The sequence below is a fragment of the Rhodamnia argentea genome, chromosome 9 (genome assembly GCF_020921035.1).
Source record: "Rhodamnia argentea isolate NSW1041297 chromosome 9, ASM2092103v1, whole genome shotgun sequence".
In the NCBI taxonomy this organism is placed as follows: domain Eukaryota; kingdom Viridiplantae; phylum Streptophyta; class Magnoliopsida; order Myrtales; family Myrtaceae; genus Rhodamnia; species Rhodamnia argentea.
Genome location: NC_063158.1, coordinates 14,903,383 through 15,024,979, shown reverse-complemented (window position 1 = coordinate 15,024,979; position 121,597 = coordinate 14,903,383). Strand labels below are relative to the sequence as shown.

The window sequence follows — 121,597 nt, the reverse complement described above, 5'->3', positions numbered from 1 at the left end:
AAATATCAGCTAAAAACAGAGCGAATTGATTGGTGGGGCGCGACTCACCGGCGAAGGAGCTTCGAACGGACCCTGAGTGCTTCTGTCACGAGCTGTTATTGGTGGGGCGCGACTTCGAAACGTTCCACTGGCGACGTCACGGTGGTTGCTCGGGACGGGCCTCAGAAAATTAGTCAGCAACTCCGGTGAATGGTTCCAGCTTCCAGCTTGTGTTCCGTGTGGATGGTACTCGGTTCTGTGGATCTGCAACTCCGGTGGCAAATAACGGTAAATGCTCGTGATCGGAGATGGTGGATTCGGGCATCGACCAGTGACAAATAACGGGATTTGTGGATTGAGAGACGATTAAATGCTCGAAATCTGTTACTGATCCTGCTTTCAAAACTTGGTGAACTCCCGTGCATTCTATCATGTGACATGACCTGTCTTCAAAAACCTCATAGGCTTCTTCTAAAACACGTACACGTCCGATGAAAGCATGACTCCTGAAAAAAAATCACAAGCAGTATCGAGAAAAATTCGAGAAAGGAGTAACCTGTTAAAATTAGAAACATATTCGATTCCAAGAAAGGATATACTAAGAGAGGGTACATTGTATAAGAAGTTGTGATCGAAGTACGAAAAAGAATCCACATCAAAAAACTGAAGCAATGTCATATTGGATAGCCGTATAAACTCCACGGAGCGTGTTTAAAGATTAAGGGACACATTCGTGCTTGCGGATTATGTATAACACGAGTTCAATTTCTCGTGCTACCAAATGCAGATAAATCACGACTAGCAACCGACCTGGTTTCGATTCGAATACTACTTGATCGATGATGTTAATGCCTAGCATTAAGTACTTAAGATACAAACTTCTTGCCATGTACAATAAGACAAGCAATATCATAATCGCCATATTCAGACAAATAGGAGGCAATGCAACTCCTATTAGAATAGTTTAGCACCAGTTACATCCATTCTATAACAAATAAAGAAGATTCAACGTGCAAATTTTTTGTAAGCAATGAAATCCCGAAAAATGTACTGATTCATGTTTCCTCTTGACACCAATCATTATTGTGATGATAAACAGCTAAAGAAATTTAAAAAAATGAAAAATAAACATACGAAATCAAAGTGCAAATCTTCCACAAGAACGAGAAATGGGTTTGATTCCAAAAAATAAGCTGCAAGCAAAGATGTTCCTTATGGAGTCGGATCGAATTTTAATGGATACATCTCCTAAAACCGACGAATATTGTTTGCTTTTCTTTGTATTATGTCATATGTTTCATACCAACATTTGTGCCAAAGTTACCATCAAAATAAATTTAAGCAAAATATTCCAATTTATTTACTACCGTAAGTAAAACTTTGTTAAAGGAATGCCTCTCGTAGGAAAATGTTTACGACCTGTGTTAGTAAGTCATCGCTTCTTTTAGTGTGTATTCACCCAAAGTCCTACATATCACCAATCTTATCTCAATATTGGGCAGTTTAAGAAAGCACTCAACATTCATGATGGAGCGACCACAATGGCATGCGGTAGAAGGAAACCCATTTCCGTCTCGGCTTATCTACATACCGAGGTAGACCTTTTGTGTCAAGAGCCTCGATTTTCCCTAAAAATGTTCCCTTCACTTTAATTTAGGTTGATAATTTCATGGAAATATCAAACTAGACATGGCCAATATTGAACCGGGCCCAGAACCGGCCCGTTGACCGGGCCCGCGGTTATGACCCGGAACCGGAACCGGCCTTCAAGGGCGGGTTCCGACCCTATTTAAAAAAAAAAAAAAAGGAGAAGGCCCGGGAAAAAGAGTTATTCGGCCTAGGAACCGGCCCTTCAAGGGCCGGTTCCGGTTCCACCTTTTTTAGGAACCGGAACCGCCGGTTCCGTGGCAATAAAAATTGGTAAGTCGGTACAAAAATTGTTGATATAGAGGTGGGACTAAGCGGACGGGGAAAATTAGGCCATCGTTGCCGCATCCATCGAGAGAGAAAAGGGGGAGGACAAAAGGGACATAGAAAAAAAGAAAGGAGAAGGTTCTAACTCGCCCGATAACGCTTGTAAGATTGGACGGTGCCTTTGAAATGTTTCTTATATCCGCGGTAGATGATGACGCGGCAATCATTTGGCAATTTGGTAGTTGATACATCAATCGACCTTTCCAAGACATTCAAAGCCTCTAACTCGTCAAGGCCCTCGACAACCCGTAGAACATCGCAGTTTCGGATGCCCAATCCCACACCCAAAATTCTTCCCACAATTCTGATGTACCGAGTACTTGAATTTGGAGTATCTTTGGGCAATGATCAAGATGGAACCGTCTCAACTTACATAATACCCTGGACGGAAGAATTATTCTCCCTTCCTCCATGGTCAACTCATCAGCAGACTCTACTTCACCCGCGTACCCAAACCCTCCCAAGGACTCACACGTCGAGACATAAAATTCCTCCAATGATTCAAACGCCCCAACAAATTGGATCTCAACAAGCTTTGGGCAATCTGATACCTCCACGGTTTTGAGCTTCCTCAAGTTTGATAGCCCGAGTCTCTCCAAGGTATCACAATAACCGCCTCTCAAAATCAACTTTGTTAAGTTGTGAAGTTGATGCCCGCCGAGTTGAATTTCTTGCACTTGAGACGATCTAAGCTCTAAACTTGACAAGTTTTCTAATCCGGACGAGAGTGAGACGGTTGAATTGAACTTATCCAGCTCTAACTCTAACAGAGACGATGGAAGTTGCGTTAGCATTCGCGAGTCCAAACCAAACAAATAAAGTTCCTTTAACTGAGAAAGGGAAGCCAACTCAGCCGGAGCAGGGACATTGAGAAGTTCCAATTTCAACTTGTTCGGTTTGGATAACTTCCCCATTCCCACTAAATCACTAGTGCAAATTTTACCTCCCCGTTTTTTACGAGAGCCATCATCAAGGTCCAACAGAACCAAATTAGTCAGATTCGAGAGGTCCGGGACTACCCGCAATGTTTTAGATGACACTCGTAGATTGTTTAAACTTGTGGGAAGCGCCGGCAGCTCTTGAATCTCATCACAATCTATTAACTCAAGTGTTTGCAGGCAAGGAAGCCTATTAACTGTCTCTGGAACTTCACCGATGCAAGTGTGTAACAAGCGTAGGACTCTTAGAAAGGGCAAATTTCCGATTGCCGAAGGAAGTCGACCTTTTAAATTGCGACTATGGATTTGAAGCACTTCTAGATTCTCAAGCATTACTGCACTAGGTATCTCCCATGAATTTGCCGAACGTACTGCGGTATAGCCGTTGTCAAAGTGCAACTCACATAATGATTTCAACCTCCATATGGAATCTGGTAGTTTCTTCACCAGACACTCCTCGACCGAGAAGTGCTTCAAATTCACTAGGTTCCCGATTTCTTCAGGCAAATCTACAAGAGAATGGCAAGACCTAATCTTCAATTCAATCAAAGACTTCAACATCCCAATAGAGCCATCAAGTTTCCTTAAATTGGAACATCCTTTGAAATTAAGCCTCTCTAAATTCGGGCATCCAGAGAAGTCCGGCATTCTCTTTATGTTGTGACATTCTTTAAGAGAAAGAACTTTCAATTTCCTTGCCATCTGTCAAAACAAATGCGATATTCAATGGATGAACAATCGGATATTTCATTCAAAGAAAATAGAATAGTAAGAAGCGAATTGCTCACCTTGATTAAGCTCTGTAGTTTCGAATTATCTATGAAGGCATTGTCTGAAAATTCAAGAACTACCACATTATTTAAGCGCATATTGGTTGGCTTAAAAAACAACCGACGAGGAGGATTACTCCAAACAATCCATCTTAAATTGCCAAGACTATTCGCTAAGTTACCATGGAAGGTTCCCCAATTTAATTTGAGGTACCTTAAATGTTCAAACCTTTCAATCTCTTCACTTCTAATAGTCTTAATATCACTTTTGCATAGGTCAACATTCAGTGCTCGAACGTTCTTCTTCACCTGCGAATGAGAGAAAGAAATTTCAGATATTCAGTATTTGGTTTCGGAGAAAAAGGATTACAACGGAAAAAGAGGAAAGGGAAAACAGTATCCTAGTGCACTGTAGATACTAAGATAGAGGATTTTCTAATAGGGAAACTATTAATTTTTTCCTGAGATATATTACCTCCTTTGTCCTCATTGCAATGACGACCTCCTTGTCAATCCATATGTTGACGCCTAAATTTTGATTAATCTATTTTTTGCATAAAAATTATAAAAAATCATCTCACATATTTATTTTTAGCGTACATTGCATTGGCATATAATCGGGCAAGCAGAACACTTAATTTACCATGCGTCTAGACTAGGCACGGGATGGAAAAATACACCGAGAAGATTTGAAACTTCAAGGACTGTATTGCAAATACTTAAAATTTCGGGGACTGTATTGCAAATACTTGGAACTTCAGGGACTGTATTGCAAATACCAAAAGAAGATGAAGAAGGGAAGATGATGAAGGGAAGATGAAGAAGGGAAGATGATGAAAGGAAGATAATGAAGGGAAGATGAAAATGGAAGGTGAAGAAATGAAGATGAAGAATGGAAGATGAAAATGGAAGGTGAAGAAATGAAGATGAAGAAGAGAAGATGAAGATGGAAGGTGAAGAAATGAAGGTGAAGAATGAAGGATGAAGAACTTTGCCTATAAAAGAGAGAGCTCTTGAGAAGAGTTTTAGAGGGGGGAAGTGGAAGAGAATTGAGAGAGAGAGTAGAAGAGAATTGAGAGAGTTTTTTAGGAAGAGTGGAAGAGAATTGAGAGAGTTTTGAGAGAGTTTTTGAGAGGAATTTTTAGAGAGGAAAAAGAGAGTTCTTGAGAAAAATCAGAAGAGAAAATTCGAGAGTGAAGAAAAGTGTTTTAGTCGAGCATCATCTTCGACGAGTCCCGACACATATTTCGCCCCTCGCAACCCAACAACGCCATTGCTTGCCATTTTCGACGACAGCCGCGTTCTTCCAAATCCGAGATCTTGAAGGGAACTATAACGTGTATGTGAGTAAGATTTTGTGTAATAGAAGGTAATCATTTCCATCTCGATCTACAAAAATGTAATCGTTTGGTTTGAACATTTGTTTGTTTATTTTAGACATGCCATGTGTTCCAAAATTTAGCATTATTACATGTTAATTTATTTTTGTAAATACTCGTGATTGGCTGCGTTTTCTTTCTTTCTAAATCATCCATTGTGTATATCGCACAAAGTTCAATATTTTGCATTCTCATAAAAAAAAGAAGAAAAAACCAAAAAATTGCATCTTTGAATTTCAAGTAAAATCCATCAAAATTGCCAAATCAAATATTTTTCATGAAAATGGTACCGAAAGGGCGTTAGAGTAATCTAGCGTAACCAAGTCCCCGAATTCAAAATCTCCGGTTCGCGGAAATAAGATAGTTTTCTCCCGCTATTTTATTTAGGTTTCTAATCAACCTACCGAAAATGATTAGTAGCGACTCCAAATTCAAAACACATTGCATGTTAATTATTTGAACCTTAAGTTGCGATTTGGTATGGACTTGGGAGAGTCCGAGTTAGGTTAGTTAATTAATTAACCCGATAATCCATTAGCCCGAAAATTAACCTGTTTATTTTTTAGGTCGCGACAACTTAGCGACTCCACCGGGGATCCAAAGAGGACTTAGGCCAGATAATTTCATGAAAAAGAAATCACTTGATTTGGTAAACTTTGGTTGAATTCTCATTCTTAGGTGTTAAATGTTTTTGCAGATTGGGAGTTATAAGGGGAGGAGTGATCGGCTAACCCTTTGTTTTGCGAGCTTGGTGAATTGGAATTGTGATTTAACTTTTGAATCATTGAAGCGGTGTTTGCCTTTAATTGTTGTGCATGATTTATCGTATTTGCACTACACTGCACACACAACCCGTGACCGGACTCCGGGTCACACTAATAGTTTTAAGATGGTATTTAGATGGTTCTTTAACCTTGGCGGTAAGGTTTCGCTAAAGGTTATCCCATCTGGATCCCGAAAATTTTTCCAAAAAATGGCTCAAGGGTGGTTCTCATATACGTGAGGCTACGATGCATGAGAATTGCCCTTGTCGACCGAACCAAGCCGAAGTGATTGGACCCGACTAGTCATGACTATTGTACGCGAGGTTGTGACTAGTCATGATGATTGCGCGCGAGGCTGCGACATGTTATTTCGTCCATCATTTCACTTTGCAAAAGCCTTTTGGATAGATAGAATAAGATTTAAACTCACAATTCATGCGCATGTCTTTGTGATTGGCATTTTCTTCGTATGAGAGGTAATTTATCACGGATCCTCCACATATCACTCGATCGATCGCGAGGAAGATGGCCAACATCAACGCCACCGTCGAGTCTTGTCCTAGACGAGAAACTTGGCTCCTTGACCGAGCGCTTCGAAGGGATGATGTCCCGAAAGATGGAGGAAATGATGGCTGCCTTCGCCGCCAAACTTCAATCATCCACCGCCAGCCCGCCGCTAACCATTCCTGCTCTAATTCCTCATATGGACAACTCCGGTAAAGCCCTGGAAACTGCTCCCTATCAGACAATGCCGTTAGAAGACGTGATCTTCACGGGCGTAAGCTCGAGCACGCCGCCCGTTGTCCCAATCCCTCAAGCCAGCCCCGTGGCCTCCGGATTGAATGGTGACACGGCCAAGCTGTTGGCCCAAATGGAACAGAGGATCCGAGAGGTTGAGGGGACTCACAACATACCCCAGATTGACATGTCTGTCTTTTCAAAGGTCACGGTGCCAGAGAAGTTCAAGATGCCCGACTTTGAGAAGTATGATGGAACTTCCAACCCAGTTCAGCACGTCCGGATGTACCAGGCAAGAATGAATAAGCATGCGACCAACGGTCCCTTAATGGTTCAGACCTTCCAGGCTAGTTTAAAAGAAGCTGCCATGAGATGGTATACGGACTACGAGATCTACCGGATGGATGATTGGGAGAAGGCAGCTAATGCTTTCATCAAACATTTCAGCTTTAACTTGGACGTGCTCACCACCGGAGAGGACCTTGAGCAGCTTGAGATGAAAAAGGAAGAAACAATCAAGCAATATGCCACCAGGTGGAGGAACGTGGCATCTCAAATGAAACCCGGTCCCTCCCGAAAGGGAACTCATGAAATTGTTTGTTTCCACCTTGCCGCCGCCGTATGAGAACTCGAATTTTGGGATCTGTTGCCACGTCATTCAGCCATCTCATCGCAATGGCTGAAGAAATCGAGAACGGCATGAAGAAAGGTTGGTACGGTGATGTCGCCATGACGACTAAGAGGTTTGTGGTAAGGAAAGACAAGGAGTCGGCCCCACGGTCAACATGACCTACAGCCAAAAACCCACGACCCGGACGCCGGTCGTCATGATTCCTAATCGGCAAGAGGCTAATTTCGGCATGCAACGACAAAGAGGGAATCAACGGTCTCCTCGGCGGTTTACCCCTCTACCAGGAACCCCGTCGCAGGTACTTGCGGTTCTGCGTAAGAGAGGTTTACCGACTTCCGAGCCTCTACGACCCAATAATACGAGCTTGCCGAGATATGATCCATCGAAGAAATGTGATTACCACTTGCGGGGAGCTTGGACATGACACCGATGGCTGTTTTGTATCGAAGCATCCGATTCAAGATCTCCTGGATTCTAAAGCATTCTCATTCCAAGGCAACAAACAGCCAAATGTCCAGAATAATCCTTTGCCGGATCATTCCGGTAAAGTTAATGCTGTATTCGGGCTGGGAATCAGACATGTTGGTGCTAGTAAGGATGAATGAGTCTTCGATATCGCCGGTTGTTTTGATGATGTAACCATTGCTGCTATATCCGAAGACGGAGCGCATAAGGAGGAACCTTACCCGGCGCCTAAACCTTCCAAATCATTCATTAATGCCATATGTGATGATCCACTAGAGGGTTTAGATTCAGAGTAACATCTTTATGTTTATGCAATCCCCTACGTGGGACATTTTCTGTTTCCTTTAGGTTTTGGATCGCATTTGGATTTCTATTCTGTCTTGCACTCTTGGATTTTCTTTCTTAGAAGATGTAATTTCATATCAATAAAATTGCACCATTTTTCGAATCTTGTTGAAGTATCCCAAACCAACCTGATGACGATAACCAACGACCAACAAGTTTGTCATCATGGTAAGAACCGAGGGTTGGGCTTCTTCAAGAATTCATGTCCCACGGTTTTGAAAAAATAAAAATAAAAAAAAAAGTTCTTAAAAAAAATCATACCGCAATTAAGCCCTGTTTGTCCTTTTGATTTTGTTACTTTATGTTTCAAGGGGATACATGAGGAGGAGAACTTAGTGGATTCAGAAGTATACGACCTAGATGAGTCCAGTCCAGAATATGAGTTCAATGCCAATTGAAGCTCAGCCCAGATGGTTACAAAACCGGAGAGATAACATCCCGGACATACAATCCGATCAAGATGAGTTGATCCTTTCAATTCAAAGTTTGCAAGGAATACGTACAAGGGTAAAGCGGTATCGTTTCAACTCGTTTAGAACATGAGAACGTACATTGACGCTTTCCCTTTTGATTTTTACAGGGGTCACGCGCTTTCCGGATAGGGAAGTATCCATTCTCCCCGAAAAATTAATGAAATGAGAAATTCCTAGAGCCTTTGACAATCTCATGTCTCGAACCGGATAATGAAGTTTTGCAACTCATTTGCATGAGCAGGGGCAACTCCCGATCCACGCCCCTAAGAAGTTTCTTATGTGCTTGTGAATTCTGTCCACCAAGATAAAAAGTTGATGCATTTTATATGCTCAAAAACACTCATACATTGCATAGTTTGCGCATGACTGTTCCTCATGTTTAATTTACCAACTCTAAATAAGGAACATGAACCGCATAAGATACATTGAATGTATGGAATGGGGCATGACAGGATGATGAAAGGCAATACTTTCCCAAACACGTCCAATTTTTTCAGGGGAGATGAACGGTGGCAAAATTCCGCATTCCCCGAGGTAAAGAGTTTTCTCGCAAAAGGTACGATAACCGAAATGACAGAGGCATTCAGTTCTCTATCCCAAACACTACAGGTGATCCATTGATTACCCCTTTTGAGCGGTGGTTTCATTTCTTTACCCCTGTCAAGAACCACCCCACATCGGGGTCCGAGACGGGTTAATTCTAGCAAAGAACACGAGGTAAATGGTTAGAAATTTTCTTGCTCGGACTAACATTAATCTTCGGGTGTTTCTTTGCATTTATACTCGAATTTTAATTCAAGTGCCTTAGGATGATGAAGAGCATTCACTTCTCTATCCTATACACTTCATTCTTTGCATAGCCCACTTGAGCCTGCAAATTTATTTTTTAAACCCTTGTTGGTGATCATTTGCTCATTCCAAAGACGAAGATAGCATTTTCCCAAGGATTAGAATTGGAGATGGTCGGGTCAACAGAGAATTCCCGAATGGACTCATTTCTTGTATGCTAGATTTTTTATGTTTACATAATTTTTCTTTGTAAATGTTTATGTTTGTTGTAATTCCTGGTTCAAAATCATGGGATTGTAAAAAAAAAGGAGAGGCAAACTCAGCTTAAAGGAGAAGGGCCCGCTCTAAAAAAAAAAAAAAAAAAAAGCAAAATAAAGAGATGTCGAAGAGCTCTCAAAGAAAAAGGAAAAGAAATCTCTTCTCGAAAAAAAGAAGAAAAAAAGAAAAATGAGAGTCGGGAGTAAGAAAAGCAAAGGCCGATCTCATATGAAAATTTCGAGCATAGGAAAAGCAAAGTGCCTACCAAAAGTGAGGTCAATGCACATTCATTTGTAAAGTACTTCTGAATTTTGAATGTACATTTTTGCATGTTAAGTTGTAAATTCCATGTACATGTTTGCATTGTGTCTCTTGCAAATCCTTGACATACACTTGTTGTGAAGAAGACTCCCCAAGAAATCGGTTTGCAAAGTGCAATTTTCAGTAGAAAACTACCATCCCTCATTCAATGATGGTATTCTTTCCGAAAACATTTCCAGAAGACCAAGATCGGTGACTAGTCGACGATGATCACCAACGTCAAGCCCCTTCTCATTTAATTTCCGAGCCAAAACGAGCCTTTTCGTTCCTCGGTCCCCAATCCTAGCCTACGTTATAACCCTCCAAAGTCTCTTCTGATTAGGGCACTTGAGTTAACGTAGAGTTAAATGATTTTAAGCATCACTCGAAGAGGTTTGAGCAAGATTATTTCTCTCTCATTTTTGCAGGGTTCTTGACTTGTAAACCCAGAGCGGATAACGAAGAAATTCATTTCAAGCAACCTTAACTCAACTAGAGTCCCCTTTGTAAACCTTTGACCTAGCCCCCATTACGGTCCTAATCAAAACCTCCAGATCGGCTCGGTCGTATCAATTGCGAGATTACTTGGATCCTTATCGAATGCGATGATGGAAAGATTGAGTGATTTCTCTTGAATCCTGCAGACAGGATAAATAGCTTTTCTCGAGAGTGAGAGAAAGCCCTTTCGGACCGAAGTCCCCCATTCAGCTCACATTCGAGGTATTCGTAATGTGAGAACCTCCCTGGACAAAATTGGTAATGCAAACTTGACAGAATGGTTATGCATGAACCATAGTATGAGTGATTGCATTATACTCATTGTTGAATATGTTTGTGTGTGTTACCTCTGACATTCTATGATAGGTAATACATTCCCGATATTCGAGTTCCCTCCCAAGGTCTCGAAATTCATCCAAGGATTATTGAATGAGCAAGTTTTGCTGGCAAATGCCTACCGAGTACGATACGAGCAATCTGTTTCGTTCCTTGATTAATCGTTTGGAGAACCCGGGTAAGTTTTCCGAACCCCTTTTCAAATTAACAACTCTTCTGATGATAGTTGTTATGATTCAATTCGTGCAATATGCCCCTTTTGTACTTATTGATTCCATTCGATGGTACTCCTATCAAATATTGTTCAATTCGGGCAATATGCCTCTTCTATCGGGACGTGAAGACATATGCACTGGCGATCTTGACATCTTATCAAATCATAACGACGTAGTTCTTATGATTTCGGTCTCATATCACGAAGACGTATGCACTGGTGATCTTGACCTTTAGTCGGCTCATAATGACATAGCTCTTATGATTTTCGGCTCCTTTATCAAATCATGAAGACATAAGCACCCATGGTTTTGATCCAAACCAAATCATAATGACGTAGCTCTTATGATTTTGGTTCCCCTTTATCGAATCGTGAAGACATATGCACCGACGATTTCGACATTTAATCAACTCACAACGACGTAGCTCTTGCGAACTTGATCCCACTTCTTTTGATTCACAATGACGTAGCTCTTGTGATCTCAAAGGACACACATATCTTGCGCTGTCTCGTATTAGGGAGAAGTCTCCGATAACAGATAGGCCAAATACCTTAAGGTCCTCGTGTTTGCAAGAAACTGGGAAATTAAGGGAATCAAAGGCTTATGAGGTATTTGGTAAAACAGGTATTCTCATATGCGATCCATGTGCGGGTTTCTCTAACATGGAAAAGAGAAGTTTTAGCACATCATGCATCACTTCATAAAAAATGGGATTAAAACTCCCGCCAAAAAGTTCATCCATAATTTGCACCGTCAAAATTTAGGATTCAATTTTGTCTTTGAGCGGAACCTCTACGAGCCTCCACTCAAAGAGGGGCAGCTGTTGACGCCTAAATTTTGATTAATCTATTTTTTGCATAAAAATTATAAAAAATCATCTCACATATTTATTTTTAGCGTACATTGCATTGGCATATAATCGGGCAAGCAGAACACTTAATTTACCATGCGTCTAGACTAGGCACGGGATGGAAAAATACACCGAGAAGATTTGAAACTTCAAGGACTGTATTGCAAATACTTAAAATTTCGGGGACTGTATTGCAAATACTTGGAACTTCGGGGACTGTATTGCAAATACCAAAAGAAGATGAAGAAGGGAAGATGATGAAGGGAAGATGAAGAAGGGAAGATGATGAAAGGAAGATAATGAAGGGAAGATGAAAATGGAAGGTGAAGAAATGAAGATGAAGAATGGAAGATGAAAATGGAAGGTGAAGAAATGAAGATGAAGAAGAGAAGATGAAGATGGAAGGTGAAGAAATGAAGGTGAAGAATGAAGGATGAAGAACTTTGCCTATAAAAGAGAGAGCTCTTGAGAAGAGTTTTAGAGGGGGAAGTGGAAGAGAATTGAGAGAGAGAGTAGAAGAGAATTGAGAGAGTTTTTTTAGGAAGAGTGGAAGAGAATTGAGAGAGTTTTGAGAGAGTTTTTGAGAGGAATTTTTAGAGAGGAAAAAGAGAGTTCTTGAGAAAAATCAGAAGAGAAAATTCGAGAGTGAAGAAAAGTGTTTTAGTCGAGCATCATCTTCGACGAGTCCCGACACATATTTCGCCCCTCGCAACCCAACAACGCCATTGCTTGCCATTTTCGACGACAGCCGCGTTCTTCCAACTCCGAGATCTTGAAGGGAACTATAACGTGTATGTGAGTAAGATTTTGTGTAATAGAAGGTAATCATTTCCATCTCGATCTACAAAAATGTAATCGTTTGGTTTGAACATTTGTTTGTTTATTTTAGACATGCCATGTGTTCCAAAATTTAGCATTATTACATGTTAATTTATTTTTGTAAATACTCGTGATTGGCTGCGTTTTCTTTCTTTCTAAATCATCCATTGTGTATATCGCACAAAGTTCAATATTTTGCATTCTCATAAAAAAGAAGAAAAAACCAAAAAAATTGCATCTTTGAATTTCAAGTAAAATCCATCAAAATTGCCAAATCAAATATTTTTCATGAAAATGGTACCGAAAGGGCGTTAGAGTAATCTAGCGTAACCAAGTCCCCGAATTCAAAATCTCCGGTTCGCGGAAATAAGATAGTTTTCTCCCGCTATTTTATTTAGGTTTCTAATCAACCTACCGAAAATGATTAGTAGCGACTCCAAATTCAAAACACATTGCATGTTAATTATTTGAACCTTAAGTTGCGATTTGGTATGGACTTGGGAGAGTCCGAGTTAGGTTAGTTAATTAATTAACCTGATAATCCATTAGCCCGAAAATTAACCCGTTTATTTTTTAGGTCGCGACGACTTAGCGACTCCACCGGGGATCCAAAGAGGACTTAGGCCGGATAATTTCATGAAAAAGAAATCACTTGATTTGGTAAACTTTGGTTGAATTCTCATTCTTAGGTGTTAAATGTTTTTGCAGATTGGGAGTTATAAGGGGAGGAGTGATCGGCTAACCCTTTGTTTTGCAGGCTTGGTGAATTGGAATTGTGATTTAACTTTTGAATCATTGAAGCGGTGTTTGCCTTTAATTGTTGTGCATGATTTATCGTATTTGCACTACATCGCACACAACCCGTGACCGGACCTGGGTCACACTAATAGTTTTAAGATGGTATTTAGATGGTTCTTTAACCTTGGCGGTAAGGTTTCGCTAAAGGTTATCCCATCCGGATCCCGAAAATTTTTCCAAAAAATGGCTCAAGGGTGGTTCTCATATACGTGAGGCTACGATGCATGAGAATTGCCCTTGTCGACCGAACCAAGCCGAAGTGATTGGACCCGACTAGTCATGACTATTGTACGCGAGGTTGTGACTAGTCATGATGATTGCGCGCGAGGCTGCGACATGTTATTTCGTCCATCATTTCACTTTGCAAAAGCCTTTTGGATAGATAGAATAAGATTTAAACTCACAATTCATGCGCATGTCTTTGTGATTGGCATTTTCTTCGTATGAGAGGTAATTTATCACGGATCCTCCACATATCACTCGATCGATCGCGAGGAAGATGGCCAACATCAACGCCACCGTCAGTGCTGTCCTAGACGAGAAACTTGGCTCCTTGACCGAGCGCTTCGAAGGGATGATGTCCCGAAAGATGGAGGAAATGATGGCTGCCTTCGCCGCCAAACTTCAATCATCCACCGCCAGCCCGCCGCTAACCATTCCTGCTCTAATTCCTCATATGGACAACTCCGGTAAAGCCCCGGAAACTGCTCCCTATCAGACAATGCCGTTAGAAGACGTGATCTTCACGGGCGTAAGCTCGAGCACGCCGCCCGTTGTCCCAATCCCTCAAGCCAGCCCCGTGGCCTCCGGATTGAATGGTGACACGGCCAAGCTGTTGGCCCAAATGGAACAGAGGATCCGAGAGGTTGAGGGGACTCACAACATACCCCAGATTGACATGTCTGTCTTTTCAAAGGTCACGGTGCCAGAGAAGTTCAAGATGCCCGACTTTGAGAAGTATGATGGAACTTCCAACCCGGTTCAAGCACGTCCGGATGTACCAGGCAAGAATGAATAAGCATGCGACCAACGGTCCCTTAATGGTTCGGACCTTCCAGGCTAGTTTAAAAGAAGCTGCCATGAGATGGTATACGGACTACGAGATCTACCGGATGGATGATTGGGAGAAGGCAGCTAATGCTTTCATCAAACATTTCAGCTTTAACTTGGACGTGCTCACCACCGAGAGAGGACCTTGAGCAGCTTGAGATGAAAAAGGAAGAAACAATCAAGCAATATGCCACCAGGTGGAGGAACGTGGCATCTCAAATGAAACCAGGTCCCTCCCGAAAGGGAACTCATGAAATTGTTTGTTTCCACCTTGCCGCCGCTTATGAGAACTCGAATTTTGGGATCTGCTTTGCCACGTCATTCAGCCATCTCATCGCAATGGCTGAAGAAATCGAGAACGGCATGAAGAAAGGTTGGTACGGTGATGTCGCCATGACGACTAAGAGGTTTGTGGTAAGGAAAGACAAGGAGTCGGCCCCACAGGTCAACATGACCTACAGCCAAAAACCCACGACCCGGCACGCCGGTCGTATGCATTCCTAATCGCCAGCAGGCTAATTTCGGCATGCAACGACAAAGAGGGAATCAACGGTCTCCTCGGCGGTTTACCCCTCTACCGGGAACCCCGTCGCAGGTACTTGCGGTTCTGCGTAAGAGAGGTTTACCGACTTCCGAGCCTCTACGACCCGATGATACGAGCTTGCCGAGATATGATCCATCGAAGAAATGTGATTACCACTGCGGGGAGCTTGGACATGACACTGATGGCTGTTTTGTCTTGAAGCATCCGATTCAAGATCTCCTGGATTCTAAAGCATTCTCATTCCAAGGCAACAAACAGCCAAATGTCCAGAATAATCCTTTGCCAGATCATTCCGGTAAAGTTAATGCTGTATTCGGGCTGGGAATCAGACATGTTGGTGCTAGTAAGGATGAATGAGTCTTCGATATCGCCGGTTGTTTTGATGATGTAACCATTGCTGCTATATCCGAAGACGGAGCGCATAAGGAGGAACCTTACCTGGCGCCTAAACCTTCCAAATCATTCATTAATGCCATATGTGATGATCCACTAGAGGGTTTAGATTCAGAGTAACATCTTTATGTTTATGCAATCCCCTACGTGGGACATTTTCTGTTTCCTTTAGGTTTTGGATCGCATTTGGATTTCTATTCTGTCTTGCACTCTTGGATTTTCTTTCTTAGAAGATGTAATTTCATATCAATAAAATTGCACCATTTTTCGAATCTTGTTGAAGTATCCCAAACCAACCTGATGACGATAACCAACGACCAACAAGTTTGTCATCATGGTAAGAACCGAGGGTTGGGCTTCTTCAAGAATTCATGTCCCACGGTTTTGAAAAAATAAAAATAAAAAAAAAGTTCTTCAAAAAAATCATACCGCAATTAAGCCCCGTTTGTCCTTTTGATTTTGTTACTTTATGTTTCAAGGGGATACATGAGGAGGAGAACTTAGTGGATTCAGAAGTATACGACCTAGATGAGTCCAGTCCAGAATATGAGTTCAATGCCAATTGAAGCTCAGCCCAGATGGTTACAAAACCGGAGAGATAACATCCCGGACATACAATCCGATCAAGATGAGTTGATCCTTTCAATTCAAAGTTTGCAAGGAATACGTACAAGGGTAAAGCGGTATCGTTTCAACTCGTTTAGAACATGAGAACGTACATTGACGCTTTCCCTTTTGATTTTTACAGGGGTCACCGCCTTTCCGGATAGGGAAGTATCCATTCTCCCCGAAAAATTAATGAAATGAGAAATTCCTAGAGCCTTTGACAATCTCATGTCTCGAACCGGATAATGAAGTTTTGCAACTCATTTGCATGAGCGAGGGCAACTCCCGATCCACGCCCCTAAGAAGTTTCTTATGTGCTTGTGAATTCTGTCCACCAAGATAAAAAGTTGATGCATTTTATATGCTCAAAAACACTCATACATTGCATAGTTTGCGCATGACTGTTCCTCATGTTTAATTTACCAACTCTAAATAAGGAACATGAACCGCATAAGATACATTGAATGTATGGAATGGGGCATGACAGGATGATGAAAGGCAATACTTTCCCAAACACGTCCAATTTTTTCAGGGGAGATGAACGGTGGCAAAATTCCGCATTCCCCGAGGTAAAGAGTTTTCTCGCAAAAGGTACGATAACCGAAATGACAGAGGCATTCAGTTCTCTATCCCAAACACTACAGGTGATCCATTGATTACCCCTTTTGAGCGGTGGTTTCATTTCTTTACCCCTGTCAAGAACCACCCCACATCGGGGTCCGGACGGGTTAATTCTAGCAGCAACACGAGGTAAATGGTTAGAAATTTTCTTGCTCGGACTAACATTAATCTTCGGGTGTTTCTTTGCATTTATACTCGAATTTTAATTCAAGTGCCTTAGGATGATGAAGAGCATTCACTTCTCTATCCTATACACTTCATTCTTTGCATAGCCCACTTGAGCCTGCAAATTTATTTTTTAAACCCTTGTTGGTGATCATTTGCTCATTCCAAAGACGAAGATAGCATTTTCCCAAGGATTAGAATTGGAGATGGTCGGGTCAACAGAGAATTCCCGAATGGACTCATTTCTTGTATGCTAGATTTTTTATGTTTACATAATTTTTCTTTGTAAATGTTTATGTTTGTTGTAATTCCTGGTTCAAAATCATGGGATTGTAAAAAAAAAGGAGAGGCAAACTCAGCTTAAAGGAGAAGGGCCCGCTCTAAAAAAAAAAAAAAAAAAAAAGCAAAATAAAGAGATGTCGAAGAGCTCTCAAAGAAAAAGGAAAAGAAATCTCTTCTCGAAAAAAAGAAGAAAAAAGAAAAATGAGAGTCGGGAGTAAGAAAAGCAAAGGCTGATCTCATATGAAAATTTCGAGCATAGGAAAAGCAAAGTGCCTACCAAAAGTGAGGTCAATGCACATTCATTTGTAAAGTACTTCTGAATTTTGAATGTACATTTTTGCATGTTAAGTTGTAAATTCCATGTACATGTTTGCATTGTGTCTCTTGCAAATCCTTGACATACACTTGTTGTGAAGAAGACTCCCCAAGAAATCGGTTTGCAAAGTGCAATTTTCAGTAGAAAACTACCATCCCTCATTCAATGATGGTATTCTTTACGAAAACATTTCCGGAAGACCAAGATCGGTGACTAGTCGACGATGATCACCAACGTCAAGCCCCTTCTCATTTAATTTCTGAGCCAAAACGAGCCTTTTCGTTCCTCGGTCCCCAATCCTAGCCTACGTTATAACCCTCCAAAGTCTCTTCCGATTAGGGCACTTGAGTTAACGTAGAGTTAAATGATTTTAAGCATCACTCGAAGAGGTTTGAGCAAGATTATTTCTCTCTCATTTTTGCGGGGTTCTTGACTTGTAAACCCGGAGCGGATAACGAAGAAATTCATTTCAGCAGCCTTAACTCAACTAGAGTCCCCTTTGTAAACCTTTGACCTAGCCCCCATTACGGTCCTAATCAAAACCTCCAGATCGGCTCGGTCGTATCAATTGCGAGATTACTTGGATCCTTATCGAATGCGATGATGGAAAGATTGAGTGATTTCTCTTGAATCCTCGAGACAGGGATAAATAGCTTTTCTCGAGAGTGAGAGAAAGCCCTTTCTGGACCGAAGTCCCCCATTCAGCTCACATTCGAGGTATTCGTAATGTGAGAACCTCCCCGGACAAAATTGGTAATGCAAACTTGACAGAATGGTTATGCATGAACCATAGTATGAGTGATTGCATTATACTCATTGTTGAATATGTTTGTGTGTGTTACCTCTGACATTCTATGATAGGTAATACATTCCCGATATTCGAGTTCCCTCCCAAGGTCTCGAAATTCATCCAAGGATTATTGAATGAGCAAGTTTTGCTGGCAAATGCCTACCGGGTACGATACGAGCAATCTGTTTCGTTCCTTGATTAATCGTTTGGAGAACCCGGGTAAGTTTTCCGAACCCCTTTTCAAATTAACAACTCTTCTGATGATAGTTGTTATGATTCAATTCGGGCAATATGCCCCTTTTGTACTTATTGATTCCATTCGATGGTACTCCTATCAAATATTGTTCAATTCGGGCAATATGCCTCTTCTATCGGGACGTGAAGACATATGCACTGGCGATCTTGACATCTTATCAAATCATAACGACGTAGTTCTTATGATTTCGGTCTCATATCACGAAGACGTATGCACCGGTGATCTTGACCTTTAGTCGGCTCATAATGACATAGCTCTTATGATTTTCGGCTCCTTTATCAAATCATGAAGACATAAGCACCCATGGTTTTGATCCAAACCAAATCATAATGACGTAGCTCTTATGATTTTGGTTCCCCTTTATCGAATCGTGAAGACATATGCACTGACGATTTCGACATTTAATCAACTCACAACGACGTAGCTCTTGCGAACTTGATCCCACTTCTTTTGATTCACAATGACGTAGCTCTTGTGATCTCAAAGGACACACATATCTTGCGCTGTCTCGTATTAGGGAGAAGTCTCTGATAACAGATAGGCCAAATACCTTAAGGTCCTCGTGTTTGCAAGAAACTGGGAAATTAAGGGAATCAGCAGCTTATGAGGTATTTGGTAAAACAGGTATTCTCATATGCGATCCATGTGCGGGTTTCTCTAACATGGAAAAGAGAAGTTTTAGCACATCATGCATCACTTCATAAAAAATGGGATTAAAACTCCCGCCAAAAAGTTCATCCATAATTTGCACCGTCAAAATTTAGGATTCAATTTTGTCTTTGAGCGGAACCTCTACGAGCCTCCACTCAAAGAGGGGCAGCTGTTGACGCCTAAATTTTGATTAATCTATTTTTTGCATAAAAATTATAAAAAATCATCTCACATATTTATTTTTAGCGTACATTGCATTGGCATATAATCGGGCAAGCAGAACACTTAATTTACCATGCGTCTAGACTAGGCACGGGATGGAAAAATACACCGAGAAGATTTGAAACTTCAAGGACTGTATTGCAAATACTTAAAATTTCGGGGACTGTATTGCAAATACTTGGAACTTCAGGGACTGTATTGCAAATACCAAAAGAAGATGAAGAAGGGAAGATGATGAAGGGAAGATAATGAAAAGAAGATGAAGAAGGGAAGATGATGAAAGGAAGATAATGAAGGGAAGATGAAAATGGAAGGTGAAGAAATGAAGATGAAGAAGGGAAGATGAAAATGGAAGGTGAAGAAATGAAGATGAAGAAGAGAAGATGAAGATGGAAGGTGAAGAAATGAAGGTGAAGAATGAAGGATGAAGAACTTTGCCTATAAAAGAGAGAGCTCTTGAGAAGAGTTTTAGAGGGGGGAAGTGGAAGAGAATTGAGAGAGAGAGTAGAAGAGAATTGAGAGAGTTTTTTAGGAAGAGTGGAAGAGAATTGAGAGAGTTTTGAGAGAGTTTTTGAGAGGAATTTTTAGAGAGGAAAAAGAGAGTTCTTGAGAAAAATCAGAAGAGAAAATTCGAGAGTGAAGAAAAGTGTTTTAGTCGAGCATCATCTTCGACGAGTCCCGACACATATTTCGCCCCTCGCAACCCAACAACGCCATTGCTTGCCATTTTCGACGACAGCCGCGTTCTTCCAGCTCCGAGATCTTGAAGGGAACTATAACGTGTATGTGAGTAAGATTTTGTGTAATAGAAGGTAATCATTTCCATCTCGATCTACAAAAATGTAATCGTTTGGTTTGAACATTTGTTTGTTTATTTTAGACATGCCATGTGTTCCAAAATTTAGCATTATTACATGTTAATTTATTTTTGTAAATACTCGTGATTGGCTGCGTTTTCTTTCTTTCTAAATCATCCATTGTGTATATCGCACAAAGTTCAATATTTTGCATTCTCATAAAAAAGAAGAAAAAACCAAAAAAATTGCATCTTTGAATTTCAAGTAAAATCCATCAAAATTGCCAAATCAAATATTTTTCATGAAAATGGTACCGAAAGGGCGTTAGAGTAATCTAGCGTAACCAAGTCCCCGAATTCAAAATCTCTGGTTCGCGGAAATAAGATAGTTTTCTCCCGCTATTTTATTTAGGTTTCTAATCAACCTACCGAAAATGATTAGTAGCGACTCCAAATTCAAAACACATTGCATGTTAATTATTTGAACCTTAAGTTGCGATTTGGTATGGACTTGGGAGAGTCCGAGTTAGGTTAGTTAATTAATTAACCTGATAATCCATTAGCCCGAAAATTAACCTGTTTATTTTTTAGGTCGCGACACCATATCCTACTCCGCTCTCCAGGACTTATTGGATTTTCTCGACAAACGATTTCCCTTCCAAGATCTCCGAGTTGATCGTGCATCAAAAACGTATTTTTGACGATCTTTACCAATGACATGCTAATGAGGAAATCAACTCCCGTATCTGGAAAAAAGTCACAATCTTTCCACATGTAGATTGCATACATCATATGCTCACCAATGAAAAAGCATGCAATATCCAGGAAAATTTGTTGTTGCTGGTAACTTAAGGCATCATAACTGATCTTCAGCTTTTCGAAAACATCATCGTGAGGTGCTTTGCTTAACTTCTCCAATGTCTCTCTCCAAATTTGTTGCCTTTTGTCAAAGAGGAATGAGCCAATGACTTCAAGAGCCAACGGCAGTCTCCCAGTAGCAGCTACGATTTTCCCCGAAAGATCCTTGTAATCATCTGACGGAGAGTCTCTATTAAATGCATGCCTACTGAAAAGCTCAAGCGCATGATCACTACTCATCACCTCCATTTCATATTCTAAGATTTGGTAGTTTGGTCTATTGATTCGCAGAACATCTTTATTTCTTGTTGTAATCACTATTCTACATCCTGAATTCAAAGTCCTCCTTCCAACTAATTTCTCTACTTGCTCACAATTAGCAACATCATCAAGTACAATGAGGACTTTTTTGTTGCTAATTACTTCTTCAATCCTCTTTGTTCCAAAATCAATTTCGTCAATGCTTCTTGTTTCCGTAGGATGACCGATTTGGGATAATAACTTCTTTTGTAACTCAATTAAGCCATCGGTTCTTAATGACTTCGCTCGAACATCTTCCACGAAACAACAAGACTTTCCAAAATTAGAAGAGAGCTGGTTAAATACGACTTTGGCAAGAGTCGTTTTACCGATACCCCCCATGCCATGAATTCCAACGAACCGCACACCGCCAGAGCCGACGTCTAACAATTCGGCTAGTGCTGCAACTCGATCATCAATTCCAACTAAATGTTCAGTCACGAATCTATGCTTTGTCTTCAGCTTTTGCACGACCTCCTCAACGATCAATTTAATCACATCACCGTAGCTGCCACAATGGAAAACCATTTTAACGGGGGGAAAAAATGATGTTATTTAAGCTACAAAATATTCGGACAACTAATGGGACCTTTAATTGGAAGTGATCTTCCAAAAGTGCATATTGGACATTAACGTCGCACCAAACATACTTTTATGCAATTTAACAATGGATGCACCATGTCATAACCTGGAGTATGACTTGATTCCAACATGAGATTAGCAATCTTGGAATAACGTTGATAACGTTTGCGAAAAATAGATGAATAAGTGTTTATGCAGTTGGAATTGATATTTCAGGATTTATGTTAGACCGACAATTACATAAGTTGGACATGGTGTATTCAAGATGAGAAATGTTTAACGTATTGCAAGATTAAATAATTAGATGGGAATGTACATTTCATTTCATTATCCCATTCTTTTTCCTCCCACTGTCCACAATCTAATATTATTTTAGCTACCTAGCCATTATATCATCATTCACCCACTACACAGGATGACCTTGCTAAGCAGTTTCCCATTTTTTTCTACTAATGTAGCATAGTTTTTTCAATTTGGTAATAATATAGTAGCATAGCTATTATACCAGACTGGAATTCTTTATATCTATGATCCAGTGTGAAAAGGAAATTGGGGAAACAATCTGGAAAGCAATTAGCTTACCCTTTGTACTGCTTCACTTCCCACCCCTTTATAGCATCAACCTCCATGAGAGCCTCTCTCCATGCATCTACTTGCTCATTGCTCAACTTCTTCTCGCACTCCAAATTTAGTATGGCATCGCGATACAAAGGAGTTTTCAGCTTAACATCATCAGGTTCCACATCGAAGAAAATAGGTAGGATCTCTTTTTTACCTTCCGATTTGGAAGTATTTGCCACGATCTGCGTGAGCTCGCGGAGGCACCATTGGCTCGAAGCGTAGGTCCCAGAGAAGACAGGTATGTAGATCCTGGAGTTGTCGATCGCTCGCTGGAGCGATCCATCGATCCTTTCGCCGACACGGAGCTCTTCATCATCTCGAAAGACACGTACTCCAGCATCAATCAAGCTGTGGAAGAGGAAGTCGGTGAATCCGACGCGAGTGTCGTGTCCTCTAAAGCTTAGGAACACTTGGTACTCGCTTCCCGACGACGTGCTTGCATCTGAGCTCGCCATAGCATAAATTTGTTCTACTTAACAGATCTCTCTCTCTCTCCTTCTGTGTGTGGTGGGTGCGCCTGAAGATGGCACGAGATCCTTCGTTAGGCCTTTGCCACTACTAGGACTGACCCGATGTTTTCAATGGAGAAAGTGGCCGCGTCAACATCAACACATACTTTCAAAGAAATCGCGTAAAGAATATCGATAGTCTTTAATTCACCAGTACGTAAAGAATCGACTTTTTCCATACTTTTACTATGCATGGACTATAAACGAATTAGAGGGACTAAAACTGAGATAAGTATGAATGAAAATTAAGAAATTGGAAGGTAAATAGGTCCCCCTTTTGCACAGAGAGTCATCTCATCATAATGCAGTGAGATTATAGGATCTGCAGTGGAGCCTCCGACCAACTTTCATAAAGTCACAATTGATTATGTTCCCTTCCCACTCACCTTTCCTATAGTTAGAATAGTTTTATCTTTTTCTTCCTTTTTCCTTTTGTTTATCTTGTCAACATAAATTCAGATAAGCTGAAATGCTTTCACTTTTTTTTTTATAAAACCGGTCCAACCAAATAACATTGATTCCAAGCACTTTTTTTTCCTATTTAATCGCATGGACATATAGAATACAGGACTTTCAATCCTAGAAAGGGAAGGAAGGAAAAATGATAATCGATTTCAAGTGAGTAAACGGAATTTCATACTCGATCTAATAGACACATGTCAAATTACGTGAAAAAGCAGTATTCGATGAAAGTCACATGTCCGGATTATATCATTTAGGTGCTTGCCTACTTCTGATGACAGGTATTACTAGACGATTATTAGAGAAAATTTGATTTTTGAAGTCATTATTGTATTTCTTTCTTCTCCTTTCAGTTACGGTTGCTTTGTTGATCAAAAAGGAAACCAAAAAAAAAAAATCTTCTTGAGAAAAGCAAAAAAAGAAGAAGAAAACATCTCTGCTAAATCGCCGTCCTGATGCAACTTGCTCTGCTTAATACTCACCCAATACTTGCTCCTCTAAGATCATAAGGCCATGAGAAAAATCTCAGGCTAAATGGCCGACAAAAGTAAGACAATTCCAAAAAAAAAAAAAGAAGTAAAGTAAAGTTGTTTGAAACTCCCTCTCTTAACTTTGATGTCCTTCTTTTACTCCCTTTATGCCTAGCTTTGTATGCAAGAAACGTCATAATAAGACACCGCTAATCCTGTCGGACACAGATTCCTCAATGCTTCACACATCAGTTCAAGGATTGCCCTAAGGCCAAGTTTAGTACAAAGGAAATGAAGAATATGTGGATACTTTTCTTTTGTTTGGTTGCCATATTCGAAAGACACGTATTTATTCTTTTGCTAGTACATTTTGCTTAACCAATTATAAGAAATAAAACTGCACATTCCCAATATTGCAACTCACGTTAAACTAAAATTTACCCCAATGAGTCGTCCATCGCCATTCTAGAAAGTTACCAAAACAATCCTAAACATGATATAGTTATGCTAGTTCAGTCATAACCATTTCATTTTTGCCTATTGAGTTCTAAACCTTTTGCATTTGTGCCAATTAATTTTATCTGACCAATTTCGACAGGAAATCGCTGATACGGATGCTGGCCATCCTATATGGCATGATCAAGGAACATTTTTAATAATATTTTAATTTTTTTAATTTTTTATATCTTTTTCATTTTCTTCTTTGTTTATATATATATATATATATATATATATATATATATAAAAATCCTAGTTGGCAAGGACCTCCGCGCCCTCATCTCGTCTGAGTGAGGGCCTCCACGCCCTCACCGAAATGTAGCTAACGTAATCTAAAGTGTCGGTAAGGATGGAAAATAAATTAATGCAAAGATATATTTATTTTAATGAAGTACCGACTTATTCCGATTAACTTACCAACTGATATTTGTTTTTCACTCTCGTTTTGAGTTACTTATTGACATTATGTAATTTATATTAATTTATCGGATGTTTCTTATCATTTATCCACTTGTTTTTCTCCCTTACAAATGTATATCAACAGTTATGCGATCTGTTTCCGGTCATGCTCGTGCTTGTGAGGGAGAGAGGGAGAGATGGCCGATTGGGCCGGGCTGTGCACAAAAGAAAAGAAGGAGGAAAGGGAAACTTGCTGGGCCGAGAAAGGAGAGGAAGAGAAAAGGCCAGGGAAGAAAAACAGAAAAGGGCCGGCCGGTTCGCGTGGGCTGAGCGCAAACCGATCCCGTCCGAATTTTTTTTTCGACCTTTTTATATTATCTATTTATTTATTTTTTAATAATAAAAAAAATTTATACTAAAAAATAATAATAATACCAACAAAACTTGTAACTTAATTTATTCATATAAATTGCATGTTTATCGATTTTGTCTTTTTTTTTGTTGCCTGCGCTACTTTGAGCCTTCTATATTTTATAAGAAAATATCGATTTCAGACAGCCAAAATCGGGTCTCAACATGAGTAAATTAAAAAAAAATCAAAATATTTAGAATTAAATTGCCATAAGTGAAAGATTTAAACTAAATTAGCCGCCGTATAATAGGTTTAGGATTTTTTAGACAATGTTTCCCTAATAAAAAGTACCTGTTCTTATGCATTACCAGTTTGTCATTCTTTGTGCCATCCCAATGCAGCTTGAGGCTTCGTTCGAAAAATGAATGATCTGAAGAACATTTTTTCTTAAAGCTTACCACTTATATCGCTTGCAAAAATGGATAAACGACAAAAATTTTCATGTCCAGTCTCCCTTTCTCCATCCAAAGCTCCTATCGTCTGTTTCCCACAAAATTGTTTTCTCAAATAATCTTGCTACTGTTGCTGACGGATATCAGATCCCTGACCTACTGCTTCCATAGGTGTAAGACGAATTCTGGTCAATATTAACAATGCTCTTGTCATAGTTTTGTCATACGATAAAGTATCGAATTTCTCTCCGGCGCAAGTGTGGACTTTCTCAACGTAACTTTAAGTCCACTCGTGCATTCAATCATTTTATAGATTCAGTCTCATTAGTGTCTTAATATAAAATAATTAGCCCATGTAGGCACGTGATCAACATTGCTTCTAAAATGTAGTACGACAAACGACTTTGTGCCTAGATGCGAGTTCGCCCAATCCAGCCAATCCTCAAGCGACCGAGCCCGGCGTTCATCAATTCTCCCGGTCGAGGAAGCATTCAGTATTAGGAAGGGGGGAATTTGAGAGTCGAACCACAATTGACAAAAGGGAAACAAAAACCCTAACTAGCAAACTTTCATGAAGTGGAACGCTCGAGCTTTGTTGACTCCTTCACCGGCTTATATTACGTAGCTAGGCGTGACAAACAATCACTGTTTATATATATGTCGACCCAAAAAAAAAAAAAAACTGCTGTATATATCTCAGTAGCTGTACATTACTAGAAATTCATTGACCAAAGACTAAATATCGAATCTTGACAAAAGAATGACCATACTCACAAATGAACTTGATTTTTTTGTAATACTAGAAGTTCGACTTCTATACTCAAGTGCCTAACAAAAATTAACATTGATTTGAAGCCCTAGGAAGCTCATTCAAGAGTTGTAGCAAGTTCCGGAGAACTGCATTTTCTTTTGGGAGGATAGGAGATATAGATAGATCTTGACGAAATTGAAGAAGAAAGAAGAAGAATGAGAAGGCGAGAGAGAATGCATGGAGAACACAATTTCACGCTCATTGTCCATAGAGGAAGCAAAATGAGAAGAACAACGGCGATGGAGCGGTTTTTTTTTTTTTTTTTTCTTTTTCAAACATCCGATCCATGTGAAGCAACTGTGTCGTAATCGTCAATTTGGATAGGCCCAACACGAAATTGAATCTCCAATCGGATCTCAAGCTCGCCGTAGGGGAAGTTCAAAAATTGAAAATTACTTTTTGACAAATGACCAAATATTCTATGCGAAAAAAAAAAAAAAAAGTATTTCATGTGCCGAATATCACATGCGAATGAATCCATTTAAAACATTACTCTTTTAAGTTCTCGATCGGCCAACGGAAAAAGAACGTTATGTCCTTTTTCTCTTAATTACCATTATGCGAAATTTATCCTTTTTTTTTTTTTTTTTTTTGCAATTTCTTGTGGAAGGAAAGGACAAGAAAATTGAGCCACGTCATTTTCGATGCCTCCGGGGTTAGCGCGCGCGGCAGAAGTCGTCGGAGCGATGTGGTGGCTGTCAAGGATACCGGCACAGATCAAGGAATCAAGATCAAATCAAATCACGTTGTTAAGGATAATGGCGCAGATCAAGGAATCAAGATCAAATCAAATCATGCTAGTACAAGCAAGTGCTAAGATCAAGGGATTGTAAATTCAATTTGATTGATTCTAACAGCCTGTAATTTCTTGTATAAATACATGTACTCGCACATGAAAAATGTATCGATTATCAAAACCTTTTCCTCAAGAATCCTTTCGATTCTCATAAGCCTTTTATGGTATCAGAGCTTCTTTGCTCAACCGAGCCCTCGATCCCACTATGTCGAATTCATCCGGTGACAACACCAACTCTTCCGCAACCAGTCTTATTACCATCGGTAACACTGTCCCGCTTCCTGTGAAGCTCACAGCAAGCAACTTTCCCTCTTGGCGAGCACAACTTCAAGCCATTTTAATTGGGCATGATCTGCTCCGATTTGTTGACGGCACACACCCTTGTCCGTCACTTGATTCATCCGGATCGGCTAGTCTAGCACGCACATTGTGGATCCGCCAAGACCAACCGTTGTTATCCGCCATTTTCGGCTCGGTTTCTGAACCTATTTTACCGCTGATTGCATTCAGTGGAACCTCTCAAGAGGCATTAACAAAGCTCACCAACCTGTATGCCAACAAATCCCGTTCTCGAGTAATGTTTCTCAAGGACCAGTTGTCCATAATCCGGCGTCAATCGAGGTCGGTTTCTGAATATCTTCAAGAATTAAAGGGTATTGCTGATGAGCTCTCCATTATCGATACACCTCTTCAAGATGATGATATTGTTATTCATGCTTTACGTGGAATTGGTCCTGAATTTAAAGAATTAGCAGCTGCAATTCGCGCTAGAGAAAATCCTATTTCATTTGAGGAATTACACGACAAACTTGTCGCTTATGAAACTTACCTTAAGCATGAAGAGAAAGCCGCAGAATTCATTCCTGTCACAGCTCGATATCTTGCCAAATCACGCTCGTCCACTGCTCGTTGGAACGGTGCCCAAAACGGACGCGGTGCTTCTCATGGTGCTCGCAACAACTATGGCGATCAACGATACCGTAGAAACCCTACCCAGCGGGGCAGCCCATCTCGGTCTCATGACTCTAGACCTCTATGTCAATTTTGCGATAAATACGGCCACACGGCCAAGACTTGCTATCGTATCCGAGGTCGTCCAAATACCGACCCCGTTGTGCACCACACAACCGCTACACGCTCAACCCCTCAATGGCTTGTTGATTCAGGAGCATCCCACCATGTCACCAATGACTTAGCAAACCTATCTCTTCACTCGGAGTATGAAGGACCGGATGACATTGTTATTGGCGACGGGACAGGTTTGAGTATTTCACATGTTGGGACGGCAAAACTTGTCTCTCCCAAAAACACCTTTGTTTTACCTAACACACTTTGCGCACCGTCTCTTACTCAAAATTTAATTTCTGTCTCTAAATTTTGTGCTCAAAATAGTGCCTCTATTGAATTTTTTGCCACGTTCTTCTTGGTGAAGGATCTTCGAACGGGAGCGACGTTGTTGCGCGGCGAGCATAAGCACGGAGTTTATCGGATGCCACTCTCCCTACGGCCACACAAAGATCAACCCGTGGCATTCATAGGAGAAAAGGCGGCTCCTTGTGATTGGCATCGACGTTTGGGACATCCTTCACTCTCCATTCAAAATTATGTTGTTAGAACATTTTCATTACCAATACATCCTACGTCCAAATCCATTTCCAACTCATATTGTGATTCGTGTCAATGCAATAAAAGTCATCGTTTGCCATTCAATGTTTCTACTCTCTCAAGTCAAGTTCCACTAGAACTCCTATACACCGACGTTTGGGGTCCCGCTCCGGACACCTCGGTTGATGGTTTCAAATATTACGTTTCATTTGTCGATCATTTTACAAAATACATATGGCTTTATCCTATGCAAAAAAAATCTGATGTTTATGCCATTTTTAGTGTTTTTAAACCACTCGTCGAAAAACAATTTCAACGTTCTATTATCTCTGTTTACTCCGATGGTGGAGGTGAGTATCTAAAACTCAAAACTTTTTTTGCCACACACGGTATTTCTCACTTCACCACTCCTCCTCACACCCCACAACACAATGGCACTGCTGAACGGCGACATCGTCATGTTGTAGAAACGGGCTTAACTTTACTTCACAACGCATCTCTTCCAACCTCATTTTGGTCCTATGCCTTTCAAACCGATGTATATCTCATCAATCGACTACCCACTCCAATTCTTCAATATCAATCTCCATATCAAAAACTCTTCAATCGAAAGCCAAACTATCTCAAACTTCGCATTTTCGGATGCTTATGCTATCCATGGCTCCGTCCATATGCCCAAAACAAGCTTGATAACCGTTCTCGTCCGTGTATATTCCTTGGCTACTCGCTCTCTCAAAGCGCATACAAATGTTTCGAACCTCAAACCAAACGCCTTTACACTTCTCGTCACATTGTGTTCCACGAACACATGTTTCCATATCTTACAACAAATTCCTCACCTCCAAGCCCATTATCACCTATGAATCCCACATGGATCCAATTTCCAATCACTACCCATCAAACGAGTTCAGCCTCGCGTTCTGTCCCAACGCCGATCCAATCGCAAGATCCTACAACTGCTGCCGATCCGCTGCCTGCTCCCCACGCAACAGCCGTTTCTCCAATTTGTAGTATCGACACCATCAACAACCACCATTTGTCCAAATCACAACCCCATCCACCACTCAACCCACCCATAACCGATCCCTTACCCGAAGCCCGGACCAACTCAAACCAAAATAACACACCACTATCTATCATAAATCCCACCTCATCGGACCCACCTCCCTCATCCTCCGATCCACCACCCCAACAGGCCTTACCACCAACTTCACCAACCGCAACCCGCAGCCATCCAATGATTACACGATCCAGAAATAACATCTTCAAACCCAAACAAATTCATCACACTACTAAACATCCTCTACCCGATACCATCGAACCAACATGTGTTACTCAAGCCTTGCGAGATGCCAAATGGCGACATGCCATGTCCGAGGAATTTAATGCGCTCTTGCGCAATGGAACATGGGAACTCACCCCTCACACAAATTCTAGTAATGTTGTTGGTTGCAGGTGGATATTCCGGATTAAACGCCGACCCGATGGCGGTATTGAGCGCTACAAAGCGCGTCTTGTTGCTAAAGGCTTTCACCAACGCCCTGGGATTGACTACAAGGACACCTTTAGTCCCGTTGTCAAACCGACCACCATTCGTGTTGTGCTTTCTATTGCATTGAACCGAGGATGGCCACTTCGACAACTTGATGTCAACAATGCATTCCTACAAGGGGATCTCACGGATGAAGTGTACATGACTCAACCTCTGGGGTTTATTGATCCGGCTCGACAGAACCATGTATGCAAATTGAGGAAAGCTATTTATGGATTAAAACAAGCGCCAAGGGCATGGTATACTGCATTGAGTAAATTCCTACACACTCATGGCTTTCGCAACTCCCGTTCCGATCCATCGCTGTTCATTTACACCATGGGTCCAATTACAACATTCTTCCTTGTCTACGTTGACGATCTCATCATCACAGGCAATGATACCTCTTTCATCGTCAACTTTATTGAAGCACTGTCTACGCATTTCTCTGTGAAAGATTTGGGATTACTTCATTACTTCCTTGGCATTGAAGTGACTCCAACCAAGACAGGTATACTTCTCTCTCAACATAAGTATATTCGTGAGATTCTCCAAAAACACAAAATGGATGAGGCCAAGGAGGTAGGCACTCCACTAGCAGTGGGAATCAACTTATCTGTCCATGATCCAGCTGAGGCAACCAATGCAAGTGAGTATCGAAGTCTTATTGGGGCCCTTCAATATCTCACTATCACAAGACCCGACATCGCATTCTCCGTCAACAAATTATCTCGGTTCATGCAACGTCCCACTATCACACATTGGGCTGCTGCTAAACGACTTCTTCGGTACTTAAAAGGAAGCATATTTCATGGGTTACATCTAACACGCTCAACGACATCTATTCTTCACGGGTTCTCCGATGCTGATTGGGCGGGTAATGTAGATGATCGATCATCCACCTCTGCATTTGTCATCTATCTCGGCCCTAATCCAGTGTCCTGGAGTGCGCGGAAACAACGCACTATTGCCCGATCTTCGACAGAAGCCGAGTACCGCGCCGTTGCTACCGCCACACGAGAACTACAATGGGTTCGAAATCTGCTGTCCGAACTTGGCATCCAACCAACCACTACTCCAACTCATGTCTGTGACAACATCGGCGCCACATATGTATGTGCAAATCCGGTATTTCACTCCCGAATGAAGCACATTGCCATAGATTACCATTTCGTTCGTGATCTAGTTGCAAGTGGAACTCTCCGAGTCTCCCACATCTCCACCACGGATCAACTTGCAGATGCTCTCACAAAACCATTATCCAAATCTCGATTAAGTTATTTGCGACCCAAGATTGGCGTCTTCGATGGAAGCGCCATCTTGCGGGGGCGTGTCAAGGATACTGGCACGCATCAAGGAATCAAGATCAAATCAAATCACGTTGTTAAGGATAATGGCGCAGATCAAGGAATCAAGATCAAATCAAATCATGCTAGTACAAGCAAGTGCTAAGATCAAGGGATTGTAAATTCAATTTGATTGATTCTAACAGCCTGTAATTTCTTGTATAAATACATGTACTCGCACATGAAAAATGTATCAGTTATCAAAACCTTTTCCTCAAGAATCCTTTCGATTCTCATAAGCCTTTTAGTGGCAACTTCTTCAAGACTCGAAGCCACTTTTTTTTTATATAGTTGGAAGAAGCTCGCAAACGGCTCGAAATTTTGAACTGTCAATTTTAATTCCCAGAAACGAAGACAATTTAGATGGAGCTCCAAACTGGAAAAAGATTGAAACTTTCTTCTGATTTCACCTTCCAGAATCGAAACCCACTTCAGCAAAAACCCTTCTCGAATTCCATCCTCGACCCCTCTCAAGTTGCATCTCTCTCAAGGCATATCACGAACCCACCTTCTTCTTCTTCGGTCTTGCTCGGTTCACTTCCTCATTTAGCAGATTCCACTGCCTGGGTTAAGATACAGAGTGAAACTGTTTTGCCTTAAGGACAGATATTACATCTGTTTGGAGGGTAACGATGCTCTTCAGAGTAGTAATTGCTAAATCAATGTGTCTGGTTTTGATTAAAGTTTCTAGAATTAAGTACGGCTCGTGCATGTTTTCCAGTGTTGAGTGGCGCTTTACACTTCAATTTTTCATGTCTAGTTTCGTTCTGTTGATAGACTAATCACGGATTCGATCAGCAAGCTAGTTGAGGGGATTATTGCTTAGATTCGCTATAGGATTAGCATATAAATTTGGCTCGGTCTGATCTAAACTCTGGACGATTTATCTCCACGTCTGCAGAGCATTATGCAAATCTAGGCTAATTGGCAATGAAATGCCATCTTATATGTCTATGAGCGTCTTTGCCACTCGTAATTCAATGTTGCAGCACTCGTGTCGAGTTGCTAGATTGGTGAGAACTGAGTAGTTGTGAAGTGTTTGGTAATGTTTATTTGGTTTCCATTACCAATCAGCGTGGTGAACTTTTTGGATCTGCTCATTACCAATGATATGGCTTTGTTCCCTTCTTTCTCTGCTGTTGCTTGAAGTTGTTAAACTCTGCATATCATAGTCACAACTCTACATCTGTTTGCGCTAATTTATCGTCCTTTTGTTTCTCTTCAGTGGCGTCCTTTCTCGTTGTTCCGGATCATGATTCCACAGTTTATACCTCATTATGCAATTGATACCACTTCAGGACTTTTGTTTGACTGCTCTGTGGAAGCATAGCCTGCACAATTATGTACAGTTATGTGGGTGCTGGTCTAATATCTTCTCTTGAATTCAGGCATATGAAAGGAGAAGGGCTCGGCTTTTAGAAACTGAAGGACGTCAAGCAGATAGTCCGGCAGCCGCTGAACTGAGCATCATTGAATCTTCTGATCCACGCACGCGTGCTCTACTCGAGCATGGCATTTCTCTATACAACCCTGGTCCAGCAGTTGCAGAAAAACCTGGCCCGCTTTCTGTAGGCAAAGTGCCGAAGATATTGCGTGACATTATCAACCAGTCTCATGTTGGCGAGTCAGAGTTCCTCCCACCCCAGAGGAAGCTTCTGAATGAAATCGACACGGCCAAAAGACTGGTAATGAATGAGCTAAGGAGGCTTAAGAGGACATCGGGCGCTAAAAAAGCAGAGCGCCAAAAGAGAGTTCGCACACCGATGTCGATGCGATGATACATCACAATGATTCTTGACAGGCCTTAACACATTTAGATCAATAACAGCTTGAAATAGTCCTCACTGGTGGAAGACCTAGTTCACCATTTTTTCCTTTTACCCCTTTAAACCTCTAACTGAAGATCTTGGTACAGGATCAGTAGGCGTTTTTCTCACCCGTTAACGAGGTGCTGAAGGTGTTGGCATAGGATCAGTAGGCACCCCCCGAGTCGGTCTTTTTTTCATCTTCTGGAGGCATTTTGTGAGCTCTATGGAGATGTTTCTTGAACACAATGTACATAAGAGAACCCACATTTGTTTGATTGTTTGCTCAAGGTCTGTCTGTGCACTTTTGGCATTTGCATAATAGAATCCAAGCATCATTTTTTTATTCACATGAGAGTTTCTCTTCGGACGGTTCCCCCGATATATGGTTGAATGTCTTCCTCAATATGAATGGATCTTCCCTGGGCTTTTATGTCTTTGAAGCTGCGTTTTCTCTGTATGGTACGGGCATCATGATCTGTTCACGTAGACTGAAAGAATGGGAAAGCTGATTCCATTTGTTAGATATTATTTGGTATGTTCCTATATGCTATGAACTTAATTTTACAGTATAGCATCTCTCTCTGGTATAGACGCCTGGAGAGTAGAGCACAGTTAAGGTTTTGTTTGTTTAGCGAAAAATAAATGATTTGAAAAGTATTTTTCTAAAAATGATTGTTTGCATCGGTTATAACATTGACTGAACGAATAATATTTTTAGCACCCATGAAAACGTTTAGGCATAAGCTTTTGTCGGCGATGAAAACATTCTCATTGACTAACTATTTTAAGCGATATAATCGATTAATTTTAGGAAAATATTTTTCAAATCATTTATTTTTTTCGTGAAACAAACAGAGCTTAAGTCTGAACCATATGTTGTTTTCAAGATTTTTTTTCTTCTTCTCGAGGATGCAATAGCTTATTGAAATAGCAATCAAAGACTTGATTAAAGGATCTTGAAACTTAGTTCACATCCCACTCCCAGGAATCCTAGGCAGTAATGGCGTTACCACAAGTCAAAATAAACCAAAAAAAAAAAAGAGAGAGACACGTGTAGCGATTCTCTAGGCTTTAATTCTAATTTGTGGCTTATGCAGAACAAAGTATAATGGTACAAGGAACTTAATACTGTCAAATAATGTGGCACAAATAATGCGGACCTAATCGCCAAAAAAGGAATATACTTATGTGACAACTTTTTATTTATGGTGGGATTGACAACATATTGAGAGTTATAAAAATCAAATAACACATAATTACAAATTATCAAGAGATCCATTTCTTCAAGAATTTGTGGTCCACAATATAACCTCCCACCGGCGACCAACCGGGTGCCTTCGATCCCGCCGCATCCCCGGCTTCCACCCCTACGGCAACTCTCTCCTCTTCCTAGGCTCCCAAATCTGCCCCCTGTTTTCGGGACACCTTCCCAAAAAAAAAAATGGCGACGGTAGTTCAAAACCCGTCCCACCACTTGATCAAGAGAGGAGTCCACCGGAGCTCTTTGTTCCTCCTAATTTGGCAGCAAACCCGTTTCGGCCTGACCCCGTCCCGCCGCCGAACCGACTCCAGTCATCATCAGAGAAGGCGATCCCTCTTCTGCAGATTCCTGGACTATTAACCCCTTTGCCATCCTTCCCGGCTCCTTGTCCTCAATTTCCATTCCAGCCTTCATTCCGGCTTCCCGGGAATCCGGCCCGCTTCGTCCCGCAAAAACGAAGACTACTCCTTGATGGAGCATTAGCACATAACATTTGCCCATGCGAACCTCTCTCGGAGAGATTATATGCACCATGGGTGTGGTCCGTGTGGCCTTTTTATGATCCGGTTAAGGCGCTGCGTAGGGAGTGGTTCGAGGACTCGGATCAATTATCTTGGGGAAGTTCAATAAGAGGGCTATGGAGGGAACTTAAGAATATATTGTAACCTGCGAATAATAATGCCCTTCGATGAGCGAATCGCTTCTAGCCTATTTGTGGATAATCATAATCATTGATAGATAAAGCTTGTAACATTTTCTTCATAACGTACCTTAATTATCTTTTTTATGTCGTGATTAGTCTGCCCACCACATAACAACCTTTCGAACACATTTACCTCTCTATTCTCTAGTAATCGGATAATATGTCATTTTCCTTTGCCTCCATTATCTAGGCATAACATGTATAGGATATGTCTTCTGTTTCACTTCCATTCTCTACTCATGTGACATGCTAATTTCATTTTAGTCCTCATAAAAAATTTACCGGGATGCCGTTTTAGACTTGTAAAAGCAAATACGAAATTTACTCTCGAAATGATTATTAATATGCATGCTCAGAAGAATTATTTTCTGAACTTGATAGTTAAAAGTAAATTATTGTCGGTAGTGAAAATAGTTTTGTAAATCATTCATTTTGGTTAAATAAACGCAACTTAGCAAAGAGTTTTTAGAGAAATTTTCGGATCCAAACTTGCAATCTAGCAGTTTCGAAAGGCAATCTGCCCCACGAAAGGGGGTTCCTATTTTGCCATTCTGCCCTTATCAACTAAACCCTCTTCCATATCTCGCCCTTGCTTCGCATACAGTCCGAATGTGCATTAAAATTGAGAAAGATGGGCAGGTGGTGATAACCGCTTGTTCGCGCAAAGGCGGGGTCGTGCGACCTCGAAGCGGCCGTTAAGACAGACCTGATGGGCGGATGTCATAAGGAGGTGGGCCGGTGATGAGTCGCCACGTGTTAAGAGGACAGGGATCAATGAGAGATTGTCGCCGGTCCGGAGGACATTGGCTAATGCAAATCTGGTCCATTTTATGTTCATCAAATAAAATGAAACCGCCGAGCAAAGGAGGGCTGAAAATTAACCTCGATGGCTCGTTTGTAGACGGCGATACCACAGGAAGTATCGCAGGGGGATGCCGGGACGGCGCCGGGAGAGTGGTTGCTGGTTTTGCTGAGGAGATCCGCGCGGGCATCTGCTGAGCAGACCGAAATCCTCACACGCCTTGAAGCGCTCCGCTTCTTCAAGGATCAGTCCACGCTACCCCTCTCGTAGGAGTCAGATTGCTTTACGGTGACTTGCACACTTACAAATCATGATCTGTGCTCGTGGGAAGTAGCTCCTCTGATCACCCACCGAGTGCCTTAGACTAACGGGTCAAGGTAAGCATCTATAAGTGGCCAATTGCCCAAGAGAAGAGAACCAAGTGGCCGACTGGGTTGCCAAAGCCCCTAGGCGAAAAGCTTTACCTTGTTATTGGACTACTAATCCCTCTCAAGTTTCACGGGACCTCTTATGTTCGGAGGCCCTTGTTGGCTGTAATTCTGAAATTACTTGAAGCAATAAAAGGAACTTTTTCTTTGACCAAAAAGTAAAAAAATCAAAGCTCTGACATTCCAATCGAATGGAAATTATTGGGGATTCAGCCACTAATCCCATAAGGCTATGTTTGTTTCACAGAAAACGACTTCCAGAAAGTTATTTTTCACATTTTTTGACGTTTGATTCATGGAAAATAAAATAGTCAAGTAAAACATTTTCCATCCACAGAACCTTCAAAAGTGAAGAAAATGTTTTCATCTTTTTTAGAAGAAGAAAACATTTTTCCTCATTTTTGCTTCCTCAATTCCTTTAATTCATTTCATTTCATTTAGTTTTTTGTGTTTCTTCTCTTCTTTTCTTTCTCTCTATTTTTTCGCTTATTTTTTTCTTTTCTCCTTCTTCCTCTTTCGCACCTGATTCCTCCTCCTTCCTCCACCAACCGCGACCTCAATGACAACCAACAGCCCAGTGTTTGGCCATGACGTTTAGTTCTAAGACCCCTACTGCTAAGTGATTACGTTTACTATGGCTATTTTAGGTTTCTTATAAATAAGTGTTGCTAGATAATAGGATATGGTGTAACTTCTTATTACTGCCTATAGGATTAGAAAGTTATTTCCTCTATTCAAATTCAAGATTCTTGGCAAAACTTTTATTTTTTTTTGGGAGTTCACATTTCCTGAAATTCACATGGCTAGACGCTAGCGGTGGTAGAAGTAGAATCGGAGAGCACAAAGGCGTGCAAAGAATCAAGACAATGACAAGCTTTACTTTGAGTTTCTTTATCGCATAGGACCGTGAACTGGTGGGGGGACACCCCGGTCTACCGGCCGACGGTCAGCTTCAGTCATGGAATCGAAACGATGGGTAGGCGAGGACAGTCCTTATGTGGGTCTCTATCTTGTCGATGGAGAAGAACGTGGGGAGCGCCCCGCCGGCAAGCTGCGTTCTGCATCGCTTTGGAAGGTAGGAAATGAACTTATCTTCGCCCTCGCCCCTAAGAGAGAGAAACGGAGACAGACCTCCATGGCAAAGCGAGGTCGCCATTATCGATGTTGCCCTGGATTTGGAACGCCGAGGGCTGCACTAATGTTCAGATTTAATATCAAGTTCCCTTCTACTTTCAGAAAGACTTCTCTTCCCCCTTTTTGTCATGATGAAAGTAAGAGTATATAAACAGTATTTGATTCACAAGATAAAGACATCATCAGCATATTAAAGGAAAGCCTAAGCAATGACAACATTGTTAGTCAGTTAATTGCTCGATGCAAACAATGTTTTGCCCAAGAGTTTCCACAGCTCGAGTAAGCTCCTCTATAGACTTCTTCAACTCCCTGATCTCCTTTCTCAACTCACCAACTTCAGATGCCTTTGCCGTTCCTTTTTCTTTCCTCGAAGATTTCTCTGCACTCCTCCTCCTCCTCTTCTCTGGCATTTGCTGCAAAGTGGGGCATAAGTCTCGAATCGTACGCTCCTTTCTCTTCTTGCTTTTACCAATTCGCTGCTTCGTCTTCTCTTGTAGAACCAGCTTCGTGCGCTCATCATCTCCATCGCCTACCTTCATCACTTCATCTTTCGTGTCCACCCAGCCATTCCCAGTTGGCTTCAGATTCATCCTGTTCAACGTTTCTCTCCCAATCTCTAAAGCCGCTAGCTTTCCCACCTTCAGTTCATAAGGAACCTCTATACCCTTTCGCTGGAGAACTCTAGTGATGAGTGAGCCGTAGGGTAGCTTCCCTACTTTCCTTTTCACGGTCCTGAGCATGTGGAGCATGATAGTGTGAGGAAGAGAGAACTCAGCGCCTGTGACCATTGCCCAGAGTAGGCGAGCTTCGTATCGCGAGACGATGTTTGTGTTCGTAGCTTTGGGCCTAATGCACCGAACCAGGATTTTATGGATGATGTTGAGCTTAAGAGGAAGAAGATGATGGGACACATGGGTTTTAAAACCTCGGTGGAAGGATGGGTTCTCTGTGATCGCTTTGTAAGCATCGTTGAAGTGGACAGGAATTTTCTCAAAATGGTACGAGGATGCAGAGAGGATGGAGGCTAGTTCCTCGGCATTCACCGAGTAATCTTTCTTTCCGAAAGTGAAAACAAACTCATCTGGGTTCGGAAAGCGCAGATTTGAGTAGAAATGCGCAACCACATGAGGATAGACCTCCTCATCCAGACTGCAAATGGACTTCAAGTTGAGTTCTTGGAATATCTCGGAGACGAAAATCCCATGAGACTCGAAATACTCGAAGTCGACGCGACGATTAGGAATCGCTTCCCGGGCGAGAAACGCCATAAAGGCTGCTTCATGGTCGGGGGAATGAAATGCAGGAGATTCGAAGGATGAAACCTGAGCGAACCCTCTGGTTGGTTCAAACTCGAAATAGAGGCCGTCGTCGTCGTCGTCCTTCCTGCCACCGCCACCCATCTTCTTCTTCCCTTCCCTTTTTCGACCCCCGTCCTCTGTTTCTTTCTCGGCTGCCGCCTCTTCTTCAGGTGGCGCCGGAGCGGCGCTAGACCTTGCTGCGGTGGTGGCCACGGCGTATAGATCGGCTACTCTGGTCGGGTCGATGTGGGTGGGTCCAGCGGGAGATTTCGACGGAAGGTTGGCAAGAAAGGATCCTGGAGGCATCTTTGTGGGGATTTGAAGGTTTTTTTTTTTTTTTTTTTTTTTTTTTTTTTGCGAAGGACTTAAAGAGAGAGGAATAAAAGATGGTGAATGAAGGCAAGTTCACCTTAAGTAGAGTCCAGCAAATTTTGAACACCCCCCCCCACAAAAAAAAAATGTCCTGCAAAGCAAATTTTAAAAAATTTCGAAAACCCCCTCACGAGTGTACTTCTAAAAATTATCCCTCCAAGCTTTTTGCAGTTTTTCAAACTTCCCTCTTGAAACATTGATTGCATTACAAAGGATGGCAATGGCACCTCAGAAAATTTTCAGAAATAGGTGGATGGATTGTCCTTTTGTAAGGTAGTAAATTCACTTCTTGCAAAGTAATTTAACTTTTGTGATCAAGTTCACTTAGCAGTAACTTTTCTTTTTGTTTACGATAGTAACCGCTCATATCAGGTGGTAAATCACCTCTGTGAATAGTAATTTTCCTTGTTATTAGAAATTTGAGGGAGAAGTCTTGATGACAATTTAATTTGTTTTCCCTTTTTTAGTAAATTTACCTGAAGTCTCATTATAGTACTATCACGTATTGCATCATAAACCATAAGTAAAGATTGCAAACTACTTGTTAGAGTTGTAAAATACAATTTTTCACTTTTAATTATAGTAATAACCTTACCCTCTGTCTGTTTTGCAAAAAATAAATAATTTAAAAAATATTTTTTAGAAAATGATCTTTTGTTTCGCTCGATTTACTTATTCAACAAAAAGAAATTAATCATCCACTACAATTTGTATCTAACATTTTTCGTGAAGTTTGCAACACTATTTCCACCACCGTTTTCGCTAAGGCACTCATTTTTCCAAATAACTTATCGAAGCACCCTCATATGTTTCTTGAATTTATTGTTTCTTTTTATATCGGCTTAATCCACAAAACTGTCTTTATTTCAATCATCTCTCATTAATTTCACAATACAAATACTCCATACGCCTATCAATATATTGATTTACTATATCTTATCATTATTTTGCCTAGAGAATGTTGTCAATCTAAGTCTATGGTCTCGTATTTTCATTCACAAGAAATTTCTAGACAGATTATGAACACACAATTTACTGCCCTTTTTTTTTCGGAATAGTGTGAGTAGAACTATATTTCAAAGTCACAAATTAAAAGTTAATTTAATTATTTGACCAATCTTGATAAAAAAAAATTAAAAAGAAAAATTGATCAAAATATGAAAAAGGTTAATTTGTTAAAAGCATGATCGGATATCAAACATGCTATGAAGAAAGTAATTAATTATGATTGTAAATTCAATATCATAGCAAGTGGATCAAAATTTAAAATGTGCTTAAAAACATTCCCCTAAAAAATCTAATATGATTTTGAAAGTACATAATGTGTTGTTAAATTTTCAACCCCTTCATCCAATACTTATTAAAATGTGAAAAGCTAAAAAAAAAAAAAAGCATAAATCATCTATGCTTAACTTTAGAAACCTACAAATTTATTCTGAAAAATCACCCACAAAGTCCAAATATGCCAGATAATTAGATTGAACTTTGATTTTCAATTTTGAGATAAAGTTTTCCTCAAACTATTTAATAAAAAGTAGGTAGTTAATTGTATGTCCATAAGCCGTTATAACTAAAAATTTCTAACCTTTTATACAAGTTATGTGATGAAAAAAATTACACCATAAATTAAAAATAACAATCTTCTCTAGGCAAAGTGATAATATGATGCATGATAAAACAAGCTTTTATTAGGATTAATTTGACATTTATATTGTGAATTGGTAATTTATATAATAGAGAAAATAGAAATAAAGGCAGTTATGTCGGTTAAGTTGATTAAAAAAAAAGAAATAATAAATCTAAGAGAAAGAAGGGTATTTTGATATGTTGATTTAAAAAAAAAAGGCTTAGTCAAAATGAGAGTGAAAATAGCGCAATCTCTTTCGTGAATGATGAAAATGTTATTTTTTTAATTCATTTTAATGAGCAATAAAAGCGATCATTTTAAGAATTTTTTTCTTTCAAATTATTCATTTTGTACAAAACAAATGAAGCATTAGTCTATTGTAAAGGAAAAACGAGGATTGTATTTTCGTGGTAAATTTTAAGATTTGATTGTACTTTTTGAGAATTTTAGAATTTAACTTAACTTTCGCGATAAATTTTAAGACTTCTACGGTGCACTTATCCTACGAGTTTTTTATCGCACAGTTTTTCTCTTCTCTTCTTCTGTTTTCTAGCTTGCTTTGAATCCTTTTACATGTTTCTTCGACGGAACGTTTGGGATCTTCAAATTAATTCAAAGAGCTGTTGGTAGCGACATGATCAATTGCTGATAGCCTGATACAAATCTTTTTTTGTTTTCTTGTTTTTGTTCTCTGAAATCTTGACTCCCCCCACCAATCGCCGAAGTTATGCCTCTGACATGTCTTGCTTTCTTAGTCAAGTACGCAAATCCCACACAAATCGTCTATTTCCAGCTTTGCCTTCTTCAACTGAGACATTTTTTACTTTCTTGTCCAGATATGGGGGAGGCACAGTTAATTATCTCTTTGACTGACAAGCCTTTGATCTTCATTTCCAACCTTGTCTTCAGCTGGATATTTGAATATTTTCGAAAATTCCCTCTCGACTCTCGAGTATACTTTTAATGATTATCCCTCGTAACTTTGCAGTTTTTCAAATTTCCCTCTTGAAACATTGCGGTAAATTCCTCTCCGAAAAGTAATTTGCTTTGTTATCAGAAATTTGAGGGCCAAGTCTTGATGACAATTTAATTTTCCTTTTTTCGTAGTAGATTTACGTGAAGTCTCATCACAGTACTATCCCTTATTGCATGATAAGTCAAGATCGTAAACTACTTGTTAGGGTTGTAAAACACATTTTTCGCTTTTTAATTATAGTAATAACCCTTAGGTTTCGTTTATTTTGTAGAAAATAAATTGTTTGAAAGATATTTTTTAGAAAATGATCATTTGTTTCGTTTGAGATAATTAGTCAACCAAAATAGATACGTTATCGACAATAATTTGTATCTAACATTTTCGTGATGGGTAACGCTATTTCCACCCCTATTTTTGCTAAGAGACTTTTTTCTTTTTCAGTTAACTTACCGAAGTACCATCCTTTCTCTCTTCAATTTGTTGTTTCTTTTTTATCAAGCTAATCCATGTATCATCTCTCATTAGTTCCACAATACAAATGCTTCATTGGACCCATCAAGATCTCAATTTACCATATCTTATTATTATTTTGCCTAAGAATGTTGACAATGTCTATTTATGGTATCATATTTTCATTCACAAGAAATTTCTGAACAGATTACGAACACACAATTTATTGCCTTTTCTCCAAATAGAGTGAGTGAAACTATATTTCAAAGTCAAAAATTAAAAATCAATTTAATTATTTAGCTGATCAAAACTTTAAAATGTACTTAAAACTTTCCCTTAAAAAAATCTAACACGAGTTTGAAAGTACAAAATGCGTAAATAAATTGTCAACCCTATCTTCCAATACTTATTAAAATGTGAAAAGCTTAAAAGAAAGCACAAATCAGCGATGCTTAACTTTAGAAACATATGAATTTATTTCGAAAAATCACGCAAAATGTCAAAATATGCTAGACAATTAGATTGACTTTTAATTTTCAACTTTGAGATAAAGTGTTCATAAGTCATTATAACTAGAAATTTCTAACTTTTTATATAGCTTTTGTAACTAAAAAATGACACCATAAATTGACAATTATGACCTTCTCTAAACAAAGTGACATGATGCATGATCAAATGATCTTTTAGTGGGTGTAATGTGAGATTTATATTGTGAAATAGGTACTATAAGAGAGAAAATATAGGTAAAGGCAATTATATTGGTTAGGTTGATAAAAGAAAAGAAGCAATAAATTGAAGAGAAAGAATGGTATTTGGGTCCGATAATTGAAAAAAGGAGTGGTTTAGCCAAAATGAGGGTTGAAAATATCGCGTCCTTTCGTGAATAATGACACTATTTTTTGTTGATTCTTTTTAGCTAGCGATAAAAGTGATCATTTTAAGAATTTTTTTTTTTTTCAAATCATTCATTTTTCGCGAAATAAATAAAGCATTAGTGTATTGTAAAGGATCTAGATATTAACTTTTGAAACCGCTAATTATCTTTTGTTATCTATTCATACAATAACGTTTACATCGTCGTAAATGATAAATTAACCATCGGGTCTTACAATGTTAATGTTCGTAATTGGTCGGATTACATTCTTAACGTACATTTGATGATGAATAAAGTTCATAAGTTACCGTTTGGACTTGTATCGAAGTTCATAAGATTACCCTTCTATTGTAAATTGCCTTCCTGATCGTACACTAGTTTCATGGTCTCGTAATTCACTAATGCAGCTTGTGAAAAAAATAAAATCATTAGGTTTTTAAGATAACCTTTCACTTCATAAACTACCATTTTGCTTCTCTATCTTAAAAAGTTACGTGCATAATTTAACTTTCTTTTTTACTAAATTAACTTTTTGGTTGTAAAAAACTAAAACTCTTCATTCAAAGGTAGATAACTAATGACCTCATTAAATTTTGTTTCGGTTCATAAGATAACTTCGAATTGTGTAAATTGTCATTTTGTTCAAGTAAAATTTTTATCAAGATTTTTTTTTTTTACCGAATCAGGTTGAAAGTAATGCAAAAAGCACATAAATTCATCTTCGATCGTTATGTAACTTCTAATTTTATAAAGAATCATTTTCTGGACAAATTGTCAAAAAAGGGAAAAATTACCAAAAAAGTCATAAACCTATTGCAATTGTGTCAATTCAATTCTAAACCTTTTTTTTTTGCCGATTTAGTCCTAAAGCTTTTTCAATTTAGCCAATTTAGTCCATCCGACGAATTTTAGCCGGTCGGCTCTAATGTGGTTGCCCGCTTTAATAATTTTTGTGAATTTTTATGATTTTTTTCCTTTTTTACTTTTTTTCTTTTTTTGTATTCCTCCCCTCCCCTTCGTCTTCCCCTTCCCCATTCAACCTCCTCCTTCCCCTTCCCCGTTTTACCTCCAGCCGGTACCCGAGTCGGCGACCGGCCGCAGGATGATTGGTAAGGCTCTCACCGACCTCGCTAGGCCGAGCCGGGTAAGGCTGAACCTTGCCATGGCCAAGCAAAGGCTGACCTCGCCAACCCGGATCCGGTGAGGTTGAGCCTCGCCATGGCCAGGCGGGCGAGATCGAGCGTCGTCCGGCCATGGCGAGGCCGGCGAGAGCCTCATCGAGGTCCGGCGAACACGCAGCCATACGTGATGTGGATCGGCGCGGCGGCCCTTGACATGTAGAACCACGACGGGGCAAGTGGCGAGGAGGTGCGGAGGAGGGGCGAAGGCGAAGACCATAGGTTGTGGTTGTAGACAGTGGCGTGGTGGGTGGCCTGCTAGTTTGGTTCTTCTTCTTCGGTGAACTGGTATAGAAGCGTAAGAGCAGGAAAGTTGAAGTCGAAGAACAAGGGAGGGGAAGGGAAGAAAAAAGAATAAAATAAGAAAAGGAAAAGGAAAAAAAAGGAAAAATAATTAAAATATTAGTTTGCCACTCACCGGGCATCCATGTCGGCGCCGGTCGGCCAAAATTCGCCGGAAGGACCGAATTGACACGATTGCAAAAGGTTTAAGAATGAATTGAAAAAAAATATGGTTTAGGACTGAATTGGCACAATTGTAATAGGTTTAAGACTTTTTTGGTAGTTTTCCTATCAAAAAAGTCTTAAACCTATTGCACTTTTGCTAATTCAGTTTTAAACCTTTTAATTTTGTCGATTCAGTTCTAAACATTTTGCATGTGTTCCAATTCAGTCATAAATCTTTTTTTATGCCAATGCAGTCCTAAAATTTTTGCATTTGTGCCAATTTAGTTCATCCGGTCAACTTTAACTGGTCAACGTTTATGTGGACCTAGTCGGCGCTGATGGGAATTTTTTTAATAATATTTAATATATTTTCCATTTGTTTTGCCCTTTCTTCTTTTTTTTTTTTTACTGTTCATCTTTTCTCCACGGGGAATTCCTTCAACTTGTGACCATAGCAAGTAACTTTTCTAGTTACCTATAAAAAGCTTAAACAAACGAATGTTACAAAAATAATAGTATTTCCTGGAATCCTACTAACTGTATGGGATAGAAATCAGAAATGGCACCCTCAGATCGCTATCTAGTTTCTCGGCAAGGACCTCACCTCTAGAGTCGCCGTAGCTGAGCGAGGTCCAGCCTCGCCTAGCCATGGCGCCACCGTCGCTTAGCGAGGCCAAGCTTGCCCAACAACGGCGACGTGACACCATGTTTAGGCAAGGTCGGCCTCGGCCAAATTTGGCGAGGCCGAGCCTCGCCCAGTATAGGCGAGAAGCTCGTCGAATTCAACGATGAATGGGTATAAGCTCTTGCTTATGGAAGGATTTTCGACAGCCTTAAAATCGCAGGAGGGTGGGTTTTTCCATACATCCACTAATTTCGTGAGTAAGGCTTCAAGTTTATTTGATTGACGAAGTATATTAGTTTTTGTTCAATCCTGTGGTTAGTGTTTCTCCAGCTGTGATGGCGCCGGCCTTGCCAGTAGCGGTAGTGCTAGGGGCCGGCGAGAACTTCTCGGGACAAAGACTAGCGAGGATCTTTCTGGAGAAAGGGGAGAAGAAGATGAATAGTAAACAAAAAAGAAAGAAAAGTAAAAAAACAAAAAAATATTAATTAATTAAAAAATATTAAAAATTACCCCGTTACAGCCGGCCGGCGTCCCCGGTGCAGCATGGCCAATCAAAGTTAACCGGATGGACTAAATTAGCATAAATACAAAAAGTTCATGACTAAATTGACACAAAGAATATGTTTAGAACTGAATTGAAAAAAAATGAAAAAGTTTTATGACTGAATTGACAAAATGAAAAGGTTTAGGACTGAATTGACAAAAGTGCAATAGATTTAGGACTTTGTTGACAATTTTTCCAAACATCTCTTGCCCATATTATGCCTTTCTATTCGTTTAATACTTTTGTTTGGCTTGTTACATTTTCGTTCGTAATAGTACTTTTGCGGATCGTAAATTTCCTATTTCACAATAGTTATCTCTTTGTTATCATAATTGCTAATTTTAGTTCATAAATTTTATTATGAGTAATGCGAAAATAAAAACGAAAATAAAACTGAAAAGAAGAAACAAACACAAAGATTTATGTGGAAACCCTTGCGATAAAAATAATGGGAGAGGAAAGCGAAATCCATTATGAAAATTCAAGGATTACAAAATAAATATTTATACTGCCCCCAAACTCTAACTTCAGCCCAAGCTCATAAATTATTCAAGACATATCAAACAATTCCATTTGGATCCTTAAAGTACCTCACCCATTCATGGAACGTAATTTTGTACGGGTCCGTTCAATGTCGTATGTAATCTTTTTCAATTGTAGGTTTTTACAACATCAAAATGTCAGATTGGTCAATTTTTTCTTTGTTTCCGTTCATAAAATACCACTATAATTGTAAGCTCTGAAACCTAACATCGTAGGTCAATATTTCATGCTTGACCTAAGTCCCGTTTTCTCTTTACAGGGATTCTGGAAGGACCTACATAGTCACCAAATCCATAATCTCGTGTCGAAGAAATTAACGCAACCTTTATAAATAGATCACATCTAAGTGATACCAGACTATCCTTTAATTTGAAAATTATACTGAAAAATCTTTTTCTGAGTTTAATTTGATGTTCGATTAGATTCTTCGGAAGTCATTAGAAGAGGGCCAAGCCAAGACTCCTTACAACTCGTCGCACCAACAATGGGACTAAGCGGCTAGAGATTGAGCGAACGCTACGTTTGTCACTTGCACAAAGGGTCATTAGAGAAGTGCAGCTCCGTTAGAGGCATTTTTTCCCGATTAAGTGATATTCTAGACCGGTTTTTGCCAAGCCGAGCTCACCTCTTAAGTCCGATCAAAGGCAAGTCATCCACGCGAAATTCGCAAGGAAAATTTTTATCATGACTCAATACCAAGTGAGTTGGTCCCCTTTTTCTCTTGAGCAAAGACACGGGATGGTTCAAATTTGCCAAGTTATGATGTGATGAAATTCCAAGCATAGGAATTATCATCCTATATCTTGTTCTTGCCCTGCCAAATTTTAGTATCAATTAGCCGTCTTCTGCAGATCTTCATCGGAAATATTCCACCTCAATAAACGCCAAACCCGGTCCAAAATCTATGTGCATAGCTCCGAACTTTCGCCTTCAGCTAATTACTAAACCTTGCCCAAAATAAGACGAAATCGTCTGTGCAAACTTGTCTCACTTCCTCTTGTTAGCCAAAAAAAAAGCATACGGAAAATTTCAAGTTCTTTCATCTTCAAGCATTCTCAAATTCCCACAATGGAGCATTGCATGAACCCGAACTCGACGAGGCGTTTCCACGATTCCAAATTTGGAACCTTCCTAGACATTCACCCTCGAAGGAGCTTGTTTTTCTTTTTCAGCCCCATACAATACGACTTCGAAGTCATCCCTCTCTTTGAATACATTCTTTCAGCTCTCGTTCAAAAACGAGAAGGACAATTGGGAATTCTTTTAGGTAATATGACTTCTAAGTTACATTTCGAATGTAATCCACCCGTATTTACAAGAAAGATAAAGAATAAGGAACAAATTGAACATGAGAAAACCGACAGAGACATCTCTTCGATGTATCAAAATTGATCCAACATTGAAATTTCGATGTCTCCTGTATCACGTCTTGATCTTCAAATTTGTTTCAGCTAGTTTCTTTTTTCACATGAGCATTTGATTCGGACTCTTCAATGCGCCTGATATCATTTCCTGCTTCATTCATCTGTCTGCACATTTTTTGCGTCACTCTTATGCAAGCGCTTGTTTGCATCGTTCGTACAAACGACCTCTCAACATGTAATTGCCCATACTGTCTCATCATTTGCACTACGTCTGCACCGTGTAACCCCTAGGTCTAATCTTGCATGTGCATCTCTTAATACCGTCTGCGTTTCAAACAGTTTTTTCCAAATACTTGGAAACTTGCCTCTGTTCCTTCCAAGAATTTTCAAACAAAACCTTTTCAAAAGCCGCCATTCAAAGTTCTGGCAGAAATAGATGTCAAACTTCCCATGCTCCATGCAGACTTATGAGAACATAACTCGCTATTCATACCGCAGTTCGCAAGCAGTCACATCTCCAAACATTCCATCGAAGTAGGATATGATTTTAGGTCCAATGCATGTGCGTCCATGTCCAAGACTTCAAAATATGCTAGAAGATAGCATTTGCAGACCAGAATAATAGATAAATACATATAATAGCCAAAACAGCAAGAAACTGGACAAAAAGGCTAACCATTCTCATCCTCTCAGCACAAAAATCCTTCCTGGAACATCCCGGTTACACAAATTGTGGTATGACAAGCCAAATTGCGACATTGACAGCAAAAAGCTTCTCCCAGCAATCCAAAATTGCCATCCCGCCAATCACATTGCAATGATCTACAAAAAGTGAAAGCTGCGAAACGTCCAGTCCGCTTCAATTACTTAAACCTGACAATCCTGTGTAGAGCTTGTGAATTTATTGGTCTTCAAGTACAAGAAAAGCGGGTCGGCACATGCAGTTCAGCTTCTATCTACAGTTGCTGATTGTATAATATTACAAATCGAGGTTTTCTGTTCTCTTGTTAAAGAAGAAAACCATTTTCTGACACCACAGGCAGGGGCAGACTGACTCACACTCACATTACCCTGAACAATATTCTCAAAATCTAGGGGCACAAGCCGAAGCAGAGCAGTTACGATAGCAGTCTGAGTAGAGAAGCCCATGTTCAAGGTGGTGGCCTGACGGAGAAAGCTATACAAGGAACACCTCAAACTTTGGACTCCAACATCGTCAAAGCCACCAGCTTTAACTCCAATCCTGAAATTGGAACAAAACATAGTTAGTGCACATGATACAAAGCATGTACATGAAAAAGCTATAGCCAATTCGCCACAAATTAAGATAAACCAGAGTACCACATCATTTATTATCATCCTGTTCAAGCCACGACCATCACTTGGCTTTGCAATTATTCATTCCCAATGCCCATGACACCAGCACAGCCTACTACTATCCAGTTCTCGGACACTTAACACCTTATGACTGTATGGCAGATATGCCTATATCTCTTAATTATATCACTACTATCTACGTCTATCAATTGACACCGTGATAAGCCTGCAAGTCAAATATCCCTTGCATTGTTTGACAACTTTTCACAATTTCTCACTCTTTAAAGTATGGAACTTTGTCATGCATCAGCATTCAATAATTTAAGGCAATCGAAGTTCTCTATTTTCATTTCTTACCAAACGAAAAAAAAAAAAAAATTATGCCTCAAAATCGAGCTTGTGTTGTTTTCAGAGAATATTTGTTTAGGAACCACGTGTGGAGGACAGGCAAACTCATTAAACACTAAAGATGAGGAAAAACTAGGATTTAATCAAGTTGTAATATCAGACGAATCCTTTCACAATACTTGCTGTCCAGTGGCCTCTGCATAGTCATCATAGTCAGCAAATTCACAGAAAGAGATAGCTAATATTACTTTGGTTTTTTGAAATTAACTTGTTAAGATGTTTTCAAACAGAAGAGGCCAGCAACATCTTCATACTCTCAAGAATGCAACATCAAGAAAAGAAGAGTTGAATCACATTTTTAGAGGCATTTTACATTCACATATCTCCAACATTGACAGACAAAACCATTCTCATATCTCCCCAATCAACATTGACTAACCAAACCATTCTCAATTAACCATCTGCCTGGCCGAGTTCTTCACAAACTAAACTCATGCACATGCATACCTAATACCTTTCTATCTCTAGATATTTAAATCCAAGAAGCACAAGACAGCACCAAGTTGTAGTAAAAGACAGTGACATGGCACACAGAAAAGCAGCTCCCTTCTATTCCTCTAACAGATGTATATTTGGGTTCTGCAGCCAGGCCTTACATCAATCTAGTATGGCTTGAAATGAGGTACATGTCTTTCCTCAGAGACATTCGAGGATTGTGCACAAGATCAAATGACAAATAAAGTTGCCTGACAGGGATCTACTCAGCAAACTTCACATAAACAAGTCTGACAAAATCTTCTCTCCAAGTATGTCAGAAAGACTTGTTCTATGGAATCTCCATAAGTGGCATTTATCAATTGACAACATTTTCAGAACAACGATATCAACCCAAAAGAAATGCAACCTAAAAAATATCATAGTTCAACACCAGTATATAACAAATCATAAATAGCTAGTCTGATCTTTCCGCCTCAAATTTTGTCAGTATTAGACAATATAACTCCAAAAGGGAGAAAATCCAATGTTCTTTTCGTTCGATAAAAACATGTCAGCAACTTCTTACCTTCCAAGTTGACCAACAAGAACTATAACAGCTGCAGAAATGCTTTCCAGCACGGGAGATTCAAAAAATTTTAACAGCTCCGGGATGATTTTACTTTGCGTGGACTCCCAGCCCTGCATCACCAGAAAGATGCTTAGATCAAACAGAACTACGGTGGCTAGATACAATATGTTAGTCATAAAGGACAGTAATAGATTCAGCAGAAGACTTACTGCATTCATTGCAATTAGCTCCACCAAAGAAAGCAATTCACTAAGATCAAAAAGAACCTCAGCACTGTGGATTTGTGATTCAACAGGGGGGACACGATTATTTCCCTTCTCAGGCAGGATTTCGAACGCATCAAGCTGAGCACTAAAACTGTCTGGAGTATTTCCTGAATTGATCGGTTCCCCTGTGACAGGTTGCAGTCTTCCACAAAGAGCAATCTTTTGAAGCCTCTCCGATAATATCACTATGACAGCATCCACAGAAGTTGCTCCGGTACTGAATGGGCAACTGGTGCACAGAGGGACTACAGCCCCCACCTTCCCCACCAACAACGGGCATTGAGAACCCACCAACATATTAGATTGCTCAAGAAGCATAACCACCGACTTCAAGACAGTCATCAGCAAACTATATCTGCTTGACGTAAAATATTCGCTTCCACATAAATAAGCAAACACATGAAGAATGCTAAGGACCAATAAAGGATCAGATCCATTTGTATAACAAATCTTGTAGGAAGTTTCACATGAAAAACCAATCTTATTGTCCACCACACAAATTGATGCAAAAACAATACTGCCAGCCACCAAAAGATCCCTTGATGCAGTTCCTGATGACAGGAGACCATCGACGTTGTTCAAATTCATTTCCACTGTTCTATCAACTGAGATTGAAGATTTAGAAGGTACGCCATTACAGAAAATTATCTTTCCATGAACAAGGAAATCCTCAATGAGACAAAGAAGTCCATCAACTTGACATAACTCCATAAATAGTCGTCTTGCCTCCGCATTTGACATCACTGTTTCCGCAAACAAACATACCAAACAAAATCAAATTTACATTCAGCATAACAAATGTGACTAGCAAAAATTTACTTCCACAGTTATCAAATTTGACTTGATGGAGTACATTCAATAAGCACATGAGAACTTACCAGACTTTATATGCTCAGCAAATGAATCTAGCACATTGAAAAAATCTCTGTCAAATAAGTACCCAAATGTTCCTGATGCCACAACAGAGTAGTTGACCAGCAATAATGAAAACAGCACACAGACCCTCTCCCTGAAATAAGCACAAAAAAGAAATCAAATCAAGATTCTCAGAAAATATAGCGAACAACTATTAAAGAGCAAGCTCCTTACCAAAAAAAAAACCATTAAAGAGCAAGCAATTAATAAAAGGGATAAAATGCAGAAACTAGAAGTGTCAGTGCATGGAACCACGATAGAACAGTTTTTTTCTTTTTAATGATAGAACAGTTGAACAGGCATAACGTGTAACATATTTGTTGTTCTCTTTTTCTGATACTGTTACTTTCCAGAGAGGATCAATATAAGTACATGGAAGCAGAAGAGTAACTCACTTCTGCAGGAGATTTTCTTCCTTCCTCAGTTCAGTGAGAAATTTTTGCAGCATCCAGCATGGGTGAGATAGCAAAGAACTCCGAACCACACAGCTGTCAATTGCAAGAATTATCCTATATATACTTTCGATTTCCTTAATATCCGAAGTGACGACACAATATTTAGGAAGAGCATCGTGTGCAGATCCATGTTGACTCTCAAATGAATATTTACCCCCATCTCCTGAAACAATAAATTTCAACCTGTTTGAATCAACTATCCCTTCTCCCAAACCAAGGCCGCAGGAAGTTGATGAATTCTCTTTCTCATGCACTACTCCATGGATCAAGTCTTTCTCTTCCTCATCAGAAGATTCAGTGATGTCGAAGTCCATCTCAGGAAGCGCTGGAGAAATAAGCCTGCCAATCGCTCTCTTGTAGCGCTGCTCATCAGTTGGATCATCCAACTCCAGCAATTTCATATAACTGCCATCCACAGTATCGAAGATTTCAACTCCATTGTTACAGCCAAAAGAACCATCAACATCCTTCCTCGGTATAAAGCAGACTCCTCCATTTAATTCATTGGGAACCTGTCCACTGATATTTGCTTCAGTGTGAATTTCAGATCCACAGTTATCTTTGTTCTGCAGTATCCTATGGCCATGTTGTAGTCCCTTTCCGATGTCCTTTTCATGAAAAACCTTTCTCTTCTTCTGCCTGCCCTCAAGCTCTACTTGTTTACTATCAAGTACATATCCAGTATCATTCAAGGGTTCATCTGTTTGTTGACTTAAAATACCATGCAAAAGAGTAGGGTCCTCTTCCATTTGGAGATGCAACTTCCTACTTCTTGCACTCATATGATCAACCGATTCAATCACATCAAGTAGGTCCTTCCTCTTCTGTCCACATACTTTTGATCCATGAAGACCCACATGAGGACTTTTCACACTATCGTCACAAATCTCAGGAAATTTTTCATTGCCCCTGACTTCGGTATTTCCATAAGATAGGCTCGAAACCGTTCTTTGCTGATTCAAGTTATCTTCCCTCAGTTTTGCTGATGAAGCAACATTGTCTGTCCTGTCCTGTGATCCCACCAACTCTCTATCAGAAAAAGATGCCACAGCAGAATTTATGGCAGAACGCTGTAATTTTTTTCTGTTAGAGCCTCTAGGCGGAAGCTCCGATTTAGAATCAGTACCTGATACAAAATCAGTAGAACTGCCTCTGGATGTAGGCGGCCCACCTTCTCTGTGTGGAAGCTGTCTCAAATCATCACATGTGGCAACAGATATACAGCTAGGCTTGAAAATTGCATTGTCACTTTGACAGCATGCATGAAACAATTCTGGGACACGCAAATTTTGCCTCCTTTCAGTTGCAACGGTGGTTCTTGCATTCTACAGAGTTCATCAAACCATCAGGTAAGCAAACCAGAAAAGAAAGCTGGACCACCCTTAGATGATGTTTGCGGAGAACTTATAAGTAAATTCAAACTAAACAAGATTTCAAAAAGAACCAGGAATACGCCTCATCAGGAAAATCACAAACTATAGTATCCTTACTCATGCGAAGAAAAACCCATCAACCTCTGGGAGTTTCACTAAATATGAGCTGGAGGAGAATGTACACATAAGGAAGAAAATAGAGTATAAAAAAAGTGGGACTTAAAAAAAACCCAAAGAATTTTAAGAAGTCCTAATGAAGATAATAGTTCCCTCAATTAGTGGTAAAGTGTGTCATGTTATCTGATGAATCTAAGACACTTTGATGCCCTAGCCCACCAGGAAAATAAGCTGTAAAGAGATTGTAATGCTTGCTGAAGATCAAGGGTTTCCAACATCGAGTCTGAATTAATATAAAAAGGGCCAAATCATTTGCATAATCTTCAAAACAAATGTAAAACACTACTGATAAGACACGCCTTCACTTTTTCACTCACTACTATAATTTCATAGCATGAGAGTTTATATCTATCAAATTCAAGGTTGCTGTGGTTTCTCTAAATTAAATCAGACCAGCCTACAGGGGAGAAGTGCAGAGACAAAGCAGTGATGGATTACGCAATGTCCCCAACCATGACATACAATTTTCACTGCCTTCTATATTCGCAGTATTATAACATCATAGAAGCTGTTGTCATTAGTTGCTTTTCTGCCGCATATACTTAAATCACGCAATTGTCTGCATCTCTATTGCTTACCTCCTTCACACATGCACAAGACTAAAACCAGTCATAATGAACTTACTGATCAGGAAACACACCTTTTCAAGCTCGGGCATGCCTCCACAGCTGGGTGAGAAACAGCTGCCTAGTACATTAAGGCGGTGGGAGAATTCGCTAAACTCCATCTTTATGTGAAGGATTTCTTGCATTAGGAGATCATTTCGGCATTTTTCAAACTCCAACACTTCTTTGGCATGTTTAACTCTCATCTTTTCAAGCTTCAATCTTTCTTTCAAAAGCTTCAGTTTGGTAGATTCAGCATCCCTCATAGGCAAGGCAGGAGGAGCCTCCAACAGTTTCCCAGATCCATGTTTCAGCTGATCTGACTGGAACTTTCCACTCCTTCGCCTCTTTTTCTCCGATGATTTAAATAATTTATTATTATCTTTGTCATCCAAAGCCTTATCATGCTCTCCAGTTTGACTGTTTCTTTTCAACGTTTCCAAAGCTGTGTTTTTATTCTTACTTGATTGTCTCTGTTTCTCAACACCAATGGCTGCTTTCTCAGCTGTTAAAATCAGCCTAGCAGTTTTGCAAAGCTCATCATTCTGCTTTGCCATCTCAAAATCCACTTTCTGGTCAGCCCCTGCTACAGGACAGTTACTCATTCTTATAGAAGACAAAACATCATGAAGCTCTTCCTGCAATTTCGCAATGCACTTGTTGCCTCCCTCAACTTCGGCAGACAATTTTTTAGCACGGTCTTTCTCTTTCATCAGCTTCCTGTAATTGTCTTTGGCTAGCTTTCTTTGATCGGCTGCTTTAGCCTTCTCCAAATCGGCACGCTGCCTCTCTTTCATTGCTCTTTGCTTCTCTAATTCAAGTTCTTTCTTTGTCTCTTCACAACTTAAAGTCTCAGAGACTAATTTTGATCTTGCTTCATCAATTTCTTTTTTCAAGTTCAGCAACTGAAGCCTAGATTCTTCAGCCTTTCTCCATTCAATAGCAGAGATTTTTCTCTCTTCATCAGCCTTACTTTTCTCGGTTTGCAACATTTTCCAGGCTTCCTCAGCTCTTCTTTTCTCGGACTCTGCATTCTTCCTTTCTGAATCTGCCCTAGTTTTCTCCTTCTTTGTAAGTTCCTTAAGACGTTTAATTTCTGCTTCCCCTTTAGAGACCTGGGCCTCGAGCAACTTGATTTGCTCCTTCCCGTCTTGATCATCAGAACGGACACTTCTCCCCAATGACACTATCTCGGACTTCAAGGCAGTGACTTCATTCTCCAACGAAACTCTGACAGAGACTGCTCTCTCCTTTTCCTCTTTCTCAAGATCTGCACGTGTCCGTTCAGCTTCACATCCTGCAAGGAGAAAAAGAGAGAGAATTGTACATGCTACTTGTCAGTGGCAACCCCAAATCTGTTCTTCCTTAAGGAATCGAATACCAAAATGACAGCATTAAGCCCCTCACGAAACAATTGCATCGAGCAAGGTATCGAACCTACACTTTTTGGATTCAACATCAAAACTTACTCAAATTTTTAGCTCTCGGAATCACACAAATCAAGATAGGATTCAACATAATCTTCTTGTACGATGACGGAAGCAATAGTTTTTCGATTACCTTTCTTGAGATTGAGGCTTTCAGTCTGAACCTTATCGAGCTGCTGCTCGAGAAGCTTCACGGCTTGCCTGAGAGCATTTCGTTTCTCTTCTAACTTCGAGTATTTGACCTTCCACTGCAAGCGCACAACACCCAAAACTAGTCAGCTCGAAAAACTACTGAAACGCACAAAGAACCTCCACTCTAAAGAACCAAAAAGCCAAACAATAAGCGCATGCAATGCATCTATAAAAACCTTACCGCTCTGCAACAGATGTTCTCCGGCTCAACCTTCAGCGAAACATCTGCTGCCATTACAGCTACTACTGCCAGCGAAGAGTCACCAGTTCGGTCTCGGATCGACCCGAGAGGAAGCGGCGCATTGATGAAAAACCCTAAAGCCTTGCCCTTGCTACTCGCTGTATTCGCAGGTAGAGAGAGAGAGACGAGAGAGCGGTAAAGAGTTGAAGAAGACCTGACCGCCTCTGCAGTGGTTGAAGGAGGTCTCCTGCCTGTGTAGAACCCTAGAAGGTCCGACCCGGTCCTGCGACATTTTAGTTTTGGATCCGACCCGAAACATTGACGGCGGTATCCTTGTGGATGGCGGCAAAACTGGGAAACGGATCGAGTCGGTCATGTGTAGTTGTGGCTCGGTAGGGCGGTCATGCTTTACAGTTTACAAGGCCTTTTATATGATTTTGTCTAAATTAATAACGGGGCTTATGATGTGTATGTATGTATGTATGTATATATATACACACCATCTCAAGAGGTATCAAAATATTTGAGCTATCAAATAGTTAGCTCTATTTGTTTTCATGAAAAATGACTAATATATTTTTTTGCACTGTTAAAAAAATGAAATGAAATATTTCTATTGTCCACAAAAATGCTTAAATATAAATTGTTATTGATAATGAAATTTTTTCATTGACTAGTTATTTCAATCGATATAAGTGGTCATTTCTAAGAAAATGTTACATGACACTAGAGGCCGCAACCCATAGAGTTTGTCATCCTTTGCTTATGAGTTATATAAAAAGTTAATACCACGAAAAATCTTAAACCGGTACACTTGTGAAAAATTTATCTAACATTATTTTTTTGACCATAAAAAATCCTAAACTAGTACCTTTGACAAATTTACCTTAAGCTAGTACACTTGTAATAAATTTACCATTTTTAATTTTCATTAATTTTATTATCAAATTGCCTAGTTGGATGACATGTGGCAATTCACATTTGGATTTTTACCCTCTATTTATCACATGTGCATCAATTAAGATTTTTCGTGATATTAATCCAATTTAATGAAAAGTAATGAAAAGTGAATTGATAGCATGTGTGCCAATTTAAGGTTTTTTATGGTCAAAATGATTAGTTGGGGTAAATTTATCATAGATATACCAGTTTGAGATTTTTTGTGGTTGAAAAAATAGTTTTTGGTAAATTTGTCACAAATGCACCAATTTGAAGATTTGGGTAGTCGAAAAAATAGTTTGAGATAAATTTATCACATATGTATCAATTTTGAATTTTTCATGGTATTGACCTTTATATAAATGGGTGCAAGTGTCTTTGTGCATTTGCAACTTACATCACAATGCACCTATTATTATTCATTTTAGTCTAACAATGGACAAATTATAATATCTTAAGATCTGTTGTCTAGTGTTGATGAATAATATTTATACGTCTTTTTTCAGTCCTTTTTAAATTATTCATGTTCTCATACAGCAAGTGCCAGCAATACACAAGCGTATATCATTATAGGGATAATTGAAATATCTGATAAATCACAAAATGCATGAAACACATGAGAATGCGTATCTAGCACCTACATCGATACAAATATGGAGGTGAAGGTTAAATTGTGTCAAAACAGTGAATCAAGACCTACAACATTCGGGGCGCAACGAACATGCCGTGTATCAATGTTGGAACACTTAGTATTCAACGGACGCACAAAGAGTCGACGCCACAACAATTGGAGCAAGACTTCAACTTTACTTTTATATATATATATGATGGTCTCGCATGCTGTCAAGGAGAAATATTAGATTTCATTGATGATAGTTTTCTCGTAAAATATTAGCTCAATATCATTATTGACATTAAAATTGAATGTGTTCGATAAAATTTTATATCATCATTGGTGCGAATGATAACTCAATGTCCTCATATGTTATGTGTTTTTATCAAATTGGCTATGTCCATACCTCACAATAAACTTCTAGTAATTAATTAGAAAAGGTAACTTTCAACTTTTTTTCGAGTCACTTGATGATAGAATCGAAGCACTTCATAAATGAATATTATCTCCGGTGTTGTACTAGATGCAATAATGAAATACGATGATTAACCTATGTTTGATTTAACTATGAAAATAGATTAATCGATACAAACAAAATCAAATTAAAAAGATACTCATACAAAGAGGAATTTTGAAGAAGAAATAAAATGAACTACTTTGGTAAATAAAACCAATTTTTTTTTTTTAATCAATGGAGGATGTGGAGGATTCGACACCCAAGTAGGCTTGGGTGTCTTGGGTTCTGATCAAGAGGGGGAGAGCGTCGGATTTTTGGTGAGCTTGCTATGGATCTGAGTAACTGAAAAAACTAGTACGGGGATCGGAGGAGCTTTAATGCGTACGAGGAGGATGGGTAAGAGGGCTTGGAGTCTAAAGGCAATAGGAAAGACAAAAAGGTGAAAAAAGAAGGTTGGAATGGGATCAGAGGAGCTTCCACGACCACCGGCTAGGGGAAGGGGGAAAAAAAAAGGGAAAGAGGAAAGAACAAAAGGATAAAATGAAATGAAAAATGAAAAAAAAAATAAGAAATATAAAAAGACGAAAAAATCCCTAGTCAAACCCTTTTTTGAAACAAAGAGGGCGCTTTAGGCCATCATTTGAAATAAAGCTTATTTCAGACTTGTTGGCACCTAAATTTTGCATTTCCCTTAAATCATTCATTTTGTATAAAGTGAGAATTAGCCTTAGTCCTTACAAAAAAAAAAAATCAATTTCTCGTGTGTAGCGTTTTTAATTTTTCACATGCATAAATATTTACATTTGTTTGGATCGGCATTGGAAAAAGGAACCAAAATTGACAAGCAACTATAGACCGGAGCCCATCATGTAATTCTCGGCAATAAAGGAGGGGAAGCGACCGAATTTTCTAAGAGGCCTTAGGGCCTACTTCGGATTTAATTTAGCCCCGTCAAAGTTGAAATTGTGAACAGCTTTGGATTATTAGAACCACATGACATTAATGGGGACAAAAATTAAGGCCCAAGCAATTACAGTTAGCCCTATTAGAAGGCTTTGAGCTGAATCTGGAAAAAAAACAAAAGAGAGAGAGAGAGAGAAAAAGTTCACAAAGATCAAGAAAAGTTGAGCCCATAATTGGATTAGTGAACAATAAAACCTAATGGGCACTATAAATACACTCCTTAGGGTTCACGCACGAGGTGGGGAGGCTAGTTCACTTTCGTACGCGGCCAGAGATATGTTGAAACGGACGGCGACATTGAGGGGAGGCCACGAAGAAAAAGGTTTCGGCTCCCCACCAGCAGCAGTCAAAAAGTCTTCTCCTTTTCTATGCAAGTCACAAAAGGACACACGAGTCCTCAGGATTGGAGAAGTCAAAGTTCAGGGGAGTTATTCTTCTGGTGCAATGATATCTTTGCGTTGATCTCCTATTACTAGTCAAAGTATCTTCATCAGAATGTTCATGACAGACACGTAAAAAAAAAAAACAATGCCCTGCAAGTTGTCCACGGGAGCGGTCCCTGCAGGTCCTCTACCGTACCAAACCAGCCGCCTGCCCCTCGCGTCTCGATGCTGGACGACCACGGGTACAGCCGCATCACCGAGCTACCGAGTCCTTCGACGGGGAAGCTGGTCGCGCGCCACCAGCATGCCATGTCCGAGCACCTTCAAACCAGTCCACAATTTTTACCTTACCTTTGACGCAAATCTTTTATCGAATGTAAGCAGTTCGTTTTCTAATAAAGAGTTCTTGATCGGTTTTGTATAGAAAGTGTCGAATGCAAAAGATATATTAATCCTATGATATGTGGATACTGTTGTGAGATCACCAAAAGGGAGCCCAAGTCCGAGCCCGTCAACATATCTAGTTTGACCCAATTTCACTCAAAAGCTTAAGCCAATGAGTTATGGGTCAATGAGTTACGGGTCAACTACGTCACATCAATTATCCGATGTGAGACATCTCTATCATAACTCACACGTACATCCTAACAATCTCCCATTTACATGTGAGCTTAAGTATTGGGTTTGCACCTCTTTAATCCAAGTATCTTTCCGCACCGGTTTATCTCAACTTGAATCTCTATCAACGCTCATCGGGCCCACATCGTTACACCACTTCTGCACCAACTTATCTCAACTTGAATCTCCATCAACGCCCATTGGGCTCGCATCGTTACACCACTTCCACACCAACTTATCTCAACTTGAATCTCCATCAACGCCCATTGGGCGGGCATTGCTACACCGCAATGCCAACCGGCCCGAAAACCGCGTTGGCCACCCGATTTCTTTCTTGAGATATTCACCAAGCATCGATACATATTGGGAGTGAGCTACCAATCAACCATCGGCTATAATACCATTAGTTAGGAGTGCGCAGCAGAAGTTTGATACATTTACCCGAGGAGATTATCAATAGAGAGCCCAAGTCCGAGCCTGTCAATATATTTAACTGGACCCACCTTCACTCAAAAGGTTAAGTCATTGAGTTATGGGTCAACTAAGATATATTAACCGCTCCACACTACATCAATTATCCGATGTGGGACTTCTCTAACACAACTCACACGTGCATCTTAACAGACACAATGTTGAAATGTAATCGAAGGCACTAGACAAGGTAGGACACAATGCCGGAATTTAATTGGCAACACTGGACGGTAGATGGATGTCGGAATCTAATCAATGACACCAACCCGGGATAAGAAACTTGCCGTAATTGAATTTACGACAGGAATTTGAACTATAGCTAGGCTAAACCGAGTATTGAAATGAAAGATAAAATACTTGTTGTGTTGATTTGTGGGGGGTCCTTGTTGGGTGACTCATAGTCTTTATAGAGGTGTTTTAGCAATTGTCGATCGGTTACCATTTCTGGCTTTCCACATCCCGCTCCGGTTTCAGCACGTTCTCCTATCCTTCGATGGTATATCATCGATAGTTTCTTGTTTTACACACCATTCCCTCTATACTTTTGAGGATTGCCGCCCATTTTCTGCAACCGCTTTAATCGTCGTCTCTTTCGCTTGTCTGTCTTTCATTGAGACCCATCCTTGACACGTGGCGTCCTCACGATCAATCAGACTCTGATTTCGGTGCTCTCAACCGTAGCCGATCACAACTTCTCCACATACCTGTCACATGACTCCTCGGGTAATTTTAGGTGTCAACACTTACCTTTAGCTACTATTGTCTCCACGGTTGTGAATCGGGAGGTCTAGGCGAGTCTACCAACAACACCTCCTTGTTGTTTTGAAATTCATCGGTGATGGTACATCGATGTGCGTTCCTTTCAATTGCTAATATTGCGGTTGAGACTGGTTTTGACTCCTCGGGTAATTTTAGGTGTCAACACTTACTTATAGCTACCGTTGTCTCCACAGTTGTTAATCGGGAGGTCCAGGCGAGTCTACCAACAACACCTCCTTGCTGTTTTGAAATTCATCGGTGATGGTACATTGATGTGTGTTCCTTTCAATTGCTAATATTGCGGTCGGGACTGGTTTTGAAATGTTCTATGTTGATTTGTTGGGTGTAAGCGTAGCAAAGGGAAAATCATGAACTTGGCATTCGGTTTGAATGTATTAGAATATGTCTCGAGTTTAAGCCTGCGAATGAAACTTGATCTAAGATGAATTTTAATTGATGTGGATATTCAAAGTATTTAGGAAAGAAATATACTCTTTGCTATTGAAGTCGGTAAAGGCAGAAAAAAAGAAATAGAAAAGGAGATTAAAATTCAAATATCCATTATCCCGATCAACAAGGTAAAAGTCCAAGCTACAATTGGTTGACCGTATCCCATGAATTTCCTATCCAAGTGGAAGTCGGTCTCATTATCCTTTTGGGCAAAATATATATAGCTGCGGGTCTTGGCCATTGTGGAAGGCGTGCAATACATGTATTGATTGAAGCCCTATCTGTTCGTCGAGTGCTTGTCAAGGGTTTTCTTTGTAGATTTTATTTGCAGAATTACATCAATAATTCAAGTATCAAAACCGATTAAATCTTGAGGTTAGATTTGTGTAATTACTTTGTGAGATTGAGAGATTATTTCACAAGAAATCGGGGGCGAAGCACTTGTGGGTTATTTGATGTAATTGGGACTTGAAAAACACCGAGAGTGTTTGAGTAATTCGAATGTGGAATGTAATATCCGTTTATCGCTTAATCTTTAGTGAAATTCGTTGTTGCTCTTCCCGTGGACGTAGATCTTTACGATCGAACCATGTTCATCTGGTGTCCAATTTATTTTATTATTTTGTCTATTTATCATTCGATCGCTTGTTCTACGTAATAGAATAATTTTATATTGTAATTTGCTCATGTCGGTTGGATTGGGTTAATCGTAGTCAACTTAGGTACAATCTGTTGGTGCTTGACCTTAGGGTCCACTCCATGTCATATCATACTATGAATTGCGCAAATTAATGTCCCCGATAATAAAAGTATGATGATCCGACTTTCCTTGATTTGATTGCATATGAGTTTGGGTCCATACTACTGTTTATTGCTAATTCTCGATGTTCCTTGAGCTTTCGTCATCATACAATACCACGAGCAAACATTAGACAAATCCAACGACGAAGTCAGCCATGCTTTCACTACCTGGTCGATCCATCTGCCGTAAGCCATCATGAAGCACCCCCGGTCGAGCCATCTTAATCCGTAGTAACCTATTGCGGGACGTAAGGAGTCCTCCGTCAAGCTGTCCATCGGTAAGTGATCCCGATTCGTCGGTTTATGTTCGGAAACCATATCGGCACGACATCACAAATTAGATTAGTTATTTTATCAAAAATTGATTTGTTGATATTGTTGCTTGATTTGAATATATCTCATATCCTGAACATATCTTTTTCGAATAAAAAAACCTAAATCTAAATTAGGAAAATTGCTTTACTAATCGGCAACGTTAATGTTAAGTTGGACATATCCTACCCGTCGCTATTCGAGTACGATCCTCCAACTTAGTAAAAATGAAAGTTAGCCAATTCGATCGATTGCCATTTAGATCCGATTTGCTATCTTTATAAGCCGATTTTAGATTTTGGTATCTTAATTTTCGAAAAAATTGAAAAGGGATGGATAGTCATGATCTTGTTTAGGGCTTTTTCTTATCCTGATTGGAATTTTGTTGATTGATATTATCTTGATTTTTTTTTTTTTGGTAAGGATGATATTATCTTGATTTGATTTTCCATATATTGAAAACTCCTAAAAACATTTAGCAAGTTAAGGTTTCTTAGAAACCCTATCTAATTAAAAGTTTAGGAAGGTAAAGTTTCTTAGAAAACCTCATTTCATTGGAAAATTGGGAATAAAAGTCAAGATAATGAAATCTGAATGCACATCTTATATGGCCCAAACAAAAAATTCAAAAAGAAAGAGCATGAACTCAACTAATGTCATCCATGCATTATCTCATTGCATATCTCGTGTGTTTTGCATTATCTTGTGCATATTTTCCATATCTCATGCATATTCACATTTCATGTCATGTTTTTATCTCCTATCATCTATGCATATCTTGCATATCCTATGTGTATCATATCTTTTGCCTATCATTTTTTTAGAAAAGATATCATCTGAACATCATGATGTAATATTGTTTTTTGAAAATCTACATCATGCATATCACATGTTGCATTTCATATAGGCTAGGCGCAAATTCATATCATGCATATCATATTTATTTGCATATTTCCTTGTCTTACATTTTTATGTCATGTTTCAACACGTCATAGTCATTCTCATGTTTACATATTCATTCTACGATGTCGCATTTTTGCATGTCATATTTTCGAATACCACATGTTTGCATAATTACATATCATAACTTACCACGTCATCATGTCATATTCACTTTGTCATTATGCCATGTCATTCGCGCATCATGTAGAAATCATGTCTAGCTTTATTCACCCTAGGTTAATTAATTTGCATGATAAGGTCATATAGTTAAAATCGCATGTTACTTAGATTAGATATAGTTTTCACATGCATATTAGCTTAATTGGTCCCAAAGTTGTCCACTTGACGTTCATATTATTCATGTCATTAGAATAGGTCATATAATAAGTCATTTTGCATGCTTTAATTTAATTAATTAATCCTTGCATATAGGGTAATTTGACTTTTAATTTTGTGTATCTTGCATTACATCCCTTTATTTAGTCATCTATTCATGTCATCACACTCGTTTGTTTATTCATTTTTGTTTTTATCCAAAAAGCGAAAACCCCCAAATCACTTCATCTCTTGAGCTTTAAAATGAATTCAATCAAGTTGCCAAACTTAGGAATTTCATAAGATTTAATAATCGAAAGAGCATTAATTTTATTTAACTAGTGTAATCAAGTCCCCAAACTTAGAAGTTCTAGTTCGTAGAAATAAAATAGTTTCTCCCGCTATTTTATTTAGATTTCCAATCAACCTATAAAAAATTATTAGTGGTGGCTCCAAATCTTAATTCATCTAAGGAAACCAAAGTTGCAATTTGGTAAGACTTGAGAGAGTTGTATTAGGTTAGTAGAATAATTAATCCAATAATCCATTAGCTTAAAAAAATCGATTTTTTTAGGTCGCTACGAGACTTCTATTTGAGAAAATAATGGCATTTTGGGTCTTTTTTCTGAAAATTTTCCAAAAAAATTGGAGGCTCCCTACGCCGCCAGGAAAATAATAAAACAAAAAAAAGGCTAATATGGAGATGCCATGATACATGCCAGTGCCTCTAGGATATGCACTGGGCCTCAGTGCCAGGTGGGCTATCTCTTACTTCTGTCTTGGTAAAAAGAAAAAAGAAAAAGAAATACTATACATATACCTCATAATTAAGTGTAGAAGGGCCAACCACATGATGACACGTAGTAAATCGCGGTGCAAACTCGGGTCTCTCTCTTTTCGAAGCCCACTTAGGTTGCGTTTAGTTCGATTTTGGAAATGAGCTTTGGAGAAATGTAAAGACCCTTAGCCTAATGGGCTTTGAAGAAACGCAAATTGAGTTCGGTAAAAAAATTCGTTGTAAAATAACTTTGAGGAAGGTAGGGTGTGGCAAAAAAGAAAATTGCAAGGGCCTTGGCTATAAATTTTTTATTACAAAAAATCAAACCATCTGGCGAAGGGCTTAGGTAGTCGGCAAGGCCGCCCGTGGTCATGCGACCCCAAGCATCTCACGACCTTGTCGGCCTTTTGCCAGACCCTCACCGATACCCTTGCTCAAGAAGATGAACAATAGATATAGGGTTTTAATTTTTTAAAAGGGATAAAATTGAAATTTCAATAAGATTTTGATGACAAAATAAACAATTGACTGATTTTCATTGATTGAGCTTTTAGCATTCCAAAAATACTGAAGCTTCAAACTCCACTTTCTCCAATGTGCCGGTTGGCTGGATGTGCTTTTAGTATAAAATTAGCCCGATCCAAACATTTTGGGCCTGTTCAGTTTGGGTTGAGCGAAGCCCTAGAAAAGTGGAAAACACAAAGGAAAGCTCCACAAATGAAATTGAGCAGACATCAAATTTACAACACAAATCACAAATCAAGGACAATCCAAACACCAAAATCACCACTTCAGCGTTTGCAAAATTATCCGTAAATGCCAAAGCTAAGGACAAATTGGCGATGATCCAAACAAGAATCACCTTGAACTAGGCCTGGCAAGTTGTGACGGTAAGTTTTGACTTTGGAATGAGAGGGCAACTTGGTGACCCTCATCAATTGTGGACATTTTGGTCGACCTTGACTTTTGGGAGTTGAATTTGACAGTTTGACTTTTTAGGCCCAACTTTGACTTTTTTAAATCAAAATTTGACGTGACAACAATTACCGTTGAGATTAACCGGTCGACATGTAGGATTTAACATAAAGCATTCTACCTGTCCTTGTCATATCTATTACGCTTCAAGGACTTGATTCCTCTATTGCAATTTTTGTACCAGCTTGGTCCGTCAAATGTTTCGGTTGGATCGAGTTTGGGTCGGGTTGAAAATGGTCCAACCTATAATAATCAATTCAATATGTACTGACCCATTTTCATACAATATAAATTCAATGACTTATAACCGATCCGACCACATATTATCAAAACACATTAATAATTGACTCAGAAGAACCCATATCCACCCATTTAACCAACTTTAAGCTCTTCACGTGTATATTTACTTGGATAAAAACTTCACATTAAATTAAAAAATAAAATATTAGTAAATAAAATAAAGAACGTAAAGAACATATAAATTGAAATATTAGAGAATTAGTTTATTTAAACGTTCCTTTATCAACGTCTAATAATAGAGTTTTATTTAATATCAAATTTCATTAAACAACGGTCGATTTCTCTTCATTGCCCCTTGATCCCACTCGGTTGTTTTACGTAATTTCAGAGAAGTGAAGACCACACCTTAAGGGCAATTTTGTCCAACCATAGAAATTTCTCTCTCTCTTCCCTTGTTGACGACGACTCTCTGTGCTTCCACTGGACGGGGAAGACGACAGCGATGATAAAATCACCATCAAGTTTGTTCAAACCAGCATGATAAGCTTAATCGCAGCATGTCCATTACTCCGTAACTATCCGATCAATCACATTCAAGCATCTCGGTAATTCCTTCATATCCTCTCTCCCGAAATTAAGCCCTCGTTCCTGATAGGAGCTTCGCAATCACGGCTTCCGCCGGCGAAAACTTCGTCAAGGGCTCCGTTCGCTCCAACTATGTTGCCGTCATCACTCCTGACCGCCCTGAAGCCCTCGGCAAAGAAGAAGAAGTAAACGACAACGAACTCCAAGCAAAATGAAGCGACCCTAATTTGACTTGGCTCACTAAATTTGAGTTGCTCATATCAAATTTGGCTCACTAAACTTGGGTTAAAATATGGGTCACTAATGAAAAAATAAAATAAACGAGTTACTCATACCAAACTTGGCTCCCTAAGTTTGAGCCACATTTTGCCAGCCCCTAGAATCATCATAGCTATCGTCTTACAAAGAATTTATTCCCAAAGCCCCGCAAGATTAGTAGATGTTTTTGTCAAGTTCGCTGTAAAGCACGATATCTCATTTCGTTGGTCTCTCAAGGGAATTTCTTGGCTTGATTCCCTTAAAAAAACATAAATTTTAGGTCTAGTCTAAATAAGATCCTGAATTTTTTTTTTGTCAAGAAAAACACAAACTTTCACTATAGTCCTAAATTTGCTTCCGCATAAAAAAAGTGACACCAGTTTCTTTAAAGTTATCAAAGTTAAGGTCAGATATAGGTTCATTATCAAAACCCGTGTCTTCATCGATACCTCTCACATTCCTATGGCATATAAACATCACATGACGTCGATAATTTTGAAGAAACTAGTGGCGACTTTTGAATACAGAGTAGATTTGGTACTCGAGCGAAAGTTCAGACAAAAGAAAAACTCGAAGCAGATTTTGGATTAGAGTTAAAATTGGATTTATATTGTTATTTTTAAGGAACAGACCCAGTTTTGATTTATTAAAAAAAAAGGGAACAGACCTAAAAATTTCACTAACGATCATCATCTGACTTTTGATATGTGAAAATAGAGAATATGTTTCACGTCAATTGCTGACGTGATGCGCGTTTTTTATCCATGTTTAATAATATGTTGATGTATGTCCGCTGAGTTGAAAAAGGCCAAAAAATAATTTTTTGTTTCTCTTTCTTCCTCCTTCACCTCGTTTCTCACCATCATCTGTCTTCCACGGCCATCGGCACCTTCAAGCTTCGTCTTGGCCAGCTCTTCCATGGCCGCCGGCACCGAGCGAGCCGTCGTTGCTCGCGGCCATGATGGCGACCTCAAGCAGCACGGCTCCAACAAGAAGAAGAAGAAATTTGAGAAGGTGGTTGGAAGCAGAAGGGGCCGAAGGCCAAATTCGTTTGAAACGAAGATCGGCTCAAGCAAAAGGACCATAATGTACTTGTAGACGAGACGGACTGTCGTCTGATCAATAGCAAGTACTGGGCTTCTGGCAGAAGCAAAATACATAAAAATAGAAACTTTTGAAATCGTCGAGATCTACAGCCGGTGGAGAATGACGAAAAGAAGAAGAGAATGATAAAGATCATCTTGTATTGCATGAATCAGCAATAGGAATACCAAAGCGAAAAATGGAAATCCGATGCCGGCATTCACATGAAGAAACAAGAGAGACCTATTCCCAACTCTCTGATTTGTTAGAATCATCATGAGATATTCAATCGACGTATTCTATGAAATCCGAGACATCACAACTCGACTGACGTCCTTAATGAACGCGCCTGCAGCTGCGTACTCTTCCAACCCCTTCTTGTCCACACCATCCCTCAGCAGCGGTGGAAGAAACAGCCAAGATGCGGTCACCATTACAAATGTCACGATCATTGGACCGGCCAAGGCCCTCGGCAACCGCCACTTCGCGCCATACTTCCTTTTCACCACCACCTCGACCACCAAACATGCCCCGTGGAACACAAAAAACCACGTGACCTCCCAAGTGGGCTTCACGCACCCCATGTAGAAGAATATCAGCTCGTGCATGAGCCCCGACACCAGGAAAGCGGCCATCACTGCCGGCAGTGCAGCCCACTTGGGCCCAACAACCGCTGACGCAGCACTGTGGACCGGTTTGTAGACGGTCGATCGCAGGATGTTGGTGACCATGAGGTTCCACCGCTTCCCCCAGAAGTCCTGAAGGGAAGACGACAGGTACGGCTCATGGAACTGCGGCTCCAGTTCCATCCCAAAGCCTACTCGAGCTGCGGCTTGTATGGAGGCTAAGATCAGCTCAAGCGCAAGGTATATGTGGCAGCAATAGAGGAACAAGATCACGTTCGGATGGAAGTGGTCGCCATAATCGTATAAATGTAATAGCATCAGAAAAAGCAAAGCTTTTGTGGGATAGTTCAGGGACAAGATAGCTTTCTGTCTAGTGTTTTCAGGATTTTGAGGAAGTGGTTTTATTTTACGATGGCCTTTGTGAGGTGGGTTTGTCTGATCTTCGGTGCTGTCTGTCCTCTGCGGTGATTCTCGAAGTGGGGTCTGTTGGATCTTGATGGGTAAGCAAGCAATGGCCAAGAAGCATGGAAGAGAGATGGATGGATCTGAAGATAGAGGCCCTTTGCCGAAGGCAAAGAGGAGGAGTTTGGAGTTGCCAAGCCAGGAAAGGATGAAGCCAGTTTGGCCGCTAAGATTCACTGTGGAGAGATTAAGAGGAAGATAAAGAAACAGAGCCACGACGGGTAGCATCGCTAAGAGTCTTTGAGTACCTTTTGGGATGGTCCTGCCAACTATGTAGCAGTAGCACATAGACATCAAAGCTGTGATGCATAACTTGGAGAAGTTGTAGATCTCTCCTTCCATTTTCTCCCCCACTCCCTCTCTCTCTCTCTCTCTCTCTCTCTCTCTCTCTCTCTCTCTGCCTTCCCTGTTCCTTAAATTTTCTGCTACTCTCTCCTTCGATCTTTTCACTGGACAGCCGACAGCAACAGAGGTTTTGCGCAATTTTGACAATCAAAAGGTTGACCAGAGAAGGCCAGTTGCGTCTTCAATAAGCAAAACCCTAGGAAGCTGCTTGCCTGCTTTTTATTTTCTGTTTATTGTCTTAGCGTGCCAAGCTGTACCTTCTTATTTTATTGAGGAATCTCACGGCATGTTCACTTTAGTAATGGCTTCTGTACTTTATTCAACTTATTGCCTCGTTCTTAGCTTTGCATAAGATGAACTGGGAAAAAAAATTTATTTTATTTTTACTGTTGAATCATGGGAACCTCAACTCAAGCATGCCATGTGCGGTTGCCCTTATTGTGCGGCCAAGGACACAGGAGAATTGTCAGACTAACGAAATGTTTTTCCTTTCCTTTGATAGTCTTCAGAAGAATAATAACATTGCTTATATGCTCTCTCTATCAGAAACTAAGGAACAAATTAAAATGCTCATTTGCTTGGATGACAACGATCATAGTACTTATTAAGACCAAGGGACTGAGAATACGCTCAAATTCCCCACTTACCAAAATACTAATTAAGGAACACAAGCTTCTTTCTTCAGACTTGTTTTCGTCATAACTTCGCACAAATATCTGTTCTTGAACTGTCTAGATGACCATCCACGACGAAACTGAAGATAAGTTTCACAGCAACGGGAATACATCAAGCATATCAACCTCGGAAACAAGCAAGATTAGGGACGTCTTTGATAGTGGGGACAGTTGGATTCCCGTCTTTTCGGATGTCAAATGTGTAGTTGATCTTCAGGTAATACTTGTTGTCATCATCAACAAACTGGAGATCAAATAGAAGCAGAAAGGAAATTGTTAAAAAAAATAAAAATAAAACAAGGGAATCTTTGGTGAGAGGATAACAAAAAGGGATTTCTTTTCACTAATCGATAAAGTTTGCGGAACACAAAAGCGAGCACTAATCATCCATGGTGGGCGCTAATAACCAAGTTTTTATTCCTTACAGATTGATCTTGTTGACGAACATACATGCAACTGTGTTGGGGCTTGGGAGTGTCAAGCAGTGATTCAGAAAAGCCAGTTTTTAGGTGTAGAAGGCCAATGTCAAGACTCTCCTCGATGACTAGATATCCGAATGGAGAAAGTTGATCGACTTGTTGTACAGTTCTTGAAGCTCCTTAACAAATACGCAATTTGAATTCCCTTCTCGCGGACGCGACTTTTGAATGTGAAGAATGTCTTCCATGTTCTCCGACTCTACCTTCTGCGAAACATCTGCTGCCATTACTGTTGAGAAAACCTTCCTCTGAATATCTTGATTATAACAAAACCATCCTTCTTAAGAAAGAATCTAGTTAATGCTTTGAAATACTTTGTAGGTATGACACGTGAATAAAAGTTTATATTATTCCAAATCTGATGTTCAACCTCAAGACGAAGTCGTCACATATTTGTTTTTGAGTGAGTGGAATCTTACTAATTAGATGGAGTGAGGTATCGCCTCCGAAGACTCAATCTTGAGAAGACTCATGTGACACATCAGCAAGGAATTTATTAAAGCTCAAAGTCATTGTCCTAGTCTGATCAAATTTAAAGTGTTTCTTCTATTTCTGAAGACCGCTTCTGAATTATATTCAGATTCTGCAATACCTTCTATCCAAATTCTGAAGACCCACGTTTGGCGGGTTTCCGGTTCGACCGTGTTAGTTATGGAAATCTGTAATATTTGATTGACAAGATTTTCTCAAACATAATGGGAGAATATATTCTATTGGATATTACTTTCCATGGAACAAGAAAGCTTTCATATTTGAATGAATTCTACTTATGGAAACTAAGGATTTATTTGTATGGGTGATCGAGTCTGAAGGGTTTAGACTCTACTCTAACGGCCATCAAATTTTCCTAGATGCAATCTCGTTCAATCAAGATTGATGGCGTCCAATCATCGATTGAAGAGCGACCTTTGAAGACCCATTCGGCAGCTAGTTTGGAGGTGAAGGAGTATAAAAGGGAGATCTATGGTGACCGACGAGAGAGAGATACATAACTTACAAATTCCAAAGTGCTTGAGTTATTTAGATTTATATACTTGTTCTTGAGAGCGAAATACTTATTCTTTGAGAGGTTATGTAAGGGTGAATTATGTGATATCACTTGTAACCTTTCAACGATTCATCTAATGAAATCCAATCAATCGGCTGTTAGCGTGAGAGAATAGACGTAACCTTATCTAAGTCAAACTACTATAAATTTCGTATGCAATTCTCTCTTACTCTAGACTCTCTTTATTGTCTGTAGATCATTGCACGTCTCGTTCTGAAACTGCTACTGAATATATTCAGATTCTGTTCTAACTTGTTTAAGTTCTGGAATTAATTTCAAAATTATTCAGAATCACCTATTCACCCCTCTAGGTGATATTGCCAGATACGACAATTACAGCTACTGCAGGTGAAGAATCACTAGTTTAGTCCTTGGGTCCTCCTAATTCGAGGGTGTTCGTCCCAGGAAGAAGCCGCGCATTGATGAAAAACTCTAGAGCCTTGCCTTTGATATGCGTTGCATTCATAGATGGAGAGAGGACCACCTCTGCAGCCGTTGGAGAACACTACAAGGTCCGACCCGGTCATGCATCCTTTTGTTTGGTTTTTGGCCCGACCTGAACCACTGGTAGCGGTCTCATTGCTGGTCACAGTAAACATGAGGAATGGAGCGGGTCGGATGGGTGCCTTAATATGTTTTGTTGTATAGTTATACAAATGAGTGCCTCTTGGTATATATTATCATTTATTCCAGTCCAACAATAGACTGTTTATTTAATATTATATTTGAGGTCTAAATTTTATAATAATATTCAACACAAGTTTTTAATTAGTTTTCTTGGATTGTTTATGTTATTGTATAGCGGGCCTCGGTATCATACATGTTAAAATACTAATCACTAGATATAACATCCAAGAAAATGCATATCATTTGCATTTAGTACCTTCATTGGGATGCATGGTGAAAGTGAAGTTTAAAGCGAGTTAAAATAGTCGATAAAGATTTGAGGACAAGGAGCGCGCAAGGAACATGCCATGTATCAACATTGTGACACTCCATGCACAGCAGACAGCTAACGAGTCGATGCCGTAGCATTGTCCCATGGTTATTGTAGAGATATTTAGAATTTTATGTGAAACTTCTTTTAGTAAAGGATATCATATTATCGCTATCTACTGTAAAATTAAAATGTGCTTTCTGGAATTTTACATCATCAAAAGCACGAAAATATAACTCGTTATCCTCTTATATCATGCATTTTTGTTAAATTTTGTAAGCCAATTCCTCATATTAGACTTTCAATCATCTATTACAAAAGATCAATTTCAACTTTACTAGATGATAGCATCGAAATACTGATATAAAATTGGGTACATTTTTCTAGTTAATGAAACAGAAGATTTGCCTATAGTCTGATTAACTACGAAAAAAGATTACTGGATACAAATGAAATTAAATTACGGAGATACTCATATAGAGAGAACTTTAGAAGGAATAAAATGAAAGAATTTGGTAAAGGGAACCGATTTTTATGAACTAATTCTATGAAAACAACTCATTTTTACCGAAATACGAGCCATATTGTTACGTATGTTAGAACAACAAAAAATCGAAATGAGCCACAGTAAATGCGGCCGTTTTCACGCACAACTATTAGTGAATTACAAATTAATGAGGATAAAGACAAATTATATCAGCTATATCGTCTAATTATTGGTAGCATAAGCCATCAATATCTGTCCCAAAACTTGTAATTTCCTCTATTGCCTGAAAATTGAAACTTCTAGAGGTGCATGTATAAAAGCCGTCATAGACGAAAGAAATCGCACGTTAGGAATATGTTATAAGATTGAGGGGTTCGTTTATCGTAGATAACTCATAGCTCATTATTTTAAACTTTGTAGTAAAGTTAGCTCCAATAGGCTGTCTTAATTGGATTGGACTTGGATTCTCTCTCTATAATCTCCCAGGTGAAGTTATCAAACTTCATATTAGAATTGAACTAATTTCGTCCCCGGATTATGTGTTGTCCCATATGTGACATAAGAAAGCTTGAGCTCTTTAGGGTTTTAGACCTGGAGAGCCGGCTTAGTTTTAGGTTGCATTTGGTTTAAGCTTTCTCAAGGGTTAGTTCCTTGGGAAAAATTTGAGGTGTTTGGCAAGTTTTCCCAAGGGGCTTTAAGTCAAATGCTAGCCTTGGCAAAGATGAAAGTTCAAGAGTAGTCCCTATCAGTCTTTGAGCTTAATTCATTCATCTCTCGCTGAGTGCTGTCCCAAATGTTACAAATTGGTTTTTCAGGTGTAACAATCATTTCAACATCGAAGTAGCCCCATGTTCTTAGTCTCTTCTAACACAGATTGTACAGGTTTAATTTGGCAAAGCAAGCTAAACAATGAAAACGAAAATCGTTTTCTCATGTGTACTTGCCATCATCTGTACTCTTGTGGTGGGCGCCGAGCCGAGCCCGTTACAAGATTTCTTCGTCGCAGATCTCACATCCTCAAGTGAGCATCATTTTCCTGAGTCCAATTAAATTGATTTCTGCAATTTCTTTTTGTTTTTCACGTCCTCTTTTATACACAGTCCAAGGAAACAGAATAGCTTGTGTAAAAGGTATGAAGATCAGTAATTGTTTGTGTATTGCTTTATTCCCAGTAGCTCGCGCGAATGGATTTCCTTGCTTGGATGCTAAGCTTGTGCACGGCCCCACCATTTCTGCCTCAGCTGACTTCACTTGGCCAGCAGCATAACCAATCCATTCGGTATGGGCTTCATTCCGGTCACGGTAGGACAAGTTCCCGCGACTCAACACTCTTGGTCTCTCATTCGGTCGGTTCAACTTGCTCCCCAAGATGTGACCCTGCCCCCACACGCACCCTCGAGAAACCAAGATTTTCATTGTCCTAGAAGGGAGCCTTCTTGTCAGCTTCACGACGTCAAACCCATAGACGATGAGCTCTTCATCAAGGCCCTTCAAAAGGGCGATGTGTTTGTCTTCCCCGCACGGAGCTCTCGTTCACTTCCAACAGAAAGTCGGGTCCAGGAATGCAATTTGTTCCCCTTCTTGAACAGAGAGAACCCTCGAGGAACTCTTGTTCCTCACTAGGATTTCGGATCGGATCCATATCGCTACTGATATCCTGGCCAAGGCTTTTCCGGTTGACAAAACCACAATCGATAAGATGAAAGCCAAATTTTGAGATTTATATGTGCTTTTTGTTGAAGTTTGTTAGTAAAACAAACAAAAGTGCCTTTTATTGTATCTCACACTGGAGAGATGGATGAGTATAAATCACTTTATAAGTTAGAAGGCTATTATAGTATTTTAAAAGAAGAGAAATGGGTAAGTGGGCTAAACTTCAACCCATGTGTGGATGCTTGATTATTAGGCAAGCACTTTGCAAGCTTGCACCGGCACTAATCGACAATCATTTTATTTTTATTTTTTTATTGTCAAAATTATAATAATAATAAACTATTGATTTCTAACGAAACGGTGCGACTGTTCACATACGAGTTACGCTTATCTTTATGAAATTTATTTCGAATTTTAGTTAATTATTTACACTAACTAACAATCATTTTTTTTTCAAAATATAATAATAAACTGTTGATTCCTAATGAAACGGTGCGATTGTTCACAAAAGAGTTGCAGTTATCTTTATTAAATTTACTTCGAATTTCAATTAATTATCTATATCCAAGAGTTATAATTTTTTAGACAAGACAGTTTTCAGACAATGAAAGTTGTGTCCGAATAAACTATTTTTTCGGACAACGAAGAGTTGTATCCGAATTAACTGTTCCTTAGGAATGAAAAGGTGTGTCATAAACTATGTGTTCTTTGGATACGAATGTGCCCAAATTAATTGTTCCTTAGACACAAAGAAGTGTGTCATAAACTAAATGTTCTTTGAATACGAATAGTTGTGTTCAAATGACAGTTTTTGAAACATGGAAAGTTATATTTCTTCGACTATTATATATTGAGCGATTCAGTTTATTTTCTTTTTACGACTTTCAAAATTTTCATTTTCTAAAAAAGATACATAACCATTGTTTCCAATTGTTTCTTTAGAGAGATCCTAGAAATCATCAGAATTGCTATATGCTATTTTCATTAAGACTTTTTTGTATCCCGCCGGATATGTGTCGGAAACCATTAGCAACGTTATGGGGCATATAAATCCTTAAATAGAGTGTTATCATGTCTCAAAATCTAATTCTATTCTTCATCCTATTCGATCATATTTTTCAACAGTTTTGTCTCTCTTTCTTTATTTTAACTGTTTGGTGAGTTGTGGATGTCACGTTTGAGATTTGCATGTGGCTTGTGGCGAGGCGAAGATGTAACATTTGAGATTTTCATGTGCTTACAATGGAACCATTCGTCAACAGATTGGATTCTATGGAATATTGAGACAAATTCATGGACATTAATATAAATTTATCTCATCGGTACAAAAAGCATGGCATACATGCTCCTAAGTGCTATATAGTCATGAATTCTAATTATTTGTCAAACAGTGCTGTTATTTCCTACAATATCAATGGCTAATTGTTTACTATTTGGGGAGAAAAATAGTAAAAGAAGACCGACCAACCATATATACATTGGTCATAGAAATATACACCGAATGATGACATTTATACTACTATATAAGAGAAGATGGGTTCTTAATTTTATGGAAAACACTAGTAGCATTATCAAAGTAAATATTATCAAAAGTAGATAATTCATTCTAGGAATTCACGAGCGCTAGTTGGATTTTTGTTGTTGTTGCAAATTACTCTATTTTTCGTATCGTTTTTTTCTTATATAATTAACATTTCAGTTATATCTTTTTGTCCTTCTCATCTTTTATTGTAAATGTTTCATCTTGTTTCATTTTAGTTGAAAAAAAAAAAGTTAGTTGCATTCATTGTTATCTCTAAGAGACTAACCATCAATGAAATGATGCGACCTTACATATATACAACAATGTTAAATTCCTTCTCTTTCTTGTTTATCTTGTCTTGTACCAAAATGAATTTTTGAAGCTAAACTGTCAATTGTACAACCATTGAAATACACCATTCAATGACTTACCAAAGCCAATAAACAATTATTTGACAATGCATACATAGATCGTCAGAATTAGCTGAAAGCGCATATAATTCATTCTCAAATTTAATTAAGCTCAAAACCTTGCCGCTCTAAGTCCATTAACTCCGGTTCAAATAAAATGCAAATTATGTGGGCTTATTAGCATTACATGAAAGTTCTCCTAATATGCAAATGAAATTAATAATGTTTCTGTTCATGTATTGGGGTCGTTTGTTAAGTTTTCTACACAATAAATGACTCATTAGATCGTAAAAATTTAGGTGTGCATCCTTTATAACTTTGGTGCATAATGTATCCTACGCCATCTCATGGCTCAAGTAAAACCTTAACTGGAAAAAAACTCCTCATAAGTTTAATGTTATATCCTTCCCTAAGACTCCATTCGTTTCACGGATTACTTGAAATAATTAATCAATTGAAAATGTTTTCTTACAATTTATGTTTAAACAATTTTGAGACGATGCAAATATTTTTAATCTGTTTATTTTAGTGAGTGACACAAGCAATCATTTTAAAAAATATATTTTTAGAATTGTTCATTCCCCGCGAAACAAGCCGTGCCTAAATTTAAAAAAACTAATAAGAGGAAAAGAAACCCGTGCAAACCATGTGTAATAGAACTGATTAAATTATTGCATTTGTATTATCAATTCGAAGAATGTATTTGCTTGGTGTCAAACATTCCCATGCTTTGTTGATTTCTACTTTATTCGAAATGAAATGTTCGGAGTTAAGGTTGGATGATTGTCGACAAAGAATCTAATATACTAATTCTGCATATTAAATTCATTTGCCCCGATCCATATTATTCATACTTAACATAATGAAACTCCTTAACATGATGTGATTGGACGGGAATTATGACAAGCTAAGTAAACATTCAAAATTATGTAAACACAATTAACTGGGCTAGTAGAAAAACTACTGAAACCTAAACACCCATCACTCTTGAATCTATGCCTCAGTTGTGGTTGAAAATTCTCTGCCCAGGAGACAACAACATTTTTGGATCGAACTGGGCTTTGCGCTCTTGAAAAGTCCTCCATTTGGGACCAAAATGTTCCATCCACTCTCTTTCGGTGCTGTAATTTGGGAGGTATTGCTTGAACTTTATACCATTATCTTCACAAAAGCGGAGCACCTCCTTATTTTGAAGTTCAAGCTCTTGCCAGTCTCCAAACCCACTTGAATGCAAGAATTCAACCGTATAAAAGATATCTTCATCTGGTGTAACGGCAGACATTCTATCATCCCATCTGCAAAAAGATCAATTATCAAAATTACATAAAAGGCTTAATGGTCACTAAAGTTTGATAGAGTTTATAATAACTCACTTTAAAATTGATTTTAATAATTCAAAGCACCATAACTGCCAAATTTTTACATTTAATGCACTTGCCGGATTTGACCAATTTTCCGACGAATTGACTGCAATACGTCAACAGTTCGTCGTGAAATGAGCCTGGTTTTGGTTAAAGTGCATTGGTTGGAAGAAATGAAACGTTTAGTGCATTAATTTGATTAAAATCAAAGATAAGTGATCGAAACTCATATAAAAGTGGTGGCTAGCAAGAAAACATACTTATTTTTGTTCAACGGGTAAAAGAGGACATATCCAGTTGTGATGTTCCTTTTGAGAGCAATGTTCTTGAAGACGCCTGTGTTGATATCGGCGATGCGAGATTTGGGCACAAATAGGTCGAGCCACGGATGAGGAACATTCCAAAGCCCCCGCCCTCGGAGCTCTAGCTCTTCGACTCGTACTCTACTCAGGAAATCAACGTAGGACACATCTTTCTCGAACCTGAACTCGGGGACATGGTTCAAATCTTTCAATAGGATCTCCAGGTCCTGATGTTAACAAGATAACACGGAGCTAAGTCAAAACCCAACTCCAACGTAAGCTCAAATAATTTATAACATAAGCTAGGAATTTTCTTTCTTTTCTCTTTTCGAAGATAGTTGGATATCCATCAACATGTACCTTGTCTACTGTGCTCTGGGTGCGATCGTCGTAGTATTTGGCTACTTCGATACAGTAGAGGAGCTCGTGTTCCGCCACGAGGGACATCAGCCGCGGGTGGTCTGAGGGAGAGAAGAAAGGTATCCAACTGTCTGAATTTCGGTGCATGAAAAGGAAACCTTCTACATAGTTCAATGCTTCATCTTGGTCCCTTCGATGGCGCGATATCAAACGTTCTTGGTCCATCGTATAAGCTGAAAAATCACTGTATAGCATTCTCACCCACTTTGCCTACAGGGAATTCAAACAAAAGTACATTTATTACCTTGTAGGTTTATGTTCACATGATGGAAAATTATGGCATATAACCGTAAGATAAAATTAAAAGATACTTGTTATAAGATCCGATACATTAAGAGACTTGCACATGAAGTATCATAGAGAAAGTCCTGTACACTACGTACTCTCTTTGGAGCTCGACCCAGTGCAATCCTCGCTCTCATTATTATGCCAAATTGACCAAGACCGCCAAGGACGGAGTAAAATAACTCGGAATTTTTTTCGGGAGAGCATGTCATAAAGTCCCCAGTTCCTGCAAAGAAAATGAAAAAAAAAAAAATCTCTCGTAATGAAACATACATATAAGAAAGTCAGCAGATATCCGACTCGATGTATTTCCAAACTTAAAATCAAATTCTTGTTTGTGTTGCAGCACAGATTTTTTTATTTTTATATTTTGGGATTAGTATTAATTGGTAGTTCGCTACGACAACAGTAATACTAAATAGCACATATAAGATACTTTTGTCATTTTCGAACCAAATATGGAAGCTTGACAGTGAGTGTGAAATACCAGTAATAACATCCATTTCGTAGACATTGTTGATTTGAGGACCATATCGAAACGCTTCCCCGCTAATGCCAGCATTAGAGAGCGTACCACCCACAGTTACGTACAAATAATCTGTCAAACAAACCGGTGCAACACCGTGTTTCAGCGTCTCCTCCAACACATCGATCCAAAGTTGCTGGCCGCCGACATCGGCATAGTGGCCAAGCGACTGACTATACGAAACGGTGGTCCCGTGCTGCTTGTTATCAAGAGACGTCATGTCCACGACGACCCCATCGCGAGCCATAGCTTGTCCTCGGATGGAGTGGCCGCATCCTCTCGCTGAGATAGTGAAAGGAATAGAGGACTCATTGTACATGAATGCGACAAGAGTCATGATGTCTTCAGGGCAAGATGGGCGAAGGACGGCCTTGGGAATTTCTCGGACAATGAGGCCGTAGTCTACGGAGGCTGCGCGGATGGATTCGGAGTCGAAGTGGAGTTTGTTAGCGATGGGGAGAGAAAGGAGCCTGTGGTGTAGTGAATTGGTCAACAGTGAGGCCGTTGGATGTTTTTCTGCCATTTTAATGTTTGAGGAACGAAGAGATGTTGAACAAGTTGGTGTGTGTTGGTGTTTGTGGTGAAGTTGAGAGGGAGAGCTGACAAGGGCCTCTTATAAACAAGCATATGGGGAGACTATTGCTGTTTGGGATATTTATGATGTTTCCTCATTTTTTATATCTCTTTAGATTATATATATGTTATTTGATTTCTTTAGATGGTAAAATCTTTAAGCATATAAATAGGATGATGTATTCTTCCTCAATATACATCGCAATATATAGAAATTCCACGATTTTCTATTATGAATTATCACATCTTTTTATTACGCATATCTTATTTGATTTCCTTGAATAGTAATTTCATAAAATCGATAAATAGGCTAATGTATTCTTCATTGTTATATATCAAACTATACATAAATTGAACAATTTTCTATTGGAAATATACAAAAAAATTCCACAATTGGTTAGGCATATCTGATTTGGTTTCCTTATATAGTAATCTCTTAAAGTCTATACATAGGTTGATGTATTTTTCTTTAATATACATTGAATAAAAGAAATTCCATAATTTTTTATCTGAAATATACAGAATTTTCACACGTGAGTATGCATATCTGAAATAGGCTGATGTATTCTTAATTAACATACATCGAAATAAGCCTATGAATAGGCTGATGTATTCTTTATTAACATACATCAAATAAACTGAAAGTCCACGATTTTCTATCCAAAATATACTAATTTCCATAATTAATTATGCATATATGATTTGATTTACTTAGATAGCAATCTCATAAAGTGTATGAATAGGCTGATGTATTCTTCATTATTTATGTCTAAATATATAGAATTTCATTATGCATATCAAAGTTGATGTCCTCATATAGCAATCTCATAAAGCATATAAATAAGCTGATTTATTCTTCACAAATTACGTTGAAATATACAAAAATTGCACAATTTTCTAATTAAAATATGGTTAATACCACAAAAAACTTCAAACTATTACAACCGTAATAAACTTACCCCAAAATAATTTTTTGACCACAAAAAATCCAAACTAGTACCATTGTGACAAATTTATCTTAAACTATTTTTTTTACTACTAAAAACTCCTAACTGGTACAATTGTGACAAATTTACTCTCTGTTAGTTTCCGTAAAATTAGGTTAATGGCATGAAAAATCCTGAACTAGTACACATGTGACAAACAAAGTATAAAACCTCCAAATTGATATACCCATCAAGCGCCACGTGTCATGTAACTCAGCAACTTGACGGTAAAATTTAATAGAAACAAATGGAGGGTAAACTTATCACAAGTGCATTAGTTTGGAGTTTTTGGAGGTCAAAATATTAGTTTCGGATAAATTTGTCACGGGTGTATGAATTTGAAATTTTTTGTGGTATTAAACCTTTGAAATATACATTTCTCCATATCGGCTCTTCAAGTTCTAGTTTCTTCGCATTTGTTGTCTAATCTACTACATTGAAATTGGGAAAGTGCATATTATTGATAAATAAAAAATTTCGATGTACAATTGCCATCAACTACGACCAAAGCAACTTATAACAACGGCCAATCGACCCCGCATTCCACATGCAAGTTCATATGCCAATATTGTTACCGTAAAGGCTTCTCCCAATAGCTCATCTATCATTGTCTCATTAGAGGAACTTCATTCCATTCTTTGAGACTTTAGTACTTCTAGCTCCTTTGTTTCTTTTGTTATATATCTTGTTTTGGGAACCCTCCTGCTGTAATCATATGACTTCAAGTTCTAATTTGTTTATGTTAAAATCATTTAATTCACATGCTCCTACTATTCACAAAGCTGATAGTTCCCGAATGAGAGTAAGCTATTCGGGAAACATTTCAACATCCACATTATCTTTGTTTGACACTTTTATGGTTCCCAAACACTCTCTAAATTTGATTTCAATGGGACAATTATGTGAACTTGACTTTGATATCACTTCTCATTTCATAGTTGTCATGTGCAGAACCCATGGACGGGATAGCTCATTGGAATGAATGTTGACATCTAATTTTGTTAGTCCCCATTAAATTTAATTTATTTTTTCCTTCAAGGCTTAAAATAGGAAAAGGTTAAAGTTGGGATCAACCTTCTTTCTTATTTTATAGCAAGTTTAGAAAAATAGAAATTAGATTTAATTATTTCTAATAAAACAAAGGAAGAAAAGGCAGAATCAGATCGGGCCGGGTCGACCCGGATCGGTGCGGGCGACCCGGCCCGCGCCTTTCCTCCTTTCTCGCATGAACGGGCCCGCGCAAGAGCAGACCCGCTCTCTTTAATCCTTCATGACAAGGCTGAGTGTAGGCCCGGTCTTGCCCGCCCTCTCTTTCCTTCTCGTGAGCGCGACTCGGCCCAACTCAGCCCGCCACCCCTTCTCTCTCTCCCCCTACGACATAGATGAGGCGAGACCTTCGGTCGGCCGTGAACATCTCCCCTAGCCTCTTGATCGGTTCCACTGCTAGGAGACTCCCTCTGCAGGTTTTTTTGTGCCTATGGAAGGCAAGTTGGTGAGAGAGAGAAGGACAAACTTGCAGTGGAAGCCAAGGAAAAAAAGAGAGATGAGCCGAGAGGTTCGCGAGGAGAGTCGATCGGGAAGAAGAGGGAATTGATCGTACCAGCATAGGGAGAATGATCCAGCAGTTGCTAGTCATCGATCAACCACCGCCCGTTGCCAATCCATCCATGAAAAATTTGGTCTTATGCCCCTCGATTTGGTGCTCTGTTTTCATACCCGCGAGCTCGTCAGGACGATACCAACGATTTCCTTGCTCCGGCAAGCTTAGCTAGTTGCCATGCTAGATGACTTGTTGTAGATGCTTGTGGTGGTTATTTTGAGGTTCGACTTTTCTTTGTATGTTTCGGCCAAGTCTTGGAATCCCTCGCTCGAGCCGATCCCTTCTAGTTCAGATCGGGGCTTGTTTTAGGCTTGCTCTAGTTCGCTTTTGCTCTTGATTTGCTCCTTTGCACTTGTTATGTGATGTTGTGGGCCAATATGGTTGGCCACTTTGAGTCTTAGCTATGAGAGGTTTACATAGAGAAGGTCACAAGGAGGTTCCCGTTACTATTGGTTGGTATCCCGGAATTCACAGAGATCGGGCGAAGCTCGTGAGAGTGTTGGCCAAGTTTGGCCTCGCCGGCGAAGCCAAATAGGCTGAGAAAATATTGGCTAGATTAGATTTGCCAACTAGATAGTGCATTAAAACATTGAGAGGTCGACATGTGACTTGTTGGGCCCCACCGGTCAGATTTTGAAAAAAGCAGAGATCCAACCATCTATGTTATCTCTCTCTTCTCCTTCGTTATCCCCTGGTCAAATTTTTCAAAAGAGAGAGGCAAGTCTCATTGACTCTCTCTCTCTCTCCAAGTGAGGTCGGCGAATGCTCTGTCTCCCCAAGTTCACTCTCTCTGTCTTCTTTGACCAAATATCGACTCAACCACGACACCGGGCTGGTCTCTCGACCAAAACCACGCCACGCCCACCTCCACCGCTGCCGCCGCTTCCACCTCCGCCGTCCCGCAGCCCTCTGTATCGCCTCCTCTCTCTCTCTCTCCGAGTCCACATCTTGCTCTGTTCTCTCCAAGTTCACTCTCTCTCCCTCGACCAAAACCACGCCGCCCCTGCGTCGTCGCCTCCTTGACCACCATTGGCGGCTCCGATTTTTCCTTTGCGTCCAACGACCTCAAGAAAGGGTTTTCAACCCAAAAACTGAACTCCTCTTTGCAATCTCTCAACCAAAACCATGCCTCTGCCGTCTCGTAGCCCCTCTGCTGCCTCCTCGACTCTCTTCGAGTTCACGGCTTGCTCTACTCTCGTCCATTAAAGCTCTATCTTTGTGGAAATTGTGGGTGCTCTCTTTTCCAAGTATCTTCCATTCAATTGATTCCACATCGACTATTTTCTTTTTCAACTCATAAGTAGGAATTCTTGGTTATTCACTTCAATTTGCTTGTTGGGACTTCTTGGATCGTGTGTTTGTAGACTTTGCTTGTGGTAGGTCGCTAGTAATCCGAGCATCTTTGATGCTTTTTGGGACTTCAATTCTAGGAAGGAAGCAGTCGATAGGCTCTTGTTGCAGCAATTTTAAGCTCTATGTATAGTTATTTTGATGGAAATTTGATAGATTTTTATTATTGCTGAGAAGCCAATCTTGAAAAATCTACCCAAGGAACGAACTCACTTCATAGTTTGAGCAGGCACAATTTGAGGGTCTTCCCTCATTTCGAGCTGTAATTGTGTGGAAGGATTGGTTTTGGGTATTTGCTATCAAGTTTCCTGCCCTCTCTTCACCTCTGCTTGAGCTCTGATTCCACATCTTGCATCCGTTTTACGATTTTTTCCGTCTCCGGTGAAAAGGCTATATAAGATTTGGGATATTTTTGAGATTATACTCCCACGCTACTTTGGAATTTCTTCAACTTGTCATAATTTTTGCGTCCTTTTTTTTTTTTTTTCTTTTTCGTTGCTGTGATGTTTCTCATTTGGTTTATACACAACAATTTTGATTTGTTTATTTCCAATGTAGAGTTTTTCCATCAGCTAGTCCTTGCTTGTCTTATACGTGGTTCATGTCTCGTGAAATGGAAAATATTACATATTGATAACTTATCTAGTTTGAGTACTCTTGGTTAAAGGAGGATGTAGGTCATTTTTGTCACTAATATTAAGTAGAGTACATCAAAATCATGAAGTTTCTTCTGACGTTTGCATGTATTCCTTGCATTGTTATTGCACATGAGTCATGATGGTGTCGGTTCATGCTGCTTCCTCAATGTGCTCCCCGATTGAGAATTTGCTTGTAGCATCCTATAATAAGCTGCGGTTGACTAACATTGAAGATATATGAGAAAAACAGTTGTCCAACTATTAGTAATTAGTGATTCGATGCGAGAATTTGGAATGAATCTAACTAAAGTCAAGCGCCGAGTGGGCAAATGTGAGGTGTAATGGACCATTAGCGAGGGAACATTTACAAAAGTCAAATTTACAATAAACTCTGAGACAGGGGAATTGGTGGCTCTTAAGATCCTAGACGAAGAGAATGTTCCGAAACACAAAATGGCTAAACGGGTTTCTTTGTATTGTCTGTCATGGTTATTCGGTTGCCTGCGTGCGTCATATTCTTTTATTAGATGAGAGTGGATTTCTAATGTGGTAAGAGACAACTTTGGTTCGAGTGCATTGTCCCAACAAGTCCGGGTAATTACGTTCCTTCAATCTCTATTTGAACATGCTTTATTTTCATTAATGCTCTTATTTTAATCAATTATTGGTGTAAGATGATTGGTATCAAATGGATCTACTTACATCTATGGATATCAATGTCGTGATCAACTTGCACTTTATAGTCCTAGTCATAACTCCTTGGATTGATATGGCTTGCTGCGGCACTAACCAAGTCCGGCAAGTAGTCTTCACAGCATATGTCTTGAATTGCACTTAGCAGAAAGTTGTCTGTCAAGTTATGCCGCATCTTCTCAAATTGTCATGAATTGGAAAATTAGCTTATCCAAATGCTTCTTAGTCCGAAGATTTTACCTAGACATGCCTCTGTCCTTTTGGAATTCTCATGGTGTCACTTATTGTTGTGAGACCGTCTCCTATCTTCAATCCGTTACTTGATATGAAAATATAGTTTAGACAATGTCTAATCAACCCAAGCACTCATCTCACATCTTTTTTTCCTTCTCTTCTTTGACCACTCTGTGTGCAAGCTAGCTATGCATTTCCTTGCTATGTCGTGGAGTAATTTGTCCCTTTGATTGATTTGGTAGGATGATGGTTTTCTTCCTACTAAATTTGGAACTCTATTATGTTGCTCCTGAGATTTGTATGTTCTTCGATTCTTGTTACCTTGATGACACTTTAAATAACTCTATGTTTATTGCTTTGGCTTGTAACCTAAGTTTGTCAATTCTCTTGTCTCTTCTTGTCTAGGTCCTCAACGATAGAGACAATGATGGGAAAACGACAAATTTGTGGTCTTGTGGAGTAATACTCCTCATATTGCTTGCAGGTTCCTTGCCTTTTGATGATTCTAATCTTATGAACCTGGATAAAAAGGTGAGCATTCTTTTAATTTTATTAAGTGTACTTCGAGTATTTTCATCATGACAATCTAAGCTAAAAAAAAAATCTAAATGATGTGCCTTATTCTATCACAAAGGTTTTGCCTGCAATACAAGAAGATGACATGAGAATGAAGAACACCGATGGGAAGGCAGAGGGATTGAGGAATAAACTCAAGGATTGACGCATTATATGCACCATTTAAATGTCTTACTAATTAGAGGTGCTATTTTTGTTTGTCTATTATTTGTTATTTTACTAGTTCTAGTATTCTTCAAAAAGTAGATGGCTGGAACTTTACTGTTATGTTCCCACAGCTTTGCCAGTAGAGAGTTGCAATGATCATTTCTTTGTAACAAACCGTTTTTTTGTAACATTCGGTTTGTTTTTTACCTACAGACCTTGTACTCTATTTAGTTCTCAGGCTAACATTACTCGAAAACTCAAAGACATCTAACCGGAACTAGGTGACCAGGCATGGTGTTTTTTTTTTTTTGGTCATTTTCATGTACTTATCTATTTAGTTCTCAAGCAAACATTCAAGAAAGAAAAGAAAAGAAATTTTTAATGGAAAAAAATTTCCTCAAGCAATTAAATGAGACAAAGTGATAACCAAGCAGTCAAATATTTAAAATAGCTATTTGCCAAAAAAAAAAAAAAACACACTCGACAATCAAAATGGAATGCGAACTCGGATAATCGAACATGAAGCATGGTAGGATACATGACGAATGTGGACCGAAATGGACATTGGTCGCCCTCCTATGCGAAATAACGACTACAAAAAGAAAAAAAATATATTAAAACGCAAATGATTGTTTGGTTTTTCCGAAATCTTTGCTCTTTTTTTTTTCTTTTTATAAAAAAAAACGCATTATTATTGCTACATTATTTTTCTTAGCGGAATATGAACATAAAATGAAGGTCAGTTATGAATCATAAAGCAACGTTAGATTACACAAAGTGGATTACCCTTTTTTGTACTTTTCTTCTTTACATTTTTTTGGTTTTTTTTTTAATTACAAAAAGAAGGGGTTTCTAGTTCTAGTTATTTTTTCTAAAAAATTTTGGGGCTAAATATATATATATATATATATATATATATAAAAGGGGTTAAAAATAAAATCAAAATCAAAACCTCATAATCAGACGTAAATCCCCTCAAAACAACTCTGGATTACTATCAAAGGAGGGTCCTTTTTTTTAGGCATTTCCTAAAACACTCATGCTACGATGAATCAATTAAAACTGCCTCATGGAGTGTTTTCATGACCGCATATTTTGAATCTCGAGAACAGCAAACAGCAAACTTGTTCCTATCCTCTGTTGCATGAATATTATCTTCTGCCTTATCCAAAATTCTCTACTACGGATATTATCTCATGGTATAGATAATATTCTCTCCCATAGATATGATTTCTTGGTGTAGATATTATCTCCTGGTGCAGATATTGTCTCCTACGACATCCTTTCATCCAACGGAATTCCACGACTCAGATTACATTGAGCCAATTGTTAATGACAGTCATATTTTTCAGAGAAATTTTGAGCTAATTGGTGTTACTCTGTGCAAAAGACAATCATGTGACTTTGTAGAGGAAACTAAACCATTTCGAGGCTTTCAATCAAAAGCAAAAAACATGGCTTGCATTAATTGATCACACGAACAAATAACATTGTATTTTCTAGCCAAACCAAGGGTTTGCCTCTAATCAATTATACAGTTCAAAGGAGATGGGAATGTGTAGTCGGATTGCGGTCATTCCCCAGAAATGTAGCTTGAAACTCATTACAAACAAAAAAGATGCAACCAAAAAATGAAACAACAAAAATGCAAACTCTTTAAACCTCCGAACAAGGCAAACAGAAGATCCGAGGGTCTAGCTTCAAGGTCTACTCCCTAGGCTTCCATCTAGTCGGGCAAAGCTCATTGGGATCCTACACATATGGCAAGGCCTACAGAAACAAAATTTCACAGAGGTGAAGATGATATATTTTGATCCAATTATGTAAGAGTGCCCCTTATTGCATATCATAATGAAGTTGAACTTAGCAGGGTGTAGAGGCACATAAGATACAACAATCCTTCAAACTATTATCTGCAATTGTTAGTTAACAAGCAACCGTAATATATAAAAGACAGCGCTCGATTTATATAGTAGCCTTCCCTATCTTCCCCAATATGCTCCATAAGTTACTAAAGCAGTTTCATTGAGAACGTCGTCCGTGGCATAATCGAACATAGGAAGCTAGTATTATAGAGGAAAACTTTAGAGTGAACACCACAAGACAACAAAAAGCAGGTGGCAATCCCTATTCTCATGCAAAAGCTGTCTTCATCCTAAACATCATATGAAAACCCCTGCAACATTTGCCTTTTAAGAAACAATTAGTGTTATCTATCAAATCTTCCCATGTTTATACATGCTTAAGTTAAAAACCAAATTTAGGTAGCAGGAAGACTCCCTCCTACAAACTAAACTAATTCTTATGGAGGTCGCACTTCTAAAGCAGCTTCAAATGCAAGTTAGTATCTACAAATATTAAACTCAATTATAGAATACTAACAAGTTTTCATTTGAGCAATTAGTTTTTTAAGTTTTAAACTAACTTCACATGTTGAGAGCAATAGTAAAGCCACTCCAGGCCCTTGATGAGTGCACACATTCATCTAAACAAGGGATTCAATGCTTTTGGTAGGGTGGGGGAGGGAGAGACCTCGGTTTTTCTTTAAAGTGGTATGCACATTCCCGACTATTTAGGCTGCGACCGTGCATTGTCTATGCCTTCATAATCATTTGATTCATTCATCCCAAGATGCTGAAAAGAGTTTGATGACCCCTATACAAAGGAATAACAAATTTACTCATGTTTTAATAATCAACATGCCTAAATAAATATGTCTCAAACAATCTCATATCAACAAAAGGCAAGTTGTACCCGACTCAAAATGGTTCCATGAGATCTATTATGGTACTCCAACATCTACCCAAAAGAAACCATTAACAATAAATATTACCATAGTAACAAGAAGATAAGACAACATTGGGCCTGAAATGATTTTCATAATAAGCACTTGACTCATGAACAGGGAAAATTCATTCATAATCCCTAGTGGCATGACGTATGGTGATTGCATCTGTAGTTGTAAAGAGGCACAATTAGTTTAAAAACATTTAGAAAAAATGATTGATTACCAGTTAAAGCTTTCCTTATGTCGATAGAAGCAATGTTGACGAAACATAAGTTAACACACCAAACTATTAAATACCTAGCTAGGGAATGGGCAAAATCCATTCAAAATCCCCGGCGGCATGAAGTATGGTGGTTGCATCTATGTAAAAGATACCACATTAGTAACATGTAAATACCCATTAAGGACTAAGAGGGATATACCTAATTATGAAAATTTAGATTTACTGTAGGACCACCAATATTGCTTGGATAAAAAGCACTTTGAATCTGACTTGAATTATTCAAATAATCTGGGAAATGACTTTCATCATGTGTCACTTGGACACCCAACTCTACATTACAAAATAATAAATATGATAATTGGCATCATGTAGCATAACTGAAAATTTTAACTATTCATATTAACTAGAACAATGTCACTTACCTCGATTTTCTATTCACATTGGGGCCGTTCCTTTCTTAGATTTTTGTTTCTCACTTGAGCTTTTAAGCCTTCCATAAGTTGCTCCCTTTCCTCTCCTCCGAAGGGGGTCCAACACCGAAATGTCACACAAGGATGCCTCATTATCATCATCATCATCACTAGCATCAGCATTCACAACCACACATGATTTGTAAGATGAAATTTTAGCCTTCATTTTTCCCAAGTTCTTCCTCGCTATTCTCATAGTATTTACATCTTCCACTCCCAAACTCATCACTTCAAAAGATTCTTCCATTAACGTGGAAAATCGATTAAATTTAGATTCACCAAGTAACATTTCATTACATTCATCATTCACAATCCCTTGTTTGGCACCTTTAGTCCGTCTTTTCAAAATATAGGAAGATGGAATATCCTTAACCGATGTGTTCATATTCAGCATGTGCAAGGCATGGCGACACAACCACCCTTTTGATTCAAATAATTTGCATTCACAAGAAACTGAAAAGTCTGCAGCATTCAATCTGACAACATGTTCACGATGAATCCCTCCACGCTTGAGACTATAAACATAGTCCAATCCATCAAATGTAGTACCTGAAATATGTTTAGAGAGACTTTGCAAAAATTCTTCATTGGATCTTTTAAAAATGGTACGGGTATACAATGAAGCAGCATGCGTCAAGATCCCATTATCCAAAACCTGCAATTTGGGCTTCCCACGAGAACTGTAATCATCTTGACTTTCAATTTCTCTCATGTGTTTTAGTTGTTCTTCATAGTGGTGGACAAATTCTATAAGGGTCAATGTCTTGGTCGACATAAGTTGAAAGATATTATTGGTACTCTTACTCCTTTGGCTTGATGTTATACCACATGTAAAAGTATCGTGACCAAAAGCTAAACTCTATTTATGTCTAATGTCATATAATCTCCGAAGCCAATTGTAATTCTCGGTGCCCCACTCCTCTTCCATTTCTCTTCATGTAAATTCAAATTCGTCCTTTGATATGCATCTATACATAAGCACAAAGAAATATTTATCCTTAAAATTCGGCTCCTTGTAAAGATGTGGAATGTTTTGATTGGCATTTTTCCCAATGTGCCAAGTGCATAAACGATGTTGTGTATTCGGAAACACTATTCTAATGGCTTTTGCCATAGCTTGATCTTGATCGGTGAACATAGTTTTCGTAGCCCTATTTCCCATAGACTTAAAAAACGCCTCAAATAACCAGATAAATGAATCCACAATCTCATCCATAAAAAATGCGCATCCGAATAGGATATTCTTCCAATGGTGATTAACCCAACAAAAGGTGCACGTATCATGTTATATTTGTTGGTACGATACGTGGTATCAAACACCAACACATTACCAAAATAGTCGCAATCAAATTTGGACAAGCTATCTCTCCAAAATAAATTTGTCATTCTACCATCTTGATCTACCCGTATAGCGTAGGAAAACATTGGGTTTTTCATTTGCATGCAATGAAAATGATTCAAAAGACTTTGACAATCCCCCCCACTTATACCATTAGATTTTTCCCTCTACAATAAATTTTGAGAATCACGCAAGATGAACCCAAGTTTTTGCTTCCTCCAGCTTTGTTTGCTAAGTATTTATGTGCCACAATCCCCCCAATTCCTACTTTAGCCATATCCACAAAAGTACCCTTTTCATAATCAGATATTGACCTTCCGCATCTAATGAAATGCCTCTAATTTTCCGGCACAAATGCATGATTATGCTTGGGAACGTATTCTATCACTTCATAGACACCATTATCAACCTTAAATTTGATACGGGCAAGACACCCACATCTAACTTCAAACCTCTCATATTTCTTTTCTTGATCGGATGAGCTAATAGAATGCCCTTCACAATTACACACAAAAGTCCGTCGAGTTATTTATCCTTTCCTATTTCTAACCCTAAGACCCTTCCTCACACCAAATTGTTTATTAATTGTATAGGTCACGTACTTGTGATATGCTTCAACATCATTTGAAAAAACCATCCCTATTGCAAATTCAAATTCTTTTTCCATATCACACATTACATATGCAAGATGGGAAGTTTCATGCTGCAGCCAAATGGACAAAATGTAATTAAGTAGCGCTTTTATTAAAAATATAATATCTCATTTGTTACGTAAGAAAGCAAAATATGCTTCACATAATATGAGTGAAGAATTACCTCCGATTCAGTCATCCGAGAATTTTTACATGTGCGAATTAACCGATGTGATGACTTTAAAATAGAGATAGTTCTTCCAAGTTCCTTCCTAATAAAACACAGAACAAACTTTTTTAGAACACAAGCCCAAAGAAATTTAAGGATTAAAATTTGCAGCTAAGTTATTATAGGCAAGAGGCTCTTACCAACAAAAAGTAGACAAGATAGCTCCAGTCACCAAAGATGGAGAAGTAATGCCAAAATAATTACAATGACATGGGCAACGCTGTGGTCATACCCGAAGATGCAAAAAAAAAATAAAAATAAAAAATAGATGAGCGAAGAATTGTATAGAAAATAATTGACAATGACATGTGCATATGTAATAACTCAAAAGGCATGCGGCTAATCATCAAAAAGGTATCTCATGTAGAACTATCTATATGCAATTGACTAGGAACCAAAGATTATCGAAAGTTTTTAGTCTTGGCTTTCCCATTCGGGCATGCTACGCTATAAATTATGTGCGCCAAAAACCTTTTCCTAACGAAATACATAACATACATTTTTAGAATGCAATCACTCGCACGATAACACTTTATGAGCGGTATTACCTTTATGTTAGAACACAATCACTTGCGCAGAACACACTTATGCTACACCATAACAAACTTGACATTCCTTTTAAGCCTTAAAATTCGCACCGAGGTTATGCTACACAATTACTAAGTGACCTATGTTTACTTAGTGGCCGGAAGTTGCAAGCTCTAAACATGATGTTATTTACCTTCCTAAGCTGCACGAGCTACTCCACTTCGTCAATGCTTCACTCCTTCACCAGCCCATCAACAACAAGCTACAATGCCTAATTGATGAACCAATGGATATTGATAATCTGTTCGTCTTGCTTGAAATTGCTCTATCCTATTTCACTATACAACAGTTTAGCATTGTTCAAATTACCACACTCGGCAAAACGCTCGATCAAAGCAAAACTTTATCTTTTGGATTTCAAAGAGGGGAAACACTAACCCGAGGCCGTCGGACGTAAAGGACAAATCAGAGCCGCCAATGGGAGTCGGGGAGGCGACGGCACGGGGACGACGTGGTTTTGGTCGAGGGAGAGAAAGTGAAATTGGAGAGAACAGAGAAAGCTGTGGACTCGAAAAGAGAGAGAGGAGGCAGCATAGAGGGGCTTTGGGATGGCGAGAGGGGAAACGGGGGTGGTGACGGCAGAGGCGTGGTTTTGGTCGAGGGACTGCAAAGAGAAGTTCGGTTTTTGGGTCAAAAACCTTTACCTAAGGTTGTCGGATGCAAAGGACAAATCGGAGCAGCCAATGGGGGTTGGGAAGGCGACGACGCAGGGGCGGCATGGTTTTGGTCGAGGGAGAGAGAGAGAACAGGGCAAGCTGTGGACTCAGAGAGAGAGAGAGAGAGAGAGAGAGGAGGCGACACGAGGGGGCTCCAAGACGGTGGAGGTGGAAGCGGCAACGACGGTGGGCGTGGCGTGGTTTTGGTCGAGGGACCGGCCCGGTGTAGTGGTCGAGTCGAGATTTGGTCCAAGAAGATAGAGAGAGTGAACTTGGGGAGACAGGGCGTTCGTCGACCTCACTTAGAGAGAGAGAGAGAGAGAGAGTTAATGAGACTTGCCGCTTTCTTTTTGAAAAATTTGACCGGGGGATAACAGAGGAGAGGAGAGAGATAACAGAGATGGTTGGATCTCCGCTTTTTTCAAAATCTGACCGATGGGACCCGACAAGCCACGTGTCGACCTCTCAATGGTTTAATGCACTATCTAGTTGGCAAATCTAATCTAGCCAATATTTTCTCAAATAGGTTCTAGCAGGTCTAGCGCATGAAGGGCGCAGTTTAAACTAGAGGTCTATTTGATTGGACTTGAACCGGGTTTGTGGATGCCAAGCTGGTTCGTGGAGTTGGGCCGGTACGACAACATCGTTTTGATGTTGGAGGAGTTGACACCTAAATTTTGACTAACGTTTTTACTCATTTTTTTTTTGGTAAGGTAAGAATGTATATAACTTTTCAAAGCGCCATTTACAAGGAAGAGACCGAACACAAAAACCTCGTACCCATTAGTACACAAGGGCGTGTCTTAATGGGTGCAAAGGTGTAGCGGTCTATCAAGATACAAAAAATTTATTTATTTTCCATATGTATTTTAGCATCCATTGTATTGCGTTTGCGTTTGATCGGACCGATGGTGAATGGACCTGAAATCGACATGCGGACAAACCTAGAATTCATTGGAAATTTGGTAGGCACATGGGAGGACATAATGGCCGAAATTCATGAATGAAAAAGTGCATAAGTGGACTTTGATTTGGCCATGTAAACTTGAATTAAACAAAGGCTTTCAACTTCAAGATAATAGAGCCCATTAGCCGTTAATGAGGCTTGGCATTAAGCTTTTTAGTCCAACTAAGAACTAAGGCTGCATTTGGTCGTTGGGATTTCTAGTCGGGATAGGATTTGATAGGATATGATAAGAAATCCACGAATTTGGCCATATCCTATCCACTATTTGGTGAACTGTAGATTTAAAGTTGGATATTCTCATATCGTATTCTATCCCGCATTTGGTAGAAACCGTATATCAATATAAATGACATATATGCCCCTACATGATGCTCATGAAATATTCCGATCTTATCACTATAAAAATAACGTTCTCATACACAAAAAAACTAGAAAATATACACATTTTATTAGATTTTCAAACCTCTTTGCAAAAAAAAAAAATGAAAATAGAAACAAATGAGACAAGAAAGTCATCATCATTGTCTTCATGTTTGCCCCATGAACTTGAAGCCTTTTCCATACACAATCAAGCAGAGGTTGCAATCTATGGAAAATAGAGCACCCACCCGAAGGAAACCTTTTCATGTGTAACAGCACAAGATCCTTTAGAATAATGAACAAGTTTTTCTCGGCGTTATCTGAGCGAGCTGACCCTATCCAATCTATATTGACTTTCACTGCTGAATATATTGCCTAGGAAGGAAGTGGCGAACGAGCATAAAGAAAAAGAACGAGCAAAAAAAAATAATATAAAAGCAACGGTACGATGAGACTACAACAACTATGAATAAAGCTCCAAACTTCACAAGAAACAACATATTCCAAAAAACTAAAGCATTCCAATAAATAGTAAAATCAACATTTTTGATGTTGTTCATTGTCTAAAAATAGCAAAAAGAGACTACACACGACATTACTCTTCTATCATCTCTTGGAGAAGCATGTCCACAAATGCCTTCCTATCATCTCCTTGAAATCCAAAAAAAAGATGAATATTCTCAGGATCCTTCCCAATTTTTCTGCACAATTTTATTCTGTCCATAGTATCTAGAGACATCTTAAGAAGCTCTTCATTGATTTTTCTCTTGTTGTCATCCAAATCTTTAGCATGTCCGATGCGGCTAGCAATCATCTCCATCCTCTCGTTAGCTTTTTCCATAAAAGAGCCAAAAGTGCTTGCAATTTCAACTAACCTAGCAGCCCACTTGTCACTTGCTTTAGCCCTTTTTCTTCTTGAAGAATCAACAGCATTTTGTGTTTGAGAAGATGATAGTGGCGGTAAGTTTTGACTTACACCAATAGTAGCCACGTCATAATGATTGTCACCTTCTTCATTATCTACAGCCACATGAGCTTCTGAAGGGTCTTCACTAAGATTTCCCTTGGCACGATCTTTTCCAAATACAGTTGCTTCGATCATATTGAGGGAAGGACTTTCCTCTCAAAGAAGCAGCTCCTAGATAGGCCTACAAAGAAAAAATATATATTTTTTGAAGAAACAAGTTATAAAGAAGAAAAATGAGAAGAAGTAACACTATCCTTGCAATATTTTTGCCAACTATCTTCTGAATGAATATCAACAAAATGTTTTTCGTGATCCCATCCAAAGCCACTTTGATCCTTCAAGTCATAAATCTGATTATACAACTTTTTCAAGTTTCTCATTTTCGACTCAATATGAGGATTACCCTTAATGCCAGAACTAGGAAGCTTTTCTTCAAACCACTTCTCTAACATAATCATGTAACCACTCTTGAAGCCGTTATCGGCTTTCATTCCTCGCGCAACTAGTTCTTCAAGACCATCTAGAAATGCATTTTCTTCATCTATTGTCCATACACGTTGGTCTCTCTTTGTTCCCCTTCCTTGAGTTTGACTAAAATCACTATCTTCCATTTCTAAACATCTCATTGCAATTTTACAAAATTTAATGATAGAGGATATCATGGTAGAGAAAATTTAATGATAAAGATAGCATAGTAATAAAAAATTAAAATGATATAGCCATAATTCAAACATTACATAAGGAATATTTTTCTCCATAATGACAAATCAGCACCATATTATACGTGATTAGAAATGAACGAGACAAGGAATAATGTCAAATCAAGCGACTCCTCCATGTCCTCGACTTGCATTCCACTCATTAAACATTTGTATTGCCAAATTTTGTCTCCATGTTGTCCAATGATCTGATGGCTCAAGAACATTTATTGTTTCCACATCGTCAATGGTATTAGCAACTTCATCTAATTGTGCCTCAATTGGATCAATAGCCATTTCTCTTCTTATCAAGTTGTGTATAAGGCAACAAGCTATAATAATTCAACCTTGCGTTCTAACTGGATAAAAAGATGGACTCCTAAGAATAGCCCACCGTAACTTTGGTAGACCGAAGCATCTTTCTATGACATTTCTAGCTTGAGAATGCTTCATGTTGAAGTACTCCTCAGGGGAATTTGGCATACAACCTTCTCCCCACTCGGATAGGTGGTATCGAGTACTTCTATAAGGAGCAAGAAAGCCCTCCCCATTTGTGTATCCAGCATCTACAAGATAATAATTACCTAATAACAAATGATAACATTATTAATTGTCTTAGAATCGTCAAAACCTACACGTTAAATAATGTAACATATTGATACATGCTTATCTTACCAACGGGAATCTTCAGACCATTGGGTTTAACTAAAGCATCTCGAAGCACTCTAGAATCTGCTGCTGAACCTTCCCATCCAGGTCAAACGTATACGAATCTCATGTCACGTGAGCAAACTCCTAACACATTAATCGCTATCTCACCCTTTCTATTTTGGTACCTTACTTTATCAACCTCTGGAACACGTACCCTAATGTATGTGCCATCTAATGCTCCTAAGCAACCCTAGAAACATGAAATTAATAGAATAACCTTATGTTTAAAGTATTAAATTAATCCATATAATAGCAAAGAAAACATACCTTAAACCATTTCCATCTGTCGTCGGTACATTCCTCTGGAACTGGTTCGGGTGACACAAGAAGCACACTATGCATTCTTATCACAGCACTTAAAACTAAGTTAAAATACCTACTTCTTGTCTCTCCGGACCTCATAAATCTGAACTTGATAACACGATTCTTGACATGATGGGCAAGTATATGTAGGAACATTGCTACTTGTTCTTCTATAGTCATGATTCCATCTTCTTTTAACCCACCAATTGTACGTGCCAACTCGCATAGTAGAGTAAATGTACGTCTATCCATCCTAAGTTGTTTCACACAATTCAAGTCACTACTATTAATGAGGCGATCAAGATGATCTAAATGAGCTTGCCTTGTAAAAAATGTGCGATCCTTCAATATATATTTTCAGTAGTGCCTTTTAGCAGCCGTGGATGCCACAATCATATACATCATACACAAAAGCAACATCTACGGGTTCATCTCCTCTAATATCAAAATGTTAAAAATTTCCTCTCTCTCATCGTGATCCATTTCTAATAAAGGAAAAAAAAATAACATTAGGCAAATACTAACCAGTCGGTTAGATAATAGCAAAATCATCCAAAACAATATCTTTTCCAAATCAATTGATTTTCACAGAATCTTACCAAATTAATCTATGATTATTCAGCCTCTTCCCAAAATCCCTTCGCTTCGAGCAATATACCCTCGAGCTTCCCTGCAAAACAGCCCATATTTCAATGGAACTCCATCTATCAATGACTCAAGTCCATAACACCAAAGTTTGACTTCACAAATTTTGCTCACAAAGCTACATCAACCAAATTATGTTTCGTAGCCTCTCTTTCGTGGGCTCTATTTTTTGCATGCTTTGATTTATACTTTTGAGAAACAACTCTTTGTCTTAGGTCAAAAAGCTACGTTAGTATTCAACTCATGACTGAAAGATGATCTCATTAAGTCATCAGAAAATCAGTAGAGAACTTGTGCACTCACAATCGCTTCTTAACCTCCAAAAGCCCTAAATTGGTTACGACACCATCTTATTGCTTAAACCAAAAAATGAAAATTATAAACCCAAACTTTTGAAAAAAATTGCAGAAGCAAGCTGTAGACAATCAAGGATGAATACATACCTTCGCAAATTGCAGAAGCAAGCTGTAAATGTGAAAAAAAAAATTGCAAAAGCAAGCTGCAGACGATCATGGATGAATACATACCTTCACAAATTGCAGAAGCAAGTTGTAAACGTGAAAAAAAAAATTGTAGAAGGCAAGTTGTAGCGTGGGTGAAAGAGTGTGTGAATGAAGGGGTAGGGTTTCTGAAAATTAGCTTTTATATGACGGATAAAAGAAATCCTATCCGACCTTATCCTACCCCCTCCCCTTGGATTTTTTTTGTCTGGGTTATATCCCCTCTATATCCGACATTATACTATCCGAGACACTTACCAAACACGGGATATGATAAAATATATCATATCCCGAGTTTTATACTGACAACCAAACGCAGCCTTAGGGTTTGGGGAAAGGGGAAAAGCTACCAAGAGAGGTAGAGAGAGCTCTGCAAAATGAGAGAGTTTTTTTTGGCTTAAGTACACTAGAAGTGTCAAAACTTGTGTACAACGCTTATTTTAATGCTAAGACTTTCAAAACAATCACTTATCAATTTTTTTGAAAAACGATCACTTGAGTGCCAAAATTTTCAAAACGATCACCTAAATGCCAATTTTTTTTTTAAAAACGATCATTTAAGTGCCAATTTTTTAAAAAAATGATCATTTCAGTGTCAACTCCACCGAACCACATCAGCTCAAATATTAATAAAAAAATAGCACGTGTCGGATTTCCGGCAAGCCACGTCGGCTACGGCACCGAATTGATCGTTTTTAAAAGAAGTTGGCACTTAAGTGATCTTTTTTAAAAATATTGGCACTTAAGTTATCGTTTTGAAAGTTTTGGCACTAAAGTGAGCGCCGTACATAAGTTTTGACACTTCTAGTGTACTTTAGCCATTTTCCTCTATAGGACGAGCTTAAGTGATGTCATTTTGAGTAGATTTGAGCTTTTGCTCATAGTGTGGTCCTTGCCATTGTTCTCTTATCGGCATCATTAATAGCCAAGCCCGTTACCCACGATTTCTGTGTCGCAAATCTCGCCCCCTCAAGTTAGCAATCTATTTGTCGATTTGGCAGTTACTATTAGCAATGAACTTCGTATTTGCCTCCTGAGACATTTCTTCATTTGCACCGGTCTAGTGCAAAATGTTATAAGTTTTCACCAACTGTTTTGAGTGTTGCCGTTTTTCCCTTGAAGCTCGAGTGGGACTTTCTTGTTTAGACGCTAAGCATGCACACGGTAAGCATTTCTACTTCAGCGGACTTCACTTGGCTGGCATGCCCCCGAACGCATCCGACTTTAGCGTCACACCTGTCACTGTAGCACAAATACCGGGACTCAACACTCTTGGCATCTCATTGGCTCGGTTCGGCTACGCTCCGGAGGGTGTGGTCTCGCCCCACATGCACCCTTGCACCTCCGAGATTTTGACCGTCTTAGAAGGCACCATCCTCGCCGGCTTGGTGACATCGAACCCCGACAATAAGCTCATCAGCAAAGTCCTTCAAAAGGGCGATGTTGTTTGTCTTCCTGCTTGGGCTCATCCACTTCCAGAAAAATTTGTGCTCCGGTAATGCAATGTCTATCTCCGTGTTGAGCAGCCAGAACCCTGGACTGGTTCTGGTTCCTAGTATGGTTTTCGGATCGGATTCGTCCATTGCTAATGATATCTTGGCCAAGGCTTTCCAGGCTGACAAAGGCCACCATTGATCAGATTCAATCCAAATTCTGAAATTTGTGCATACTACCGTGTCTATTGTTTGTGTCTTTCCAAAGTTTGGGCCGATATGCGTGGGTCGTGCTTTTTTCACTCCCATTTTGGTTTAGACACTTCCTTTCACAATGTACTGACCAAATAATCCCTCGTTTTTTCCTCCTTTAGAATTCTATATCTGAAAAAACTCAAATGTGGGGCCCATTTAGGATTTATTTTATTTGTTTCTTCTTTTTCTTCCACTTCCCTTTTTCTTCCCGGTGGTTTTGTTGATTAGAGAGTCCTGGATCTAAGGATGACACTGCTCCAGCGATTTGAGGATCAATGACGAAAAAAAATCAACCAATGAGGCAAAAGAATTGCATCGGCCCAGAACATATTGCTCTTGAATTATTCAATGATTACCGAAGATGAGAAGTCATTCTTAACATGAACAAGATTGTTCCTAGAATGATTTTATTGATTTAGTTTGTGATGCTTTCATGATATGGTTGTTCTTTTATCTATATGAGTAATCTGAAAGAGCTTATCAACGTAATCAAATTCTCTCTTTGTTCGTACCGTCTACTATAGCTGTTAATTTCTGGAAAATTCAATCAACGAGATGTTCGACTGAATTATAAACATTCGTAGCAAAAGTGGCTTCTCATTCGCAGTCTAAAGATCGTGAGTGGATTTCTCATATCACTCTAATTGAGTAGTTATGAAAGTCATAGAGGTATTCTAATTTCAAAGGGGTTCCTCCATTCATCCAATTCTTGATTGTTCAACATGAAATGAGTAGAATTGCTTCAACAACTGCTCCATAGATTCTTCTCCTTCATGGGCTTGACTGTTCCTGTACTTAATCTATGCACTCCCGAAAGCTTCCTCCATTATCTTCGAAAATTGGATGACTTCGACAATTTCCCATCCCGATCATAACAAGTACACTATAGAAAAACCAAAAAACAAGAAAGAAGAAGAAGAAAACATGACGGACAAAAAGTAGGGGTGAGCAGTTCTAGGGTCGATCCAGGTTCCGCATGGAACCTATCCATTGGTGTGCATAAAGGTCTTAAAGGAGGAAGATAAAGAAGTTGTGATACGCTTCAACACAAGTGAGAACAAGGAGGGAAGTGGAAGAAAAAGAAGAAATAATAAAAAAAAAAACCAAAATGGGCCCTATATCAAGGGGTAATATAGTCAGCACATCGTGAAAGGGAGTGTTTAAGCCATGCAAGGAGTGGCAATAGCCGCCCATATGCATGTATGCAATTAATTTCTGCCAAAAATAGTGTAGTATGTTTTAGTAAGGTTCCGGAGAATGATTATTTAATCTCTCTCTTTCTACCTAAAATAGTAAAGCTGCTAGCCTAACAGTCTAACAAGATTGTCGATTACTTCTGAACACATGATATTTCAATCAATGAGTGCTTTATACAAAAGACGCAGTGATGATGTATGGATCTACGATTAAGATTATACCATCCCCGACAATACTGTCATGGAAGCATTTTCCTTTATTAATCTTGTTTGTTTTGGAAGGAATTTCTATACCGCGGATGAACAATGCGCTTGCATGGTAATGCATGCAATGAGTATGAACAATGTCACAGACAAGAATATAAACATCAAAAATTAGATACTTCCGAATGCCAGCAAAGTTACTATTTACAATTAAACATGCGAAATCGATACCGAAAGAGGGATTGGAGTTCCTACCGACAATATCTAGTGTTGCATTTACCATGGCAATTGCAATTTCCAGCTTGAATGGACCAGTAGAAGGTGAATAGTTGACAAATCACGAGGACGTCAATATGATTGGAACAGCCAGTTTTGCAGAAGGTGAACAGACCGTGGATTGAGCATTCATGAAAACCCTAGAAGGATCATTTTGTAGATGCAGTACATGCAAATAGACGGAGTGGATGGTTCTACAGTCCTTATGATCAATTTGAATATGATTCAAACTGGTACTTTACGACGGTTTTCAAGCGTAGACTTCGCTAAAAGCAGCCTGGAGTAAATCATACTTATTTTGATGTTTTTTTGATAAGTTGAAGGGATGTCAAGTAGATTGCCAACGGAGAGTATTCTGCTTTTGAAAATGGCCTGTAGAGCTTGACTGGAGAAAGCTTTCAACAGCTAATTTGAAACTTGGAAGTCTTTAAATATAGCTCGATCAGTTTCTTAACATCCCGCTTCCGTTATGAAACTTTGAGCATACGCCAATTCATTGAGGTATGGTATGCCACAAGTGAGTATTTGCGACATCACGCATTTCAGTCAGGTCATTCGACAAGTCTAAACCTGCTGTTACAATCATTTTCACAAACCAAAAGGAAAACTATATTCACTATGCACATAATGGAAAAGGAGAGTTTCTATGTCAATGATGCGATGTTCTCTTTCGATAAAATCCAAAAGTCTGGATTTGAGTTTCCAAAACAAAAAATAAAATTTGACTATTTTTCCAAATTAGATCGCATTAGAAATGTAATTCCCAAGATGCATATCTTCAAGATTATTTTCCTAGCCAGACTTCATATTGCCACATCATGCTCGAAGATTGCCAAGTCATCATCCTATTCACTTCTTCTCCTAAAATTTATTCCATTAGTCTTTGACATATTGCACGACCTCGTTTTCGTCGAACATTTTGCGTAATCCATTTGTTAATATGGGTAGTTACAGTTTGAAAGATTGATCAGCTATTTAAACCAACGGTCATGGGTCCGGTGGTGTAAAAAAAAATTATCCGGGTTGTGTATTCAAAAGAATTCTGACAATTAAACCCGAAGAAGCGCCAAATATTTCAGCCAATAAGTTTCAATTTTATTAACTTTTTTTTTTTTACAATTGCATATCTATAATAAAAAAAAATTATGCAATTAAGTATCTCAACTTTTAAAGTTTGGCTCAACGTGACGTCTCCGTGGAAATGAAAAACCGACGTGGGTCACTTACTCAACAAAAATTCATGCAATCTCCGTTTCAGTGTCGGGTTGATTAGGAGGGAGACAAAGTATTGATTTGGACGGTCTCAACCCCGTTAATAATGTCCTTGGTGACGTGGAATCATGTCAAAAGGCTGCACGATTACCAACGAGGACGGTTAGTGGCTACTTACACGATTTTAACGAAAGGCCTTGAGTCAACTTTAAGAAGTTGAGTCACTGGATCGAATGAAAAGGGTTGAGTGAAAGAGTGACAAACAAACAATGTTGACTGTGTAATTTTTATGCATGTGTGAGTACGTATGGCGTTGATATAATGTCAAATGGGCGTCGCATTAAGAAATAGATCGAAACGACGACCGAAAAAGACAGAGAGCCATACGTAATAACAATAAAACAGAAAATTGGCACCGTTGTCGAACTTCGCCGAACTTCACCAACAAGCGATGGCCCCTGCTGAGGCTTCGACGAGGGCCGACCGCCCTCGCCCGATGGCGCAACCATTCTTCTGGCTCACTTCATTCTCCATTCCATAAGTGAAAATGCAGAATTCAAATTAATGTTCTTCATTATCACCTCCACACATCTCATCATCCCCCACGAGCTCGTCATCATCATCCTTCACCTGCTTGGTGACGCTCACCGGTCATCGGCGCTTGCTCAAGCCCCCAAAACTGATGTCTCTCATTTCTATTTTCCATTTTTCGGCTTTATCCTGATTTTTCTTTTACTAAAATTTTATTGGAACATTTTTCTTAGGGAGCATCGGGGTGCCACGTGTCATGAAAAAAAAAACTAAAATAAGTTACATTGGAATTTTTTTGTCATTGAAATTGATAATAAACATTTCCACGTTAGTATCGATTGAATCCATCCAATCAATTTAGGCTGGAAATTGCTAACTTGGACGTCAACTATCCTACTTAGCATGTCCGGCGCTAACATAAATATTATTTCAATTTTTGAGTATTGTTTTGAATTTTTTATTACTTTTTAATCAACTTTTTTTTCTCTTTTCCTTCTTTTCGTTTTTTCTTTCCTTTTCTTTTTTGTTTCCCTTTCCTTATTTCCCTCCACCAGTCGTCATCCTCGTGATGGCCGGCGGAGGTCACCGGCTGTCGGTGAGGGCAAGGCTGGGATGCCTTCGCCGGCAACGGCGGCCTCTCTGCCTGTGATTTGTCAATCGAAAGCATAGTGTGGAAAAAGAGTATCCAATTCCGTTATTTAAATACTGGGCTCAAATTTATTAAGTCTGGAACTAGGGAAAGGAACGTGTAACGTTATATGTTGTCGCCATATGTTGTCCCCATATGCAAACCAATGTTTGACGTCTTCACCTATTTGGAGTGGGGCAGAGACGGCTAGCATCTACTTTATATCTCTTAGACATTATTTGAACTTATACAGCCACAAGCAGATCCAGATTCATCAATTGATCTCTTCTTATGTATACACTATACAAATTGTATTGTATTGGTTCTTCAAAGAAAACTGAAATGACAAAGAACCTCCTTTACCCCTGTGTACTTGCCATAATCTGTGCTGTAGCGACAGCGGATGAGCCGAGCCCGTTACAAGATTTCTGCGTCGCAGATCTCACAAGCTATCCTAATTTTCGCAATTAAATACAGCGCATCAGTCTTTTTTCGCCCACATTTACAGATTTTGCGCTCGGTCCATTCGGAAAAGTAGATAATGGATTGTACTGAGTTGGTGTTTTTATGTTTTACACATCCCCTCTTCAAGCCATCATAATCCACCTGCTCAGTGTGTTGGATTTCCCCTTTTGATATTCTGCCATTGGCATTGCAGCTCGAGTGAATGGACTCCCTTGCTTAGATGCTAAGCTTGTGCAAGCCAGCCATTTCTCCCTCAGTGGGTTTCACTTGGCCAGCAATGTATCAAACCCGCTAGGAGTTGGGTTCGTCCTAGCCGCAGTAGGGCAAGTACCAGGGCTCAACACCCTTGGCATCTCGATGGCCCGGGCTGACTACGCTCCAGGTGGCGTCGCCCCAACCCACACGCACCCTCAGGCCTCCGAGATCATTACAGTGTTGGGAGGCAACCTTCTTGTCAGCTTCGTGACATCAAACCCCAAGAACAATCTCATCAGTAGAGTCCTTCGAAAGGGCGACGTGTTCATCTTCCCATCCGGGCTCATTCACTTCCAAAAGAATGTGGGGTGCAGCAATGCCGTTTCGATTGTCGCCTTCAGCAGCCAAAACATAGGAACGGTTCTCGTTGCTAACAATGTTTTCGGGTCCACTCCGCCCATTGCTGACAATACACTAGCCAAGGCTTTCCAGGCAGACAAGGCTATAATCGATCATATTCAATCGAAATTCCAAAGTCTGGCCTATTTAGATATGCGTGAATTTGTTCATGTAATTTCCGTTTCGAGAGGCAGTAAACATCTATCAAAGACAGTAATTTGGTTTATTTGTGTAAAATTGTGCATCTTTTCTATTCTATTAATATTAAATCACTATTAGTTAGTGATCCCGGGTCAGCGAATCCTTTTTTCCGTGATTCACTTTTGACACTAGTTCTTTATTCTGGGATTCACTTTTTCACCTTAGTCCTTTCTTACTCAAGAGATTCAACAGACTTGACATTTGCAAAATTTTGGATAACCTTCTTTTTCAACTTTGCACAGATTCCGCAATTCATCGCAATTCTTTGAGAGCAATTCTTTTAGCATACAGGATTGGCATTCTGAACTTAAACAATGCAAACCGAAGAGAATCAGATTTTCAATGCCTGAGAGTGCACAAGGATATAGAGAGATCAGACAAATGGATGTTTCTCCATTCATAGCTATTGCAGACACGACGGGAGTGTGAAAATCTATTTACCGGAGAGTTTAAATGTACCTTTAGCAGATGTAGATTAAGACAACTAGAAAAGTTCTGCACCATATTATAATCATGTGGCCATATCAACAGGAAATGAATAATGCAATGTATCCTCTATAACCAACTAGCATCAAACCTTATATTTGAACAACGTGAAGGTTTCCGCTTCAGATTGTCTCCAAACTCATACAATGTTAGGCAAAAAAACAGAGCAATTGACTTTCAGGATTCATGACTGTTCTGGTAAAAACAAAGAGACATAGGATGACCTTTGAATTTGCCCCCGTGGACTCGCTTCAGAGGAATGAACCTCGATGAATGGATGGCGCCGATACCTGGTCTACCATGCTTAACAGGCTTGTAAGAGATGGAGAATTCGGCCAGGCAATGGCCAATCATTTCAGGCTTTATTTCCACTGGATTGAAGGTTTGGCCATTATATTCTCTGATGACGCTTCTAATCATTTGTGGAACAATAGTCACATTGCGCAGGTGAGTTTGAACTGGTTCAGGTTTCTCACCAGGCGGAGCCTCCCTTTCCTGATCCATGATATGAAAGATTTAACGATTATATTTGTCTTACTAATGCAAGATAAGTGATATAACCAACAATCTTACAATCAGGAGCTTATCTTCCCAAAAACAAGCATGAACAAAAAGAGAAAAGAAAAAAAACCAACATGGGAGGTGTGATTAATATGATCAGGACAAGCAGAACATGAACAAGTTACTAACCACTAAGATTCAGTCTCTTATATTCCAAGCAAGCAAAATATTTAGGCCTAGAAATCATACATAGATCCATGTTATCAGTTCGTGGACATCACATAAGCATTCGAGCATTACAACATCAAGAGTCGGCTTGGTGTCAAAGAGCTTTCTTTTTTATTTTAGAGAATGCCACCACTTATCATCCTTTACTAATCTTCATTGAATATACAATCAACCCAATTAAAAAAAGAAGGTACATCATCAATCGACCGGCTGCTCAGTAAACCAGTTCTCTCCAAAATTTTCTTCTCCTTTGAGAGAAGATAGTATTTTCGAGAGCAACATGTAAGACGGGTTCAGTAGGCAAGCAGCACTTTAAGCCATTCACCTGTGGATCCATCTCGACGGTTGTCTGGCCGCTGCCGATTTAACAGCTATTGATCTATGCACCCTAGCTCAAAGGCCCCACCACCAAATCAGAAGAGGCCAATAGATAAGTGAAAAAACCTTTTCAGTCATCAACCAACACCCGGGATCACTTATAACTAATTACACAGACTTCAATTGAATCAAGAGTAGCAACTCATGACCGATGATGATTCCACTGGAGGTACTAAACCCCCATACAAGCCATTGAATTTCTGAAGCAACAATCGCAAGAAAGATGCCCAATTTCAGATTCAACAAGGAAAACCCCCTCACATTCACAGAGAAGCACCCAGTTTGTGTGCTTGTAATAATAGACCTCACCGCTTACAGAAAGGCAATTGAAAAGGGCATGCGACTTCAATCTGGAATTACATGCGAACTCATCAGAACGAGAATAATCAATGAAAGCCAGCATTACCACCTTGCGCAGCTTCTTAATGAGAGCCATCAGCCATGTGCTTCCTCCTGAGACCTCTCTGGAACCTAACTCACACGACAGCATAACCAACAGATATCGGAAAATGTGTAATGCAGGTATCTTCTGCTAGCTCGGGCATGGAAGAGCTTGACGAGCTCATCAATGGACATGTCGAGATAGACGCCCCTGAAGCAGAACTTCTTGAACGTCCTCTTCTTCGGCTGACCCGCTACTGCTGCCTCCGTCTCCACGTCCGCCTACATCACCAGATCGTACGCGCCATTGTTAGTGAATCTCACCGAAATTTCCACGGCAAAGGAGAAGGAGAAGAAGAAATCACCATTGTTTCTCCATTCGCTGGAATCAGAAAGCTCTATCTTGCTGGAGAAGCTCAGGGTCGGTGGGGGGAGTATTGATCTTTTCCTAGAATTTGCAATTTGGGACAGATAAGTCTCGCATTTCCTTCTCCCTCCCTAACTTAATGTGTCAGAATGCTTCTACGCAGGGGCTGGTCTCTTTATAGGGTGTTTGTTAGAAAATTCAACCCAAAAAAATTAAGAGTTGGGATAATCTAACACAGTATCAAAGAACACATATTCCATAGAAAAACGATGTGAAATATTTTGACTTAGCTTTTATGTGCAAGTCGAATTAAGAGCGACACATGAAATTTGACAAATTGAGTAAAAGCTCTTGTTGTACGAGGAATCGCCCATTGAATCTTTCTCCACAATTGTTGAAGCAACGTGAGCCACATCAGTGTCTGTTTTCATTTCATCTGTCGCACCGATACCATGTTAGAATTGCGAACTCAAATGTTTAAGCTTTTGGATTTGAGAATTTAGAAGTGACAGCGGAAGTATACATAATCAATTCTTGGGGATTTTTTTTTTTTTCGAAAAGAGTGGTTTAAGATTTTGCTTCGCATCTCAACTCTTAAAGCTGGAGCGGATGTGATTATCAATTAGTTCTTACGTGAGGTCTGCCTCAAATTCCCTTGTGGAACGGAGTTATATCCACCGCTTCTAAGAGTGAGCAATAAAATTCTCCCGCTTTGCCTCCTAAACCCTAAACCAGTGTAGTTCGAAAAACAGAGGCTATAAGCATACTGTCAGTTGTTTTATTTGATTTCTTTTTCCTTCAAATATGCCCAAAATTTGTGTCATCTCTTGGTTGTTGATTTTTCGATGGACTTCCGACATTGGATAGAGTCAGAAGACAGGTCCAAAATTCGCTAGTCGGGCATCACTTGCAAATCTAAAGAATCGTATGAGTGTGATATCTTTACCTTGGTTTGCTGATGGGTTCTTCCACTTTGTTTCATAAAGAGATCACTGGAATTAGGACTCCTGGGTATCCCCAGGTAAACTTGAGCTTGAAAGGTGCAGATCTCAGGAAACTGTTGCCGAAGATAGTCTCAAGGAGCGCCTAGCATCAAAAGAACATTGTCTCATGCGTTTTCGATTATGCTCCACTTTACAGCAAGATTTGGTCCACCTACATTCAATAGTCCGAAATAAAAGTTTAACTTATCTAACAGGGAAACATTTGATAGCACCTCAAGCAAACCATGCTATGGGAGCTGCACAGGGCCACAATTGATCAAACAGATTGCAGTCGAGTAGGACAACAGTATATTTACAGCACAACACCAATTCTTCCAGTTAAACTGAGACAACTACTGTTATCTTTTGGACTGTGAGTAAAATGCCATCAATATGGCAGTGACGGCACCGCCGGAGTGCCTCCCACATAAAATGACGCTACCATGAGTTCTTATTGTATCCTATATGTCCAATACACTGTCATGGAGGACCCAAAAACTTATAAGTGCCTGATATAAATTCAAATTATGTTGTATGCGGGAATGGGTTGATTTTTCCAATGAAACAAGCCAATATCACCATTCACCACCCACAAGTAGTTCTCGGGAAACTCAACCACATTTTTCTGTACTGCTGGTTAATCAGGGTTCCTAGGTCAATGCAGGAGTGGCAGAAGGGAGAGTTTTCTGCCCAGATGTGAAACATTACACAGAGAAAGGAAATTCATGCAGATATACAACTTATTGAACTTATATAGTAATTTCACAGAGAAAAATCGAACCATGGAGAAGATACAACCACTACTTACAGCCCAAAAACCTTTCAGTGAATTTTACTCGAGATAAATTCCTCAGGCTACTGTTTACACCTTTCTCTTTCAGGTGGATGCACTTGCAAAGATCTTTCCCTGTCAAAATTTCAAAATTTAATATCAAGATCAAGAATGACCTATCAACAAAAAATTTGAAAGGATAAATCAATGAAGTTCATGGTTAATTAAGAAGATCAATGATATTAATCAGGGTCAAAGTGATTGAGAACCAAAATAACAACCTAACCAAAAGAATCACACCTCCTGAGGCAAGAGCACAGCATTAGTTATAAGATCAGAAAGTAGATGCAACTTAATTTCAAGACAATGTCCTTATTTACAAAATTTCTAGCAGCAAAGCAAGCCTGGAACCCATCAACATTTCAAGTGTTCAGCTCAGCTGGACTAGAATCCTCCACACTAAAGGATGCAAAGGCATTTTTTCCTACATGGTCCTGTTATTCACCTTTTAAAAGAGTATATATCGCTTTTTCTCCCTCAATTTTCTAATAAGCAAAGCCTCAAGCACAGTGGCTAACATGTATGTTATACATTTAGTCCTGAGCTAAGAGATCCTCCTTGAAGATAATAGTGCGGAACAACAATGCTTGTCTCTTCTTCAATATTAAAAAACTCACCTTGAAATCCCAGTGGCATCAATTCAATGTAAAATCATTAAGGTGCAATCAACGTACTATCTCACTACACAATAGTCGCCATTTTCAACAGTTCAAAGATATTTTCCCAATAGGACTCATAGCTGGTAATAATCAAAGTGCTAAGCAGTATCAGCCCCATGGATTGGAAAAAAAAAGTGCAAACAAGAAGAATCAGTATCAGTTCAAGTTACAACAGCATGCCTATCTGAAGCAGGAAACAACCGAGACTGTACATTTAGTATGCATAAAAAGAGCCACACACAAAAAGGCTACAGGAACAGCACATCAATCTATCTGTTGAATATTAGGAGGCAGCAGACGACATGATTAACAAAGTAACGTCACATAATTCATTTAGCAAACAAGTAAGACCCATATCAAGTTTTACAGTGTGCTTTAAGCCTATTGAACACAGAATGAAGAACTAATATAGCACAATGTCCCATGCTTTTCAGCAAGACGTTCTTGAAGGCATGAAGACCCAAAAAAAAAGTTCTCCAAGTTCTATATCCTCTGCATCAATCACCAGGTAGGGTTCTAATCAGAAAAAAACGGATATAAAAAATGAAAGCATTTTTAAAGCAAGACCCATTAGTCAAAAAGCTAACATCCTAAAATTTTCAATGTACACCTGATTGGTTTACATACGACTCTACATTCAAATGCATCAAAGCTGTTAAATGTTATGTACAATTTCCTGGCTTAATGCTTTTTAGTTATGTGCACAAACTTTAAAAATTCTGAAGATCAGTCATATGTTTAAATCAGTGACATTCTTCAACAAAGACATTTTGGAACACTGCAGAAATAAAAAGAAACAGATGCAAAAGTTATCTCATGGACAGCAATTCACAAAGAACTAATCTCTAACGAAGACATGCATTTCAAATACTCCACTACAAAGATCTTAACATATTAAAAGACATTGCCTTTTGAGATTTGGGGAACTAAAAAAGGTTCGGCATCTGCAACACCCAGGATTCCTATTTATGAATGGAAAAGCTATGAGTGTGGTTTCCATCAACAGTTTCACTAAGAATCCTATGGCAACATCCACCAAAACGGAGGCGTTTTTAACAGTTTTTGGATGCAAGAACCTACTAAGATGATTCTACACTGCAAAAGCTATCTGGCATTTCGATGGCACATTTCTATTGTCTATGATACTCACCATGCTGCATAAGGATCTCAACATCTTGTTCTGGCTTCATACTAGAGATCGGCTTTTCCATTATGAGGTTGGGATCTGTAGATCGGTTGTCTTATGTGAAACATTAAATCACGTCAGCCTCTGCAACCAGTCATCTCCAAATTTGCACATTGATTTTGCTCAAAGTCAAACCCATAGCTGTGACATCGCATGGGTAAAATCATAATAGAAGTGAGACCTATGCACAACCTTGGTTACTAAGATTTACAAAGACTTCTGCACATCAGTTGTCGTAGTTGCTGTCTAACACAGCTGACAAAGCTGACATCCATGCTCGTACCCCACTTTGGGCATCCTTCTTTGCCAACACTTCCAGTTTGCCAACAGCGTGTTTTGAAACTCCATATTTCATTAGAATGTGTCCAAGTGATTTATATGTAGAATCATCAGGCTGAATTGCAGCTTCTATCATTTCCCTGAAGGTTCCAAGCATGTCCTTAACCCCTCCATCTAGCATGTACAGTCCAAGAACATTATTATAACTTAACTGATCTGTTAGGAGTCCTAATTCTCTCATCTCATTTGCAATTTGTAGGGCCTTATCTAATCTTCCTATTCTCTTGTACATGCATAACATCATAGCGTATGTGAACTCATTGGCATCCCCCTTGTGCTTCATTCTGTCAAAGATCTGTTCGGCTTGTTCAAGCATAGATCTCTCACTGTATAGATGAATCATACAATTCGACGAAAAAACATCAGGACCTACATCTGACACCTGGACCATTCTGTATGTTTCTTCCGCTTCTCTCAACAAACCAACTTTGGTATAGAGTTTGATCAGGGAGTTGTATATTACATTATTTCCTGTCAAGCCTGCTTCTTTCATAGCGTTGACATAACCACGAGCTTTCTGAACACTTCCGGCATCAGCACAAGCATTTATGAGCACACCATACACAACAGCATCAGGCAGTACATTACACTGAATCATCTCCCTGTAAAGTCCCTCTGCCATTTCTAACTGCCCCACCTTCACAAAACTCGAGATCAAAGCACAATAGGGGATGCAATCTTTTACTAAACCCATCTCCTGCATCTTCCTCAAATAGGGTAATGCTCTGTATGGAAAATCAGCACCAGCTAAGATTTGTATAATGGAACTGTAGCTACATTTGTCAGGAGATATCCCTTGGCCTTCCATGCTATCAAAAATCTGACATGCTTTATCATAATTATTTGCTATGCCATAAGCTTTAATCATCACATTGTACTGAAGAACTGTCTGCTGCCTCTGTTCTTGGCAGCATAGGAAAACTCTCTCAGCTTCAGAAATATAACCACGCTCCCCATATGCATCAATATTGGCTGAATAACACTCAGAACTCATATTTCCTTCAAGATGGAATCGCCTGAACCATAACCATGATTTTTCAAGCATCCCAGCTTCTATGTACATTCTAAGAAGTGCTGATTGTGTGTATTCATCAATCACCAGATCCCTTTCATCTATTTCACATACAAGTTCTTCAGCTTCATGAACCATTCGCCTTATGGAATATGCATACAGAAGAGTGCGGTAACTCACCAGGTCTGGCTTAAGGCAGGCGTGTTTCATCTTCCTAAAGTAAGCTCCAGCCACTCTAACATTGTCGTGTTTAATGTAGATGGAAATCAGTATATTATAAGTTCTTGTATCCGGCGCACAACCGAGTTCCTCCATCTTCCCCATCAGTGTATCTACTTCTTTTAACTGTCCATTGTTACCATTAATGTGGATCATTGTGTTAAAAGTAACTGTAGTAGGTGTTAACCCTTCTTTAAGCATCTGAAAGAATGTTGCAGATGCTTCTTGAAGTTGCCCAGCTTTACCATAAGTATCAATCAACGTGTTATATGTGTGTGAGCTTAAACAAACATTCTCTCGAGAAGACAATGGAACTTTACTTTCTCTCCTTGTATCCACTCTCAGCTGTAGAGATTTACCTAAAGACCATCTCCTGAAGAAGTCCTCAGCCTTGTGAAACTCTCCACCCTTCTTGTACATTTGGACGACAATCCCCATTGTCACCTCGTCAGGTTCAATCCCTTGCTTGCTCATTCTTCCTAGCCAAACGAGTGCCACTTCTCTCCGCCCACCTTTGCTGTAAACATCAATAAGTGTACCATATGTCGAGTTTATAGCGACGATCCCTTTCTCATTCATCTCATCCCACAAACTCTCCAAATGCCGCCACTGACGTGCCTTCCCCAGAATCCTGAGGATGATGTTATAATGAATCACGTTCAATTCAAAACAACCCTTTTTCTTGAACCATCCAAATATCTCCATAGCTCTCTCCCATCGAGTTTGCTCCTTCAAGATTATGCTTCTCTCTTTATTGCCGAGCCGTTCTTCCCATGGCTTGAAAGCCTCATCCAAGTCCTCGATAGCATCTAAAGCTCGCAGAATCGCGGGTATGCATCCACCGTAAGCCACCCATTTCGTCGAACACTTGGTCTGCACATTCCTTACCATAAAACTCCCAATTCCCGGCCTACCTTCGACCCCCACGTCACTTCCATTTACAATTCCATCGTCACTCCCACCATTCCTCCTCCGTTCCCAGTTCGCATTTTTTGTCAAACTCCGCTTCTCTGTTTCGATTTCACCAAGAACCGAACTTTCGCCGTCGTGTTTCTGCTCGCGAGTCCAGCCAAAGCTCTTCCTCGTCGTGGGATTTCTAGGAATCCTGCATTCTCTCGGCTTTTCGACCGAGTTCGCTTTTCCCGGAGGGGTAGGGATTGAAATCATCACATCAGGAGGTGTCGTCGCAGCACCAAGTACGGGGAAGAATTTGGCATCGAGCATTGCAAGCATTTTCCTAGAACCAGATTAAATCAACTTCGACCGAAAGGCTGAAGAGTCTTCTCACCCCTCCCTCATCGATGGTATGCTGTAACTGTAAAGCACGAAGAGAACGTCTCAATGAAGCAAGGCAGGCAACAACAGTAGCCGGACACGGCCACTGAGAAGGATTCAGCTTTTTGTTTTCCCACTAGTGGGTTTGGGTTCCAGGTAGACATGGCCAAAATGGAATCGGGCCGTTGACCGGACCCCCGGTTCTATAATTGTCGGACCTGGTCCGGAACCGTCGGTTCTAATCCGTTAATTTAAAAAAAAAATAAGTGGGGTGGGCCCGGTGGGGAAAGGGCTCTTCCCCGCGTGTCCCCCCGTCTCCTAAAGAGCCGTTGCAAACTTTTTTTTAAAAAAATTTGGTTTTATTTTAGTTCTCTTCTATAAATACCTATTCTCCCTCTTTCATTTTTCTCACAAATCCTCTCAACAATTCTCTCAAATTCTCTCAATTCTTCGAAATTCTCTCAATCTCGTCTCAATTCTCTCAAAAATGGAAAGTGGAAGTAGAAATACTGGAAAGGTCAAGATGGCGATGGAAGATTCCGAGTATCCTATTCCCGAATATGATCCTCGTGAATATGTGTGTTGGGAAGACAACCACGATAATATCAACGTTGTTTTCATTCCCAACGTCGAGCACGTCCCAACACAAGAAAGTCTTCATCCTCCTACTAGTGTCGAAGAAACGTCGACGGCAAATGAGCCGGAACGTAAGGGCCGAGAGAGTACATCCGACTTGTAGCCGCACTTCGATAAGGTACGTGATGAAAGCGAAGGTAAATATAATATAAATTGTAAATATTGTTCGCAAAAATACAAATTTACGAAAGGAGACGGCTACGGAACATTCCGGGGGCATTTGAAAAAAAAAAATCCAACGCAAGCGGGGATCGACACTACGCAACAACAAATTTTCGGGTACTCCAATTCTAATCCTCATCCTTTATTCCGTTACACCGATGCACTTTATAAACAAACATTAACTAAATATGTTGCCCTTGATCATGCTCCGTTTACTACTGGTGAAAATTTTAATTTGAAATATTTGATAAATACTACGTTGGTTTCGCAAGCACCAACTATTCTAAAAAGTACTCTTAAACGCGAATTTTAGCATCTTTAGCAAATTTTTTTGCGGAATTCAATGGAAGTATGCATTTAGGTAGCGATATTTGGAATAATCCTTGGCAAATTCATTCTTATATAGGTGTCACGTGTCATTGGATAAATGACGACTGGACCATTCAAAAAAAACTTATTGCATTTCGAGTTTTTGATTAAAAACATTCAGCTCATAATATTTATAGAATAATTAGGCAAGTTTTAGAAGAATATAATTTGATAAATAAAGTATTTTCAATTAGTTTTGATAATGCCACCGCAAATACCGCTTCCATTCCCGAATTAGAAAATATTTGTAAACTCTTTTTTGGCGGAGTATTTTTTCACATTAGATGTGATTGCCATGTTTTAAATTTATGTGTACGAGATGGTTTACGAACTCTTGACACTTCTCTCGCCCCAATAAAGGGTGCAATTAAATTTTTATGGAGTCGTGCCCATTTTATGAAAGTATGGAGAAAATTTTGTAGACAACATGGGAGAAGGGCAAAAAGGTTTCCAAAAGATATTCCGATTCGTTAGAATTCTACCTACGAGTTGCTTCATCAAACTTTTGATTACAAAGATTTATTATGTATGTTTATTTCACAAAATATTCCCGAAATTACTTTACTTTCGCAACATTGGGACGTTTGCAAAAAAAAATTTAGATTTTTTGAAAATTTTTAATGATGCTACTAATACTTTATCTGGTATTTATTATCCTACTATGCATTTATTTTTAATAGAATGTGTTAATTTTGATAGTGTTTTTAGTGAATATGAAAAAGATACTGAATTATATCGGACTATTTTAGTAATGCGAGAAAAATGGTTGCATTATTATTTCAAAATTCCTCTTATATATTTAGTTAGTATTTTTTTTTATCCACGTATTAAATTAGACAGTTTACTAGATTATCCGAATGTGTATTATCATGATTGTTTACATTTGGAAGATTCAATAGATATTTCAAATATACAAGAAGATGTCAAAGAATTTATAGTAATATTATATGAAGAATTTTGTAGTAGATATGGTTTAAGTAATTGTGGATCTTTACAATCTATCGCCTCACGAAGCGAAGCTGGTAGTTTACTTTGTAGATGGTACAATATGCTTAAGAGTAGACAAAAAATAAAAAATAAAAAGGGGCAACATGTAGTATTTCTGAATTAGAAAAATATTTAACCACCGAATTTGAGTTTTGTGATGCGGAACATAGTACAGATTTCCAAATCCTCGAGTGGTGGAAGAGAAACTCAATCGATTACCCAGTTCTCACTTTCATCGCTCGCCAGATATTAGCAACTCATTTTTCAACAGTTGCGGTTGAACAAACATTTAGCGCCGGAGGATTAGTTTTGGACTCTCGCTATTCAAGATTAAGTTTGGAGTCCATTGAAGCTCAAGCTTGTGTCGACGATTGGAAGAAGGCTAGATTTCGACACCAAGAGCTGAATCGAGAATACGAATGTTTTAGTGAGGATTGTGGAGATACCACCGCCACGGGTACTACAACATGTAACAACGATTGACGATAAGGTAAGTTGGGGTAATCAAAGGTAAAAGAATTACATGAGCTTTGATTCTTCTATCCCAAAGAAGATATACAAGCGTTTAATGATAATTCATTAAGTTCAAGCACATTCATCCTCTCTCTTTTTTTCCCCACATTTTATTACAATGTACAATTTGATTATAATTTATAATTTATTATGTTTATTTTATTATTTATTATTTCAAAAATTAAAATTAAAAAACGGAACCGGAATCGGCCCGGAACCGCCGGTTCCGAACCGGAATGGGAATCAGCCCGAAACCGGCGGTTCCCAACCGGAACCGGAACCGGCCCCCGCAAGGGCCGGAACCGGAACCGGCCCCTGCAAGGGCCGGTTCCGAGGAACCGCCCATGTCTAGTTCCTAGTATTGAAAACCTCCGAAGCACCGACACTCTCGACACTTTTCAATATTCCGACACTTTTTTTGCGCTCTCCAACATGAGATCAATTCGTGGTCAGTGCTCTAAATATATTAGCAACACGCGCATCTTGCATCTAGATACGTCATTTTAACACGTACGGGTCGGTTTTAAGCATTTTCAATAAATTAAGTATCAAAATTATAAATTTATTTTATATATATACACACATACGCAGTGTATACTCAAGTCATATATTGCTATCTCAAAATTAATACACTCGGCTTAATCGTGACATAACAGAAGAAGAATAAAAGAACTAGCCGCTAATATAATTTATCACTTATATAAAAATATACATTTAATTTACAACGTGTCCCAACGTGTCGGAATTTTTTATTTTTTGAAAATGACGTGTCGACGTATCGTATCGCATGTCCGTAATAGTGCTACTTAACTGAAGACCGATGACATAAGGTCGAAGATTTTTTCATGTTGAAGAAAAGAAATTTATAGTTGGCTCCCTCAAGTTTTAAGATATTTCTAATTTGCCCCGTCAAAAAGAATTTGTCGCGGTATGCGCCCCCAGTCTCGGGTTTGTGGATAAGCTCAGCATAAAACAAATGACTTTTTCGCTCCTTGACTCGTTTCTCACTTCATCCATGCGCCTATCTTAGACTCAATCAATCTAGCATCCGAGACATGCTACCTCAAGCTAGGGAGGCAACGAAAGATGATGACAAAGGCAAGACCACACGCAACAAACACGGTACGAAATCCGATGTTTTGAGGGTACGTTACTCGTGATCATGTAATAATCAGATATGTCCGTTTAGTATGATTGATAAACGGGTCATGTAAACCGACAATGGCCCGCCTAATCCATTTACTCAAATGGGTCAGTTGATGACATGAAGAGAGCGATTTTCGAGCCAAACACAACTTGATTAATTATTTGACTTACATCCATGTATTTAATTTAAAATGGTTATTTTTTCAAACTTTTTCCCATTTATTGTAAAGCATGTGGATGTTGACAAAAGTCATTTTGTATTTTAATCAGGTACTCAAACTATAAGGACTTTTTCCATATTCTACATTACTTATTTTACAAATATTGAATCCACATGCAAATGCTTAAGTTAATAGTTCTATGTAATCCCTCATATGTTTTAGTACTAGAATTTGAATCTTTTTCTATATACCAACAACAATCCTAGATCTTGTATCTTGAAATTTTCCTGTCTTTCCACATAGTACTAGGCCTTTATCTTTACATCCCCTTATCCATTTTCTAGAAAAGAAAATACTACTCACCCGGACCGACAAATTTTGAAAATTTGTCTTCCAAACAGTTACAGCTTGAGCAAAGATAGGAAGGTAGAAGCTGAAACCTAAACCAGATTCGAAACAGAAGCGAAAAGGAAAACCAGATGGGGAAGGGGGGAAAACGGAAAGCGGGCTCGGAAATGACAGTTGCTTTTCAAAGCAACAAAAGAAGATGGAGAGGAAATGAAGTTAGGGATCCTGCTCTTGGGTGACACATGAACTCAAGAATCTAATCCAAACCCAACGGAGAAGGCCGAGAGAGAGATGGTATGAGTTATGATGACTTGCGTTCTGAAGTCAGAGTGTTTGAAGTTAATGCGACCCAATTTTTAATCTGGTTTAGGAGTTACGGCTTTGCCTTCCAAAGAATTAGTATGCTTTACTTTTTATTTTCATTTTATCGATTTCATTAGACCGCTCGAAAGCCAGACCAACTCAGACGATGCTCTCCCCTAATAATCGAGTAAAATTCAGGTTTGTATCCAAAATAGGGAAAAATACCGAAAAAGTTCTGAACATATTACATTGGTATCAATTCAATCCTAAATATTTTCATTAAATCAATTTAGTTCTAAACATTTTTCATTAGTATCAATTGAGTCCTTCCAATCAAATTTGAATGAAAATCGCTAACGTGAACGTCGGTTATCTTACTTAGCAAGGCCAGCATCAACGTGGATATTTTTTAACAATATTATGATAATTTTTTCTTTTCTTTTCTATTGTTTATTTATTTGTTTGGTTAGGATTGGTCAACTCTTGTCGGCACTAGGTGAGAGCGTCATGGCCATCGCTGGCTTTGGGCGAGGGCCTACGGGCCCTCGTTATGGCTAGTGAGTGCGTGGCGGCCCTTGCTGGCCATAGTGAGGGTGTCATAGCCCTTGTCCAATTTTGGCAAGGGTACAATGCCCTCGTCGTGACCAATGAAAGCCTGGCGAGGGCTACCACTACCTTGCCAAACTTGGTGATGGCCATGACGCCCTGGCAAGCCTCGGGCAAGGGCGTCATGCCCTTTGCTAGGTCTAGACGAGGCAATGACGCCCAAATGGGGTGAGGGTTGGTTTGCAGCTCTTATCGTCCCTCAGCCGAGAGAGAGAGAGAGAGAGAGAGAGAGAGAGAGAGAGAGAGAGAGAGAGTAAAGTGTAGAAAGGAAAAAAATAATTATTATTATAAAAAAAATCAAAAAAATTATTAAAATATAATTTAAAAATGTCCACATCGGTGCTGGTCATATCAAGTAAAACAGCCGGCATCCACGCAAACGATTTTCAATCAAAATTAGCCAAATGAACTCAATTGATACAAATGTTGTAGGTTTATAACTAAATTGATTCAATTTCTTATGAAATACATGAATGAATATTCATTATATTCATCCTATCTAATGTACCTATTATGGTACATTTGTATTCTACATTCTACGTACATCTCCCTATCCAATGTATGCTCATTTCCCTATCCAATGTATGTATTTATTCAATGCATTGATATTAATGATAAGTGCATCATTGTTCTCCTATAAATAGGAGCTTAGTTTTGGTCATTTGGTGAAGTTGAAATAAAAAAATTCTCATTTGGCTTTCTATACTTAATCTCTCTCTATTCGTTCTATTATATACTTGCAACGCAATATTTTACAACACGTTATTAGCACGAAGATCTACCGACTTAGTAAATAATTTTTGCAAGGTAAGTTTTCTTTGTTTTCTTTAATCAACTTATACTTCATCTTCTTCTATCAATTCTTCATTTTTCTTTTTCTCGGCTTGAAACCAATTTCAAATCTAAAAGTATCCTTCTACTCCTAAAGTGGCGGTGGATATTTGGAAATCCTTCTAATTAATTTAAGGATTCATTTTTTTTGCAAGAATTATGGCAAGTATTGAAAAGCCCAAATTCCACATCCTAGAAGCGAGTGGAAATAATTATCAATCCTAGTGCCTTGATATGGAAATGCATCTCCAAGGACAAGGTCTCGCTAATGCAATTACAGAAGAAGGAACCTCAAATGCAAAAGATAATGCAAATGCACTTATTTTTATTCGTCATCATTTACATGAGAGCTTGCAAACGCAATATTTATCCGTTCGAGACCCTCGGACCTTGTGGAAGAGATTGAAGGATAGGTATGATCATACCAAGACTATTATCCTCCCTCAAGCATAGTATGACCGGCAGCATCTCGGGATGCAAGATTTTAAATCAGCGTATGATTATAACTCCGCTTTATTTGATATTGTTTCTCGGCTTAAGTTATGCGATGTCAAGCTCGCTGATGCGAAACTATTAGAGAAACTTTCTCCACCTTCCATGCTTCGAATATTATATTGCAATAGCAATACCGGCAGCGTCAATTTGCCACATACTCTGAATTAATTTTTGTGCTCCTCACTGTTGAACAAACTAATGAATTGTTGCTAAAAAATCATGATCTTAGACCTGCAGGCTCAACAGCATTGCTTGAAGCACATGCTAACTCTGAGAAAAAATACTAGCCATTTTAAGGGCTATAAGCGTAGGCAAGAACATATTCCTCGAAGGGGTGGCAGGAAATTTAACCGCCCTAGGAAATCGAACTTTGGCCCGAATCATGATAAAGAAAAGAAGCCAAAGAAGGTAACTATTGAAAGTATTTGCCATTGTTGTGGCATGGCTGAGCACTGGTCACGTACTTGTTGTATGCCAAAGCACTTTGT

At 39.2% G+C, this 121,597-nt stretch overlaps 7 protein-coding genes, 1 long non-coding RNA gene, 1 other non-coding gene and 1 pseudogene across 15 annotated transcripts; 2 read left to right on the top strand and 8 right to left on the bottom strand.

The window, feature by feature from the left end:
• Window positions 1-2,174: 2,174 nt before the first annotated feature.
• LOC115733837 (TMV resistance protein N-like) lies at window positions 2,175-34,788 on the bottom strand. The gene is made up of 8 exons (XM_048284782.1): window positions 34,783-34,788; window positions 23,833-23,838; window positions 22,334-22,841; window positions 20,618-21,677; window positions 4,137-4,181; window positions 3,844-3,970; window positions 3,680-3,723; window positions 2,175-3,593 (listed from the first exon to the last, which is right to left on the bottom strand). The coding sequence occupies exons 3-8, from the start codon at window positions 22,825-22,827 to the stop codon at window positions 2,175-2,177; spliced, it is 3,189 nt and encodes a 1,062-aa protein (XP_048140739.1). The 5' UTR covers window positions 22,828-22,841; window positions 23,833-23,838; window positions 34,783-34,788.
• Window positions 34,789-48,652: 13,864 nt separating this feature from the next.
• On the bottom strand, window positions 48,653-59,463 carry LOC115728964. 2 transcript variants are annotated; one of them, XM_048284999.1, is made up of 9 exons: window positions 59,452-59,463; window positions 56,360-56,544; window positions 56,120-56,234; window positions 54,595-55,856; window positions 52,345-53,729; window positions 51,913-52,043; window positions 50,978-51,777; window positions 50,766-50,878; window positions 48,653-49,280 (listed from the first exon to the last, which is right to left on the bottom strand). In XM_048284999.1, exons 2-9 carry the CDS (start codon window positions 56,411-56,413, stop codon window positions 48,983-48,985), a joined length of 4,158 nt encoding a protein of 1,385 aa, XP_048140956.1. In that variant the 5' UTR covers window positions 56,414-56,544; window positions 59,452-59,463; the 3' UTR covers window positions 48,653-48,982. The 2 variants fall into 2 exon arrangements, with proteins under 2 accessions (XP_048140956.1, XP_030515229.1); XM_030659369.2 differs by lacking the exon at window positions 59,452-59,463 and having other exon boundaries at window positions 48,653-48,928; window positions 48,961-49,280; window positions 56,360-56,560.
• A 9,032-nt stretch (window positions 59,464-68,495) lies between these two features.
• Window positions 68,496-69,941, bottom strand: LOC115728965 (acyl-CoA--sterol O-acyltransferase 1-like). The gene is made up of 2 exons (XM_048285308.1): window positions 69,776-69,941; window positions 68,496-69,739 (listed from the first exon to the last, which is right to left on the bottom strand). The coding sequence occupies exon 2, from the start codon at window positions 69,729-69,731 to the stop codon at window positions 68,601-68,603; it is 1,131 nt and encodes a 376-aa protein (XP_048141265.1). The 5' UTR covers window positions 69,732-69,739; window positions 69,776-69,941; the 3' UTR covers window positions 68,496-68,600.
• Window positions 69,942-77,944: 8,003 nt separating this feature from the next.
• Window positions 77,945-80,361, bottom strand: LOC115728966 (cytokinin dehydrogenase 3-like). The gene is made up of 5 exons (XM_030659372.1): window positions 79,800-80,361; window positions 79,411-79,538; window positions 78,968-79,237; window positions 78,566-78,834; window positions 77,945-78,239 (listed from the first exon to the last, which is right to left on the bottom strand). The coding sequence occupies exons 1-5, from the start codon at window positions 80,359-80,361 to the stop codon at window positions 77,945-77,947; spliced, it is 1,524 nt and encodes a 507-aa protein (XP_030515232.1).
• An 8,278-nt stretch (window positions 80,362-88,639) lies between these two features.
• Window positions 88,640-92,946, bottom strand: LOC115756682. 3 transcript variants are annotated; one of them, XR_007199674.1, is made up of 7 exons: window positions 92,457-92,946; window positions 92,272-92,359; window positions 89,721-89,783; window positions 89,526-89,588; window positions 89,390-89,434; window positions 88,891-89,290; window positions 88,640-88,848 (listed from the first exon to the last, which is right to left on the bottom strand). It is a non-coding gene; the product is annotated as an uncharacterized LOC115756682 (long non-coding RNA). The 3 variants fall into 3 exon arrangements; XR_007199675.1 differs by lacking the exons at window positions 92,272-92,359; window positions 92,457-92,946 and adding an exon at window positions 90,069-90,644 and having other exon boundaries at window positions 89,721-89,976; XR_004017242.2 differs by lacking the exons at window positions 92,272-92,359; window positions 92,457-92,946 and having other exon boundaries at window positions 89,721-90,047.
• Window positions 92,947-98,722: 5,776 nt separating this feature from the next.
• On the top strand, window positions 98,723-100,346 carry LOC115756690 (annotated as a pseudogene).
• Window positions 100,347-104,717: 4,371 nt separating this feature from the next.
• LOC115756689 (putative germin-like protein 2-3) lies at window positions 104,718-105,975 on the top strand. The gene is made up of 3 exons (XM_048284781.1): window positions 104,718-104,909; window positions 105,105-105,718; window positions 105,949-105,975. Exons 1-3 carry the CDS (start codon window positions 104,738-104,740, stop codon window positions 105,973-105,975), a joined length of 813 nt encoding a protein of 270 aa, XP_048140738.1. The 5' UTR covers window positions 104,718-104,737.
• Window positions 105,976-106,089: 114 nt separating this feature from the next.
• LOC115756677 (40S ribosomal protein S15-like) lies at window positions 106,090-108,178 on the bottom strand. Of its 4 annotated transcripts, none has more exons than XM_048285076.1 (3): window positions 107,908-108,172; window positions 107,706-107,843; window positions 106,090-106,687 (listed from the first exon to the last, which is right to left on the bottom strand). In XM_048285076.1, exons 2-3 carry the CDS (start codon window positions 107,787-107,789, stop codon window positions 106,370-106,372), a joined length of 402 nt encoding a protein of 133 aa, XP_048141033.1. In that variant the 5' UTR covers window positions 107,790-107,843; window positions 107,908-108,172; the 3' UTR covers window positions 106,090-106,369. The 4 variants fall into 4 exon arrangements, 2 of the variants coding, with proteins under 2 accessions (XP_048141033.1, XP_048141034.1); XM_048285077.1 differs by having other exon boundaries at window positions 106,091-106,687; window positions 107,706-107,962; window positions 108,046-108,178; XR_007199672.1 differs by having other exon boundaries at window positions 106,093-106,687; window positions 107,247-107,962; window positions 108,046-108,178.
• On the bottom strand, window positions 107,200-107,361 carry LOC115756691. The gene has a single exon (XR_004017246.1). It is a non-coding gene; the product is annotated as a small nucleolar RNA snoR143 (small nucleolar RNA).
• Window positions 108,179-109,519: 1,341 nt separating the features above from the next.
• On the bottom strand, window positions 109,520-114,700 carry LOC115756680 (pentatricopeptide repeat-containing protein At3g23020). The gene is made up of 2 exons (XM_030696537.2): window positions 111,672-114,700; window positions 109,520-109,937 (listed from the first exon to the last, which is right to left on the bottom strand). Exon 1 carries the CDS (start codon window positions 114,508-114,510, stop codon window positions 111,934-111,936), a length of 2,577 nt encoding a protein of 858 aa, XP_030552397.2. The 5' UTR covers window positions 114,511-114,700; the 3' UTR covers window positions 109,520-109,937; window positions 111,672-111,933.
• Window positions 114,701-121,597: the final 6,897 nt, after the last annotated feature.

Bases quoted from the DNA above. Each gene is read 5' to 3' on its own strand.
- LOC115733837 (XM_048284782.1), bottom strand. From the start codon at position 22,827: ATGGCGAGCTCAGATGCAAGCACGTCGTCGGGAAGCGAGTACCAAGTG. The intron at 4,182-20,617 runs ATATGGTGTCGC...TTAGGCGTCAAC, and splicing joins GTCCTGGAGAGCGGAGTAGG to ATATGGATTGACAAGGAGGT. The intron at 3,971-4,136 runs GTAATATATCTC...TCTCATTCGCAG, and splicing joins TTGCAATGAGGACAAAGGAG to GTGAAGAAGAACGTTCGAGC.
- LOC115728964 (XM_048284999.1), bottom strand. From the start codon at position 56,413: ATGGCAGCAGATGTTTCGCTGAAGGTTGAGCCGGAGAACATCTGTTGC. The intron at 56,235-56,359 runs GTAAGGTTTTTA...GTGCGCTTGCAG, and splicing joins AGAACATCTGTTGCAGAGCG to TGGAAGGTCAAATACTCGAA. The intron at 55,857-56,119 runs GTAATCGAAAAA...TTCTCCTTGCAG, and splicing joins AAGCCTCAATCTCAAGAAAG to GATGTGAAGCTGAACGGACA.
- LOC115728965 (XM_048285308.1), bottom strand. From the start codon at position 69,731: ATGGAAGGAGAGATCTACAACTTCTCCAAGTTATGCATCACAGCTTTG.
- LOC115728966 (XM_030659372.1), bottom strand. From the start codon at position 80,361: ATGGCAGAAAAACATCCAACGGCCTCACTGTTGACCAATTCACTACAC. The intron at 79,539-79,799 runs GTATTTCACACT...TTTTCTTTGCAG, and splicing joins CGAAATGGATGTTATTACTG to GAACTGGGGACTTTATGACA. The intron at 78,240-78,565 runs GTATGTTTTCTT...ATCTTTTTGCAG, and splicing joins TACCCGTTGAACAAAAATAA to ATGGGATGATAGAATGTCTG.
- LOC115756689 (XM_048284781.1), top strand. From the start codon at position 104,738: ATGTATACACTATACAAATTGTATTGTATTGGTTCTTCAAAGAAAACT. The intron at 104,910-105,104 runs GCAATTAAATAC...TTGGCATTGCAG, and splicing joins CACAAGCTATCCTAATTTTC to CTCGAGTGAATGGACTCCCT. The intron at 105,719-105,948 runs GTAATTTGGTTT...AACTTTGCACAG, and splicing joins GTAAACATCTATCAAAGACA to ATTCCGCAATTCATCGCAAT.
- LOC115756677 (XM_048285077.1), bottom strand. From the start codon at position 107,789: ATGCTGTCGTGTGAGTTAGGTTCCAGAGAGGTCTCAGGAGGAAGCACA. The intron at 106,688-107,705 runs GTAATGCTGGCT...ATCATGGATCAG, and splicing joins TTAAGAAGCTGCGCAAGGTG to GAAAGGGAGGCTCCGCCTGG.
- LOC115756680 (XM_030696537.2), bottom strand. From the start codon at position 114,510: ATGCTTGCAATGCTCGATGCCAAATTCTTCCCCGTACTTGGTGCTGCG.